General features: G+C 40.6%; 2 protein-coding genes and 1 pseudogene across 3 annotated transcripts; 2 read left to right on the plus strand and 1 right to left on the minus strand.

Annotated features, from left to right (window-relative positions):
- Positions 1-5,923: 5,923 nt before the first annotated feature.
- On the plus strand, positions 5,924-100,007 carry MELK (maternal embryonic leucine zipper kinase). Its single transcript, XM_080820278.1, has 18 exons — positions 5,924-6,054; positions 16,015-16,110; positions 18,397-18,482; positions 21,398-21,514; positions 23,926-24,069; positions 25,944-26,012; positions 27,773-27,865; positions 33,991-34,089; positions 52,272-52,340; positions 53,784-53,882; positions 67,461-67,547; positions 75,556-75,687; positions 80,465-80,587; positions 85,033-85,264; positions 88,487-88,583; positions 89,574-89,742; positions 97,004-97,107; positions 99,482-100,007. The coding sequence occupies exons 2-18, from the start codon at positions 16,053-16,055 to the stop codon at positions 99,657-99,659; spliced, it is 1,956 nt and encodes a 651-aa protein (XP_080676404.1). The 5' UTR covers positions 5,924-6,054; positions 16,015-16,052; the 3' UTR covers positions 99,660-100,007.
- On the plus strand, positions 24,916-25,472 carry LOC308352954 (interleukin-1 receptor-associated kinase 1-binding protein 1-like; annotated as a pseudogene). Its single transcript has one exon. The product of its transcript is annotated as an interleukin-1 receptor-associated kinase 1-binding protein 1-like (transcript).
- On the minus strand, positions 61,230-61,688 carry LOC308353653 (ubiquitin-conjugating enzyme E2 N-like; the record flags this gene model as incomplete). Its single annotated transcript, XM_080820616.1, has 1 exon — positions 61,230-61,688. The coding sequence occupies one exon, from the start codon at positions 61,686-61,688 to the stop codon at positions 61,230-61,232; it is 459 nt and encodes a 152-aa protein (XP_080676742.1).
- Positions 100,008-144,179: the final 44,172 nt, after the last annotated feature.

Genomic DNA, 144,179 nt, shown 5'->3' on the forward strand with positions numbered 1-144,179 from the left:
AGTAGCTTATTTTTTTCACCTAAAAGGCAGACATCCTTCCATGGCATTTAGGGTTGCTAGATATAGCAATTAAAAATAGAAGATGCCCAGTAAAATTTGAATTTTAGATAAATACTGGATAATTTTTTAGTATAAATATGTCCCGGGGTGCCTGGGTGGCTTGGTGGGTTAAAGCCTTCTGCCTTCGGCCCGGGTCATGATCCCAGGGTCCTGGGATCAAGCCCTGCATCGGGCTCTCTGCTCAGCGGGGAGCCTGCTTCCCTTCCTCTCTCTCTGCCTGCTTCTCTGCCTACTTGTGATCTCTGTCTGTCAAATGAATAAATAAAAATCTTTTAAAAAATTTAAATAAGTCCTTATATGTTGTTTCTTTACCTGGCAACCCTAAGGGCAGTATATTTACCAAATTCTTTTGAAAAATTGGTTGCATAGTATTCCATCATGTACTATTTAGCCTTTGTCTATTGATGAGGGTGCTGTTTTTGATCAGAGCATTTCATTATTTTTCGTATTAATTCGTAAAGTCTCTTAAATTTATATGTACCTTAGACTTTAATTGTTCAAATGTCTCTCATGTTCAACTCAGCAAACATTAACTAAACTATAGCAGAAAAAGCTTGGGCTTTGAATCCCTGGCTCTGCTTCTTAACCATTAACTAAACTTCTTGAGCCTCAGTTTCCTCATCTGTAAAATGGGAATAGGAATATCTACTCTGCATGATTAGAAATAATGTATCTATAACCCCTAGTACTATGTCTAGCAGAGAACAGAAACTTAAGAGATAAATTATTATTTATTTATAGCAATGTTAAGATCCTGTGATAGGTGCTAAGGATAAAAAGAATTAAGAAACGTGGGAACCTGGGTGGCCCACTCAGTTAAGTGTCTGACTCTTGGTTTTGGCTTGCAACCTGATCTCGGGGTTGTGAGCCCATGATGGGCTCCCCACTTAGTGTGAGTCTGCTTGAGATTCTTTTTTTTTTAAGCTTTATTTATTTGACAGAAAGAGAGACCATAAGTAGGCAGAGAGAGAGAGAGATATCACAAGTAGGCAGAGAGGCAAGCAGAGAGAGAGGGGGAAGTAGGCTCCCTGCTGAGCAGAGAGCCTGATGAAGGGCTCCATCCCAGGACCCTGAGATCAGGACCTGGGTTGAAGGCAGAGGCTTAACCCACTGAGCCACCCAGGCGCCCCTCTGCTTGAGATTTTGTCTCTCTCTGCCCCATCCCCCAAAATAAATAAATAAATCTTAAAAAAAGAAATGTATTCCTGACATTTATTATTTACTTTTTATTTTGATGCAATTTAAAAGTTATTGGAAAGTTGCAAGACTAGAACAGAACAAGGAACTCTCATATACCTTTTACTCAGATTCACTAATTCCACATTTTGTCTTATCATCATTGCCACTTTTTTTTTTAAGATTTTATTTATTTATTTGACAGAGAGAGATCACAAGTAGGCAGAGAGGCAGACAGAGAGGAGGAAGCACCCCCCCCCCCAGCAGAGAGCCAGATTTGGGGCTCGATCCCAGGACCCTGGGATCATGACCTGAGCCGAAGGTAGAGGCTTTAACCCACTGAGCCACCCAGGCGCCCCCATCATTGCCACTTTCATCATCATCATCATCATCATCATTCTCTCTCCCTCTCCGTTTTCCCCCAGAACAAGGACATTCTCTTACATAACTACAGGTTCAATGATCAAAATTAGGAAATTTAACAAATTTCCAAAGTAGATTTTGAATTCAGATTTCTCAAGTATTTTTTTAAAAAGATCTATTTATTTATTTTGAGAGGGAGAGAGGGAGAGTAGGGGCAGAGGGAGAGAGAGAGAGAGAATCCCAAGCAGACTTTATGCCAGGTACAGGGTCCAACATGGGGTTTTGATCTCACGACCCATGAGATCATGACCTGAGCTGAAACCGAAAATTGGACACTTAACCGACAGAGCTATCCAGGTGCCCCTGAAGTATTTTCAATAGGCTTTTTTTGTTGTTGTTGTTGTTAGAGCTATCCCCTTTTTTAGCAGGACTATGGCCCAAAACTTGATTTTGTGTGGCATCTCAATTTCTCTTTGATTGTATATAGGAATCAAGACATGGTTTGTAGCCTGAGGTCATCTAACCTGGGCTTACTTAACTTACTTTCTTGCTGTGAATGGACTGAATCCTTTGTCTCCCGTTCCCACTGATGACTTAGCCACATGTAGTGCTGACATCCGGGCATCCATTCTGCTGCCAGAGAGGCACAGTTCTTACCCGGCCTTGCCAAGCTCAGATACTCCTATGCTGATAGCGTGGCTGGTTGGTCTTTCTCTGAAAGGTACACCTGCTCCTCCCCCTCTCCTGGTCAGCACCCACCCATCACTACCTGGCACACAGGGCCTGATGACGTGAATCTCCACTTCCTTGCCCTTCCTTTCTTGCTACATCCCCTGTCTCCTTGTGCTCTAGCCAACATGCCTTTCTCTGAAGAGACTTGCATTTTCTTGCCTCTGGGCTTCTGCACACACACCTTGCCCTGTCTGCGGACTGCTCTTCCCTTATCAAATTTTTCTTTTTCATTTTTTTCCCAAGGCGTAACTCCTTACAAAATACTTCAATCCCCTGGTCAGAAATGGTTGCGCCACTCTTTGAGCTCTAATCAACTTGGCTTTGTGCACTTGTATTTAGTACTTTTTTTTGGCCCTTTATCAGGGTTGGTTGTCTTTGAATCTGAACCTGGCTCTTCTGTCTGTGAGCTTTCTTGGGCAGAAGCCACATATTTTTTCTTTTCTCTGTCATTGCCCTGAACAGGGTCTGACATAGGGTAGGCACTGGTGACTGGTGGAAGAATAAATAGCATACATTTCCCTGCATGAGAGGGGCAGGCATTTGGTTATAGAGATGATGCATGTAAGTGCACATTAACTGCTCAAATAGTCATAGTGGTTCTTATTATTGCTGCTAATGGTGTAATTATTAGTAGACACATTATATCCCAAACGGCCAGACCCACCCGGTTAGTGACTCATGAAACAGGGAGCAGCACACGTGAAATCCAACCTCCTTATTATCCATATGAAGATATAGGCTTGCATAGGATCAGACACTTCTTCTTTTTCTTTTTTTTTTTAGGTAACTGAGAGGTTTTCACTTTTATTTATTTATTAATTATTATTATTATTATTATTATTTGGTTTGGATCAGGCACTTCTTTAAAGCCTCACAACCCAGAGCCTACTTCCTTGCACTGGACTGTCTTGCCTTGTGGCATAATTACTCTCCTCAATGCAGTAATATCCAAACTCTTTTGAATATGTATACTCACAATAATTTTGAAAAAGGAGACATCTCCATTTTCTCATTATCCTGAATGGTCAAAGAATATAATTTTTGGATTATTGTAAATATTTCTTTAAAAAGCTTGATTATGGGCGCCTGGGTGGCTCAGTTGGTTGAGCGACTGCCTTCGGCTCAGGTCATGATCCCGGACTTCCAGGATCGAGTCCCGCATCGGGCTCCTAGCTCTTTGGGGAGTCTGCTTCTCCCTCTGATCTTCTCCTCTCTCATGCTCTCTCTCACTCATTCTCTCTCAAATAAATAGATAAAATTTAAAATAAAATAAAATAAAATAAAAAGCTTGATTATTGTGTACATCTGAGAATAAAGCTGTAACATCACTCCTTTAAAGTTATCCAATGGGGGCACCTGGGTGGCTCAGTTGTTAAGCATCTGCCTTTGGCTCAGGTCATGATCCCGGGGTCCTGGGATCCAGCCCCACATTGGGCTTTCTGCTCTAAGGGAAGCCTGCTTCTCCCTCTCTCACTCCCCCTGCTTGTGCTCCCTCTCTTGCTCTGTCAAATAAATAAATAAAATCTTAAAAAAAAAGTTATCCAATGGACTGGAAATACTGAGTGATTTCATATCCATCATCATCCATTAAAAAAACAAACAAACAGGGGCACCTGGGTGGCTCAGTTGGTTGAGCTTCTGCCTTCTGCTGGGATCTTGATCCCGGGGTCTTGGGATCAAGTCCAGCACCCTGCTCTCTGCTGGGTGGAGCAGGGCGGGGCGGGACAGGGCGCTGCTTCTCCCTTTGCCTGCTGCTCCCCGGCTTATGCTCTCTCTTTCTCTGAAAAATAAATAAATAAATACATAAATACATAAATAAAATCTTAAAAAAATACAAGCAAAAATACACAGCTTCTTTTTTTAATTTTTTTAAGATTTTATTTATTTGACAGAGAGAGACATAGCAAGAGAGGGAACGCAAACAGGGGGAGTGGGAGAGATAGAAGCAGGCTTCCCGCTGAGCAGGGACCCCAATGTGGGAACCGATCCCAGGACCCAGGACCACGCACGACCAAGGCAGACGGTTTAACGACTGAGCCACCCAGGTGCCCCTACAGATTATTTATTTATTTTTTTAAAGATTTTATTTATTTATTTGACAGACAGAGATCGCAAGTGGGCAGAGAGGCAGGCAGAGAGAGAGGAGGAAGCAGGCTCCCCGATGAGCAGAGAGCCCGATGCGGGGCTCGATCCCAGGACCCTGGGATCACAACCTGAGCCGAAGGCAGAGGCTTTCACCCACTGAGCCACCCAGGCGCCCCTACAGGTTATTTTTTAACACTTGTTCATTTCTCTTTTTTTTTCTGACACATATTTCCATTCCACAGAATGTTATCTTAATGTAATTTTTTCTGCTTGAAAATCCAGGACCCTATTGTACTTCATTGCAGTATACCTATCTATCATCCATCTAGATATAGAGAGATCTATATCTTTATATTGCTTCATGGGTAGGTAAAGCAGAACAGAGAATTTTTAGGGCAGTAACACTACTCTGTATGAACTACAATAACAGATACATGTCATTATACATTTGTCTAAACCATAAAAAGTACACACCCGGAGGGAACTCTGATGTGAACTATCGTCTTTGAGTGATAATACGTCAATGTAGGTTCATCAGTTGTAACATATGTACCATTTGGTGATTTGGGGAGGGATATTGATAATGGTGGTGGTTATGCATGTGTAGGGGCAGAATTTTTAGGGGGTATCTCTGTAGCTTACCCTTAAATTTGCGATGAACCTAAAACTGCTCTAGAAAAGTAATGTCTCTTTTATTTTATTTTTTGAGGGTGAAAGTGTGCGTGCAAGAACTGTGGGGGAGGGGCAGAGCGAGCACAATGTGGAGCCTATCTGGGGGCTCCATCTTATCACGAGCTGGGCAGAAATCGAGTCCGCTGCTTAACAGACTGAGACACCCAGATGCCCCAAAAAGTAATTTCTATTTTAAAAATACATATGCAAATCTGTACTTAACGTTTTCTTTCCTGTGACTGTAAATTTTGATTTTTTTCTTCCAGATAGTTTACCACTACAACTGTAATTCATACAGAGATGAAAATCACGTAATGGCCAGACAGTGAACTGTGTTAGGTTGGTGTTTATGGTACCTTGAGTTACCTACCTAATGGACAATTAATTTGGCCCCTGGGGGATTTTAGTCCTGGTGGCCGCACATTTTAGTAATATTTGGCGAGAGGAGAGGTATACTTGTATTGATGGGTGGGAGAAGGGCCATTGGGCAAGGAGAGGACGAAATGAGAACCGTGAACACTAGCAACTTCTCTAGATCAATTTTAGGAAGCAGGGCGTTAGAAGGCTGAATTATGTGGAGACTTTGTACGACCACGCCCCCTGGAGAACCTTCACATGCCCTTAGGTGAAGGCGTACCCAGACATAAGACTAAGGCCTTACGTCACCCGGCCCCAGCCAGCCCCAGGATTACTCCGCTGTTCCATTCCCTGTCCAGCCCTTCCGGCTGCGGGCCCGAGGGGATCGCGCGTCCCCGCCTCACCCGGACCCGGCGAGGCGCGCGCCCCCGCTGCGCCCCGCCCCTTCCGGCCCGGGAGGTTTGATTTCCTTGGCGGGCGGAAGCGGTTCAAACCCGGCGATCCCAAAACTTTCTAGGAGTTTTGGGCACTCGCTGCTTGGCTCGGACGGCTGGCCCTCTCCAGTGTGCTTCTGCTCGGCCCCGCCTCGCCCGGCTCCCCGCCCCTCAGGTCAGTGTTTCCCCGGGTAGGGCCGGGGTCACGGCTGTGCGAGACGCGAGGGAGCGGCTGCTCGAGCCCAGCTTGCTCCTGGCTCCCGGGAGACTGGAGAATTTCCCCGAAACCTCACCGTACGAGCCGGATGAGATAGGCTTTCCGACCCCCGGTTTTCTCCTCTGTAAGTGGGCATAATGACGTACTTACGTCAGGGTTACTGGTGAGGGACAGGCAAAAACGTTTGCTACGAAGGAGGCTGCGAGAGGTGTGAATTCCCATTGCATGTTATGTGTTACCACTCCCTTTTCAGAGTCCAAATCCTTCCTCTTTCTTCACCTTCCTAGAGTAGTGGCTTAAGAGGCTCACACTAAAAGGGATATACCCCGACTGCCAAAGCAGTAAAAGGAGCAGCATCACCAAGAAACTGGTGGGGAAAAGAGAAACTCCCAAAGGAGAGCATCCCAAGAAAGCGAGCAGACCTGCAGCAGCTAGCATGAGTAATTGTTCTTGAGCCTCACCTTTGGTATTTCTCTTTGGTAGTGGAATGGGGGAAGGTGGCGGCGGGTTTCAGAGGTACCTGGACTTATGCCTTGAAGCCAGTGTTTCCTAAATTTTTTGTTCATAATATGGTTTCTGTTGACTACGTTGGGAGAAATCAGAAACTCCCTTTCTGCCCTGCACCATCATGGGCTTCTTTCACCAGCGGATCTGACTTTATTGTGTATCTACTGTGGACCAACCAGATGGGCAGATGAGTCCCTTAACGCCTTTAGGAATGAATGCCTCTTCGTTGGTGCTCCCAGAATCTTCTGCAAAGGAGCAGGAGAGGATGTTAATTAATGTATTAATTACAAGGCCACCTTATAAGCCATTCGGTATTCTACTTCTTATTTGAAATATTTTTGGCATCAGTATCTTAACCACACTCATAGATGAGGTGAATGTATTACCCAGCAAGTAATAACACAGCCCAGCTAATACCGTTATTAATTGTCCCCAATTTGTTTCTTTTCTATAACATTTAATGATAAATCTGTTATCTAAGCAGTTCCTTGTTGCCTCAGAGAAGTTCAAGATCCCAAATGTACATGTCAACAATTCTTCTATTTAGTCACATTGAGAAGGACATTCAGGTATCTGATTGGGGTCTAGTTTTCTTCTTCATTATCCACAACTGAGAGGTTGCCTTCCACATTGATCCTATACCTCCTTTAGGCAGCTACAAAGTTGGGTTACTCCAGTCCCATTCTTCCTATGTTCTGTATTTCTAAATTCTAGAGGATAAACAGGGCACTTAAGAATATTTAGACTAGGGGCACCTGGGTGGCTCAGTGGGTTAAAGCCTCTGCCTTCTGCTCAGGTCATGATCTAGGGTCCTGGGATCGAGCCCTTCATCGGGCTCTCTGCTCAGCAGGGAGCCGGCTCCTCCCCTCCCCCCACCTGTCTCTCTGCCTACTTGTGATCTCTGTCTGTCAAATAAATAAATAATATTTTTAAAAAAAGAATATTTAGACTAGCTTCACAAAATTTAAAAACCAAGTAAACTCTGCTGTCATTGTAGTAGTTTGCAATGCAAACACCAGTTTTCTTCTACAGTAGCAAAAATGATGTTCCCTGGATTCAGTGGATGTAATTGAGGCCCGCATTTATATTATCCAAAAACATGGTATAATTTGAAAGGGTGGATGGTAGATAAAGAAAAAGGAAGAAAGAAAGTGAAGGTGATTGGTTTTGTCTTACATTGGCACAAGTTGATCTCTGCTAGTTGACTTGAGGCCATGACCTGGATGTTCAAAACTCATTTGGGAGAAATTTATCAAGTTAATTGTGAATTCTTATATCTCTAATCTGGAGAAGTGAATTCCAACGTCTATAAATGGTTGTCTCCTTTTGAGTATGGCAACAAAGCCCAGTCCTTTGTATGGAATTTAGACAGTAAGGTTGATAATTAGGATTCTTATATTTTGTGAGGTCTTTGTCCATTTCCATCTTATGGTTTCTAAACTTTGAAATGTCTTTTTGTATTTCCTTTTAAGCTCCTGTGTTCTGAATACCCCAATACTGCTTTAGTGGGGCTTTGCTCTCTCATGAACCTGATAGCCTACTTTTATAGCAGACAACTTTCTAAACACATTTATAGCCCAACATTCCCCCATTTCTTTCTTTTTTTTTTTTTTTAAAGATTTTATTTATTTATTTGACAGAGAGATCACAAGGAGGCAGAGAGGCCAGCAGAGAGAGAGGGGGAAGCAGGCTCCCTGCTGAGCAGAGAGCCCGATGTGGGGGCTCGATCCCAGGACCCTGAGATCATGACCCGAGCTGAAGGCAGAGGCTTTAACCCACTGAGCCACCCAGGTGCCCCCATTCCCCCATTTCTAATCTACTCTTTCTCTTCTTCCTCATCAGTATCCCAAATATTTTCCTTTCTTTTAGAGAGAGAGTGTGTGAGCAGTGGGGAGGAATAGGGGGAGAGAGAGAATCCTAAGCAGGCTTCACGCGCAGCATGGAGCCACATGTCGGGCTTGATCCCATGACCCTGAAATCATGACCTGATCTGAAACCAAGAATTGGATGCTTAACTGATTGAACCACCCAAGTGCCCCTCCCTCTTAAAGAGATTTTACTTTTTTTTTTTTTAAGATTTTTTTTATTTGACAGAGATCACAAGTAGGCAGAGAGGCAGGCAGAGAGAAGGGGAAGCAGGCTCCTCACTGAGCAGAGAGCCCGACGCGGGGCTCGATCCCAGGACCCCCGGATCATGACCTGAGCTGAAGGCAGAGGCCCAACCCACTGAGCCACCCAGGCACCCAAGCGATTTTACTTTTAAGTAATCTCTACACCCAATGTGGGGCTTGAACTCACAACCCTGAGATCGAGAGTCACATTTTCCACTGACCTAGCCAGCTAGGTGCCCTAGAACTCCAAAGATTTCTTGTGTTGACTACTTTTACTGCTGTTGTTGTCTGTTTTGAAATTTCTTAGTCTTGTGAACCGTGTCTTTTTGGGGTGTGGTTCTACTTCATTCTCACCTTTGCCCCATGACAAATACTCTTTAAAATATTTCTGAATTAGTACTGCTGTTAAGGATATTTTTAATCCTATGCATCAGGTGCCAATGAGAATAAATAGGACTTTTGTGATGTCTCCTTGCCTGGAGTAACTTTTGCCATGGCAGTGGAAGCAGAATATTTTATACCCCAGCTTTCTGTGACCTGACTTCTCTTCTTCCATTGCCCTACCCCATTCATGCAGGTTCAGCTAGATTAAAAGTTCAACCTAATTAAGTTGGTCCACTGCCATCTCTTCCTAGGAAGTAGGTACTATTTATTGGATCAGAATGTCTTTTGTCCATGATCTTTATCTTTCTTGCTATAATAGCTTTGACATTGAGATTAAAACTGTTTTTTTTAAGGCTGATATTTTCCTTGAATTTTAACTTTCCGTCCAAAACTTTTGCTCTAGTGTTCTGTTCAGTGACCAAATTTTTGAAGGCTTTTTACTTGCTGACAGTAATTTATCTTTTATCTCAAGGTAAAATGATCTGTGGAATCAGAGTGCTTTAGGTATTTTTATTTATTTATTTTGTATTTTTATTTTTTTTACAGAAGACACTTTTTAATATTTAAAGGGACTGTCAGTGAATTGTCACAATTATGAAAAATATTTGTATTCATTAAAAAAAGAAAAAAATCCCTCTATACAAAATAAAACCCAACTGAGTGTTCATACTGGGGGTATATAAATAAATTGTGGTACCTCAACGGAACATTATTCTATCACTAAGAAAATCTATTTATTTATTGTTAACATATAATATATTATTTGCCCCAGGGATACAGGTCTGTGAATTGTCAGGCTTATACATTTCACAGTACTCACGGTAGCACATACCTTCCCCAATGACCATAACCCAGCCACCTTATTCCTCCCCCCCCAACCCCCAACAACCCTTAGTTTGTTTCATGAGATTAAGAGTCTTTTATGGTTTGTCTCCCACCCCGGACCCATCTTGTTTCATTTTTTTCCCTCCCTAGCCTCCACGACCCCCGCCCTGCCTCTAAAATTCCTCATATCAGAGAGATCATATGATAATTGCCTTTCTCTGATTGACTTATTTCGCTTAGCATAATACCCTCTAGTTCCATCCACACCATTGCAAATGGCAAGATTTCGGGGTGTTTTGTTTTTTTTTTTTTTTTTGAATGGCTGCATAGTATTCCTGTGTGTGTGTGTGTGTGTGTGTGTGTGTACCACATTGTCTTGATCCATTCATCTGTTGGTGGACATCTAGGTTCTTTCCATAGTTTGGCTATTGTGGACATTGCTGTTATAAACATTCGGGTGCACGTGCCCCTTTGGATCACTACATTTGTATGTTTAGGGTAAATACTCAGTAGTGCGATTGCTGGGTCATAGGGTAGCCCAATTTTCAACTTTTTGAGGAACCTCCATACTGTATGCCAGAGGGGCTGCACAACCTTGCATTCCCACCAACAGTGTAGGAGGGTTCCACTTTAGGCATTTTAAAAGGAGATTTAAAAGGATATTTGAAAAAATATCCTTTGCAGTTCTTGGGCTTTTGATTATTTCATTCAATTTTTTCTTTATCTCAGTATAAGAATATGCCCTATCCTCACTGTAGTAAGGATCTTCCCTTTACTCCCCTGCCCCCCCTTTTAAAAAACAGTTTATTTATTTATTTGAGAAAGAGAGTGAGAGACAGCACAAGCAGGGAGAGGGGCAGAGGGAGAAGCAGACTCCCGGCTGAGCAGGGAGCCTGACGTGGGACTCTATACAAGGACCCTGGGACCACGACCCAAGCCAAAGGCAAATGGTTAACCGTCTGAGCCACACAGGCACCCCATGCCCCCCCCCCCGCCCCTTTTTAAATAAACTCACCACACTCCTGAGGTAGAACTTACATTCTAGATCTTCCAAAGTCATAACCATTTTTAAGGCTTAGTAACATGCTTGCCACTCAACTCTGGATGAGAGAGGATGAGAAACAGAGAACATGAAGGTAGTGAACATGGTGCTGGCCACTCGTTAATCCCAAACTTTTGGCGGTCTTGCTGGAGCTCTGCCTGTTGGTGAATGGAGACTATCTGGCTCTAGAAATGAGCATTAATACCAGTTTTCCATTACTGAGAGGCAGTGATCAAGATGGATGAGCTTTGCCTTTTCCAGGTGGAACTTCACTTTCCATATCCCACTTGGATATGCATGTACTCACTTAATTTTTTGAGATGTTAGAGAAAATGGGGTCTGAGGATCCAGAACCCTGTTCTGCCGTAGGTAGTCCACTGCTAGGTCACCAAGGGAGATTTGTGCACAGGGGTCAGGCCAGGCAAAGGAGAATTTCATTACTAGCTGGGTATTGGCCTCAAACCCCTTTGTGAACTCTGGAGTCCTGATATGCTGTGCTGGATTATATGGGAGATTCTTTGTGCCTGACTCAGTGACCTCCACTTCCCTGGGCTTCCTGATTCCTGCTTGGCTTTCTAAGGGGTGTTGGGACATCTCTTCCCAAGATTGAAATCCCAGCCCTGTCCTTCCGTACCAACCTCTGAGAAGGAGAGCCCCTTAGAGAAGGCATTTCTGTATAGATTCAAAGATCTTTCACCCTATGTCTACCTGTAAAGAAATCTCCACTTTGCAGTACTAAGATTCAAGTCCTAGGACTTGACCTATATATGAACACTTCTACAAAATTTTAGAAATCTACTTCCTAGAAACTTTCGTTTACTCATTTTACTTTTTTCTTCCTTCTTGGCTTCCTTGAAGCTATATTCTTCTAATTCTTACTTTCTTTTTCCTTTCTGCCTTTTCCCACTCCTAGCGATAGGCCTGGTATGGGTAAGACCTTACCTGTCTCCATTTGAAAGATTTGTCTTTAAGTCTTTATGCTAACTATAATTGATTTTGTGTGGTATGAGAGATCCAGTGTTCTTTTTTCCCATGTGGCTAGCCAATTGTCCCAGCTCCAAATCTGCATTTCCATTTGGTGGTACCCCTAAAAGCAGTTTCAGTTCAGTACATATAGACCTTCCACCCCTCCTCCCCCCCGGGATCTTTGCACCTAAATTGCCTCTTTTTGGCATACTCTTCCTCTCCTTTTTGGGCTCACAACCCTATTGAGGCCTACTGACCAAAGACCACTAAACACATCCGGAGTAAAAAAATTAGGAAGCTTACCTTATGTGTGTGTGTGTGTGTGTGTGTGTGTGTGTGTGTGTGTGTGTGTGTTTCCCATAGATTTATTGATAATATATTAGCTTACCTGATTTTTGATAAAACAAACAAACAAAAAACATTAGGTTTTTGTTAGCTTGCTGCAGCAAGAGAAACCATACTCCCTAGGAACCGAAAAGGGGGTTATAGGATTTTAGCTGTGCTGGTGATTTTAAGAAAGGATTAGGGAAGCAAGGACCAGTTTTAGAATGGATATTGTCAAAGAGCTGTGGCATTTCAGCAGGTGGGTATCTTATGGAAGCAGGAGGTGGGAGGACAACATCAGTGAGAAAACGGCAGTCAGTCTAAGAAGGGATCATTACTTATTTTTTTCCCTTTAAAGCTTTTTATTTATTTATTTATTTGACAGACAGAGATCACAGGTAGGCAGAGAGGCAGGCAGAGAGAGAGAAGGGGAAGCAGGCTCCCCGCTGAGCAGAGAGCCCGATGCGGGGCTCGATCCCAGGACCTCAGGATCATGACCTGAGCTAAAGGCAGAGGCTTTAACCCACTGAGCCACCCAGGTGCCCCAAGGGATCATTATTTTAACAGCACCTCCAATTTGATTACCTGCGGGCTGATTTTCTTTTTCTCACTTTTTATCCTTTGAATTGGATCTTGGCTTAAATATTACCTTCTCAGCAATCCGTTCTGACCATTATTGCTTATATCTTTCCCAGTATTTATGACAACTTTTGATTATTTATTATCTGTTTGCTTTTTGTCTTCTCTGCTGGAATGCAAGATTCATGAGAGCAGGGACCACATTTCTTCTCCATTATAGAGTTAGTGTAAAACAGGCCTGACACATTGTAGGTGCTCAGTAAGCACATCTATATGATAAATGAAAAAAAGAAAATTCAGGGTTGACAGTTTGATTACACTATCACTTCTGCCTGATATACTGCAAATCTCTGGTTAACGTCAACTAACAGCATATCCTCCACAAATGAGACAAAACTGGTACAAGTGTGACCTTATGTATTGATGTACACAACAGGGCCCTACTTATCCCCATGGTTTTTTGTAATTCTACTTAATTTTATTTTATTATTTAAAAACAAATTTTTTTAAAGATCTTATTTATTTGACAGATAGAGATCACAAGTAGGCAGAGAGGCAGGCAGAGAGAGAGGGGGAAGCAGGCTCCCCACTGAGCAGAGAGCCCGATGCAGGGCTCGATGCAGGTCTCCACCCCAGGACTCCGGGATCATGACGTGAGCTGAAGGCAGAGGCTTTAAACCACTGAGCCACCCAGGCGCCCCTGTAATTCTACTTAATTTTAAGCAGGGGGAGCCTGCTTCCCCCTCTCTCTCTGCCTGCCTTTCTGCCTACTTGTGATCTCTCTCTCTGTGTCAAATAAATAAAATAATAAAAAAAAAAACCCTCAAAGGTGAAATCAAGCTCTACCTAAGACTTTTTACAGTTAATTTATGTATATATATATATATATATATTTTTTTTTTAATATATACTTAAGAGTATAGTTGACCTTGAACAACATGGTTTTAAATGTGTGAGTCCACTTACACATGGATTATTTTATTTTATTTTATTTATTTGACAGAGAGACACAGTGAGAGAGGGAATACAAGCAGGGGGAGTGCGAGAGTGAGAGGCAGACTTCCTAATGGCGCCTGACTTGGGGGGCCCATCCCAGGACTCTGGGATCATGACCTGAGCCGAAGTCAAATGCCCAATGACTGAACCACCCAGGCGCCCCTGTATTTTTTTTTTTTAAAGATTGTATTGTTTATTTATCAGAGAGAGAGAGAGCAAGCAGGGAGAGTGAGAGGCAGAGGGAGAAGTGGGTTCCCCACTGAGCAAGCAGCTCGATGGGGGACTCGATCCTAGGACCCTGGGATCATGACCTGAGCCAAAACTGAGGGTCAGACACTTAATCAGCTGAGCCACTGAGGTGTCCCTACATAGATTTTTTTTTTTTTAATAAATATGGTGCAGTACTATAAATGTATTTTCCTTATAATTTTCTTTTTTTAAAAAAAGATTTATTTATTGGGGCACCTGGGTGGCTCAGTTGTTAAGCATCTGCCTTTGACTCAGGTCATGATCCCAGGGTCCTGGGATTGAGCCCCACATCAGGTTCCCTGCTCAGCAGGAGGCCTGTTTCTCCCTTTCCCACTCCCCCTGCTTGTGTTCCCTCTCTTGCTATGTCTCCCTATGTCAACTAAATAAATAAAATCTTAAAAAAAAAAGATTTATTTATTTATTAGAGAGAGAAAGAAGGCCCACACAAGCTGGGAGGGTAGTGGGAGAGGGAGAATCCTCAAGCAGACTCCCTGCTGAGCATAGAGCCTGGTGTGGGGCGTGATCCCAGGACCCTGACTGAGATCATGACCTGAGCTGAAATCAAGAGTCAGATACTTTACCGACTGAGCCACCTAGGCACCTCTCTTCCTTATGATTTTTTCTTTTTTTTTTTTTTTTAAGATTTTATTTATTTATTTGACAGACAGAGATCACAAGCAGGCAGAGAGGCAGGCAGAGAGAGAGAGGAAGGGAAGCAGGCTCCCTGCTGAGCAGAGAGCCCAACGTGGGGCTTGATCCTAGGACCCTGAGATCATGACCTGAGCCAAAGGCAGAGGCTTTAACCCACTGAGCCACCCAGGCACCCCTCCTTATAATTTTCTTAATAACATTTTCTTTTCTCTATCTTACTTGATTGTAAGAATTTAATATATAATACATATGAAATACAAAAGATGTGTTAATTGACTGTGTTATTAATAAGGCTTCCTGTCAACAGTAGGCTATAGTAGTCAAGTTTTGGGTGAGTCAAAAGTTGTGTGTGAATTTTTGACTGTGCAGGGGAATCTGTGCCCCTAACACCTGTATTTTTCAAGGATCAACTGTATATGTAACACATATAAATTGTGGAACATAGTAATATGTTAGTAATAAAATATGTATCTCATTATGTTTCTTAAAATTGTATGTAATTGGAATCCCTGTCACCCCTGTGACTAATAAAACTGAGCATTTTTTCATATTTTTATTGGTCATTTGTGTTTCTTTATGAAATGCCTTTTTATTTCATTTGCTTCTTTTTTCTTTTGGGTTGTCTTTCTATATTGTATATAGTATATTCTGGATAAAAGTCCATTGTTTATAAGTGTTAGAAGTATTTTCTCACATTTATGGTTTTCTTTTTTTTGTTTTTAAAGATTTTTATTTATTTATTTGACAGACAGAGATCACAAGTAGGCAGAGAGGGAGGCAGAGAGAGAGAGAAGCAGGCTCCCCGCTGAGCAGAGAGCCCAATGCGTGCCTCGATCCCAGGACCCTGGGATCATGACCTGAGCTGAAGGCAGAGGCTTAACCCACTGAGCAACCCAGGCACTGCTGGTTTTCTTTTTTTTAAGCCTATCTTTAGACATGCAAAAGTTCTGAATTTTAATGTTTAATGTATTATTTGTTTATGATTAGTACTTCCTGTATCTATTTAAAAGATTCTCTTTTATCCTGATATCACATGATATTCTTTAAAATTTTTTTAAAGTTTATCTTTCATATATAAATCTTTCCTTGATCTGAAGTTGATTTTTATATATGGTATGAGATAGGAATCCAGTTTTTGTTTTTTTTTTTTAAACCATATGGCTAATCAGTTTTTTCTGGTATAATTTATTTGCCTATGACGTATTTATATGTGCACTTACAAGAGTGGAGGAGATAATCTCATAGTAGTTCCTGTTTTGATCGTGTATTATTTCTGTCTTACAGGTTCATTTTGTAATTTTGTGTACACCTCCAGGAGGAGTATGAAAGATTATGATGAACTTCTCAAATACTATGAATTATATGAAACTATTGGAACAGGTAATTGTTTTGTTTTTTTCTTTTCCCTTGGAGGCAGAGGACAGATCAGCTATTTTTTTTTCTTAATTTTTTAAAAAGATTTTATTTTTTTATTTGACAGAGAACACAAGTAGGCAGAGAGGCAGGCAGAGAGAGAGGGAGGGGGAAGCAGGCTCCCTGCTGAGCAGAGAGCCTGACACAGGGCTCGATCCCACCACTCTGGGATCATGACCTGAGCTGAAGGCAGAGGCTTTAACCCATTGAGCCACCCAGGTACCCCTAGATCAACTGTTTGGGAATATAGTACATTTGGGCAGTCATCAGCTTTTCGGTTTGATTTTAAAATTAAAGAATTTGAAAATTCTTCAACATACTTTAGAAAGGAAAAGTAGAGCAAGAGAGAGGAGAGTAGTGGGAGAAGCCTTGTAGGTCCTTTTATTTAGAAGAGAAGTCACTGGAGAGTTTTGAGCTGAGGAGTGATCTATCTGACTTTTCTTTTCTTTTTCTTTTTTTTTTTTTTGTTAAAGATTTTATTTATTTATTTATTTATTTGACAGAAATCACAAGTAGGCAGAGAGGCAGGCAGACGGAGGGGGGAAACAGGCTCCCTGCTGAGCAGAGAGCCGGATGCGGGGCTTGATCCCAGGACCCTGAGATCATGACCTGAGCCAAAGGCAGAGGCTTAACCCACTGAGCCACCCAGGCACCCCTGACTTATATTTTTAAGGGTCACTCTGGCTGCTTGGTTGTGAAATGCTTGGGCTGGGAAAGGTGGGGCAGAAGCAGAGAGATGTTACGAGTTTATTGCAATAATTCAGGTGAGTGATGCTGGAGATGATGGTGACTTGAATGAGGATGATAGCAGTGAAGGCAGTGAAAGGGTGGGATTCTGTACGTGTGTGTCTGTGTAGTTTAATTTATTGAGAAACAATGCAATAAAATATGCAAAGTACACTAGTCTTGCTGGAGTTTTATGTACCCATCCACCTCTGTGTTCCCTGTTTAGATCAAGACAGAAAGTTTCCAGTCAGTACCTGCCTCTTCTCCCCCAAGGTGTTTTGAAGGCAGAGCCAATGGGATTTGTTGATGGGCTGGATATTGAGTATATTGGAAATTGGATATTGAGTATATTTTGGAAAATATTGAGTTTTCATTTATTGAAAAGGGGAAGACCATGAGAGGAACCACCAGGAGCTTCTTTTTAGAAGTGATATATTGGCAATTTCTTTCTTTCTTTCTTTTTTTTTTTTAAAGATTTTATTATTTATTTGAGAGAGTGCACAAGTGGGGGGAGGGGCTGAGAGAGAGGGAGAAGCAGGCTCCCCGCTGAGCAGGGAGCCCAATGTGTGACTTAATCCTAGGACCCTGGGATCATGACCTGAGCAGATGCTTAACTGACTGAGCCACCCAGGTGCCCTGAGTTGGCAATTTCTTTTAGATACTGATGTGTAGACATTTATACAGCTTTTGATCCAATTTTGAAACATAATATCCTGCTTTTGATCCCGTTTTAAAACTGAGAGGATGTTTCCTGTTGTCTTTTGTCTCAGCAACTTTATATTGTGTCCTTTATTGTTAATTATGACAATATTATTAGTGTTATAGTATAGTGGATTATTAGTGTTAATTACAAAGCAAATTTAATTGCAGTGTTAATTATAAAGCAAATTTCTAAACAGTGAATTCTGTTTCCTATTTTCTTCAACCTAAAGTTAAAGACACTATCATGGTAAAAAAAAAATCTACAGCTAGGCATTGGATGAGAAGAGGTTAGGATCATGGCTGGCACTTTGGAAGCTACAGAAAGAAAGAGCCCACAAACTTCCAGGAAAAAATGGATTGACAGAGCCTTTTTAAAGCATATGGAGGGGTGCCTGGCTGGCTCAGTTGGAGCGTACAACTCTTGATCTTGGGGTTGTGAGTTTGAGCCCCTCACTGGGTATAGAGATTACTTAAAAATAAAATCTTAAAAAAAAAAAAAAATAGGGGCGCCTGGGTGGCTCAGTGGGTTAAAGCCTCTGCCTTCGGCTGAGGTTGTGATCTCGGGGTCCTGGGATCGAGCCCCGCATCGGGCTCTCTGCTCAGCGGGGGGCCTGCTTCTCCCTCTCTCTCTGCCTGCCTCTCTGCCTGTTTGTGATCTCTGTCTGTCAAATAAATAAATAAAATCTTTAAAAAAATAAATAAATAAAAAATAAAATAAAATAAAAGCATGTGGAAAGGTATTTGTGCCTGAATCTTCAGGTTGCTCTGATGATGATTTTAGGTTACTCTGGCTTATCTTTTCATAATATGTTTTCCTCTACTTAGGTGGCTTTGCAAAGGTCAAACTTGCCTGCCATATCCTCACCGGAGAAATGGTAGCTATAAAAATCATGGATAAAAATGCACTAGGGGTAAGTTTAAAATTATTTTAAAAATATGTATAGATCAGTTTTGTAAATTAAAATCTGAATGTGCTTGAATGTTCTGGTTACTACTTTTGTCTTTCTATAACTTTTCTTTTTTTGACTTGTTTTTTAAATTGCCAGTTATATATAAATCTCTGGTTTTAAAAAGTAATATGTGGGAAGGCAATTTAATTTTAATGCTGGGCAGTGTTACACATCTGAAGTCTGAAGGATCCATTCTCCTGCAGTCTTACATGTATTTCTGGGTATTAACATCTCCCCATGACACTCTAACTAAATGTTGATCCCTTCTTGCTGTCGGTAGATCTTAGTCCTAGAATTTTATTCAAAGTGACCGTAGAAGTTATCTCATGAAATCATTTTGTAATCAGCCTCTTTCTCTTCTACATGGATGCTTCCAGGATTGAGCTGCTCATTACCTCCTAAAGCAGCCCATTCAATCAATATGTGGTCTTGGTTTTAATGTACCTAAAGTTTTTTGTTTTTATATAAAGGAAAGACGTTTCTCTTTTGATGGTCTTTTTGGTTCTGTTATACCCTTTCTAGTGTTTGAAGTCACCCTGAATGGTCTTTTGTTTCTAATTCTTTTACCATCCCTCATACGGTTTTGTTTCTTTGTTTTTCTTTGTTCTGGTCTCCTTCTGTTGGGAATTCACTAGTCCCATAGTATGGATCTGTGGCCGTTTCTTTTTTTGAAGATGAATTAGAAAACATTAAAAAAATCATTTTTCTGTCTAACCAAAAATCTCTGAGTGTTAAAAACATTTTTTCTTGTGGATTAAGTTAACGTTATAATTATTAGCATTGTATAACAGAGTAAAAGAGCATATTTTATAAATGTTGATAATTATCAAACATAAAAAATAACAACTTACTGAAAATACATTTTAAAATTAGATACATTGAACTTCTTTTGGTCTCCCTTATTGTCGAAATGAGACAGAATTTAACATCAATTATTACCTTATTTATTTTTCTTATTTTTTATTTTAAGACTATGTGCTGATTAGCATACGTAAATAAGTCAGACGAAATGTGAGGAGTTTTATTATGGCAGTGTCAGTCAATTCTTTGAATTCCTTCCAAAATAAATGCCAAAATCATACTGTGACCTAATCAGAACCTATTTTTAGTAATCTATCAACTAACAATTCAGGTTCTCCTTCAGTATTTTTGTTTTTCATTGTTCAGTATTGTATTTATTAAACTAATAAAAAGACATTAAGAACTATTTTTCTTGGGGTGCCTGGGTGGCTCAGTCATTAAGTGACCGCCTTCGACTCAGGTCATGATCCCAGGGGTCTGGGATCGAGCCCCACATTGGGTTCCCTGCTTGTGTTCCCTCTCTTGCTTTCTCTCTGTCAAATAAATAAATAAAATCTTTAAAAAACAAAAACTATTTTTCTTGAGCATTTAAGGTATTGATTACAAATCTGATTAATTTAATTCCCTTAAGCAATTTAAACTTCAGTTATAACATCAGTATGCTTTATTCATGTGAACACTACAAATAGTAGTGCTGTTTAACTGTTTAATAGAAACAGAATGTGAACTGTTTGTTACAAAATGTGTTACCACACTGATAACTCAAAATTTATTCTAAAGCATCAATATGGGGGTGCCTGAGTGGCTCAGTTGTTAAGCATCTATCTTCGGTCAGGTCGTGATCCAAGGGTCTTGGGATCAAACCCCACGGCAGGCTCCTTTCTCAGTGGGAAGCCTGCTTCTCCCTCTCCTACTCCCCCTGCTTGTGTTCCCTCTCTCGCTGTCTCTCTCTCTGTCAAATAAATAAATAAAATCTTAAAAAAAAATAAGGCATCAATATAATGATGTGAATTCATTATTTCTAAACTTGTTTTTGTATTTTTTGTTGTTCTCATGCTTGTTTTAATTACTTCCTAGGACTTTAATAATGTTTTTGTTACCCTAGGGTTTTAGTCATCAGACTTCCACTCCTCCCAAAAAAGAAGAAAGGATTGTCATTTTGAAGGTTTTGGTTTTTTTTTAGATTTGACAGACAGAGATCACAAGTAGGCAGAGAGGCAGGCAGAGAGAGAGGAGGAAGCAGGCTCTCCGTGGAGCAGAGAGCCCCAGGCGGGGCCCGATCCCAGGACCCTGAGAGCACGACCTGAGCTGAAGGCAGAGGCTTTAACCCACTGAGCCACCTAGGTGCCCCTGGATTGTCATTTTGAAATAAAGTTACAGTTGATCCTGGTCAAGACCTGTATGGTCCCACATAATTGGATGTTTAACCACGGGACATTAAATTGAGCCTCTTTTTGCAATAAAGCTTTACTTGATATTTCGTAGATATCTACGAAATATTTCGATATCTACGAAAGATATCTACGAAAGATTTCTATCTTTAATATGGAGTTGGCAATTTTTTCAGGTTAGCTCTTCCTCTTTCCAACTAACTTTTTGTTTTGAAAAATTTTAAGCCCATAGAAACGGTGGACAATTGAGATAGTGAAGACCTGTGTGTCTTTCACCTACATCACCAGTTTTTAGCTCAACAGGCTTCTTAAGGAACACTACTAAGACTGAAAATGGTAGCACAGGCAGGTCTCTGTTATTTTCCTTGTTCGGAATGCTAACCTTCTAACGGAGTCTGAGATTGTTTTTATTTTTCTGGATGTTGTACTATTGACCCACATCAAACTAGTCTTTCATAAAACCCTCAATGCTTTGTGTGTGTGTGTTTGTGTGTGTGTATACATATAAATAATTTTTGTTATATTTTTCTGTGCTTTTGAACAGTTTGTTTTGAGGCTGTTGGTTGCTTTTGCTACTCAGTATTAAAGCTGTTGATTTTTTTTTTTAATATTAAAGCTGTTGATATTAATGCTTGGTGTACTTCCCAAATAGGTTTATTGCTCATGTAATATGTTTTGTCTCAGAATGATTTGCCCCGGGTCAAAACGGAGATTGAGGCCTTGAAGAACCTGAGACATCAGCATATATGTCAACTCTACCATGTGTTAGAGACAGCCAACAAAATATTTATGGTTCTTGAGGTTAGTAGTGTGATCTAGAGACCTAAAGGTATTTGATCACTGTCTTAGTCTGTTTGGGCTGCTATAACAGATAGCACAGTCTGGGTAGTTTGTTTCTCAGAGTTCTGGAGGCTGGCAATTCCAAGATCAAGGTGCTGGCATGATCAGGTGATGGCCCTCTTCCTGATTCTAGGCTGGTGCCTTCTTACTATGTCCTTAACAGTAGAGGGGCCACGGGATCTCTCTGGAATCTCATTCATAAGAGAATTAATTCCATTCATGAGGGCTCCACCCTCATGTCCTAATCACTTCCCAAAGGCTCATCTCTTAGAACCATCATCTTTTGGGCGTTAGGATTTTGACATACCAATTGTGGAGGGAAATCAAATATTCAGACCATTTTCATTCACTTTGTCCATAGTTAAGGGAAAAGTGTGTTTCACCTAAAAGATTAAAATAAATGTTAAGCAGCTTACCTGTTTGAGTTCTGTCTGTAACTATTTATTTATTTATTGTTTAAAGATTTTAAAAATTTATTTATTTGAGAGAGAGTGAGCAAGAGAGAGCACAAGCAGGGTGAAGGGCAGAGGGAGAAGCAGACTCCCTGCCAAGCAGGGAGCCCGATGTGGGACTCCATCCCAGGACTCCGGGATCATGACTTGAGCCAAAGGCAGACGCTTAACCGACTGAGCCACCCAGGCGCCCTGTCTATAACAATTTAGATTAAGTAAACATATATAATAAGTTGGAGATTCATTGTAAGTTTACAGTTTCTAATATACTCCTGATGGGGTTAGGATGAATGAACGGAACATGTTAGAATTTGTTTCTAGAGGGAAGGATCCATTTCAGTTTTTATATGGCATATTGGTCTAGGGCTGCCATAGTAAACCACCACAAAGTTGGTGGTTTAAAATGACAGAAATTTATTGCCTCACAGTTCTAGAAGCTGGAAGTCTGAAATCAAGGTGTGGGTAAGGTCGGTTTCTTCTGGACAATCTGTTCTGTGCTTCTTACCTAGTTTCTGATGGTTACTGACAATCTCTGGCATTCCTCCTTAGCTTGTACCACTCCAATCTCTGCCTCTGTCTCTAAATGGCATTTTCTTATCTGTGTGTCTGTGTCTTTGTCCAAATTTCCCTCTACATGTAACAACACAGTCATTGGATTAGGGTTCACCCTGATCTAGTAGGACTTCACTGGGACTTGATTACATCTACAAAACTTAGTAAGGTTATGTTTATTGGTACCAGATGTTAGGACTTGCACGTATCTTTTTGGGAGACATAGTTCAACTCACAGCCTATAGGTGGGTTTCAATACCTGTGTCATATGAATCAGACTCAAATTTTAACTGCCCTTTTGGGCCTGAAATGTAAAGTCTTTAGAACTTGCATCATTCATCTCTTGTTTCATTTTCTTTAGTCTTAGCCAAATAATTTGTAACTGCATATCATTTTCATAGATTAGCTCTATTTCAAAAGCACATTTTTTTTGTTTTAAAGATTTTATTTATTCACTTGACAGAGAGAGATCACAATAGGCAGAGAGGCAGACAGAGAGAGAGGGGGAAGCAGGCTCCCCACTGAGCAGAGAGCCTGATGCAGGGCTCGATCCCAGGACCCCGAGATCATGACCTGAGCCAAAGGCAGAGGCTTTAACCCACTGAGCCACCCAGGTGCCCCTCAAAAGCACATTTTAAAATTCATAATGTTGGGGCACTTGGGTGGCTCGGTTGGTTAAGCAACTGACTCTTGATTTCTGCTCAGGTCCTGATTTTGGGGTCCTGGGAGGAGCCCTACATCAGGCTCTGCATTCTGCAGGGAGTCTGCTTAAGGATTCTCTCTCTCTCTCCCTCTCTGTCCCTCCCTCCATTTGCACACTCTCTCTCTTAAAAAATAAAATGAATAAATTTTAAAAGATGAGAATGGGTTTTAGTACTCTGCTATAGAACTATAAAACCCTGAATGGACTTAAAATTCATAGGCGTTGGGGCACCTGGGTGTCTCAGTTAGTTGAATGTCTGATTCTTGGTTTCGGCTCAGGTCATGATCTCAGGGTCTCTGGATGGAGCCCTGCATTGGGCACTGCATTTAGCAGGGGAATCTGCTGGAGATTCTCTCTCTTCCACGTTTGTGCTCTCACTCTCTCGAATAAATAAATCTTTAAAAAAAAAATCCATGTTCGTTGGTTCTGCTTCTACTTACTGGTCATAAAACTGCTTGAGTCCATTAGCTATTGATCTCTTTCCTGGAGTAATTATTAACTTGTTTGATCCCAGAGGATATTTTTTAATATGCCTCATGTGTTTTCCTTCCCTTTAAGTTGAATTTAATAATATCTTTGAGTTAAGTATAATTTTTTATTTTAATTCCCCTGAAGTGATTTTTCTAGGTAATAACAATATCTGTGTGTCTCTGTCGTTACTGAAGTACTGCCCTGGAGGAGAGCTGTTTGACTACATAATTTCCCAGGATCGCCTGTCCGAGGAGGAGACCCGAGTTGTCTTCCGTCAGATAGTTTCTGCGGTCGCTTATGTGCACAGCCAGGGCTATGCTCATAGGGACCTCAAACCAGTAAGTGACTGTCATACATGCTCTCAGTGTTGAGAGTCCAACACCATTTACTGGTAGTTACTAGTTTTCCAAGTGTTCTTTCTGTTTATAATCTATCTTGGCTTCTTTTTTTCTTCTACTCATAATGTGAGTACTTTTTTTTTTTCCCTTTTTTCCTTTTTTGTGCTGGTAGGCTTTTTTGGATGTACTTGATTATTGGCATTCTATATATTTGTTCGTTGTGGGCAATGTTATGAATGTCTTTGTAATCAGCTGGGGAATATAAACCTCAGGATTTTATCTCTTGGAAAGAGGAGTTTTGAGTATTTTCTTCAAGAATATTGTCATTGAATATTTTCCCCTTTAGTACTCTTTTCCTAACCCCATCTTCTTTTAATTTTAATTCCATTTTGCATCAGAAGGGAACAGTTCAATGGAATGAAGAGACTCTAATTTTCAGAAACAGAATAAAAATGTAAATACTCTTAAGTCTGCAGGTTCTGACTAATATGAATGATGGTAAACGTGGATTTTATGTTACTTGATATTAGGGTCAGGGACCTAGAATTGGTTGGTAAAATATGGCAATGCTACTATCCTTTCCCTCTGTTTATACCCAGTCCTTTGATTTGAGTTCATTCTTTTGGTTTGGCACACACTGTGTTTGCTTGTAGTTGAACTTCAGAGCACCAAGGAGAAAATGGTTTACGTTAAAGTGTCTTGAGGGGAAGCAGGATCATTATCAACATTCCTCCTCTTTCCCCTTCTATACTTCTTTTCATTTCATTTCATTCTTTTTTAATGATTTTCGTTCTGTTGTTCCCAGGCTGTTTAATATAAACAATCTTAAATCTTATTTATTGGTTTTGCCGCTGCCTGGACTACATCACACAGAACCTCTAGCGGCAGGGTCTGCAGGCAGAAATGTAACTGTGACAAAGGGTTTTAGAAGAAATGCTTATCATACGGAAGCAGAGGTCTGCATTACATTTCCTGAATTTGGAAAAATGCAAAATATGTGTAACTTTCTTATTGAAAAGCTAGGTAGCTCTGCTGTCATCAGCCAACTCCAGTTCTGTTATACTCCAAGTTCTGTTGAGAATCTCAGATGGCAAGGCTGTCTTGTTGTGAATGTGTGGTGCAAAGCTCAAGAAGTCTATAATCTTGTTGGCCAAACTCTAGGAAAACCTTTATTCATCAAAGAAGAAACAAAAGAATGAGAAGGCTACATAGATGATCCCCAGTTGTCCAGACTCTCAAGTTCATTAACTGCAAAACAAAAAACCACAAGTGCAGCAATATATCCTGCTTCAAAAGTATTTATAACTCTTGAAGTAAAGGAGAAAGAAGAAAAAAAAAACTCTGAAATTCCAACCAAAATATATTGCGTTTGCATCTTTTTGTTTGTTTTTATACTTTTTTAAAAAAAAAGATTTTATTTATTCATTTCACAGACAGAGATCACAAGTAGGCAGAGAGAGAGGAAGGGAAGCAGGCTCCCTGCTGAGCAGAGAGCCCGATGTGGGGCTCGCGATCTCAGGACCCTGGGATCATGACTTGAGCCAAAGACAGAGGCTTTAACCCACTGAGCCACCCAGGCACCCCCTGTTTTTATACTTTTAATAGTGTTTGCTTTTGTCCTGAATATATATATTATAGATATGTAAAGTGTTTCTCCCCCTAAAATCTGTCAGTCCTTGCATAAGTTCCCCCAGAACACCTAAATTTCCTTTCTATTTTTTAAAAGCCTACTATGGGAAATACTCTGGAAATAAATGTCTTATATGTGAAAGAAAAGCATATATATTTAAAAATTGTTTTTAGAAATGGCTAGAGGTAGGATGTGATATAAGGAAGTCAATACACGGTTAATGAAAATATCTTTGTTTTTCCAGGAAAATTTGTTGTTTGATGAATATCATAAAGTAAAGCTGATTGACTTTGGTCTCTGTGCGAAACCCAAGGTAAGTACAGAAATCAAAATGCATTTATTTCCTTTGTATATGCACCTCTTAGTATGTTATCTTGCAGGGACTCTTAGCTTTTATTGAGCCTGGCTGCATCCATTAAGAATGTTAAATTTCATCCCTTTTAGATGTTCTCTAGATGATTCTAATATGTAGCCAAGGTTGAGAACCACTGCTCTCGGTGCGGGGTTGGTCCACCTGAAGACCCAATGGGTATGCTCTGAATTTGCAGTGCCGAGGTGACATAAGGTCATTACAACGTGAATTCTGAATTGATGATGTTTTGCAGTTTGAGTATGTTGCCACTAGATGATGCTTTTGTTCATTTAAATAGGAGTTTTGGGAATTTAGTACAGGTCTTTTTTTTTTAATCCAAGTGGTTTTATAACTAACAGTTACATTTTGAGAGACAGTCCCCTTTTTTAATAAAAGAAGAAGAAAGAAGTCCATATGCACTTTTAAATTTATCCTGTTATATGTTTCCTTAATTTGCACTCCACAGTTAAATACTGGTGTTCTCCAGTGTATCTTCTCTTTGAAGTGACTTTGAACTTCCTAGCTGTGCTATCTGCAGAGCTCCTGTGTGGCTGCCTGTTGGAGGCTTCCTCCTGAGTTCTCTAATGATGGCACTCACGGTCTCTAAAATGAGCTGTCTACACTCATTAAGAATGTTGAAATCGCAGACCTGTCTCAGCCCTTTGCGGTCCCATGATTATTTCCTGCCCCCGTCAGAATGAGCTAAATGCAAAGGGAAGCAGATTTTGCCCCTTCAGCTGAATGTTTGATTCTTTCTGATTTTCCTCTCCTTCCCTTGGCTCTTTAGAGATTGTCAGTGGAGCCTTGTGTCTGGGAGCCAAATGCTATAAGGCATTTTTTTGATTGGCAGCCATATAAAGATAAAACATACTTTAAGCAGATAAACTGGTTTAAGTCATGTTCTCCACAGGAGGCAGTGGAAAAGGTTTGTGACCAACTCCATTAGCTTTTATTTATGGCTGCCACAGATTCGACCCACGCAGACACCATCTTAAAAAAAGCAGGGTTGGCTGGGAGAGGATTGCCTCCGCTTTCTGCTGAGGAGTTCACTTCTGGGCATGTTGTTGCAGTTGTAAATGAAATTTCGCAATCTCCCAAGTCGTTTGCAAGTTGTAAGACTATACAAGCATGGGGTGGTTGTATCATTTCCATTCTGTCTTGATATTCTGTGGGAGAGCAGAGGATGTTGGGCAGATCCCTCATTTTCACAGTTCTGGAAGCTCAGGCTGTGATTTGTGTTAGAACTGGGTCTAGAACACAGGCTCCTGAGGTGCTCTTCTGTGCAGCAGGTCCCTCTCTCCCCTCTCAGACAAGCCAAGCTTCTGTATTTATAAAGATTTGGTATTTGAATTAGGGTCCAGGAAAAAAAAATAGCCCCTTTTCTTTGAGTACTTGGGGGGTGGAAAGACACTGGGTGCTTGGGTGTCTGGTAAGCTGATTAGTATGTGAGTGGACGTCTAGGAAAGTATGAACCTGACTTGACTGAGCTAAGGGGAAAAGGATTTTGTTCATGCTGGGTTGCAGTGATGTTGGAAATCCCAAAAGGGGGGACTACATGTGTTTGCATGTGTATGGGCAGAGTATTGAATTGGCTGCAGAGTCTCTTTGGGGTAATCCTTCCTTCATCTAGCTTCTCTTTGGTTGTGCCAAAAGAATGTTTATCAAGGTTTTGATTTTGAAGGCCTGTAACTAATGAGTCTTTCATTTTTTCTTATTGGCAGGGTAATAAGGATTACCATTTGCAGACATGCTGTGGGAGTCTTGCTTATGCAGCGCCTGAATTAATACAAGGCAAATCCTATCTGGGGTCAGAGGTATCATTCACTGATTAACTCAGTATATAATCAATATATATTTATTGGTGATTTCTAAGTGAGCCAGGCATTGTGCATTGGGGATATTACAATAAGGTAAGAAATAATCTTGTTCATCAAAGGGTTCAATTTATTCAGAGAGTAAGATATAAAGTAACACATAAAATGAATAACTTGCAATGAATATAATAATACATAGTATACTTATGAAGCAAGGATACAACCTTGTTGCGGTTGTTTTTGTGTTAAACAGTACCATAGTTTAGAGTGGTTAGTCCAGCCAGGAAGAGCACAAGGCCACAAGAGCAGAGCTACCTAGATGCCGGCTAGCTCTGAGAAAACCTGCACTTTGTTCATAGCCAACTATCTGAGGCCTGCAGTCCTGTGTAGGAGGCCCAGGCTCAAAAGGCCTGGGAATTGCTTTTTTACTTACCATTTGCTACTACAAGCTAGTCAGCCCTTTCCAGTGTCTGGAGTACTAATTTTGCTGATATTAATATCATAAGGCAAACAAGGTTTAGTTATCAAAAGCTCAGGAAATGCTGGATTGAACAGTTTTCTTCAGTTCAGGACATCTCCAAATCTTTTATTTTATTTTACTTTATTTTTAAGATTTTACTTTTGAGAGAGACAGCAAAGAGAATAAGTGGGGAGGGGGGAGGGGGTGGAGGGAGAGGGAGAAGAAATGTAGGGCCCAATCCCAGGACTCTGGGATCATTACATGAGCCAAAGGCAGATGCTTAACTGATTGAGCCACCCAGAGGCCCCTGGGCATCTCCAAATCTTTAATATGTTCTTGTACAATGTTGTCCTTTGGGGAACATCACAGAGAACAGCTGGTCTTGATTTGCCTTGCCTATGGAGTCCCCTTTTTATGTGGAATATCTTTTGGAGCTAGTGTTATGTCAGAGAAACTTTGACATATGTCCATTAACTTTATTTATAACAAGAGAAGACGGGAACTGACTTGTTTTGGTGACTTTTTATTTGAATATAATTTCACACTTAGGAATAGTTGCAGATATGGAACGAGGAACTTCTGTATATGTTTAGTTATATTCACAGTTATTTACATTTTTCCCTATTTGCTTGATCATTCTCTATGTTTGTATATATGTGTATTCTTTTTTGAACCAATTGAGAGTAAGTGTTAGACCTTATACCCTTTTATCATTATGTACTGCATATATTTCCTAAAAGCGAGGACCTTCTCTTTTATACCCATATTTTAGTTCTCAAAATCAGGGACTTTAACATCGATACGACTTATTTAATCCATAATTCATATTCCCATGCTGCTAATCGTACCACTAATGTCCTTAGCTATATTATCCCTCTGGCCCAGGATTGAGTGCAGGATCGTGTAATGCATTTAGTTGTCATGTTTCTTTGGTCTTCTTTAACCTAGAAGAGTTCTTTACCCTTTCTCCATCTTTGACTTTGATGTTTTTGAGGAAGCTCGTTGTTTTGTAGAAAGTCTCTTAATTTGAATTTGTGTGAACCTTATGGTTAGATTCAAGTTAGCATTTTTGGCAGATACAGCACAAAAGGGATATTGTGGCCTTCTCAGTGAGTTGTAGGGAAAGGAACAAACTTTCACTGACCATTTAACATAGTTTTGGAATCATGCTAGGTCCTTTTTCAGTTGTGGTAAAAATACATGTAACGTAAAATTTACCATCTTCACTTTTTTTTTCTTAAAGCATTTTAACCATTTTTAAGTGTACAGTTCAATAGTGTTATGCAGGTTCATATTGTTGTGCAAATAATCTCCAGAGCTCTTTCCATTTTGCAAAATGAAACTCTATATCCATTAAATAATTACTCTCTATTCATCCCTCCTCCCATTGCTGGCAACCACCCTTTTACTTTCTATGTGAATTTGACTACTCTAGGTACCTTATAAAGTGGGGGCATATAATATTTGTCTTTTCATGACTGACTTATTTCACTTAGCATAATGTCTTCAGGGCTTATCCATGTTGTAGCATGTGTCAGAACTTTTTCCTTTTTGAGGGGGTCTGGGTGGCTCAGTTGGTCCATCCATGGATGAATGAATAAACAAAATGGGGTATATATACACAATGGTATATTATTCAACCTTAAAAAGGAAAAAAAATCTTTTTTTTTTTTTTAAAGATTTTATTGTTTTGTTTGAGAGAGAGAGAGCAAGCAAAAGAGCAAGAACAGGGGGGAGGGAGAGGGACAAGCAGACTTCCCTCTGCACAGGGAGCCCATCATGGGACTCAATTCTGGGACCCTGAGATCATGACCCGAGCTGGTCAGATGCTTAACTGACTGAGCCACCCAGATGCCCTGGTAACTCTATTTTTAAATTTTTTGAGAAACTGCCATACCGTTTTCCATAGTGACAGTAACATTTTACATTCCTACAACAGTCTATAGGGTTCCTTATACAAGATATTTTTTATAATTGTCATTTATATCCACAGAGATCGTAGGGCACCTGGGTGGCATAGTCGCTTGAGTTTCCTACTCTTGGTTTGAACTTAGATCATGATCTCTCTGTAGTCGGACCCAACCCTGCATCTGAGCTCTGCACTCAGTGAGGAGTCTACTTCACATACTTCCTCCCTCTCCCTCCCCCACTCTGCTCCTCCCACTCACCTGCAGGGCACTTGTCCTCTCTCTCTCTCAAATAAATAAATATAAAAAATTAAAAATAAATAAATAAATTCTTTAAGTCCACAAAAATCCTTTGGAATGAATACCACTACTCATTTCATTAAGTTAAGATAAAGAAATTGAAGAAATTGAAGCTCAGAAATTAAGTGCCTCTTCAGGGTCACATAGTTGGTAACTACAGGTCAACATTTGAACAGAGTGTACCCCTACTTTCTCTCTTTTTTATTATATAATAATTTTCTTAAAGATTTTATTTATTTATTTGAGAGAGAGAGAGAGGGAGAGAGAGTGAGCTCGAGTTGGGCAGAGGCAGAGGGAGTGGGAGAGGGAGAAGCAGACTCCCCACTGAGCAGAGAGCCCTATAAGGGGCTCGATTCCAGGACCCTGAGATCATGACCTGAGCTAAAGACAGCCGTTTAACCGACTTGACTGAGCCACCCAGGCCCTCCATAATAATTTTTTTGAATAGACTTTTTTTTTTTTTTACATTTTTTAAAAAAGATTTTATTTACTTATTTGACAGAGATCACAATTAGGCAGAGAGGCAGGGAGAGAGAGAGGGGGAAGCAGGATCACCGCTGAGCAGACAGTCCAATGCTCTGCTCGATCCCAGGACCCTGAGATCATGACCCTAGCCAAAGGCAGAGACTTAACCCTCTGAGCCACCTAGGTGCCCTTTTTTTTTAATATTTTAAAGAAGTTTTAATTCCAGTTTAGTTAACATATGGCGTTATATTAATTTCAGGTGTACAATATAGTGACTCAGCAATACATTACTCAGTGCTCATCATGATAAGTGTACTCTTTAACCCCCTTCACCTATTTCACCTGTCCTTCCACTCACCACCCTGTATTTTTTCCACTGTTCCATCTAGTCTCCTAGGGGGAGCGGTTATCATATGCCTAATGCTCACAAGATTCCTAGGGGACTGGTGGTGAGACCCTGCTGGTTTGAATGCATATGAGATTTTCCTATGGGATCTTCAGGTGTTTTCTTGTCTATTTTAATTTAATTTAATTTTGGAGAGAGAACAAGAAAAAGCAGATTGGGGGGGAGGGGCAGAGGGAGAAGTAGAGAGAAAATCTAAAGCAGGCTCCATGCCCAGTGCAGAGACCGAAGCGGGGCTCATTCTCTCAACCCTGAGATTGTGACCTGAGAGGAAGGAATAGGACAGTTAACTGACTGAGCTACCCAGGCACCTTTCTTGTTCATTTTAGTTTGACTTTCCATCCTTCTTGGAGAGTGTCCCAAGGAATTGTATGAGGCACTTTTTAAAAAATGTAGAGCTCAGTCCTGTATGCTTAACGGATTTTGATTCAGTTTTTTTTTTTCCTTTTTCTTTTTTTAAAAAAGATTTTATTTGGGGCGCCTGGGTGGCTCAGTGGGTTAAGCCTCTGCCTTCGGCTCAGGTTGTGATCCCAGGGTCCTGGGATCGAGCCCCGCATCGGGCTCTCTGCTCAGCGGGGAGCCTGCTTCCTCCTCTCTCTGCCTGCCTCTCTGCCTACTTGTGATCTCTGTCTGTCAAATAAATAAATAAAATCTTTAAAAAAAAAAAGATTTTATTTATTTGAGAGAGAGAGAGAGAGAGAGCACGAGATGGGGGAGGGTTAGAGAGAGAAGTCAACTCCGCGCTGAGCAGGGAACCTGCTGCAGGACTGGATCCTGGGACAGGATCATGACCTGAGCCACCCAGGTGCCCTGGTTCTGTTTTCTAAGGCGGGGCTAAAAAAAAAAAAAGAAAAAAGAAAAGAAAAAGAATCTTCATTCTAAAATAAGTACGTTAGGTAGTTCTGTTGTTCATGGTCCAGATCATGCTTTAAGGAATGTCCCATGGTAATTATCTCTAATTCCTTCAGTGATTTCTCACAGGAAATGGTTTCAAACCCCTCCTCCCTCTGATCATCATCATTATTTTCTTTTTTTCTTATTTGGCAATTGGTAGCTTATGGATTTACTTGCATTTGCTTTGGTTTATGATTTTAGTTGATTAGTTTATTCTCATATCCAATTCAAAACAGTGCAGGAAAGGTGTTTGGATGAGTTAACTGAGGAATACTTTTTCTGTTTTTTTCTCTCTAGTAGGCTTTGGTAGATTTCTAAGCAGATGTTGATTTTTTCTTTATCTTTTTATATGACCTCAGACATAATCTCTGTTGACCTCTTCTTATAAGATTTGATGAAGTCATGCTAGCCCACTCCTTCCTTTGTAGCCTGTTTGCTTTGAATTTAACACCCTGGTCAGGAGTGCTATGCTATCAAGGCTTAATTTATGGATTAATTATTTCACATCTCTGGGGCATAAATTGTTAATTTCTGACCTCCTCCAACTTGGAAGAAGAAATCAGGTGTTTGCCTGAAAGTAAATTATTTACTTGGGACATTTTAATAATTTCATATGATTTGGTAGACAGGACTGGGTTAGATTTGGGATACTTAGTATAGGCACTACCTAGATGTGATGCTGCTTGAGTTATTTTAACTCTGTTTCTCTCCTCTACCCAACACCTCCTGCTTTAAAAAAAAAAATGCTTGAGGTGCCTGGGTGGCTCAGTTGGTTAAGCAACTGCCTTCGGCTCAGGTCATGATCCCAGGGTCCTGGGATTGAGCCCTGCATCGGGTTCCCTGCTCAGCGGGGAGCCTGCTTCTCTCTCTCCCTCTGCCGCTCTGCCTGCTTGTGCTCTCTTGCTCTCTCTGTCAAATAAATAAATAAAATTAAAAAAAAAATGCTGCCCTTTTTACCTGTTAAAATTTTCCTAAGGCTCAAGCGAGGGTGGGAGCTGTGACTTGTCCTCAGCCAACAGTGGTGTCATTATTGACTAAGGCCAAATACCGCTTGAGTAAGTGGGTAGTGCTTAGGACTCAGAGGACACACGGATATCTTATGTAAAGGTTAAGCTCCTTTCTGGGATTTTGAGATTTGTAGGGGTGTTTGTGCTGGCAGGCTAATTTCTAGCATCTGTATTTGAGAAGTCAATTGTTGAACTTTATTAAGGTTTCTTTACATAGAGAGGACTTTACGGCACAGTTTAGTCACATTTGCAGATTGTTAGGAGTAAATTTTAAGACTTGTTTTGACATCCTCGTACATGTATATATAATCCTCACCTGTAATAAGCCCTCAGTAGCTACAGAATTGTCTTCCAGAATCAGAGCCCTCGCTCTATCTCCTTCCTTATCATGTCCTATCCAGCCCAGCCAACTGGGAATTATTTTCTCTTAAGTGTTAGAATCCAACATTGGAAGAAAGTGCATGAACTGAGTCAGGAGACCCAGCTGGGTGGCCTGCCATTGACTGGGTGACTTCTAACAAGCCTTCCTTTCTGAGCTCTAGCTTCCCTGTCTGTGGAATCAGCAGGCTGAATTGGATGGTCTCCGTGCTCTTTTTCAGTTCTCTAAGATTCTGTGATTTTGTTAAGTGTACTGCTCTTCTGTAATATGCTCTAAATGTTTTTTTAAATTATTTTTTTCTCCTTCACAGGCAGACGTTTGGAGTATGGGCATACTCTTATATGTACTTATGTGTGGCTTTCTACCATTTGATGATGATAATGTCATGGCTTTGTACAAGAAGATTATGGTGAGTATGACAAGGCATAGGATTTCAGTGTAAAAGTTCTGTACTGCATACTATTTTCTTCTATCCATAAAAGTACAAAAACAGGTAAAAGTAATGTGTGCTGTTAGAAGACAAGATAGGGGTTATGGTTTGGAGGAAGGAATGAATGGAAGAGGGGTCGGGGGTTTCTGTTGTGTTTCTTTTCTTTTTAAGATTTTATTTATTTATTTGACGAGAGAGAGAGATCACTAGTAGGCAGAGGGGCAGGCAGAGAGAGAGGGGGAAGCAGGCTCCCCACCGAGCAGAAAGCCTGATGCGGGACTTGATCCCAGGACCCTGAGATCATGACCTGAGCCAAAGGCAGAGCCTTAACCCACTGAGCCACCCAGGCACCCCTCTGTTGTGTTTCTTGATCTGGGTGCTGGTTATACTTGTGTATTCAGTTTTTGAAAACTTGTCCAGGTGTGCCCTCATAATATGTATACTGTTCTGTGTGTATGTATATTATACTGCTTCAGTAAGTAGCTCAATGAGACAAAAACAAAAGTAAGATGATTTTTCTGCTAAGAGCTTTTATTTTGTATCCTGAAATAATACCTTTGTAATTTACTGGGTTAAATCACATTCTTCTATTGAATTCTGATAAAATAAGAGAAACAATTTCTTTTTGAAGGTAACATTTGGCTTTAAGGTAATATAGAACTATAGTTAAGAGTACTGTTAGCTTTGTTAAAATCGTATCTATCAGAGACAGGAAGTAGATTTGTGGTTGTGGGGGTTGTGGATGGAGTGGCAGTTGGGGAGTAACTGCTAATGATATAGGGTTTATTTTTGGGGTGCTGTGAGCGTTCTGGAATTACACAGTGGCAATGATCACATAGCTTTGTGAATATACTAAAAATTACTGAACTGAACACTTTGAAAGGGTGATAAGTTATGTGAACTATGTTCAATTTAAAAAATCCTCAAAATCATGTATAGCAAGGAAAACAGTAAAATTCTTTTCAACGATTTCACGTTCAAAGCAAGCTAACACAAGAAGATATGTAAAGAGGAAGAAAGAGCACCATTTTGTGCCCCTAGCAAACCAGGGTCAGACCAGCAGAGCAGCTTCTCTCCACGAAGTTTGAATTCAGTTCTGTTGAACAGGTATTTCCAAAGGTCTTCTTTGTATGAGATATTGGAAGGCATGAACAGGGATCTGTAAAACTTGATCATTGTCCATTTGATTCTTGCTGGAGACAGATACAAGACTATTTAAAAAGGGTGAAGGGTCAGGGATGCCATATTATAACAGAGGTATAAATGAGGCTAATACAGGAATGGGTAAGGCGTGTGGGAGAACATGTTCAAGGGAAGTGAGGTTTGAGCAGGGCTTTCAAAAAAGGGTGGAAGTACTTCAGAAAGGGATGTGGGAGAGAGCATGCTGATGGAGTAGACAGTATGAGCAAAGATAGAAGATGGGAGAAGCATGAGGGAAAACTGACGTTTTCTGTGGTTGGACCACTGGGTTTCCAGCACCCTTTAGGGAGGGAGACTACCAAAATCAACTCTCATTCTTTGGACGTGTTACACCAAATGGAAGTGGGAATTCCGGTTGGCTCATTTCTTGCCCTATAGAACAAGTTTAAGGGTACTGAGTTCAATCTTCAATTTTTAAATTTATTTGACTTATTATTTCCTATATCCCATCCTGGAAAAACCTTTAAAATCCATGCCGGAATGACAAAGAATAGTTTTGGGAAGAGATGGAATGGTAGTAGTTCCAACTCTTTGAAGGCTAAGGAGCTCTGATGGATGCTCGGTTCACGGTAGCTGTTAGCACTGCTTTGGGGAATTGTGTGGGCACGTGCTTCTCCTTGGGAAGGGGAGAATGATGGGGCAGTAGCTGGCAGCTGGCTTCCTGGGACTGGCTGCTGAGGTAGCCAACAGCCTGTATTTCCTCCTTTCCCTTCTCCAGAAGCCTTCTTTCGGCTTTATAGGGTAGTAGCAGTTGCTTTGGCTCTGGTGGCTCATGGTGGCCGCAGTTCCTGACTACATAGAGCCATAGCCTACTCTGCCCCCAGCAGCATACTAGAGAGAGTAGTGGTAGGATCGCTTTATTGCTTCAGCTTTGCTTAGAACAGAAATGGAGTGGGATGGAGGCTGGTCTTTGGGCAGCTCAGCAACAATTATCTAGCTATGCTTTTTAAAAAAAGAATTAGGTTGGGCTTTTCAATATTCATTCTTTTTTTTTTTTTTTTAAAGATTTTATTTATTTATTTGCCAGAGAGAGGTCACAAGCAGGCAGAGAGGCAGGCAGAGAGAAGGGGGGAAGCAGGCTCCCCACTGAGCAGAAAGCCCGATGCGGGGCTCGATCCCAGGACCCTGAGATCATGACCTGAGCTAAGGCAGAGGCATAACCCACTGAGCCACCCAGGCATCCCAATAATTCACTCTTTTTGCTGCTCTTTTCTTTAAAGTAGTAGAGCTATGTTTCTTGTTCTGAAAATAATTTTAGTACTGTAACTACTAGTATATTTTACCTCACTCTTTTTTTTGGAATTCCATGCCAAAGAAACTGACAAACATATTTCTCCTAGATGAACTAGAATTGGATCTATTTGGTGGTATAGCATGAAATCTTATATACCGTTTAGAATTCTAGAAAGATAGTGTGGGAACACATAATCCTAGAAAGTCACTGTTGGAAAGGATCTTATAAATTATGTTTTCTTACCTCTGCTTCTTGTTTCATATTTAAATCTTGACTAAAACTTCTTCTGCCTTGGCTATGCCGACGTAATTTCTCTGCATATTAGCATCATTTGGAGTGCTTTAAAATATATTGGGTCTGGCCCCAGAGCAATTAAATCAGAATCTCCATGGTATTTTTTTTTTAAGATTTTATTTATTTGACAGAGAAATCACAAGTAGCCAGAGAGGCAGGCAGAGAGAGAGAGGGAAGCAGGCTCCCCGCAGAGCAGAGAGCCCAAACGTGGGGCTCGATCCCAGGACCCTGAGACCATGACCTGAGCCGAAGGCAGAGGCTTAACCCACTGAGCCACCCAGACACCCCTCCATGGTATTTTTAAAATCCAAGATCTCTGCTTTCTGTCTGTGGACAGAATATGGCAAATTACTGAGACTTTTTGAGTCTTAGTTTCTTCCTCTGTAAAATGGATGGAATGATAGTTTTTACAATCTAGGGTTGTTTGGATTAAATGCATTAAGCTATGCATAGCATTCAGAGTAGTGCTCGATAAATGTTAGCCCTTATTCATATACATGTCCAACTTTGGTTTGCCAGTATTTTGTCCAGGACTTAAAATTTCTTCAGAGAGTAATATGTACTTTCTTTTCTTAAACTGTTTTATTTGTTTGTTTGTTTTTGGTTTTAAGATTTTACTAGCCCCATAAAGTTAATTGAGGGGTATTTTTCCTATTATTGTTTCGTTAAACTGAACTCCTGATCATCTCAAATGAGTTTCAGTTCAGTTTTGAACACAAAGAATGTGCCCATTTTGTCTAATTTCTCAGAGTTAATTAGTGTAAGATTATTTATCAGTGGTAAAGTATATATCAGATTTTTATGTATCTTTTTCAAATTATGCATGTATAAGGAATTTTATATTGTATCTATTTATGCTATTCCCTTTCCAGTTTTTTCACATGAATGGAATTTCCTAAAGTTATGGCTATGCTAGGGGCAAAAGTGACTGTCAGTGTAACAGGAGCTAGGATTGACGTTTTGTGAACATGGAGACTTCTGAGAATTATTGACTTCTTGATGATAAGTACAGGAATCATAGTAAGACATTATGCCAGAAAAGATCACTATGATAATTTTATCCAGGAAAAGTTTTGAATATTCACCTTGGCCATGCAAAGGCTCAGTAACGATGTGTGACTTTGGACAGTCTAATTTCGATATACGCCATGGATATCCACCTAGTAAAACAAAATGAGGTACTGTATGCATTTACCAACTATAAACTTTGATTTTAGAATAATTATATCTCTTTTTTATAATGATGATTAGACAGGCTGTAATCTTTGATTTGCAATGTTAAAATGTAATCCTCATGTAAGAAGACTGCTTGGCAGATGGGCGTGCATTCAGCTCTTCCAATTTATATCAAGGCAGTAGGGACAAGTTAAACAGAAGGGGTAGGTGGACCAAGGATTGAGGGCGGGATATATTGTTGTCTTATCCTTTTGGAAATAGTAGTTGATCTATCATGGAATTGTTCCTACCAAGTCTGACTCTTGAGTTAGAAGCGTGATGCACATGTGTGTGAATAGCTCCGAATCTGTGCTGATCTGTGCTGTAGCTTAACTTACTCCTTTCTAGAGTGCCAAAGGCAAAGAAAGGTTGGCTAGAACTTCAGTCAGTCTTCTTGCCCAGGTGATATAGAGGTTGGCAAACTGTGGCCTACCAGTCAAATCTGGCCCACCACCTCTTCGTTTAAATAAAATTTTATTGGAACGTAGCCATAGCTGTTTGTTTACGTATTGTCTGTGGCTGCTTTTGCACAACAGTTGGTGGAGTTGAGTAGTTGTGACAGAGATTGTATGGCCCACAAAACCAGAACTATTTACTATCTGTTCCTTTTCAGAAAAAGTTTGCTGACTCCTGGCTTAGTGTTCGTGATCTGTAGTAGAATGGTCCTCCCCAGAGCCTGCCTACTCCCTTTCTAGGATATTGGTCTAAAATGCCCACGCTTGTAGTTTATCAAGAAACTAACATTCAGTTAATTGTTTTTATAATGAAAAACAAAGAATATATGTTAGGTAAAAAGCTAAAACATTACTAAGGAATATATATTAAAAAAACCCACCCCAAACAAAAAAACTTCCTGTTTACTTAGGCCTCCTATCTTCTACCACAGAGACAACTATTTAGAGATTTCTTTTATACATTTGTAGGAATTAGCTGTACTTATACAAACCTTTATATATGTGTATATATCCTTTGGGATTGTATAATCCACACAGTGGATGGACCTTGCCCCCTTCTCCTTTCTTCCTTTTTGTTTTATTTATTTTTAAATATTTGTTTATTTTAGTGAGAGAGCGAGCAGGGGCAGGCAGAGGGAGAGGGAGAATCTCAAGCAGACTCTGCACTGAGCACGGAGCCTGATGTGGGGCTTGATCTCACAATCCTGAGATCATGACCTGAGATGAAACCAAAAGTCTGACGCCTAGATGACTGTACCACCCAGGTGCACCCCCCACTTTTAAAATTTATTTATTTATTTATTTATAAAGATTTTATTTATTTGAGAGAGAGACACACAGATATAGTGAGAGACAAAGAAAGCGGGATCAGAGAGGAGAGGGATAAACAGGCTCCTGCTGAGCAAGGAGCCTGACGTGGGACTCAGATTTCAGGACCTTGGGATCATGACCTGAGCTGAGGGCAGACGCTAACTGACTGAGCCACACAGATGCCCCTCCTTTTTAAATTTAATGCTTTACTTTGAAGATTGTTTCATATTTGTACATAGCAGCGTGTATAGGTTTTCATTGTTTTTTTAATGGCTATGTAGTATTCATTATGAAATTTCTTTGATTCTAAGTTTAGGTACATCATTTTTAAAAATTAATTTTTAATTCACAGTTACATAAGCAGTGCATAAAAATATTTTCTGTATAAAGAATTAAAACATTACAGATAACTGAAGTTCTCTTGACCTCTCACATAGGTAATTACTATTATCACTTTGGTTCTTTTGGAACTTTTATTTGTATTTCTAGTATTTTGTATTTTTTCTTAACATAAATGATACACTAATATAATTCTGTATTTGTCTTTATTCAACAGTATGTACCATTGTACATATAACATTAACTCATTTTTACAAATAGTTTGTCTAGCCATTTTCTTGTTGAATATTTTAGGTTATTTTCTAATTACTACCATTCATTGAGTATTTACTATGAGCCAAGTGTTGGTCTATGCATTCTACATAGATTAATTTATGTAATCCACACGATAGTCCACTGAGGTAGGTACTGTTATCATACCCTTTTTAAACATGAGGAAAGTGAAGCAGAGAGCAGGAAAATAGTTGCGTGAAGCTATTTGACTAATTATTGACAGAACTGGGATTTGAACTCAGGTGGTCTACATCCAGAGGCTGTGTTCCTCTGGATGCCAGGTATATCCTATGACATGGTTATTCCATCTCATAGAGCATCCCAAGGAAATTAACATTTGTCCTGTGTGTTAAAATCTGTATATTTCAGGATTTTTTTAAAAAAAGATTTTATTTATTTATTTGACAGAGAGAGCACAGCAGGGGGGGAGGGGTAGAGGGAGAAGCAGGCTCCCCGCTGAGTAAGGAACCTAATGTGGGACTTGATCCCAGGATGCTGGGATCATGACCTGAGCTGAAGGCAGCCGCTTAATCAACTGAGACACCAGGTATCGCTATATATTTCAGTTTTTTTCTTCATGCTTTTTTCTAGTATCATTAGCTTTTTTCTTTTCTTTTTTTTGGATATATTATTAAGTAACCTACACCCAACATGGGGCTTGAATTCACAACCCCAAGTGTGAGGAGTTGCACATTACACCGATGAGCCAACCAGGCACCCTAATAATTTAAAATTTTTTAAATACTAATTTTTTGATCTACCAGAAATTAATAGTGGTGTAAGAAGTAATAGAGACCCAGTTTTTTTCTTTTTCAGTCCAATTTAAAAAAAATATTTCATTTATTTATTTGACAGATCACAAGTAGACAGAGAGGCAGGCAGAGAGAGAAGGGGAAGCAGACTCCCTGCTGAGCAGAGAGCCCGATGTGGGACTCGATCCCAGGACCCTGAGATCATGACGTGATCTGAAGGCAGAGGCAACCCACTGAGCCATCCAGGTGCCCCTTCAGCCTAATTTTTATTTTAAAATAGTTTTAGATATACAGGAAATTTGCAGAGATAATACAACATTCCCATGTATCCCTCACTCAGTTTTTCCTATTATTAGCATCTTGTTACAACTAAAGAACCAGCATTGGTAAATTAATATTAACTGAATTCTGTACTTAGTCCAGTTTCATTAGTTTTTCTCTAATGTCCTTTTTCTATTCTAAGATTCTCTCAGGATACCATGTTATATTTAGTTGTCATATCTTCTTAGCCCTCTCTGATCTGTGATAGTTTCTTGGGATCTTTTATTTTTAAATAAATTATTACTTATTTATTCTAAAATAAGTAATTGGTTGTCCCAGGACTGCTTATTGAATAATCCATCATTTTCCCATTGATTTGAAAGGATGGTTTTATTATGTATTAAATTTCTACATTTACGTATTTCTTTTTCTGGAGTTTTTATTTTATTGTACTTTTTGTCTATTCTTGTCTGATACACAATTGTTTTAGTTGCTGTATCTTTATTATACCATTTATTTTATGTTTGGTAGAATTAGCCTTTTCTTATTATTCTGTTTTTCCTCTAGAATTTTTCCGGCTATTCTACTATGACTTTTTTCCCTGGTGTACTGTTTAAATGGAATGTTTGGAAAGCTAATGTGTCCATAATTTGATGTAATAAGGTCTATTCCATTTTAAAAAGGGATGACTTGGTAACATATCTGTGGTATTAATAATGGAAAGTGAATGAGCCAGGATTGCTGACCTGGCCTTGGGTGCTCTTTCAGTTGTATGAAATTCCAGTCCTTTCATATGTTTATGAAATCTTTATGTTCATAGCCTAGAAACATACTTATTTACTGCTTGTCCATGTTTTTATTTCTTAATTTTTGTGTGTTTGTGAGTGTTAATAGTGCTTCTTTTTCTTTTGAAAAACACTGCTATTAAATTACTGTACTTCTTTATAATAGAATGTTCTATAGCCATACAAATAAATGAGGAAGCTTTTTACTGTTATGACTGATACCCAAGATAGATTGTTGGGGGGAAAAGCAAGGTTAGAATAGTATATATACTGTACTATTATTTTTGTAAAAATGAAGGAAAGGGAGGCATATTTTTGTTATTTACTCATACATAGAAGGGGACACAAGTTGTAGTTGCTGTTCTTTTTCGAGAGAAAAATTGGGAGAGAGGAACGAAGGGAAGACTTCTCATTCTATGCTCTTTTAAATTTTGAATCATGTAAGGTTTTTACTTCTTGCCTAATAGTTCTGACTAGGACTTCTAGTACTGTGTTGAGTGGAAGTGGTGAGAGTGGCCATCCTTGTCTTGTTCCTGGTCTTGCAGGAAAAGCTTTCAGTCTTTCCCTGCTGAGTGTGATACTAGCTATGGATTTTTCATTTATGACTTTTATTATTTTGAGGTAGTTGTCTCTTTATTTCTAGTTTATTGAATGTTTTTATCATGAAAGGGTTTTGATTTCTGTCAAATGGCTTTTCTGCATCAGCTGACATCATGTATTTTTTTTTCTCCTTCATTCTCTTAATGTGATGTATAATGTGTATTCATTTGTGTATGTTGAACCTTCCTTGCATTCCAGGGTTTAAATAAATCTGACTTGGCATTGGTGTATACTTCTTTTAGTAGGCTGTTGAATTTGGTTTGCTAGTAATAAGTTTTTAAAAAGTAGAATGATGGGGGTGCCTGGGTGGCTCAGGGGGTTAAAGCCTCTGCCTTGGGCTCAGGTCATGATCTCAGGGTCCTGCAATCGAGGCCCGCATTGGGCTCTCTGCTCGGCAGGGAGCCTGCTTCCCCCTTTCTCTCTGCCTGCCTCTCTGCCTACTTGTGATCTCTCTCTCTCTGTCAAATAAATAAATAAAATCTTAAAAAAAAAAAAAAAGAACGAAAGAAAAGAAAATTGAAAAAAAAAAAAAAAGTAGAATGATGAAGTTCTGTGTGAATTTTGAACCCCTAAAACTGATGTGAGAAGTGGAGGAGATGCCGTCTCCAGTGAAGTCTGAGTTTGTCTATAGCAGTGGAGTTGTATGTTTACTTGAGTTGTGCCGAAATCTCTGCTGCATAGAGCATCCGCATCAATTTTTTTGTTGTTGATTTTTTTTTAAAGATTTTGTTTTTCAGGTAATCTTTATCCGCGATGTGGAGCTCAAACTCCCAATCCTGAGATCAAGTCACATGCTCCACTGACTGAGACAGCCAGGCACACCTTGTTGTTGATTTTTGTGCTTTATTCCTCTACTCCTTTTTTTTTTCCTTCCAAGGAGAGAGAGCATTCTGAAGTGTGTATGTTTTGTATTTTCATGACCCTTTCATGTGGATTCTTAGAAAAAATAAAATGTTTGCTGGCATGGATATTCTTATTCTCTTGTTACAAAAGTAGTACTTAATATTCATGAGCTTCTCTTGTCATTCTCTAAGTGGCCTAGTTACTATTACTCTGCCCCTCTTATAGATGAAGAAACTAAGGGGCAGAGACTTTAAATAACTTACTCAGAGTCTTTTGGCTGGTAAGTGGCAGAGAGATTTGAACTCAGCTTGTCAAGGTCCAAGCTAGTTCTCATAACCATCCTGAAATACTGTTTCTCAACTTTGTAGTTACTAGTCTCCAGAGAATCATAGACTCCTAGGTGGGAAAGTGACCCCAATACTGAACTTCTTTTTGTGTCCATTCACTTGGGAATAGTATCAGACACCCCAACTTGTCAGATTTACCAAGACCATAAGTTAATTCTCCTAATTGATATTATTGTGCATCAGCCTTTTTACTCACTTTCGGTGTCACTGCTGGTGGAGCAATTTAGGTGGGTCCTTGTTTTCTTTATCAGTAGTGCTAGAGCCTTGCAGTCAAATCAGTCATTTCAAGGTCCGTTCTAGCTCTGAGTAGCTGTAAGTTGTCTGGCTTTTCTTTGTTTCCATTTGTGTTCCTTTGTTTGTTTCAGCCTGGCATTTCTGTTGAAATTTTAAATCTTGATTCTGCCCTCATAAATCAGTATCACTTGTCTCTCCCAGCATTGTGCCCCTTCGCACGTTTCTTAAATAGCTCTAATCCAAGTTGTCAATTAAAAAACTGAATAGAATAGGTGTTTAGAGAATTGGGTTTTGGTCCCTATAAGGTACAGTTAACTAAAGTTTTGTGGTCTTATCCACAAAGATGAACTGAGTGACCGTTAATGCCTTACAGAAATTGAACTATATTAGATCCATGATATGTTTCTCATTTACTGACTTAACTCTAAGCTTTGTTTTTCTTTTCTTTCTTTTTTTTTTAACCTATCTGGACCTAAGTTTCCATACTGTCTACTTGCTTTCACTTGCTGCTACTTCAAGTTCACATTCATATGGCAGCCATGAAATCAATGCCCTTGGTTATTAATATGTTATTTCTCTGGCGCATGGGGAATGTACCAATATACAATCTTCAGTGTTCTCTACATTTGTTTGTTTGTTTGTTTGTTTTAATCCTTTGGGGGGTATTCTGATATTTTTGGTAAATCAGATATTTATGCATTGGAATGAATATGGTAGAAAATATCTAATTGTTCAGTAGAGATTTAACCTTCCTAATTAATATTATTTACTGATAACTGTATATTCTTTGTTTCTCCTACTCTGAATTTCATTTTTTAGTTTTTCATGTATTTGCAAGTTGAAAATTGATTCAAATTAGGACTTTTATGCATTATTGTGGAATTTAATTTCACACATTATAGATTTTGAAATTTATTGTAATCTTGGCTCAGAACTATTGTTCCGAGGCGCAGTGTAATACAGTCTGCTGGTTGAATCTAATTAAGGTGTCGTATCACTTGCATGCAGTATGTATCTTTGCCTAGAATGTTCTAAAATTCCTCACTTGGGAATAACACTTCCTTCAGTTCTTTTTGGTCTGAATGAAAAAACCCAGCAGTATTTGACACACTATATGTAACTCTTGTTTAAGAGGCAGACTGTGTTTATCTTTTGCATTTGTTGACTATTTTAACCCAAATGCCCAACTGCAGTTTCTAGTATGATCACCAGCAGATTGGGTATTAATCTTATTAATGTCACCTATATTCATTTACCATTACTGCATTCAGAGACAAGCATGACTGGGCACTTGGATGGTTCAGTTGGTTGGGCGGGTGCCTTCGGCTCGGGTCATGATCCCGGAGTCCCAGGATCGAGTCCCTCAACGGGCTCCCAGCTCCATGGGGAGTCTGCTTCTCCCTCTGACCTTCTCCCCTCTCATGCTCTCTCTCACTCTCTCTCGCTCGCTCTCAAATAAATAAATAAAATCTTAAAAAAAAAAAAAGAGAGACAAGCATGACTGTACTCCAGTTCTGGGTACACAAATATTAAGGAAGTATAAATAATTTAGTAAATGAAAGTTGAATAGCTTGCAAGTAAAATTGCTTTCTAACAAGTATAATTTATAATTTTAAAGAAAATGGGCACATTATCTTTTTATGAGATTATATTTTACAATTATTGAGTTGACTATATACTATAATTATGTGTTAGAAAGATTGCCTGCCTTTCTTAGAACCATGTGAAAAATGAACAATTTCAAGCTCTCTAGAATTCTCAGTATTATCTTGCTTAGCCCACAGGGTGTCATATCCCCCCCCACTGCCGCTTGGTTTCTCTATTACCCATTTCTTGCTCTCATTTGCAAGGTAATCGTCCCTTAAATAAACAAGAATTCTCTAAAGACTGAGCAGAAACGAGGGTTAAGTTGCACAGCCCTGGTTGACAGAGGGCCTTTTATGGAGATGTTCTTCCCCAATAGAATTGCTCATCCCAAGGTCTTTTCCATTAGATCTTTGGGTATACTTCCATTATTGAAATAAGGAGCCTTTCTTCCTGTTTACCTCTAGGCTTTCTTAGACTTTCCAGCATAGTACAACAGAAAAAGTACCGTATATCTCTTTTAGTTCCATGTCCACCCCTTTTTTGCTCTGTACAATGTTTTTCAATTTTGGCACTACTGACAATTTGGACTAGATAATTCTATGTTATGGGGGCTGTCCTATGCATTGTAGGATATTTAGCAGCATCCCTGGCCTGTACCCACTAGACGCCAGTAGTAGCTCCCAAGTCATGACAAAAGAAGGCTCCAGTTGCTAAGAGAGTAGATCTTAAAAGTTTTTATCACAAGAAAAACACTAGGCAAACAAAACTTGTAAATATGTGTTCTGATAAATATGAATTAAACTTATGGTGGTAATCATTTCATAACATATACATATATTAAATCATTATGTTGCACACATAAAAAGGTCTCCAGATGCTACTAGATGTCTTCTGGGGAACAAAATCACCCCCAGCTGAGACCAAGTGCTTTATAATATTGAACAAGTGCTTGATTTCCCTGGTTGAGATTTAGTTTTCTCATCTGTGTAATGTGGTTAATAATCCTTGCTTACTGCACAGGATAAAATATATGTGCAAGTGTTTTGTGTGTTTTAAAGTATTAAGTACAATTAAGAGGCTGGGTTAAGCCTGGCAGTAGAACTCAGCTCTGAATTCTATTACCGTCAGTATCTCAGTGCAAAGAATGAAGCTGAAGATGTCGGGTGTTGGTGATGGGTCACAGGCCTCATGACTTACCGTGGATGGAACTCTCCAGAGCTCTTCTGGCACAACAGGGAAAGCGGGTGGGTACACTTCAAGATGTAATGGGAGCAGAGCTTGACTAGATGATGCGTTCCTTACCAGGCAGTTCTGAGGCAGCTGCAGTGGGGCATAGCTCCATTGGGAGGACATGTGGCATTCCCCAGAATGACTCTAGCCTTTCTTACAGTACTGAGTATTTAGCACTCTGGCAGGCATGGTTTTGGCTAACATACCCATCTCTGGTCTGTTACTATTTGGGGCATCCCTGTCTCCCTCCTGTTTCTTTCAGATTCAACAAATATTTATTGTCTCTTATGTGTAGGGCATTGTGTTGAGTGCTTTCACATATTCTCTTTTATTCCTTTTAGAATCCTGTGGGTGGAATTACTTGTTTTACAGATAGTAACAATAGTAGCAGTAATAGTAGCCTTAGTTGTAGAGGCAGCAGTAGTAGAACTAACATATGTGGTGTTTTTACGGTGTGTCTGGCACTCTGCTCAGTGCTTATGTATTGAATCACTGAATCCTAGCAACAGTTTTTGGAGTAGGTACTATTATTTTGCTTCTTTGTACAGATGAGGAAACTGAGGCACATCGTGATTCAATAGCTCATCCACATGACTAGGAAGTGGTAGATTCTGGATTTGAATCTAGGAAATTCGTCTCCAAAGACTACTGTCTTAGGAAATAGGTCCAGAAAGATTAAATAACTTGTACAAGTTCTTGAGCTACCGAGAGGCAGGCTGGGATTCACGTGTAATGTTGACTCCAGCCCCTCACTGTTTCCTGTGTTCCAAGCACCACGCTTTTCATTGACCCGTTCTTGCCTCTTTCTGGCTAGGATAGCTTCGGTGGTGCTAACTTAGTGGGGGAACTTGGGATAGCACAAAGGGGGATCTGTATGAAGATACGTCATGAATTCAAGATGGGATGATAAAAGGGGTGATAAAATGAGGCAAAGAGGAACTTGGAATCAATCTGGTGGAGATTTTCTTACTCAGTACTTCATTCTGAATATTTCTTTTTACATCTGGTTTCTGTAGAATACTGCTTCTTTTAGTTAAGAGTACTTCTGTTTTGGGTGGTACTTTCTGAATTTAAAGGCATAACATTTCTTCTGTGTTGATAGATCTGGTGATGGGCCTATTATCTGTGTTGGAGCAGACCAGAAAGGGCTAGAACCTAGAATCAGACCTTTTCTTGGGGTGGGCACGCGCTGATGGGAGAGAGGTATGTGTAGACCCTTATAGATGGTGTATAATTTCCTGGTGTTATTATAACAAAGTACTACAAGGCAGTGCCTTAAAACAACAAAAATTCATTCTTTCACAGTTCTGGAGGCTAGAAGTACTAGTCCAAGGTGTCGGTAGAGCCATGTTCTCTCTGAAGGCTCTAGGGGAGAATCCTTCTTTGTGTCTTTCTAGCTTCTGATGTTTGCTGGCAAACCTTGGAAAGCATTGAATTGTAGATGCATCACTCCAGTCTCTGCCCCTGTCTTCACATGGCCTACTTCCCTGTGTTTGTGTCCCTGTGTCCCAGTTTCCCTCCTTTTATAAGGACATTGGTCATACTGGATTTAGGGCCCACCCCTACTCAGTATGACTTCATCTTAACTTGATTACATCTGCGAAAGACTCTATTTCCAAATAAGAATGCATTCACACATTCTGGGTGGACATGTGTTTGGGACTACACCCAGTGTAGGCGGTGTCCAGAGAGTAAGCAGCTAAAGGCTCCACTGTTAGCACAAGGGGAGACCCCCAGAGTTCATGGGGGTTCTGACCAGTGAATGAAACATGACAGAGGACACCATAGGAATAGGTTGTGATTGGAGATTTAGGTGGGTCATAACCATTTGATCAGTGTAAGCAGGTAGGAGAGTCCTTACCCCAGGCTGGTCTCTGCTTTCTGTGGGACTCTGGCAAGAGCAAGCCTGACCGTTTGAGAGGACAGACAAATGGTCAGGTTGCTAAGAAAGAGAAAAATTAAGACACCCAGGATTTGAATCATGAGAGGCCTTGATCTCAGGAGTTAGGAGCTCAGATAGGAGGGTGGGACCAACTGGGTCATAGCCAGTCGAACAGCAGCTGTGACTTACTGCTCAGTCCCAGAGAGTTGGCTGAAGCATCTAAAAATGCCTTCTTGCCAGGGATAGGCCTGCACAGAGCGAGGAGAAGTGAATTAAAGGCTTTATCACTGTAATTCATTTTCCAGCACTGGCTAGTGTTAAAGTGCACTGGCAAGGTGTAAATAAGAATGGGCTCTCTGGATGATATTGAGTGCTCTGGATAAAGGAGATTGAAAAATTTAATAACATTAAATGTCATTTGTAAATGAAAGAAAGCTCTTGCCTTTTCTGGGGAGCACTTTGTAGGCCAGCCCCTCTGCTGTCATCAGAGAGGCTGAGTCCGAGATGGAGTTGTTTTGACATTGACACCTTTTCATTTGAAATTTATTGCTTGAGAACGCTTCTTTGGAACTTTGCTTGTTTCTTTAACATAATCAAAATCTAACCTGCCATGTAAGTCTAGGACTCTGAGTGACCCATACGTTTATGTTTCTCCCATGGCCTTGGAGCTGGGCTGACTTTTGTGTGGATGATGTCCTGGAGAGTTTATAAGAGCAGAGAACCTGGGATGCCTGGGTGGCTCAGTCAGTTAAGTGGCTGCCTTGAGCTCAAATCATGACCCCAGGGTCCTGGCATCGAGTCCTGCATCAGGCTCCTAGCTCAGCAGGGAGCCTACTTTTCTCTCTGCCTCTGCCTGCCACTCTGCCTGCTTGTGCTCTCTCTCTCTCTCTCTGACAAATAAATAAATAAAATCTTAAAAAAAAAAAAAGGGCAGAGAACCCCAATGCTTGGGCTAGTCGATAGATTCTCCATCTACCTGTCTCCACCCTTCTAGTCTTTTTTAACTGCTGTAGGGTTTGTGTGTGCACACATGTGTTCATGTGTACATGTGTGCTTGCCCTTGTCTCCCTGGACTTGTATTATATTTCTGACTCAGGAGCCTTATTCAGTGCTTTTTGTCTTCTGTCATTAGTTTGGGGGACCCTTAGGAATTTGCCAGCAGACTATGTTCCTTCGTTATCACAAATGATGTTTGTGATATGTCTTTGTGATATGACCCTCTGGGATTTGCCAGCAGACTATGTTCCAAAGTTATCACAAACAATTCTGTGATGAATGTTACTGTTCATGTATTTTATATGCCAAATTATTTGCTTAGGATAAATTTGGGACTGAAATTGCTGGATCAAGGATATGCGATTTTGAGTGTTTTTATGTGTATTTCTAAATTATTCTCCAGGAAAGCTTACATTCTCTAGCTATATATATAAGTACTCTTGTCCCTGAACTCTAGTTAACACTGGATAATGTTTTTCTTTTTTTTTTAAAGATTGGCTTAACCGACTGAGCCACCCAGGCATCCCTGGATACTGTTTTTCTTAAGTTTGTCAGTTTGATAGACAACAGATGTTATCTTTTTGTTTAAATTAATTACTTTTTTATTACTAGGTTAGTTGGACATATTTTCATGTTTGTTGGTCATTTAAAAGTTCTTGTTTTGGATATTATCCATGAATATTCTTTGTTCATTTTCTTTTGGAGTTTTTGCTTTTTATCCCATTCCTTTATTTACTATACAAATATTAATTGAATACTTTTTATATGCTAGAGCCAGACACTGTTCTTTGAGAACAGTACTGACAAAATCCCTGTCGTTAAGGAGCTTACGTTCTGTTGTAGTGAGGCAGAAAATAAACAAGTAAATATGTAATATGATGAGTGGGGATAAGGACTGAAGAAAAAGTACATATGAAAAGGAGGTGGAGAATGATTGTGGGGGATGGTATGTTATAAAAGGAGTCGTGGGAGGCCTCACTGATACCTAGTGTATAGTAGAGACCTGAAGATTAAGGCCAAAGCTCTGCTGATATTGGGGAAAGCATTATTAAGCAGAAGATACAAACAGTACGAAGACCCTAAGGCTGGACTGTGTTTGGAATGTCACTGTAGTTTGGTGAATGAGGGGGAGAGTTAGGAGGTGAGTCTGAGTGGTAGCAAGGAGTTGGGTGGAAGTGGGGATAGGGAACAGGCATGTAGGACCTTGGAACCAAAATAAGGTATTTGGATTTTATTCTTAGTGATCTGGGGAAGCATTGGAGAGTTTTGGGTGGTGAAGAAACATGACCTGAACCGATGTTTTAAGAGAACATGACTGGTGAGTGGAGATTAGCCTGGGGGTGGGAGAGGGGAAGTAGTGGAATCTGGAACATCAGTTAGGAGTCTCTTGCAATATGCCAGGTGGGAGATGCTAGTGGCATGGTGGAAATAGTGAGAAGTGGCTCTGTGTAGACTTTTAACATAGAACCAATAAATTTTGCTGATGGATCAGATGTGAGTTATGAGAGAAAGAGAAATTAAAGATGACTCTGTTTTCTGGCCGTTTGAAGAGTTGAGGGACTATGTGGGCAGCACATGTTGGCTGGTGGTGAAACCTTAGTGATTTGTAAGAGCTTTTTATGTGATGAAGTTTATTAATATTTAGTCATTTAGGTGGAAAATTTTCCTTACTCCATTTGTTTTTAGTTAACTTTTTAGTACTGTTTTGCTATATAGAAATGTCAACTATTAATCTTTATAGTTTTTGGGTTTGCTGTCATGTTTAGAAAAATTCTAAAAATTGCCTCTTTACTTAAGTACTCTGTGGTTATATATTTCTATTCCTTCTTTAATCTGGATGAAATTAATTTTGGTATAAACTGTGAATTAAAGTTCAATCTTAATTTTTTTTCAAATAATTAACCTTTTATCCTAGCATCATTAAACAATTTGTCCTTTGCTAAGAGAAATGATTCTGTTGTTTCTTCTGAATTGTGAGAGGGGTGTATGGCAGGTTGTGTAAACAGATATGCTATTACCTATTAGTGTTTTGCAAGCCCCTGGTCTTTTCTTTGGTTGATGAATTGGTGACTGTAATTTTTGAGTATTCTAGATTGTAAACATTTGTCTCCTAAGCGTCTTCCATTCCCAAAACATGCACTTGACTTAGAAAATGGTTTGCATCAGTTTCCCTCAATGATTATGAATTCTGTCCTATGGGTGATATGAGACCTTTTTTTTTTTTTTTAAAGATTTTATTTATTTATTTGACAGAGAGACACAGGAAGAGAGGGAACACAAGCAGGGGGAGTGGGCAGGCTTCCTGCTAACCCTAACTCTCGGATCATGACCCGAGCTGAAGTCAGATGCTTAATGACTGAGCCACCCAGGCGTTCCTTTGTGACCTGTTTTTAACCATAGCCTATGTCCTGCCACCAAATACATTTTCTGTTACTTCATTTTGTCAACTGATAATTGTTCTGAGATTATAAACTAAAATTTGCTTTAGCAATACGAAAATTGACTACAATGTGTACTGGCTGTCCATTTAATCACATTACAGATCCCAAAGCTCTCCACATTTATGTATTCCAGTTACATTCTCTGTGCTCTAGGCCTTCTCTGATATGCGGACAATGTAGAGGTGACAATATTTAATTTGTTAATTTAATTTCTTCTTTAGGGCAAGAGATATGTTTCTTATGTTGTTAATAATGTTTACCAAATCTTATATTTGGGTTAAGTCTTCAAGCTTGGAAGTACACCTACAGCACTTTGTCATCTTAGAAATTGATGTCAAAGCCGATTAACCTAAATCTCTTAAATGTTTCTTTGTTTTTTGTAGAGAGGGAAATATGAGGTTCCTAAGTGGCTCTCATCCAGTAGCATTCTGCTTCTTCAACAAATGCTGCAGGTAAGCTTTGTTATTTATTTTTTAAATAATAGAAGTCTACTGCAGTTGTTTGATCCAACTATAAGATGTCTTTAGTGCTGCTACGTTTGGAGGACAGTGCTGTTTCTCTATCAGCTTAACAAATTCCATTCATTATATCTACTGCCCTCCTCTAGATGCTTTCTTAATCGTGTTGCGAATGCATTTTCTTTCAGATCTCTACCATATGTCTTTGCTGATATGGTTTTCCTTCCTTTTTCTTGAGCATTGTCTGTCTTCTCTGACTGGCTCTTGCTCTACTGTCTTCCCCTTTCTTGCTCCCAGTCTTGCACATTAGGTGTATAGTAGACAGGGAGTACAAGCTTCAATGAACTGATGGACAATCGAGGGGACCCCATGACCTTGTGCAGTGGTTCTCAAACTTTAGCATGTATCAAGATTGCTAGATGGGCATGTTAAAACACAGATTGCTGGGTGCCACCCCAAGAGTGTCCGAGTCAACAGATCTGGGGCAGGACTAGGAATCTGCCTTTCTAACAAGCTTCCAGATGTTGCTTATACTCCGGGTCTTGGAACCACACTTTGAGAACCACTGATTTAGGGGAATGGCCTCTGAGGGCTTAAGTTAGGAGTGCTAAAATCTAGGTATCTACTCTGCCAATCACTAGGCATCCCACCTAACCTGGTTCTGATCTGTCAGATGGGGATTCTGAGCCTGGCCTCACTTCTATGTTATGAGGATAAAATGAGATTAATAGGCAACACTTTGAAAATATGAGTATCTTATTAGTGCAATATTTTTTCATTATTATGTATTCAGAATATCTTCCAGTTTTTCCATCTATTAAGCCATCTCCACTTTTTATTCAAAATTTACCTCAGGCTCACCCACCTTGATTAAGTAGAGCCAGACCTCCAAATCTCCATAATGAGATTGAATACACCTCATCCTTTCTTCTAAACTCCAAAAAACTTAATCTTTGTTGATTAATTTTCCTCTCCTCACATTTGAAAATTACAAATGGAAAAGAAAGGTGTGCTTTTCAACTTGTTCTATGTGATTGTAAGCTCATCGGAGGTAGAGATTGCATATTCACTATGAATGCCCTGCATTGTGGCTGCTTGAATATTAAATTGGTGAATATTTCCTGTGAATAGGTTTTCCAGCAAAGACTATTACATCATACAATAGATTGACTGAACTTCATGAATAATGTCCATACCAATGAAGTTCATGTTTGTTAAACATTTATCTCCTAAGCGCGTGTTGGTTGCTATAGTTTTCTTGCCTCTATTGCCTTTTTTATAGAATTTATTCCAAGGCCATTTTAAGGCCTTTGACAGCATTTTTGTGATGATAAAGTTTACATCTGTTCTGATGAATTTTGAGTTCTTCAGGAGGAAAGGAGTTCTGTGTTCCCTATTCGAAATGTTAATCTCTAGCTACTTCTCAATGACCACTAGGTGGACCCAAAGAAACGGATTTCTGTGAAAAATCTGTTGAACCATCCCTGGATCATGCAGGATTACAACTGTCCTGTTGAGTGGCAAAGCAAGAATTCTGTAAGTAAAATGAAGTCCGGCAGAATTTTTCAAAAAAACTTTGTTTGATCTTTGTGTGGATTCAGGACCTATAGTGATGTGGTTTAAATATAAAAGAAAATGTATTTTGTAGACTTGTTTATCAGTTTGGTGTTTATGAGGCTTGTGACCTAATTATACATTTGCCTGTTCATCTCTAGGACAGTGGCTCTTAATTTAGGCTGTACATGAGAATCACTGGGACCTTAAAAAAAATGTGCCCATCTCAGAACAATTAGTAGTTAATTTTAAAATCTTCCGGGTATTTCTTATATGTAGTCAGGATTGTGAACAGTGCTCTAGAAATCGCAGGCACGTCACTTAACTTTGCCAGATCTGTTTGTTTGTCTGTAAAAGTAGTTTAACGGTTCTGTCTACTTCCTAGAGGAGTAATAAGGTTATAGCAGTTGTCACACTTTTAAGTCTGAGGACTCCTGTACACTCTTAATATTTATTGACTGATTCATTTAAACGTAACAGTAGTAAACCTATTACATTTTATCTTGTTAATTTTTTCATGAAAAATAACTTTAAAAAAATAAATTTAATGAGAGGAGTAGCATCTTTGCGAATTTCTTTAAAGTCCAGCTTGATAGAAGACACTAGGACCTCATCTGCTTCTATATTCTGTCTGTTTTGATATGTTCTTTTGATTGAAGCATATGAAGAAAAAGCAGCCTCACACAGATATTTACTGGGAAAATGGTTTAACACTTTAAAAGCTTTTTCAGATAAATAGGGATATTCTGTGTTAGTTCATTAAGCTTTCTTAATGAACCTTATAGTGGTTTCTTAAGGGTTAGTTGCTTGTGGAATCAATGAAGTTGTTGTACTCTATTGTATTAAAATCCACTGGTCTATCCATTGGATCTCTTCCCCATGTAACATTATGCATTGGTTATTTGGAAAATATTGTTTCACTGAGTTATTCAGATCTTCCAAAAGTTAACACCTTACATTATATAATAAAAAAAAAAAAACCCTCACATTCCTTAAAGTCACTATTGATCTTGGGGCACCTGAGTGGCTCAGTGGATTAAAGCCTCTGCCTTCAGCTCAGGTCATGATCCCAGGGTCCTGGGATTGAGCCCCGCATCGGGCTCTCTGCCCAGCAGGGAGCCTGCTTCATCCTCTCTGTCTGCCTCTCTGCCTACTTGTGATCTCTCTCTGTCAAATAAATAAATAAAATCTTGAAAAAAATTAAAAATAAAATGTTTTTTAAAAAAGTCACTATTGAGCTTATCAGAAGAGTCTTTGAGAAGTGCAAAGCTGTTAAATTTAAAAAGAATTGGAAAGCTGTTAAACTAATGGTGGCAGGTACAGATTTTCCAAAATCCTAATTTTCTTTTTAAAGATTTATTTCTTTTGGTGGGGAGGGCAGAGGGAGAGGGGGAAAGAGTCTTAAGCAGACTCCATGCTGAGTGCAGACCCCAACACGGGGCTCCATCTCACAACCCTGAGATCACTACCTGAGCTGAAACCAAGAGTTGGACACTTTAACTGACTGCACCACCCAGGTGTCCCCCAAATCCTAGTTTTTGATTGAAAGCCCAAATTATATCATTAGCAACAAATACTGTCAGTGGCTTGTTTTCCTTTAAGTGACACGTTCATTTTGTTCATTTTTGAGAAAATGCCAAATACCCAAGTATAGATATAGTTTGTCTTTCAAGTGAAAATGGTGTTCCATGAAGAAAACAGGTGATTCAACTCATAACTCAGTCATACAGGTGCCTTTCCTCTAAACAGCTATGGTATTTTGGTATGCAGAAGTGCTCTCTGCATGCTTCCCATTTTGTCACACAGAATATCAAAAACACGTGTACTGAGTGGCCAAGGTTTAATAAAATTAACACTTTTTACTACTTCATCAGTGATATTAATTGAAACTGTCTTAAAAATTGTTTTCAACTCTAATTGCATGACAAAGAATATGGTATCTTTTTTTTTTTTTTTAAAGAATTTGGAATCTTACTGTAGTTGGTGTCACTGCATTGATTCATACTAAGGCACCAACACTTTTACTCACCATTGTGTTTGCGCCATTGCTACAAATGTTAACATTGTGAAAAATGAAAAAAACGGTATTATAAAAATAGTTCTGACCTTGGAGATCCTCAGAGCTCTGTGGACTATACCCTGAGAACTGGTCGAGTATATGTATGTGAAAAAACTTTAAACAGAGTCCTATGGGAGTTAAAACAGTTAGTTAAGTAATTATTCTTTCATTAATGTTTAAGTCTTTTTTTTTTTTTAAACAAATGGCGACTTGAACTTGGCAAAAATGTGAATATTATTAAAGGATATGTATACTTTGATATTGGTTAACTATTACTATATATAATGAAATCTCAGAATTTAGTGACTTAAAACGATAATAACTTAAAATTCTGTGGACCAGCAATTTGGGCTGGATCATCTAGGCGGTTCTTAGGCAGGCCTTCCTTACCTGGAGTCGTCATGGGACTGCAGTCATCTGGTGACTTGATAGTAGCGGGATGGTCTACGGCTTGCTCATATGACCAGCTGTTTGTGCTGGCTCTTTGTTGGGCCACATTGAGTGTGGCAGGCTAGCCTGGGCTTCCTGAAATGCTACCTGGATTCCAAAAGAGACAAGAAAGTGGGCAAACTCTAATCCTTCATTTTTCAAGCCTCTGCTTGCATCATGTTTGGTAATATCCCATTCACCAAAGCAAACCACAGGGCAAAGCCTGTAACCATTGTGAAAGGTGTATCCTTTTAAGTCAATACAATTCATATCCCTAATATATAGATAAGGATACCAAGAAATGAAAAATAACGGATTTAAGAAATAAATTTTGAAGAGTGTCATCACTTTACATCTTTGTAGATTACTTTTAAATCTGGCTTAATAGAAGATCCTTGGATACTTACCTCCTTTTGCATTCAGTCTGTTTTGATATGCTGTTTTGATTGAAGCATACGAAGAAAATGTAGCCTCACATAGATTTGTGGTTAGAAAAGTAATGCTTTAAAGGAGAAGTGTTTTAATGCCCTTTTCAGATAATTGGGCACATTCTCTGATGATCCACTAAAATTTCTGCAGTGGAGTGGGGTATGTGCTTGGGTCAATAGAATAGCTTGCAGGTTTTTCAGACATGCCACAATGTGGACTTGGTAGAGCTGTGAGGTATTTGCTTTCTGGAATAATCACACTAATAAATACACTTCTCAATAGCCAGCTAGTCTTGGAAAATCAGAGTAAGCTTGTTTTTAGCTCCTTCTCACTAGTCTGCCCACTGTTATGAAATCCCTTCTGATTATCCTATGACTACCAGCTCCTAAAATTTCTCTTCCCCATATTCCCTTTGGTCTTCCACGATATCTTTCGTATCTACCGAGCAAATGCAGTTAGAGCAGTGACTTAATTCTTTTTTTTTTAAGTTTTTATTTAAATTCCAGTTAGTTAACATATAGTGTAGTATTAGTTTCAGGTGTACAATATAGTGGTTCAACACTTCTAAACGTCACCTGGTGCTCATCAAAACAAATGTACTCTTTAATTCCCATCACCTGTTTCACTCATTTCCCCAGCCCCCACCTGCCCACCTCCCTTCTGCTAACCATCAGTTTGTTCTCTAAGAGTCTGTTTCTTGGTTTTCCTCTTTCTCTCTTTTTCCCTTTGCTTGTTTGTTTTGTTTCTTAAATTCCACATATGAGTGAAAGCATATGGTATTTTGTTTTTCTTTATTTCACTTAGCATAATACTCTCTAGCTCCATCCGTGTCATTCAAATGGCAAGATTTCATTCTTTTTTATGGCTAATATTCCTGTGTGTGTGTGTGTGTGTGTGTGTGTGTGTGTGTATAGGTATATGCCACTTCTTCTTTATCCACCCATAGACGGACACTTGGGCTCTTCTGTAGTTTGGTTATTACAGATACTGCTGCTGTAAACCTCAGGGTGCATGTACCCTCCCCTTTTTTAAAAAAATATTTTATTTTTAAGCAATCTCTACACACAGTACGAGGCTTGAACTCACAACCCTGAGATCAGGAGTTGTGTGCTTCACTGACTGAGCCAGCCAGGCACCCCTCTTTGAATTAGTATTTTTGTATGCTTTGGCTAAATACCTAGTAGTGCAATTGCTGGATCATAGGGTAGTTCTATTTTTAAGGTTTTTTTTTTTTTTTTTTAAGATTTATTTATTTATCTGAGAGAGCATGTGAGCAGGGAGAGGGGAAGAGGAAGAGAATCTCAAGCAGTCTCCCCGCTGAGCATGGAGCCTGGTATAGGGCTCTATCTCGGGACCCTGAGATCATGACCTGAGCCAGAACCAAGAGTCGGTTGCTTAACTGGCTGAGCCACCCGGGTGCCCCTTATCCTCCATATTGTTTTCCAAAGTGGCTGCACTAGTTTGCATTTCCACCAACAGTGCAAGAGCATTCATTTGCCTTTTTCTACATCCTCACCAACACCTGTTGTTTCTTATGTTGTTGATTTTAGCTGTATTGAAAGGTGTGAGGTGATAGGTCATTGCTTATTTTTGATTTGCATTTCCCTGATGATGAGTGATGTTGTGAGCATCTTTTCATGTGTCTGTTGGCCATCTGTATGTCTGTCTTTTTTCTCAAATACCTCATATCAGTGAGATCATATGATAATTGTCTCTGATTGACTTATTTCACTTAGCATAATACTCTAGTTCCATCCATGTCACTGTAAATGGCAAGATTCAGGGTTTTTTTGATGGCTGCATAATAGTCCATTGTATATACATATCATGTCATCTTTATCCATTCATCTGTTGATGGACATCTTGGCTCTTTCCATAGTTTGTGTATTGTGGACATTGCTGCTATAAACATTGGGGTGCACATGCCCCTTTGGATCACTACGTTTGTATCTTTTTTTTTAATTGAATTATTCATCTTCTGGGTGTTGAGTAGGATAAGTTCTTAATATACTTTGGATACTAACCCTTTATTAGATATATAATTCGCAAATATATTCTCCCGTTCCCTAGGTTACCTTTTAGTTTTGTTGATTGTTTCTTTCACTGTGTAAAAGCTTTTTATTTTGGTGTAGTTCCAATGGTTTATTTTTCATTTTGTTTCCTTTGCCTCAGGAGACATTACCTAGAAAGAAGTTGCTATGTCAAAAAAGTACTGCCTGTGTTCTCTTCTAGGATTTTCATGGTTTCAGGTCTTACATTTAGGTCTTTAATCCATTTTGAATTTATTTTTGTGTATGGTATAAGAAAATGGTCCGGTTTTATTCTTTTGCATGTTGCTGTCCAGATTTCCCAATACCGTTTGTTGAAGAGACATTCTTTTTCCCTTTGGATATTCTTTACTGCTTCGTTGAAGATTGACTGTATAATTGTAGATTCATTTCTGGGTTTTTTATTCTGTTTTATTGATTTTATGTGTCTATTTCTGTGCCAGTACAATACTGTTTTGATTACTACAGCTTTGTAATATAACTTGAAGTCCAAAATCATGGTGCCTCCACTTTGTTTTCCTTTTTCAAGGTTGCTTTGGCTACGTGGCATCTTTTGTGGTTCCATGCAAATATTTGGGATTGTTTGTTCTAGCTCTGTGAAAAATGCTGTTGGTATTTTAATAGGGGTTGCATTGAATGTATAGATTGCTTTAGGAGGTATAGACATTTTGACAGTATTTGTTCTTCCAATCCATGAACACGGAGTGTCTTCCATTTCTTTGTGTCATCTTTGATTTGTTTCATCAGTGTTTTATAGTTTTCAGAGTATAAGTTTGTTACCTCTTTGGTTAGGTTTATTCGTAGGTATCTTACTGTTTTAGGTACAATTGTAAATGGGATTAACTCCTTAATTTCTCTCTCTTTTTTTAAGATTTATTTATTTATTTATTTATTTGACAGAGATCACAAGTAGGCAGAGAGACAGGCACGTGGGAGTGGGGGCGGGGTGGAAGCAGGCTCCACGCAGAGCAGAGAGCCCAATGTGGGGCTCGATCCCAGGACCCTGGGATCATGACTGGAGCCGAAGGCAGAGGCTTCAACCCACTGAACCACCCAGGCGCCCCTCTCTCTCTCTCTTTTTAATGATTGTATTTATTTATTTGAGAGAGAGCAAGAGAGCACAAGCAGGGGGAGCAGCAGAGGGAGAGGGAGAAGCAGGCTTCCTGCTAAAGTAGGGAGCCCTATGCGGGGCTTGATCCCAGCACCCTGGAATGATGACCTGAGCAGAATGCAGAATCTCAATCGACTGAGCCACCCAGGCACTCCTTAATTTCTCTTTCTGCTGCTTCATCATTAATGAATAGAAATGCAGCAGATTTCTGTACAGCGAATTTATATCCTGTGACTTAACTGAATTTGTTCTAGCTGTTTTTTGGTGGAGTCTTCTGGGTTTTCCACATGGTGTATCATGTTATTTGCAAATAGTGAAAGTTTTACTTCTTTCTTGACCATTTGGATGCCTTTTATTTCTTTTTGTTGTCCGATTGTTGTGGCTGAGATTTCTTGTATTATGTTGAATGAAAGTGATGAGAGTCTACATCCCTATCTTGTTCCTGATTGTAGAGGAAAAGCTCTAAGTTTTTCCCCATTTAGGATGATATTACCTGTGGGTTTTTCGTATATGGGCTTTAATATGTTGAAGTAGTTCTCTCAAAGCTTTGTTGAGGGTTTTTTTTTTTTTTAGAATAACAAAAAATATTTTACTAAAACATAAGATTTACAGAAGTTTCCAGACAAGCCATACAAAATGGTCACAAGCTTTTTCTTGAAGGAAGGATTCTATACTTGACAGCAAAGTCACGATGTTATTAGTGAGGGCTGTGATGTTTGTTTAATGTTCCCATTTTGGTTCAAACAATCAAGCTTGTCCATCTACAGCGTCTAAATAAAGTTAGACTTGGCTAGAGAGCATATTCTAAAGAACTGGTTAGCTGCTTTTAACCAATGCAATTAGATCACCATAAAAAGGGGGAAAGAAGCCCATAAAATTAAAATAAAACTACCTCTCCCCCTCAAAAAAGTAATAAAGAAAAACACCCACACCCCTGCCGCCAACCCTGATAACTACCTTCATTCACAGTGGTTAACCATGTTGGGGGAAATGAATAAAAGCAGAGAAGGGCCGCTGCTTTTAAACGTTTCACAACAATCCAGATGGTACTTCTAGCCTCTGCTCATGCTTTACAACAGTGAATCAGGACAAGACATAGATTTGCTAATGTGCATTTAATCACCAAAGGACTGAAGATGTCTGGGCTTTTATTCTGTAATGTTTCTAAGACTGTGTCCATTAAATGCAAACAAAAAAGGAAGAAGTCTTGGCAGAGCAGGATAAGTGATGCACACTTGATGATCAGATCGATTTTAAATATTATTCATGGCATATAGCCTAGTCCATGCTCTAGCTGTTTCTATGGCTTGGGCCTCGTTGGTCTTCCACTGCTCTGCTACATCGTTTGCTAACGGATCATCCGGATTGGGAGCACTTAACAAAGCCTGGATCGATGGCAGAACTGTGCGGATCTGCAGTGCTGGGGACCACTTATCTTTCAAAATATCTAAACATATTCTTCCCAACTTGTCTACATTAGGATGATAAATTTTGGTCATGAAACGTACTTTAGGGGCTGCCATCAGGTATTCTTCTGGTAGGAATAGTTCAAGCTTAAAAGTCCCTCCCTCAAAGGGGGAATCCTGGGGGCCAGCAATGACCACATGAAAATAATGGGCGTTACTCTCATCTGGTTCTGCTTTAATGCCAGGAACTGGTTCTGCCAGCAAATGCTGGATTTCCTTGATAATCCTGCGGGCCAGCCTGGCCATCTTGTCAGATCCCTTGTTGAGGGTTTTTATCATGAATGGTTATTGTACTTTGTCAAATGCTTTTTCTGGATCTATTGAAATGATCATTGATCATATGGTTCTTATCTTTTCTTTTAGTGATGTGATGTAGCATGTTGATTGATTTGCAAATATTGAACCAGCCTTGCAACCCAGGAATAAATCCTACTTGATTGTGGTGAATGATTTTTTTTTTCAAAATATTGTTGGATTTTGGTTTGCTAGTATTTTATTGAGGATTTTTGCACCTATGTTCATTAGGGATGTTGGCCTGTAGTTCTTTTCTAGTGATGACTTTCTGGTTTTGGTATCAGGTAATGCTGACCTCATAGAATGACTTTGGAAGTTTTCCTTCCTTCTCTTACTTTTTGAAATAGTTTGAGAACAGATATTAACTCTTCTTTTTTTTTCTTTAAAGTAGGCTCCACACCCAGCATGGAGCCCAACACATGGCTTGAACTCATGACCCTAAGACCAGGACCTGAGCTGAGATCAAGAGTCATATGCTTAACTGACTAAGCCACCCAGGCACTGTGACACTTCTTTAAATGTTTGGTAGAATTTGCCTGTGAAGCCATCTGGTCCTGGACTTCTGTTTGTTGGAAGTTTTTTGATTACTGATTCAATTTCTTTGCTGGTTATCAGTCTATTCAAGTTTTGTATTTCTTCTTGTTTCAGTTTGGGAAGTTTATATGTTTCAAGGAATTTATCCATTTCTTCTAGTTTGTCCAGTTTGTTGGCATATAGTCTTTCATAATTATCTCTTATAATTATTTGCATTTCTGTGTTTTTGGTTATTTCTCCTTTCTTATTTGTGATTTTATTTATTTGGGTCCTTTCTCTTTTCTTTTTGATAAGTCTGGCTAGAGGTTTATCAATTTTATTAGGTGTTTTCAAAGAACCAGCCCCTGGTTTCATTGATCTGTTCTATTGTTTTTGGTTTGTTTGTTTCTATATCATTTATTTTTGTTCTAATCTTTATTATTTCCTTCTTTCTGATGGCTTTAGGCTGCCCTTCTTGTTCTTTCTCTAGCTGTTATAGCTGTAAGGTTAGGTTGTTGAGCAACAGCTTCATTCAAGCAACTGTCAGTACTAAGCCTCAGAAGAGCAGAGTGTGCAGGTGTGCGAGCAGTGCGCTGGCAGGGCCAGGCAAGCGGGGATGTGTCCCCTGTGAGGGTGAGGGAGTGGGTGGTGCAAATGCCTGTGTTCAGCCATTGGGGGTCATCATTTCTCCATGTGTGGGAGGGCTTGGTGTGTCTTCTCAGCCATGATCCTCATAGCATAAGATACACCACTGCTTGCAGGAGAACAGATGCCAACATGAAGAAAGTCTCTGACTTCACCAACACAAAAATTATTTTAAATTTGGGTGCAGTATAAAGTAAAATATATAGTTCTGAGTGTTCAAAAAAAGTATGTAATTTTCCTTATATTTTAGTATAATAATTGCTAATATTTACTGAATACATACTACAATTGAGTAGTGTGCTATTATGTAAGAACTCTCTATATATTATACTAGAGTATAGTATAGAGCCCTTAGGATATTACCGCCCCTTTTTTTTTTATTTTTTTTTTTAATTTATTTATTTGACAGACAGAGATCCCAAGTAGGCAGAGAGAGAGGAAGGGAAGCAGGCTCCCTGCTGAGCAGAGAGCCCGATGCGGGACTTGATACCAGGACCCTGGGATCATGACCCGAGCCAAAGGCAGAGGCTTTAACCCACTGAGCCACCGAGGTGCCCCAGGATATTACCTTTAAGAGTCAGGTGCAGAACAGTGTTACTACTTTAAATTTTACAGAGCAGTTAAATTTCTTAAAATATTTAAAATTATTTAAATATTTACGTATACTTTTTTTTAAAAAATAGGGTTTTGTGTTTTTAATTCTTTTCACTCATTTAATCCTCTGAAGTAGATACTATTACTGTCTCCATTGTATAGGTGAGGCAATTGAGACACAGAATCACAAAGAAACTTCCCCAAGATCAAACAGTTAGTAAGTGTAGAACCAGGATTTGAACCTAGACATAAGGGCTCCAGAATGTGATGGATCTAGCAGGTCAAATCATTCAAATCTGGGGCCTGCATCCTGCGTAGTTGTGGCCTTTGTGACAAGGGTTGCTTGTCTGGTCTCTGTTAAAATAGCTCATGGAGCAGAGTTTTGGAGAGGTGGTGTAGTGGTTTGGTAGAACAGACTCTGGACTAGGAACAAAAAAATGCCAGTCCTGGGGCTGCCTGGGTGGCTCAATTGGTTAAGCAACTGCCTTTGGCTCAGGTCATGATCCCGGAGTCCCGGGATTGAGTCCCACATCGGGCTCCCAGCTCCATGGGGAGTCTGCTTCTCCCTCTGACCTTCTCCCCTCTCATGCTCTCTTCCACTCTCTCTCTCTCAAATAAATAAATAAAATCTTAAAAAAAAAAATGCCAGTCCTGGGCACATTCCAGGAATCTTCCTGAGTTTTCATTTTCTTCCTCCAGTATGAGTTTTCTGATGTCAGCCTCTTATGTATGTTTGGGTTATGTTTTGTCATTTATAGAGTGCCTTTACATGTTAGGTCATTCATCTGTCTTGCCTGCCTTACAGTATTGCTTCAGGGATCTAATGAGTAATATACAGGGGAAATAGAAGCGATGATTATTGCTTTTCAAAGTATTTGCTTTTCTCCCCTCAGTTTTCTGTTTCTTCAAGAGTGAATTATAAAAAATAATTCAGATTTACTTGGATATTTAACGTATAGGTGTTATTCTCTAACTCTATGCATGATCTCCTTCTGTCATTTTCACACATAGCTCTAGTACCCAAGTATTGTATCAAATAGAAGTTATATTCAGTTCTATTTTCTGCCCTACTGAACAGGAAATATAGTAGGCACGGATAATCCAAAATAATTAGCCAGCTTTTGGTATTCGTTTTTGTACTTAATTTAACTTGAGTATGTGTGGCTGAGAATTCAGAGTACAGATCTTCCTTGACTTAAGGGGTTATATATAAACCCATCATAAGTTGAAAATATATAAATAATAAATATATATACATTACACAATATTATATATATAATATATATAATATATATTATATATATAGTAAGCTATATATATAAAATATATAAACCCAATTTAAGTTGAAAATATTGTAAGTTGAAGATGCATTTAATGCATCTAACCTGCTGAACGGCATAGCCCAGCCTGGCCTCCCTCAAACGTGCTCTGGACACTTACATTAGCCTGCAGTTGGGCAAACTCATTGAACACAAAGCCCATTTCATAATAAAGTGTTGAATATCTTGTGTAACTTGCTGATTACTGTACTACAGTGAAAAACGGAATGATCGGGTAGGTACAGAATGGCTGTAAATGTATTGGCTCTTTCTTCTCACGATCACTGGTTGATGGGGAGCTGCAGCTTGTTGCCCTGCCCAGCATCACAAGAATGTATCATACCATATATTGGTAGGGACAAGATCAAAATTCAAAGTGTGAAGTACAGTTTTTACTGAACGTGTATCAGTTTTGCACCATGGTCAAGTTGAAAAATTTTAAGTTGAACCGTTGTACGTCTGGGACCATCTATACTTAAAGTATTGAGTCTCTTTGGAAAACCCAAAGTTTCTCTTTGGAGTTTGGAGTCTCTTTGGAAAATTCGAGATAAGCCATATGTTTCAGACTTTGGAGTCTTGTCCGCCCTACTCTTTAACCTCTCCAGTTCAGGAGTCCAGCAAAGAAGCTAACACCTTCTTTCTACCCTTCCTTCCTTTCCCACATGTACCTTGTGGTAAAAGCAGGAGGCTAGGAGAGAGAGAAAGGTTTTTTTTGTTTGTTTTTAAGAGACTGTTTTTTTAGAAAAAATGAGCAACAGAGAGCTGGTCAGGGGAAGGGCAGAGGGAGAGGGTGAGAGTGAGAATCTCAAGCAGGTTCTACAAGTGTGGAGCCTGACGTGGGGCTTGATTTCATGTCCCTGAAATCATGACCTAGCCGAAATCAAGAGTCAAATGCTTAACTGACTGAGCCTCCCAGGCACCCCTGTTTTTAGGAGACTAACATTAAGATTATGGAGGGAATCCCAGAAATCTTCTCCTTGAGCAGTAGTCACATCAACTGGTGTTGAAGAAGATGCCCAACTGGTGGTAAAGTGTCTGAGCTTCTGAGGTTGGGACCTTCCTAAAGGGGGTATCTACAGTAGGGGGAACTGCTAAGGTCAAAGCAACACAGTGGAAACTTATCTTAGCATTTGGAACTTTAATATAGTATCATAAGTATGAGCTTCTGTGGTCTTCACATTCTCCATAACCCATGAGGTTGTGCTTATACCAGCCAGTGATGCCGGTCATTGTTTCTAGTGTTCCTCTGTTTTCATGATGGCAACATGATTTTCTCTTGAATCCATTATTACAAGTGTGGTGTCCAGAACAAGGGAATGTTCATGATATTGCTCTGCTTTGTGGTGGGCAGACCTCTCCTGGTATATTATGTTTGATTCTGAACACTTCACACTGAGGGTCAGGGACAACCTAGAATGTGCGATCTAAAGAAATGTCCAGGATGGCAAGGGGTGGTAATCATTAACGTGTTGGTTAAAAGAACTAGAAAAGAGAAAACTTGGAGAGGACAGGTTGTCTATACTAGGAATATTCAAATTTCTGAAAAGCTCTTACACCAAGGAGGAAGTAAAATTATGACTGTTAGTAAAAATAGTTAATCATTTTTTGAGGGTCTACTCTGCTTAGATGTTGTACTAGGCTCTCCACATCTGTTACGTGTATTGCAAGGCAGCTTCTGTTTCTGCTTTACAGATGGTGGAACTGAGGCTCTGAGACGAATAATAACCTACTCAAGGTCATACAGTTATTTAGTGATTTCACAACCCAAACCAAAGTCTTCCTAATTCCAAAGCCCGTTAGCTGTCAGATTGTACTGACACTGAATGGAGATCATAGGCAGACAGATTTTAGGGGACAGGGCAGAAGCTAGCCATCCCAGCTGTTCTGATTCCCGGGAATGGAGAACTTGGGGCAGAAAGTGAAAGAATCACTTATTGGGGTTTTTGTGAAGAGAATTCGTACATGGCAGAGATGACTTTAAAATCACATTCCTTATGAATCTCTTCCACTGTGATCTTCTGAACTCCTGTTCAAGGTCCAGGCTAGGCCCCTTCGGCCTTTTGGTTCTCAGTTTTTCAGATTTGGTTCTCAGAACCTATTTCTGGCCCTTCATGGATGGATCTGAGTACTTGGATAATTTCTTTCCTTAAGCAAAATAAAGCTTATCTAGAAACTGTCTCGCTTTTTGAAGTTGTACTTCACTAGGTCCCTTAGCATCATGAGGGCTCCTTTGATTTGTGCTAAACCTAAATGTAGCTTGAGGTGCACTGCGCTACAAGTCTGAGCCACTCTTTTCTCCAGCCTGTTGGAGAGCCACTGATCTTAGTGCCCAGATGACTGTTCCTTGATGAAAATGCCATGCAGGTCTTACAGTGGGGAAGGAGGATGGAGTGCCTTGGCTACATAACATAATTTTAAGAATTAATCAGCTGATGATGGGATGCGAAGGGCGAGGCAAGGGTTCCTCTTTGTGAACTGCTTATTGACACCTGCTGATACCTTTACAAGTTATGGAGAGTGTTTATTCCTACCTAAGAATTTGATGAACTCCTGTTGTTTTGATATTACAAAGTAATTATGCTAGCTTTAAGATTTGAAAACAATAAATATGTTTGTAATTTTTTGTTAATAAAGTTTATAATTTTTTTTGTAGCTTATTCACCTCGATGAAGATTGTGTAACAGAACTTTCCGTACATCACAGAAATAACAGGCAAACAATGGAGGATTTAATTTCATTGGTAAGAAGTACAATGTGAATTCGAGAATAACATCTTGTTTTATTGTTTATTGATGAAATAAATGTACCAATAAAGTACATTAAAAAGAGTAGAACATTTTTCAGACCTAGGATTTTATCTTGAGTATAAATAATATATTTGCGTATGATTTTCACTCAATTCTTTTCTCATGCCCGCTGGATATCCTCTTTTTTTTTTTTTTAAGATTTTATTTATTTATTTGAGAGAGAGAGAGACAGAGTGAGAGAGCATGAGTGGGGGGAGGTCAGAGGGAGAAGCAGACTTCCCATGGAGCTGGGAGCCTGATGTGGGACTCGATCCCAGGACTCCGGGATCATGACCTGAGCCGAAGGCAACCACTCAACCAACTGAGCCACCCAGGTGCCCTGGATATCCTCTTTTTTAAAAATTTAATTTAATTTTTTTGTGTATGTTCCAAAATTCATTGTTTATGCTGGATATCCTCTTAAAAATAACATTGATTAAAGAAAATTATAGTGGGGAAAAATAAAGAAACAAAATACTAATCCACAGAGAATTGACAGAGTTCTGATTTTACTCCTTGAAATTCTCCAACATGGAACTATGATTCTGCTGTAGGAATAGGTACATGCGAAGCACTTTTCTTCTTAAAAGCAACCTTGTAGCATCACATCACCCCTAAGCTTATGAACCAAATACCATGAAATCATTATCATGATTTCTGTGTTGGATCATTTTAGCTCTTTCAGATGCTCAATCTCTAGATTTTTTCCTACAGATGGAGGTACTCACTGCTGACTCTGAGTATAATCTAACCTGAAGCAGGGATTGTGCCTAACTTTGCTCCTGATTTAATACTGTGTCTTTCATCATCTCTGATTTGTATTTTTTCTCTTTTCTAATTTGCAAGGTAAAGGCTTTAAGCAAAATTTTTTTTTACTAAACAAAGCTTTGCTAAGCCACAGTTCTTTTCAGTGAGAAGGTATAAAGGATTTCTTTTGAATGATATATATAATAAGCACAGGTTCAGGAATGTGTGCGGAAAACAGAATGATAATTTAGTTTTTCATGGATAATGCCTTTATTTTATTTTTAAAGATTTTGGTTTGAGAGAAAGAGAGAGAAAACATGAGTGAGGGGGGAGGGGCAGAGGGAGAGGGAGAAGCAACTCCCCACTGAGCAGGGAACCCAACACAGGGCTAGATCCTAGGACCCCGAGATCATGACCCAAGCCAAAGGCAGATGCTTAGCCAACTGAGCCATGCAGACACCCTGGATAATGCCTTTATTTTTATTTATTTTTTTTAAAAGATTTTATTATTTATTTGACAGAGAGAGATCACAAGTAGGCAGAGAGGCAGGCAGAGAGAGGGAGAGAGGAGCAGGCTCCCTGCTGAGCAGAGTTCGATGCAGGACTCGATCCCAGGACCCTGAGATCATGACCTGAGCTGAAGGCAGCGGCTTAACCCACTGAGCCACCCAGGCGCCCGATAATGCCTTTATTTTTTAAAGATTTTATTTATTTGACAGAGAGACACAGTGAGAGAGGGAACATAGCAGAGTGAGTGGGAGTGGGAGAGGCAGGCTTCCTGCAGAGCAGGGAGCCAGATGCAGGGGCTTGATCCCAGGACCCTGGGGTCATGACCTGAGCCAAAGGCAGATGCTTAATGACTGAGCCACCTAGGTGCTCCCTGGATAATGCCTTTAAAGGAATGTCAAGAATTGGGAATTGTTGCAAGGTCTTTTATAATGAAAATTTGAAGTTTCCAATGAAGTAACTTAAAAATAAAAAGTATGACTTTTTCTTTAGGATGATTTTTAATACAAGACTATTCCAGATACATAAGATTTCTTTTAAAATTTTTGTTTTACAAGTTTTCAAACACCTACAAAAGTAGAATAGAATTGTTTAACAGTGATCTTACATGTAATCATCATCGAGTTTCAACAGTTAATGACACTTTGCCAGTTTTATCTGTATCCCAGCACCCTTTCCCATCTGTCCTTTCTAACTAGGATATTTCAGTTAGTCCCACACATCCTGTCATTTTATTGAGAAAAAATTTGGTTTGAGATCAATAGACTTAAAATCTGAATCTTAAAGCTAATATACTTAGTAGAGTGCCTGGATGGCTTGGTTGGGTGTCCAGCTCTTGTTCTCAGCTCAGGTCTTGATCTTGGGATCAGGAGTTTGAGCCCCATGTTGGAATTTCAAGAACTATTGAAAAAAGTTCTTAAAGTAGTATCCTTTATGTGGTTTTTTACATATAGTTTTCAAACTTAAAAGTGAAATGGAAATAGGAATTATTTACTTCTGTTACAGAAAAAGTAGAGAATGAAGCATGATGGAGATTGTTTTCTGGTGTTACTCTCTCTAAAGATCTCCATGATTCTAAAAGCTAGACTTGAACAACATCAAGAATGCTGTGAAGAAAGTAATAGTTTTTCTTCTTTTGTACTCTTCCCTCATTTTAAAATGCTTTTTTATACTTATTTTCCAGTCCTAGGGATGAGTAGGATAGGCTATGCTTTCTAAATGTGAGATTGTCAACTTTATCTGAGCACTAGAGTTTCCTGGGTACTTTAAACTAATCCCAGTGCCTAGGTCCCACCCCCAGAGATTATGATTTCGTTGGTTTGGTGTGTGGCCTTAACATCAGAATTTTTAATAGCTTCCCAAATGGCAAAAATTTAGAGTAGTACTTCTCAACTCCTACTACTATAAATTTTTGCCATTCAGAGTATGTTCTGACTGGCAACATTAGCATCACTTGGTGCTTGTCAGAAATGCAGACTCTCAGGCCCCACTTCAGACCTACTGAGTCAGAATAATCTGCATCTTAGTAAAATCCCTGAGTGATTCCTATGTATATAAAAGCTTGAGAAGCATTGGTGTAAGTCAGTGGTTTTCAACTGGGAGTGATTTTGCCTCTCAGGGGACATTTTTGGTTGTCACAACATGGGTATGTATACATGCTAATGGAATCTAGTGGTTAGAGGCCAGGATTCTGCTAAATATCTCACAATGCTCAGAATAGCCCTCATAAGAGAGCATTATCCAGGCCAAAGGCCAATAGTGTTGAGGTTGAGAAATCTTGGTTTAGGTAGTCTAAGAGAATTCACATTGGTCCTAGTACTTTCCAGTTTAAATAGCTTCAGGGAACCCAGATTGAGGTCATCTGTGGTCTGTTATACTTTTTCTGGCACTTTGGGAGCTTTGCCTTTATTTTGGGGGCTGGTTAGACAGGACAGGGAGAAACCAGTTTAGTGAGATCTATGCTGGTATGGTGCTGCTGATCTTTGTGCAGAGAGAGAAGCAATATTATTCTCAAATGTTTGACTCCTTGAACTCCCACTTTTATATCATTTATATGAGCTCTGTCTCTTTTTTTTTAAAGATCTTATTTAGGGGCACTTGGGTGGCTCAGTTCTTGGGCGTCTGCCTTCGGCTCAGGTCATGGTCCCAGGGTCCTGGGATCAAGCCCCGAACGGGGTTCCCTGCTCAATGGGAAGTCTGCTTCTCCCTCTCCCACTCCCCCTGCTTATGTTCCCTCTCTCACTGTATCTCTCTCTCTGTCAAATGAATAAATAAGGTCTTATTTATTTATTTGAGACAGAGACAAGTTTAGAGCAAGAGTTGGGGTAGGGGCAGAGAGAGGAGAAGCAGATTCCCACTGAGTGCAGAGCCTGACATGGGGCCAGACGCAGGGCTGGATCCCAGGACCCTGAGATCATGACCTGAGCCAAAGTCAGACACTTAACTGACAGAGCCACCCAGGTGCCCCATACATGAGCCCTCTAAACTGCTTTTTATATGCAGAAGTTAGAGTTTCATATGTGTTACGATTTTGAACTATCTCACCATGGCCCTCTTGAGACTCACAGTAGTGGTGCTAGAGCTTCCTTCCACCTAACTGCATTCCTTACTTTTCCCCTCTCCTTCCAGCTGTGAGTGACTGTGGATTGTGGGAGCAGCCAGTCATCTGGTAGGGGGACTTCACTGAGGGTTACACATGCATATGAGAACCTATTCAGATCAATCCCTTCCCCGACCCCTGCAGTGCAAATCGCCCTGTATTCTGGTGGCAGAAGTTTAAAGATTGAGGACCTCACAGCCAAGCTCAGGAAGGACAGTGAGCCATTCCTCAATTTTGCAAATGCTCTGTCCCAGTAACTGCCTGTCCTCAGCCCAGGGGCTTGGGCAGTTGTCTAACATGTAGTCTGTGTGAACAAGAACTGGGGATTTTAGAATGTTTCGTTTTTTTAGGAATGGAGCCTTCTTTATGATAGGTAGACCTGTTGCTTTACTTTCAGACATTTGACTTTCAAAACAGGGAGCTGCTGGAGACATGGGTTGTGTTAGACTTGTGGACTGACGTCACCTGAAAGTGTAACTAAGTGTGCCAATTCATCTGTTATTGAACACACAACTCCTCCATGTGTCTAATCGTAATGAGTAGTGTGCAGTGGCTATGGCAAAAAAGTTATTGAAAGGATGCCTTTTTGCTTAGGGATAAAGAGGGCTTAGAGTTGTAAAACTCCCAGCCAGGCTGAGAGGATTCCATCTAAAACTGTCCAGGTATTGTTTACAGTCTAAAGAGGTGGCAACTTGTTTCTGAGCCATTGTCTGTAATCAGTGTATGGCATCTCTTTCACAAAGGTAGGACTATCATACTGGAGAGTGATTGTGATTGCGTAGTTTTTATCCACTTCCCAAGTACCTTCTTTATGAAACTTTCTCTGTCCTTCCTTCCAACCCATCCTGTCTGGATTAAAGGCAGCATTCTTTGATAATTTATCACAGAATTTTATACTTCTTCCACTAGATTGATAGGTCCATTATATAGATTTCAAAGATACATGCTGATTGTGGCTATCTAAAATATTAACTGATTGGGACGCCTGGGTGGCTCAGTTGGTTAAGCGGCTGCCTTCGGCTCAGGTCGTGATCCCGGCGTCCTGGGATCGAGTCCCACATCGGGCTCCTTGCTCGGCGGGGAGCCTGCTTCTCCCTCTGCCTCTGCCTACCACTCTGTCTGCCTGTGCTCGCTCGCTCTCTCTCTCTAACAAATAAAAAAAAAAAAAAAAAAAAAATTTAAAATATTAACTGATAAAATTTATTAATAATAATAGTTTTTATTTACACCTTTTTGGTAGTAGGCCTTTTTGGATCATGTGCCTTGTGAGGAGATACATGCATTAAATATTATTTAATTTATTAAAATGTAACACTCCTGTAGGGTAGAGTCACCTCGTTTTATGGGTCCATTATTTAGAAACTTCTAGTTATACACAGTGGATTGAACAGGTGTGTTTACATACACCACTTCCCTAAAACCTCACTAAAATAATAATAAAGAGATAAAAAGATAAAAAATTCACAAGGATGTTGAGGATAAAAGAGGAGACAAAAAGTTATGTCAATACAATTTGGGGAGTTATACAATAGAGAAGCGGCATCTGACATAGCATTTTAGAAAAAGCTGAAAGTTAATTGCCTGCAGTGGGAAAGAAAAGAAAATAAGCAAATTGATTAGAGCCTTAGGCTCCAGAAAGACTTAGGAATCAGAGGTACTCGGAGCCTCTGAAGTTGGGAAATAAGTAGGGTGAAAAATAGGAAGATCGATTAAAAATCTGTACTAGAAGCAGTTGGACCCCAGGTCCCTTTCTCTACTTTGTGCTGCATGACATCCACCTCCTCCTTACCCCAGCAGGAAATGGGAGACAGTGAACAAGAGGAACTCGTCTACCATACACAGCTTGAGTGGGGGTGATGAGCTGAAATGGACGCATAGCTACATGCAGTCTTCATATTCAGGAGTGAACCGCTATCTCTAACCACCTTCCCTATTCAAGCCTGAGAATGTTGGAACCAGGATTTTATCCTGTTTGCAGTGGGGGTGGGGAAAATATTGGAAGATTCAATTCTAGGGGAAAGCCAAAGAGAGGACCTACTATACTAATGGTTGGGAGTTCAGATTCCTGTCTGTTCACCATAGAGAGAAGCCCCCAAGGTGATGAGCAGCCTCAGACTATACTGAAAGCCTTTAATTAACTATGCTTTGTAATTCTTCATCTTTCAGTAGAGATAGGCGGCCAAAGCTTATCACACATTTGAGGAAAGCCTCTAACATGAAAATCAGAGATCAAAACAAATGGTGGGGGTGGTGAGGTGGGGGAGAAGGAAGAAAAGTAAAGATACTGAGAAATAAAAGATAAGCAGGGAGTGGAGGAAAATGGCTTGAAGTGATAATTAATATTCCCAGAGATAAGAAAGGCTATTTCTTCTTTGAAATAGGAATAAGATGACTAAAAAGGAACATTTCAAGAGATAGCTCTTGAAAATTTAAGATATGACCACAGAAATGAAAAGCTTAGTAGAAATGATTGAAAGTAAAATTAAAGGAAAACCTTTTAAAAATGGAATCTAAGAACAAAGAGATAAATGCACAAATAGAAGAGAATGGGTAAGAAAGGTCCAACATACAAATAATAGAAGTTGCAGGAAGATAAAACAGAAGAAAGAAGGGAAGAAAACATAAAAAAAAAATAATAATACAAGAAGAAATATTCCAGAACTGATGGTTTCTAAGTTAGTAAAACTGAGTTTTTTAAGAATGAAGGAGTTTAGCCAGGTTTTGGAAATATGAATGAAAATAGATGAACACAAAGTGAAATTTCAGAAAACTGGGGAAAAGAGAATATTCAAAGTTTCCAGAGACCACCCCCCACCAAAAAAAAAAAAAAAGAAAAAGTCTCCAAAAGATCATAAAGAAAGGCCTGGAGTCAAAAGACCTTGGATTTTTCAGTATCTATACTAGAAGTGAGAGGACCATGGAACAATTTTTTCAAAACTGTAAAAATTATTGTCATCCTAGAATTCTGTACTCAGCCCAACCAGAATCAAGTGTGAGCAGGGAATGCAGTCATTTATCAGACATTCAGGGTTGCACAAGATTTACCTCCCATTCATCCACCCTCAGAAATTACTGGAGGATGTATTCCACCCAGACAAGAAAGTATCCGAGAAAGAGGAATATTTAGGATCTGGGAAACTGGGGATACATTGTAGAATAGATGTGAAAGGGACTCCCTAGACCAACAGCTGAGTTGCAGGTTGAGAGAGAAGCCAGACAAGAGTGGAGCATGGAGTGCAGACCTCAGGTGGAATGTCTCCAAAGGGGCAATGTTGGAGGGAACGGATTAGCTGGTGTGTGTGGACATGTTGAGGGGAGGTGAAGAGTGCTGGGGGGCGTGGAGTTGAATTAGTAAGACGAGCAACTGCCTCTTTTTTATTTTTAACTTTAGGAAAAACCAAGATACAAAAGAAGGAAATGTAAGGGTGGTACCCCATGTGGTTTAGCTGCAGTTCCATATTGGTTGTTAGGATATGAGAGTATTTATCTACTCATTAGTAAAGAATTCCTACTCAGAGTGCCTCCCCGTTGTCCACTACCTCCCTCAGGTCCCCTGGGCACCTCCCTTCTATCTTCCCTGGGGCCCAGTGTTTAAAAGTTTCACGATCTTCATGGCAGGGTGCCCCAGGACCCTACTCACCTCTCAGCCTCTGTTCTAGTTGCATAGAGTCAGGGTACCAATGAAATATTTTGAACATTACCCCTATTCAGTTGTTAATACTAATTTACATAATCATGATAGTGTAAATATTGATTTAACTAAAAATTGTGGTAAAATTATAGTAGGAGGATGCAAGGAGGCAGAATGTATGGGGCAGGAAGGGGTCGTAGTAGATCTAAATCCTTATTTTCCATACTAGGAAATTCATAGATAATATCTGAAGCTGAAAAAAAATTAAAGCTGTTTAAGCAACAGAGAAACATAGAAGAAATAGCTATAAGTATTTAAAAGTGGTTCCCTCTGAGGAGTAGAAACTGTGTGAGAGAAAGAGAGTTGGTACAGGGGATTGCTCTTTTTTCCTGAATGGAAAAAAAAATAATGTAAAATAAATCATTATTTCTGAAAACTAACTTTAGTATTCTAAACAACTTGATTTTCTTTTTTCCAGTGGCAGTATGATCACCTCACTGCTACCTATCTTCTTCTTCTGGCCAAGAAGGCTCGGGGAAGACCAGTTCGTTTAAGGCTTCCTTCTTTTTCCTGTGGACTAGCCAATATCACCCCATTCACAAACATCAAGGTAAATGTTAGAACCTTTTTTTTTTTTTTAAAGATTTTATTTATTTAGGGGTGCCTGGGTGGCTCAGTGGGTTAAAGCCTCTGCCTTCGAGGCCCAGGTCATGATACCAGTGTCCTAGGATCAAGCCCCACATCAGGCTCTCTGCTTGGCAGGGAGCCTGCTTCTCCTTCTCTCTCTGCCTGGCTCTCTGCCTACTTGTGATCTCTGTCTGTCAAATAAATAAATAAATATAATCGTAAAAAAAAAAAAAAGGATTTTATTTATTTATTTGATAGCACAAGCAGGGGGAGCTTCAGGCAAAGGGAGAGTAATGTAGAAATGTTAGAAACTTTGAGTGAACACCGACTACTCTTTTTTTTTTCTTTTTTTACAGAGGGAGAGGGAGAATCTTTTTTAAAATTTACTTATTATATATATATAGAGAGAGAGAGAGAAAGCGCGCGCGCGCGTGTGCATACATTGGAGGAGGGGCACAGGGAGAGACTCTTCAAGCAGACTCCCTGCTGAGCACGGGGCCCAACTCAGGACTCATCTCACCACCCATGAGATCATGGTCATGAGATCATGACCTGAGCTAAAACCAAGAGTCATATGCTAAATGGATTGAGCCTCGCTCAGCAGCCTCGTGCTTGCTCCATTCATGAGTGGTTACACCACTGGTGTCAGGGAGCCAGAGGAAAGACGTTTTATGATTTAAATATTTTTGGTGGGGGGGATAAAATTTAAATAAGTAAGTAAGTAAATTTTTATTTATTTATTTTTTTTTAGTAAATATTTTTGGTGAAGAAAATAGGAAATTCTGAACTTGAACTCTAAAAATCTGAATGTTAACATGGCATTGAAATAATTCTCTCCTCCCCTCTGTTTTTCACAAAATAATTTCTTTCTTTCTTTCTTTCTTTCTTTTTTAAAAGATTTTATTTATTTATTTGACAGAGAGAGACACCACAAGTAGGCAGAGAGGCAGGCAGAGAGAGAGGAGGAAGCAGGCTCCCTGCTGAGCAGAGACCCTCCCATGTGGGGCTCTATCCCAGAACCCTGAGATCATGACCTGAGTTGAAGGCAGAGCCTTAACCCACTGAGCCACCCAGGCATCCCACAAAAGTAATTTCTGATTGTTGCAGAAAAATTTTAAGCCACAGATAAGCTAAAGGAAAATAGAACTTATCCATGAACCTACTACCTATAGGTTTTATTTGACTACATCTTTCCAGTCTTTTTTAGTATGCTTATTTACATAATTTATGTATATGCAAGTGCCTTTTTTTTTTAATGCAACTGCTTTTAAAAGATACTGTATTATTGGGTTGTGGATAAAAATTTTAAATATTGTTGGGATTAAGATTTCTGAAAGAGGATATATTATACTTTATATTATAGACATGAAATATTTTAATGAATATTTTGATACTCATTTATGTTGATTGTTTAGGTTTCTTTTGAGCAGTAGTTATAGCTTATGTAATTCAAATTCCTTGTATGAATTTGTTGTGACCATATAAGTTTTTCTATTTTTGTCTTCTTTGTCTCATTTTTCTTTGTCATGAGCATTTAGAATGGTAGAGAAGCTTTACATTTTTGGAAGCACCTGGGTCATTCCTAAGAGTTCACATGAGTCTCTGTCTTTTGTCTGATTCTTTGTTACCTAAATTCTGCCTTGACATCATTTGCTGGCTGGGTGTGGAACTTTGTAATACAATAAGTCTTCCCTTCAGTTAATTTAGGTTGCAACTTAAGTTATTCTAGCACTAGCAAATTGTACTTTTATTATTCTCAGAGAGAGGTGGTTAGCTCTCTTAATGGAATCCAGTATACCCCCAAATGACTATGTAGGTGAGGTGATTTTATTTCTTTAGGTCTCAAAACTCTGTTTAAAAAAAAAAAAGCCACCTTTTTCATGATCTTGTGTTGAGTCTTCCTCTGATCCCCCTGAATTCCTTTACTGCTTCATTTAGCTCTCTTTTTGGCACTTGTCAATCATGTGTTGCAGATATAGGGGATTTTATGTTCTTCCCAAATCCTGCCAGTCCCTTCTTCCCTTCCTAGTTGATATCTTGATCAAACTAAGCACGAAAAGTGTCAGTAGCTGTTATGTAATGGAATCTTGGGAGTGAGATAATGTCATTCCTTGGTTGGTTTTCTAGTTCTTTCTTGGAGAGCTTTATTGGATTGGTGAATACCCCATACGCAGACAGATCTTTCACTCATGGACTTCATGAGTCGTCCTGTCACTCCTCCTGCCACGTTGACCCTTGAAACTCTCAGACTGAAGTGAATACCTTAGGTCCAGGAGGACACAAAATCATGAACTCTGTTTCTGATCAAGGTAGTTTCAGAAAGGAAGTAGATAAGTCTTACTTCTAATAAATTCTAATTTTGTCTTGTTATGTATAAATCATGCATATTAAATTATAATAAACTTTATTAATAAACTTTAGCTAAATTTTTACATTTATGACACCATAGTTAACAGGCCTGAGACATTTTCCTAAGCCTTTGAATTTTCTTACATCTGGATTGGCCTGATAACAATTTATCTGCTTATAACATTTATGAAGTATTCAAGTGGAAAAGATCTGGGAAGATACTTACTCTTCTTTTTCAACTAATGAGCTTTGACCCTAATCATGTAATTACTTGGGCATTTATGTTATTTAATCAATTTTTATGATAGGTAGACATTTTAATGACAAAAAAATGGAGCAGAAATCATATTTTGGGTTTTCTGATTTTATGCAAATCACTGAAGCTTGAAACAAGGTTCCTTTGTACTCTTCTTGATAGAATCATCCCTTTTCTCTGGGGTGTTGTTTATAAAAAGTAGGTAATCCTGAACTATTAATCAATAGATGGCATTTTCAGTGAAACCATAATATAGTCTGATCCAAGAATCATAAAAGACTACATCATCAACATATCATTAGCATTTTCAGCCCCATGCTTGCTCTATAACAGTTAAGTTGAGGCAAGACATGCATAAAGATAGTACTATGCTGGAATAATAGATGTTGGGTGCCAATAAGGGGCTAGAGGTGTGCTCTAGTAGGTTTAGGAAGATTTAGGAAGGGAGTGATCACCATAGATGACCCAAACTGGATCCATAGTCAAGTCTAGAAAAAATGGAAAAGAAGGAACACAGTATTCAGGGCAGGATAAATGAATTAGCAAAATCTCAGGCACCTAAATGTGCTTTATATATTCTGTTGGCAGTCACTAGGCTTTGTTTGAGATGGAGGAATCAAGCAGGGGCAAAGTGAGAGGAAGAGAAGGAGGAGGTGAGCTGTCAGAATAGGAGAGATCTAGATTGTAGAGAACCTTGAAATGCCATGTCAGAAGGGTTAGACTTTATGCTATAGATAATGGGAGCCACTGATTTTTGAACAAGATAGGATAAGTCACTAACATGACAGTAATTTAGAAATATTTATCCAGACTTGTTCAGTTAAGAATGTGTATGTTGTTACTCCCTTCTGCAGTGCCCATGACAGCCATCATTCATTCAACACTACTCTTTTCCTCACTGAACCTAGATTTAGCTTTAGTATTTTTCTCCACCTAGCACCTAGTATTTTTCTCCACCTAGCACTCCATGTAGCTAGTTCTAGTTCATGATAATTGGAGAACTCCGTCATTTCTGGCTGAGAGGGTGGAAACATTGGTGGCACAGACCATACCGCCTGTTTGAATAGTTCATGTCTGAGATGTGTCCATGAATTAGAGCAATGGCAGTGAAACTGGGAAGTAAATGGTGAGGTATGAAGAATTCAAGTAAAATTGTTTGGCCAGCTAAACTTGATGTTGAAGGGAAGGGAAGGAGAGAGAAATAAAAAATCCGATTATAGGGGCACCTGGGTGGCTCAGTGGGTTAAGTCTCTGCCTTCGGCTCAGGTCATGATCTCAGGGTCCTGGGATCAAGCCCCACATTGGGCTCTCTGCTCAGTGGGGAGCCTGCTTCCTACCCCCACCCCCGCCTGCCTCTCTGCCTACTTGTGATCTCTGTCTCTCAAATAAATAAATAAAATCTTTTTAAAAAATCCGATTATACTTCATAGTCTTAGGATTTAGAGTATGTCTAGTATACCCTTAGTTTGTAGAGGGGGAAGAATGAGGGAAGATAAATGACTCTAATGATATCGTTAGCACAGGATCCCAAATAACCTGTCCCCAGGAGATGTTTCATGGAGCTAGTTTATTCCTAGGAGAAATTACTGCATACTCTGTATGTACTAACAACAAAGAAACCTAAGTCATTTCCCTTCTGTTTACTATTTTGTTGGAGCCTTTTTTTTTTTTTTTAAGATTTATTTATTTATTTGAAGTGGGGGGCAGAGGAAAAGGGAGAGAGAGAATCCTGGAGCAGATGCCCCCTGATTGTGGAGCCCAATGCAAGTCTTAATCCTAGGATCCAGAGATCAGGATTTGAGCTGAAATCAAGAGTCAGATGCTTCACTGACTGAGCCACCAGGTGCCCCTTTAGACCTTTTTATGTTATTTGTCTGCTGTTACAGTGATTATCTGATGATAATAATAAGCGAAATAGTATGGCATATAATGTAAAAATGTTCCAAGACACGTTGTTTGAGAATCCAAGATTCTCTTATGTAATAATTTGTATTAGAGCATTTTGACTTCCTATATTCTGTCCTAGATGGTGAGCTCCTTCAGTATCCTATCTGCTTTGTTTCTGCTTCCAGGGCCTTGCCCTGTGCCTTGAACATACTCTTTTAAAAATTGAATCATGTTGGTGTTGTCTCTAAGTTTTTCTGGTTTTCAATAGCCAAAGAATCTGAGTCTAGAAGATATGACGACAAGTGATGAAAACCATGTGTCTGGATTGATAGACTATGACTGGTGTAGAGACGGTTCATCAGCAGGTGTGGCCACTCCTCAAACACCACAGGTTGGTTATTTGTATGACTATTTAAAGCAGTGTATGTCTTAGTTATGAAAACATCTAGACTCTTATTGGGTGTGTGTAGTTGTTCCATGTAATATGCAGTATTGTGTATGTGCTTGGAAATTTAATGAATTCCTAAGCCATTGAAAACATTAATGAGAGATTATTGGAATATGAATGAAAGGGAAGCCAGTTATTTCCAAGTTGAAGAAAGCCAATATCCCATTTCGGAGCACTTTACTGCTCCTCGTTTTGCCTTTTTCTCCCATTCTTTCCCTTCCCCTCTTTCACCTCCCTTTCTTTCACCTCCTCTCTCCCATTACAAAAATGAGGTCTAGCTTACATGTGGTTAATTATTCACCATTTTAGTCTACAATTCTGTGTGTTTTGACAAATGCATACAGTCATGTAACCACCATGAAAATCAAGAACAGTTCTGTTGCCCCCCAAAATTCCCTCATGCTTCTTTGTAGTCAACTCCATATTCCCCCCAACTCAGAGAAACAACTGATCTGTTTTTTTTTTCCTTTCGATAATCTTTTTTTTTTCTCTTTTTAATCTTACTGGTGAAAAAAAATCTTATTGGTGTTCGTTGAACTTATGGGATGTACAATGAATGTTATTCCTCCGCTGTCTTTGAGGGGCCACGCAGAGCGCACTCCTTCCTCCAGCGGTGAAATACAGGAGCAGGGGTGCTTGTTTCTGCTTGGGAATCCCACTAGACACTTAAATCCAGGGCTTTTACTGGGGCCTGGTTACACAGGCTCTCTTTGTCAGTGCTATCAGTCATAATCACAGAAATTCTAGACTACTAGAAGGAAAGCTGGTGTTCATCATAAATCATACTGCTTGTAGTTTGTGCAACCTGGTAAGGCAGGGTTCGGTGCCCCAGCTATACAAACAGGTTGTGGAGCCCAATGCAAGTCTTGTGTTGGGAACTTCCTAAAAGCTCACTTTCCAGCTTCCAGCTGGGACCTGCTATGCTAACTCTTGTGCACAGCAAGGCCCTGTTACATATGTGTAAGAGTCCTACTGTGTGTTATACTTAGGGGTGGAATGAGTATCTTCAACCTTACCAGCCATTTTTCCCTCCAAGTGGTTGTATTAATTATACTTCAACCAGCAGTAGAAGCGTGTTGCCATTGCTCCACATGTTATTAATACTTGATATTTTTAGCTATTTAATATTTAAATATCTGATGAGTATAAAGTTATGTCTCCACTGTTGAAAAGTCCATTCTTTCACCACTGGATCTACAGTGGTACTTCAGTCATACATCAAGTTGTTGGAGTGTGTTTGTTTATGGGTTATATTTTCGTTTTATTGGTTTATTTTCACTAATACTAGACTTCTTAATTACTTTAATTTTATAATTGTTCTTCTATCTGGTTGGCCAGTTTCCTCCCATCTTATTCTTCTTTAGGAAGTCTTAGCTATTTTTCTCCCTTTGCATTTCCATATACATTAGAGAATCATTTTGACAAATTTCACATACACTCAAATGTTGAAATTGCATTGAATTTAAGATTCAATTTGGGAAAAATTGAAATCTGGACCCTCAAATGCCCCTATCCATAAACACAGTACATCTCTTAATTTATTAGGTTTTAGATAATGGCTTTCAATAAAGTTTTACAAGTATCCCCAAAAAAGTTCATATTTTTTTATTATATTTATTCCTAAGTACTCTTATTTTTTTTTACTGCTGTTGGGATGGTAGGTGTTTTAAAATCACATTTTCTATTACTGATGTAGGGATATGAAGTTGATTTTTATGTATTCATCTTATATTCAACAACTTTTCTAAACTCTTAAATTCTTGTAATATGTTGTTTGTTTTTTTGAGAGAGAGTGAGTGTGTGAGCTGGGAGTAGGATTTGGGGGAGGGGCAGCAGGAGAGAATCTTGAATAGACTCTATGCTGAGTGGGGATCCCAGTGCAAGGCTCAATCTCACAACCCTGAGATCACAAACTGAGCCAAAACCAGGAGTCAGAGGCTTAACCATCTGAGCCACCCAGCCTCCCCTGTCTGTATATTTTTTGAGTGTTCTGTGTAGAAAAGTATATCATCTGTGTATGGCAGTTTTGTCTCTTCCTTTCTCATTCTTATGCCTTTAATATCCTCTCTTTTATTACTATACTTAGTAGGCCTAGCAATATAGCAGACACTCTGTGTTCTTCCCAATCGTAAAAATAAATAAATAATGTTGCTTTTATCATTAAATATGTTTGTTCTCTCTTTCTCTCTCTCTCTCCCTCTTATACCTTCCCCCTCCCCCTCCCCCTCCCCCTCACTCTCTTTCTCCTTCTCCCCTTCCTTGTCATTCTTCCTCTCTTCACTGCACCTCCCGGCTCTTATTTATCAGGTTAAGACATGTTTTTCATTTAGTCCCATTTTGCTAAGGTTAGTTTAAAAATCATGAATCTCTTTTGCAGGAAACAAATTAGGTAAAGTTTACCTACTAAGATAATCATCTGTTTTTGTTCCTTTCATTAATGGAGTTTGTTACATGTTATATCAATACTTTTTTCTATTTTTTAATTTTTTTTAAAGATTTTATTTATTTATTTGACAGACAGAGATCACAAATAGTCAGAGAGGCTGGTAGGGAGAGAGGAGGAAGCAGGCTCCCCGCCGAGCAGAGAGCCCAATGCGGGGCTCGATCCCAGGACCCCGAGACCACGACCTGAGCCGAAGGCAGAGGCCTTAACCCACTGAGCCACCCAGGTGCCCCATCAATACTTTTGATGTTAAACCAGTATTGTATTCTTTATTTAAGCCCAGTTTACTATTTTTTTAATACATTGCTGGGTTTAGTTTGCTTAAATTTGTTTAGAATTTTTGCTTCTATGTTCTTAAATGAAATTGGCCTGTAACTTTTTTCGTCTGAAAATTTTAATTTTATTATTACAGAAATAATACATAGATATAGTCATCCTGCAAAACATTTAAACAATATAGAACAATATCAAATAATGAGTGAAAGGCTTTTTTCTCCTTTTCTTGCCTTCCATCCCATTCTGTATTAATCTTATCTGATTTGGGTATTATGATTATATTAGTCTTCTAAAATGAATTGGAATGTGTTCCTTTCCTTTTTAATTCTCTGGAATGGTTTCTTAAGAACTAGGGATTAGGGGTGCCTGGGTGGCTCAGTGGGTTAAAGCCTCTGCCTTTGGCTCAGGTCATGATCCCAGAGTCCTGGGATCGAGCCCCGCATCGGGCTCTCTGCTCCGTGGAGAGCCTGCTTTCTCATCTCTCTCTGCCTGCCTCTCTGCCTACTTGTGATCTCTGTCAAATAAATAAATAAAATCTTAAAAAAAAAACACAACAAACTAGGGATTATATTTTCCTTGAATGCAGGTAGGACCATGCAGGTAGCATGAATTCGGTTCCCAAACCTATGTGAAATTACAAATTATTAAAGGAGACTTTTGGGGATGCCTGGACGGCTCAGTCGGTTAAGCCGCTGCCTTCGGCTTGGGTCATAATTCCAGGGTCTTGGGATCGAGTCCTACATCAGGCTCCTTGCTCAGTGGGGAGCCTGCTCTCTCTGCCTCTGCCTGCCTCTCTGCCTGCTTGTGCACTCGCTCTCTCTCTCTCTCTCTCTCTCTCTGACAAATAAATAAATAAATAAAATCTTTTAAAAAATAAATAAATAAAGGAGCCTTTTGCTTTACATAAGCCCAGTTTATTAGAGCCAAGGCCAGGACAGACACATTTTTGCACCAAACTCTTTTCCAGGGCAGAATTATATTTAATTCACCCTTTCATTTTAGTTACAGCCCCTTCTGGCTTTTCTTGAGAGCTTTAGTTCTAGGTCTAAGACTTCCATGGCTGTTAAAACCCGTTCTGTCATTTATCTGACATAGTAGGTAGTTACCCTTAGAGCAGTGGACAGTTTCAGCCTTGATTACATCTCTGGATTCATGCTCCTCTTTTTAGTTTGCCCTCTGAGGATTTTCCTTACTTTTGTGGCAACCTCAACCATAAATTCAGAAGGATTAAAAAGTATTTTGTATTCAACATTTCTGTTAGAGTATTTTCACATGGTTTTTCTGCTCTAATCATTGACTAAACTTTTATTTTTTGATACGTGTTAGAGACAGACCATGGCAATCTAGGCATGGGAAACAGTTCTTAGGGATTTATTTGTGGCCTTTCTTAATATTGCCTAGATCTGGGTATGTTTGATTTAACATTTGACCTGAAACATGTTGAAATGATCTGTTAATAGAACAGACTAAAGTGAACTGAAAGAGAACTGTACTAAAGAGAACTGAATATACATTTTCAAATTTCCTGATATTGCCAATAATGTCCTTTTGAGAGTATTTCATTTTAATAAAAATGGTGCAAGGTAATTTGCAAATGATTAAGGCATGTTGTAGAGAAATTGACTTTTCTTCTTCGTCAGTGTGCTTTATCCAGAAACTTTTTTTCCAGTTTGCCAAGCATTGGACAGAATCAAATGGTCTGGAATCTAAATCATTAACTCCAGTATTATGCAGAGCATCTGCCAATAAATTAAAGAACAAAGAGAATGTATATACGCCTAAGTCTGCTGTAAAGGATGATGACTGCTTTGTATTTCCTGAGCCAAAGACTCCAGTTAATAAGAACCAGTATAATAGAGAAATACTCTCCACACCAAATCATTGCACTACACCCTCAAAAGGTATTTGTATGTGGACTAATCAGTGGTACAATACTTTAAATTCCATTCTGCTTACCGTCTAAATAAACATATAACAGGTCAGAAATGACTAGCATTGCTCTCAGGAATTTCTGCTTTTTTATCATACGTTTTTTACATTGGTTGAAATGAAAGCGTATTAGTCAACTTCTAATTTTTCTTAAATGATATTTTTTCTCTTTTTCACATATATGGAGTTGAATTATAGCATCATAGAATATCAAAGCCAAAAGGCAAGTTAGAGCTCATCTCATCCACCTGCATTTTTCACAGCCGAAGAACCTGAGACTCAGAGGAGTGATTTGCCCCTGGTTATATATCCAGGTTTAGACTTTGCTTTCTCCTTTGCCCCCACTTATCATGGCTGAAGCTAAAGTCTCTGGCTGAGCCCTTCTTACTCATGTGGATCTCCAGTTCTGGTATCTGATCCTGTCCGTGCCCCTATCCCAGCAGATGGGAGAGACCTGTGATGTCCTTCTAGATATCTAGATCTGTGTCCCGATATTACAGCTTTCTCATTGCCCTTGGTTTCCTCGTCAGCTCAGTCATCACCAATTATGTAAGCTGTTTCCTTTATGACACCTCAGTATTTTCTTGCTGGCTTCATTTGAGCACATTCTATATTGTTAATGTACCTCTTAAGACACAGTGCTTAGAACTGAGCACAGTTTTCTAGTACTGGGTCTCAACCGGATAAGACCGTAAGTGTCGTAAGAGTAGAAATTCTGTCTGCCATGTCCATTGCAGCATGGTATAGTATGTAGTAGGGCCATGTTTATTGTCTGGTACATAGTAGGTGCCCAATTCCTGGTATATGGTAGAGCCATATCTGTTGGATGAAGGAATGAATAAATTAGAGCCTGAGAGCTTTTATTTACCATGTCTATGTTACTTTTTAAAATGACCCCTAAACATTTTTGGCCTTTTTTCCAGCAATTGTGACATACTCTTTTTTTAGAGAGAGAGAGAAAGTGAGTGCATGTGTGAGTGGGGAGAGGCAGAGGGAGAAGGAGAGAGAGAATTTCAAGCAGAGGGTGGGATTTTATCTCATGACCCTAAGTACATGACCGGGGGTGAAATCAGGAGTCAGAGGCTTAACTTATGAGCCACCTAGGAGCCCCTGATCTACTCTTGTTTTATGTTAAGAGCCTCATGAACCCAAATTCTGAAACGGTGCTATGAGAACTGCTGCTAAATCACATCCCGCCATTGTGCTTTCAGTTTACTAGTGGGGCTGAGAGGCAGCTCCAGAGCTCTATTTCTTATAAATATAGTATGAAAAACTCTGTCATAATATTTACTGGAAGTTCTATTATTATGTTAATGACATTTTCTCATTCATCAACTCAAACAATACTTTTCCCAGAATTGTGAGGCTGGTTTGGTATGATAACCTTTTATGGCTGCTTGGGGTTGTTATGAGGGCTTAGTGAGATAACATCTGGATATAGTGGGACCTTAGTAGGAGCATCTGTTGCATTTTTTCTTACTGGGGGTTGTTTCTCTTGGTATTTATTAATAATATAGCTACAACATTCTTTGTGAGTCAGGGAGTTGGGTAGGGAGATAAAATGGACTTTAGCTCACCGAGGGCTTTTTATTTATTTTTTAAAAAGACTTTGATGTTTGCAGTCCCTTCTGTTACTATGTGTGTGTGTGTTTTAACTTCAGTTTTTATTGTTTTTAAGATTTATTTATTTTATTAAGAGAGAGTGTGTGCGCATGTGTGTGAATGTGTTGGGGGAAGGGACAGAGGAAAGGAGAGAATCCTCAATAGATTTCCTGCTGAGCACTGAGCCCATCACGGGGCTCAATTCCAGGACCCCTAAATTATGACCTAAGCCAAAATCAAGTCGGCTGCCCAACCAACTGAGCCACCTAGGTGCCCCTGTGTTTTTTAACTTTTTATGTAATTCTGAAGGTTTTGACATATGCATAGTTTGGAATTTTTAGTGTTAAAGTGTCATCAGTTTGTCTATCTTTTCCAGGTGTGAAAAATTGTCTCGGTCAAAATGAATTATTGGCCATTTTTCATTTTATTTTTAAAGATTTTATTTATTCGAGAGAGTGAGAGCATGAACAGGGGGAAGGATAGAGGGAGAAGCAGACTCCCCACTGAGCAGGGAGCAGGGTGTGGGGCTTGATCCCAGGACGCTGGGATCATGACCCGTGCCCAAGGTAAACGCTTAACCCACTGAGCCACCCACATAGCCCTGGTTATTTTTCTTTAAACATAAGAGCCACCTACAGAAGCTGGTGGCTAAAGCCCCGATTGATAGCTTACATTAGTGCTTTGCATTTGACTTCGACTCTGAGTCATTTCTGATATTAGCTGTAATCACTTTACTGAATTTTGTACAATCCACTTAGTGACAATTTGTCAAAGAGTAACTGTGTATAGTAGTAGATACTCTTTGTGTACAAAGATGAAAACTATTATCAGAGATATCCATGAGTGATCTTATTTTCTTATTCTTGTGGAACCAGTGAAAACAGTGCTGAATAGTCATAAACAAAACAAAACCTCTAATGTCTTTTTAAAAACTTGATATCTTATACTTATTTTAAAGTGTTATTACTTCTAAAGGGTATGTAAGTTTTAGATCATGAACAAAAGCTTAATCACTGGTAGCCGGAGGATTTATTATTGCGAATTTGTCACAAACTGGTTACAAACACCCTAGTAGAATCAAACACAAAATTCTAGAATAGGAATATAAAAATAACCAAAACTCACAGCTGTTTAATAACTTTGTCAAGACTTCATAAAACTGTTCTCTTTGCCTAACAGGAGTTGAGTAGGACTAGGAATTGCATTAACACCTCTCTACTGTTTCACTTAAAAACATAAATTGGATCCTTGTGTAAATACAGATTGACTTATTTATAGATAGGAAAATGAGTAGCCATAAAATCTTTGTGTATTTATCATATTTATCATATAATATTTATAATATAATTTTAAGCATGGCCTCAGTTTTGCAAAGAAGGAAAAGAGGAGCCACACGTGCAAAGCTAAATGATATTGTTTTTGTTATAAATCACATGGAAACATTTCTTAAATAATTAGAAACTTAATAGCTCTGGCCAAGTGTTTATAGTATTTCTGAATTACTTAATCAGTGATGTATGTGTTATTGAAAGAAGTTTTGAAACCATAATATGTCACCTGCACATGGTTTGTGTTTCTTGTTTTTTTAATAGCCAGAAACCAGTGCCCGAAAGAAACCCCAATTAAAACGCCAACAAATTCAGCAGGAACAGAGAAGTTAATGACAGGCGTCATTAGCCCTGAGAGGAGGTAAGTGTTCTGATTTTAGATTCTTTAATCTTCAGTATATGTAACTAGATTTCCTTTTTTCATGTATGATAAACCTGATTAAGGTAACAAACCATTGTGTAAATTATGTTGGAGACTGTGGGACTGTCTAGCTGAATGACAGTGGTCTGTGGCCATTCCTGGAGCTGTTGCTGCTGCCTTCCTCATGGGGTAGAATTCTGAAACTCCTCAGGAGTAGGACTGGCACTTCACTATATGGCAGGCTAGGAAGACAGTGGCCCTGGCCCCAGCCAGGTGGTACCCTTTCTGACGCCCATCTCTTCATACGCTTCTGCCAGCAGAATATAGACATCCACTAACAGCAGTTTCTCAGATAGTAAAGATATCAATGCGTGATTCAGAGAAAACTCATTCCTCTTGTGGGGACAGCTCTGCAGCATTCATGACCCTTCCTTGTCTTTTATAGCTACTTTTTTAAAGCCACATCCATTTTGAGGACAATTGGGGAAATTAGACCATGAACTAGATATTAGATAGTTCTATGGCATTATTATTAATTTTCTTGATGTCCTGTTGGTATTTTGGTTATGTAGAAGAGGTCCTTATTCATTCGCTATGTGTGCTGAAGTGTTTCAGGGTGAAGTCTCAGGGTATCTTCAGGCAGGTTACTTTCAGGTTGTTTAGCAAAGATGCACATACATTTCATATATTTACTTATGTATATATGTAGAGAAAGCAAATGTGGCAAAATACTAACAACTCTTGAATCTAAGAGGATATATGGGTGTTCGCTGTACTATTCACTCAACTTTTCTGTATATTGACTTTTTTTAAAAAAGCTAGGGGAGAAATAGTTTTGCCAAGTGGCTGTTGGCCGAGGGGAAGAGTGATGACTACATTTCCAGTGGGAGATGGCTTTTGTGCTTCCTGGAGAATGAGCATGCTCGAGTGGGCTGTGAGGGCCCCAACTGCCAGGTTGCCCAGCTTTACTCATGGATTTTTATTTTTAAGATGTCGCTCAGTGGAACTGGATCTCAACCAAGCACATGTAGAGGATACTCCAAAGAGAAAAGGGACCAAAGTGTTTGGGAGCCTTGAAAGGGGATTGGATAAGGTTATCACTGTGCTTACCAGGAGCAAAAGGAAGGGCTCTGCGAAAGATGGGCCAAGAAGACTAAAGGTAGGTGGACTGGAATTCTTTAACATGGTTTTCTGAAGCTGACTGCTAACTGGACTTTTTTAAAAATTTTTTTATTTCATGCATTTTGATGCAATGGGCTTTGAGAATGCAGAGGTTAATTATATATACTTGCTCCTTTCAAGGAGCAAACCACTGTAGTTAAAATACTCAGCAGTTAATCACAGAGGCAACGTGGAGGTAGGGAAACATGGGGCATATATGAGGAATTGAGAGCTGCCTCGAGGATGGGGACTAGAGCTTAATTGTCATATCTCTGGCATGTGGGAAGGTCCCTGACACACAGATACCTTTGTAGGCCCTCACAAAGTATTTGAATGCATAGGAAGTGAATTTGAACTTTGAGTGTGTTGTATGTGAAGAAAATAGCAGCAGACTGGGAAGGTAGGCTGAGAGGTCCTCACAGGCCCGAGAGGTTTAGACCTTATTTGGTAGTCCTGTTATTCTTTAAGAGGCTTAATGTGTTAGTGGTGTGGACAATATGTTCAACTGGTAAAAGAAAGGAAAAAGAAGTTATTATGGATATAAAATACCTCTTTACTCTCTTGGATTCTCCCAGCATTCCTTCAGACATCTAATGAATAACATATTTGTTTGGGGGAAGTAAGAGGTAAAGGTATGAAAAGATACAGCCCATGTCACTAAGGATCTCATAGAGTGGCCGTGAAGACAGCCAGGGATGGTATGGTGTTCTGTGCTGTGATAAAAACATGTTCCAAGAGGTATGGGGCGTGAAGGAGGGCAGAGAAGATGGCAATGTTCCCTATGGTTTGGGGAGTAGGTCTGTGTTTAGTTTTTGCACTAAGACTCTTGGGAAGAAAATCTGGACAGGTTTGGGGAAGGAGAATGATGAGCTGTTGGGCAGAAGTGTGCTTCACGGGAGAATATTCGTTTATGTCCTGTTTTAAAGTGGAAGAAGATAGGACTTCTCCATTAATATTTGTTGCCTTGTTGAACTTGTATAATGCACCGAGAAGTTTTGCACATCTCTGTTCATTAAGTATATTTTGTCCTTTTGTTCTAAGAGTCTCTAGATGGAGACAGTTCTGAAATATTTTAAATCCTGACATTGGGATTAAGAAAACCACAGTGTCATTTCCCTGAAAAACAGATAAAATTAAGGAAACATGTCCAATCATATACATTATTGAGAGGCCAAGCAGTTTTCAGATACTGATGGATAATATGCTGAAAGTGTTCACCTGTGTAAATCGTTTGGAACCTGAATGCATTTTCCAATAAGAACTGCTGTGTTAGTTGACTTTCCAGGTATTCCCTAATACTTCCAAGGTATACTTTGGGAATGAGAAGACCTGGGTTCTAGCCTCAGCTTCGTACTGTGTAGCTTGGATAAGCCATTTTATCCTTGACTGCTTCTGTTTTCTTGTTTGTAAAAATTGGAGATAATCTCTACCCCAGCAACTTCACAGAGCTGGGATGTGTAAACAAAGCTGTCTCTGTGAGATGCACATGAAATATTCTATTTTATCAGGTGTTCCAGTGTTGAGTAGCGTTGTTCCTATCCATGTTGAGCATTTTAACCCCAATGGAGCAGAACCACGGTTCTAATTAGCACACACCTAACATTGGAAACTTGACCTTACTTTGGATCTTTAACTCTTTTTTTTTTTTTTTTTTTTTTTTTTTTTTTTTAAAGATTTTATTTATTTATTCGACAGACAGAGATCACAAGTAGGCAGAGAGGCAGGCAGAGAGAGAGGAGGAAGCAGGCTCCCCGCCGAGCAGGGAGCCCGATGCGGGGCTCGATCCCAGGACCCTGAGATCATGACCCGAGCCGAAGGCAGAGGCCCAACCCACTGAGCCACCCAGGCGCCCCTGGATCTTTAACTCTTTATAATGCTTTAAGTTTTTGCAGAACTGCAGAGCTTGCTTTAGGAAATTAGTTTCATTTTTTCCCCTCCCTACCTCTTATATTAAAAGATTATAAATTTACAGAAAATTTAAAAGGATGGTACAAAGAACACCTTACATTGTTAAGACAGCAAATCATGTAGTTAAGCCCTCTTGTAGGAAGCAATCTGTAAAAATCTGAACTTAAACAAATTAGGGTTAATTCTTTATTTTACAAAAGGTATCACTAAAATTTTGATTTGAAAGTGTTCTGCTTATTTTCTTGACAAAGCCAATTTAGTTTGGTGAAATAGCCCTGGATGGGAACCCAGCAGACAAAAGGTCCTGCATTAGCCTTTATAACATGAAGCTGGGTTACTAAACTCCAATCATTTAACTCACCTTCATAGTGGCATATCATCTGCCCTGTTACTTATCTGGCATTTTCTTTATATTGACTCTTTAAAAAAAAAACAGATTTACAGAGGTATAATTGACATAAGTAAACTGCACTTACTAAAAATGCATGATTCGGGGCACCTGATTGGCTCAGTGGGTTAAAGCCTCTGCCTTCGGCTCAGGTCATGATCTCAGGGTCCTGGGATGGAGCCCCGCATTGGGCTCTCTGCTCTGCGGGGAGCCTGCTTCCTGCTCTCTCTGCCTGCCTCTCTGCCTACTTGTGATCTCTGTCAAATAAATAAATAAAATCTTTAAAAAAAATTTTTTTAAAAATGCATGATTAATATACTTTGGCATTATACAATATAAACACCTGTGAAATTAATACCACAATTAAGATGGCTAACCTTTTAAAAACTTGAGGGGTTTTTTTTGTTTGTTTGTTTTTTAAAGATTTATTTATTGTAAGGAGAAAACATGTGTGTGCGAATTCGGGAAGCACAAGGAGAGAGAAAAGAGAGAATTTTCAAGCAAATTCCCCGCTGAGTGTGTAAGAGCATGATCTGAGCCAAAATCAAGAGTTGATGCTCAACCGACTGAGCCACTCAGGCGCCCCTTGAATTTATTTTTAAAGAAACTATATATTATTAGATTTTGCTGATTATGTTTTTCCAAATCAGATTAGAACAAATACGTAAATACTAAAATAAAAATACAGTTGACCCTTTGAACAACATGGGTTTGAACTGTGTGGGTCACTTATATGTATATTTTTTTCAACAAATATATTGGGCAGATTGGGGGGGAGATATATTGGGGGGAGATTTGCAACAATTTGGAAAAACTCAGAAACCACATAGCCTAGAAATATCAAAAAAATTAAGAAACAGGTATGTCATGAATGCATAAGATATATGTAGATATTAGTCTATTTTATCATTTAAAAACACAAGATATATAAACAGATATATTATAAAAAGTTAAACTTTACCAAAACTTATGCACACAAATATACTGTATATGGTGCTATTCACAGTTGAGAGAAATGTGAACAAACTTAAAGGTGCAGTATTAAATCATAACTGCATAAAATCAACTGTAATACATGTCATACTACTATAATAATTTCATAGCTACCTTCTGTTGCTCTTGCAGTGAGCTTGTGTAGCAAGTATCTGCTTAAAAATGCTGTGTGATATGGGGCGCCTGGGTGGCTCAGTGGGTTAAATGTCCATCTCTTGATTTCAGCTTCGGTCATGATCTCGGGGTCCTGGGATTGAGCCCTGCATCGGGCTCCCTGCTCAGGTGGAATCTGATTGTCTTCTGCCTCTCACCCTGCTCGTGCTCTCTCTCAGATAAATAATTTTAAAAAAACTTAGAAAAGATAGAGTTAAATAAAATCCCATGAAAAACACTGTGTGATGCTAATCATTTCCATGTGAGCAGTTCGTCTCTTCAGTAAATTGCATATTACAGTAAAAAATGATTGCTGGCTGTTCCTGCGTATTCTTTCATCATTTTAGGGCAATGCCATAAACCTTGAATAATGCTAGGGGACCCATAGGAAGTGCCACTAGTGATGCTAGAATTACCCCCAAGAAGCACAGAAAAGTCATGACATTATAAGAAAAAGTTGAATTGTTTGATATATACCATAGATTGAGGTCTGCAGCTATGGCCGCCCACCATTTCAAGATAAATAAATCCAGTAAAAGGACCATTGTTTAAAAAAAAAGGGGGGGGGGTATTTGTGAAGCCTTGCTGCAGTTATGCCAACAGGCACTAAAACCTTGCACTTTTTGCAAAATGCTCTTTTTTAAAATCTCATGTTGAAAATGCAGCTTTTATGTGGGTGCAATATTGAAAGGCAGATAAAAAGGTGTACCTATAAACTTTAATATGATTTGAGAAAAGATGAAGTCATGTTATGAGAACTTAAAGCAAAAGGAAGGTGAAGTATCTAAAGTTGGAGAATTTAATGCTAGCAAAGGATGGTTTGATAATTTTAGAAAGAGGTTTGGTTTAAAAAGTTCAAGGTCACGGGAAAAACAACTTGTGCTGACCAAGAGGCGGTAGATACTGGTTCCCAGATGCCATTAAGAAAATCATTGAGGGAAAAGGATATCTTCCTGAACAGGTTTTTTTTTTTTTAACATGTTTTTAATGCAGACAAAAATACCCTATTCTGGGGGTGGGGGCAGTGCCACAAAAGACATTTATTAGTAAAAAAGGAGAAGGAGCACCAACATTTAAGGCAGGGAGGGATGGTCTAACTCTGTTGTTTCATGCAGTACAGTTGGGGTTATGACTAGCACTGCCCTTGTTTATATAGCTGCTAGCTCCCAAGTCTTGAAGGGAAAAGTTGCCTACCAGCTGCCAGTCTTTTGGTTGTACAAGAAGGTCTAGACTAGAACACTTTTTCTGGATTGATTCTATCAGTGCTTTGTCCCTGAAGTCAAGAAGTACCTTGCCAGTAAAGGATTACCTTTTAAAGTTCTTTTGATATTGGGCAAGGCTGCTGGGTCACCCAGAACCCCCTGAGTTCAACACTGAAGGTGTCAAAGTGGTATGCTTGTCCCCAAACACAATGTCTCTAATTCAGCCTCAAGAAAAAGGGGTCATAAGGACCTTTAAGGCTCATTACACCCAGTACTCTCTGGAAAGGATTGTCAGTGTTATGGAAGAGAACATCACTGAAAGTCTAGAAGGATTACATCATTGAAGGTGCCATTGTTGTAACAGAAAAAGTCATGAAAGCCATCAAGCCGGAAATGATGGATTTCTGTTGGAGAAAACTGTCCACATGTTGTGCACGACTTCACGGGACTTATGACAGAGCCAAACAAGGAAATCATGAAGGATTTTGTAGATATGGCAAAAAAAAAAAAGGTGTGTGTGGGAGGGTTTCAAGATATGGGTATTGGAGAAATTCAAGAACCGATAGACACCACACCAGAAGAATGAGCGGAAGATGAGTTGATGGAGATAAGTGCTTCTGAAACTGTGACAGATAATAAGGAAGAAGACATAGAAGAAGCAGTGCCAGGAAGCACATTGACATTAGGCAGTCTGGCTGAAAGGTTTCCATTATTTAGGACTGCTTTTGATTCCTTTTATGACATGGATCCTTTTATGATATGAGCACTGAAACTAAAGCAAACAGTAGAAGGAGTATTGGTACCGTACAGAAACATTTTCAGTGAAATGAAAAGCATAAAGTCAGACAGAAATTACGATGTACTTCCATCAAGTTCCACCAAGTGTGCCTGCCCCTCCTGCCTCCCCTTCTACGTCTTTCACCTCTGCCACCCCTGAGACAGCAAGACCAACCCTTCCTCTTCCTCTTCCTCCTCCTTCTCAGCCTGCTCAACATGAAGATGAGGATGAAGGCCTTTATGATGATCCATTTTCACTTAATGAACAGTAAACCATCATCTTGCCATACAGTTAGTAAACTTATCTATGCGTATGCATGTCTTCGTGTGAATATCTCATAGCAGTACAAGAATCATATGAGACATTTTTGTGTCATCATCATTTACCTAAGTATTCATTGTGTAGGACATTGTGTGCAGGACTCATAGAAGTGGATTGTCTGTCTTAGACATAAGGTGAGTGGTATTTACTATAAAATTAATAATGTGTTAGTTTTCTCACTGTTGTATAACTTTGCTTTCAAAGAATTATGTTACTGTATGCTTCTCTTGTGATTGGAGAAACTGCGCCTCAGCCTATCATCACCAGCAAGTGGTTTTAAAAAAAATGTTTCTAATACTGTATTATGAGTATGACTGTATTACTGTATCCCATAAAAATTTTATAATCATTTATTCATTAGTGTATAGGCTAAGCTACTGTGAAGCGATCATGTTGATTACACTAGGCTATCACGAAGCAATCTGATTGCTGCTTCCTTGTTCTCAGTGCGTGAATCACTATACCTGTAAATAAATACAGCTTTCTTTTTCACATTATCTTTTCGTTTTTGATACCTAGTATCAGTAATACGTGTAATATCTATAGTGTTTTGTGTCATGTGAGACTATTGATGTAGGTTTCTAACAGATGATTCATCTTGTAAACAATGTAAACTTACAGTATTGATAAATACAGTATAGTACTGTAAAAGTATTTTCTTTCCTTAGTATTTTCTTAATAACATTTTCATTTCTCTAACTTACTTTATCATAAGGGTATAGTATATAATAATATATATAGGGGTGCCTGCGTGGCTCAATTGGTTAAGTGTCCAACTCTTGATTTTGGCTCAGGTCATGATCTCAGGGTTGTGAGATCGAGCCCCGAGTCAGGCTTCATGCTGCACTTGCCAGGGATTCTCTCTCTCTCTCCCTCTGCCCTTCTCCCCCCAAGCCCCTGCTCACATGCTGTATCTCTCTCTAGAAAACAAAAACAAAATAACAAAAAAATACATAAACAGAATATGTGTTAATTGACTACTACAATATCTATAAGGCTTTTGGTCAGCAAAATGCCATTAAGTTTTGGGGGAGTCCAAAGTTATATGTCGATTTTTTACTTTGTAAGGGGTCAGTGTCCCTAACCCCTGTGTTGTTCAAGGGTCAACTGTATATACAAACAACATTTCCTAGGGTATTTGTTTCATTTCCGACAGTTTACATTTTAGGACTGTTACTATCTCTAGCATAGCATGGGAAGAGAGAAACAAGTGAAGTTCAAATAGACATGTTAATTATTATTTATGCATTTCTTTAAAATGATTCGTAGGAGAGGAGGATGAAAGGTTAAAAAGGATGATATGAATGTAGTTACAAGTGAACATGCTTTCTCCAAGCTCTTCAGTGCCATCTTACTTTTTAGCTTATTACCAAGAGTTGGTTGTAAATTGTTTCTGTATTTCTCTGGAATGTTTCCCTTTGAACTGGTACTATAATGAGTTTGGGATCTCTCAGGCAGGATGGTCTTTGTGTTGATGTAAAGATTTACTTCTTACCCCTTGTTTTTCTTTTTTAAGCTTCACTATAATGTGACTACAACCCGATTAGTGAATCCAGATCAACTCTTGAATGAAATAATGTCTATTCTTCCAAAGAAGCACGTTGACTTTGTACAAAAGGGGTAAGAAGCACTCTTAGAGGCTATTGCATTTATTGCTTGCTGTCTATTGAACTTTGAGAAGACGTGTATTGATTCTTCTCTTCTCTTTTTTAAAAAATATTTCTCCCACCTCGTTTTCATCAAAAAAGCTTTAATGCTAGTGTCATTGTTCATAATTTAGTCTTGGTGTTATATGAGCTAGCACCATATTGTCACCACTTTCGAAATAGGACTTTTCAGAATAGGAATAGACTTTTCAAAATAGGAAAAATCCGAACTTCTTCCAGTTTTCTTTTCAGTCCTCTATTTTCCTCTGGTGTTCTGCTTTTTCATAATATTTATAAACTGCAAACTAAATTTAGAGACACCTCAAACCAGTTAGGGATATATATAGAACCCTTTCCTTTATGGCTTGCTGTTGGACAGGACTGGGTTTTCAGCACTTTATTAAATTATTTCACCTGAACTCTCTTCTACTGTTGAGTGAGCTGCCAGCAAAGCCTCCGTGTCTGTGATCTCATGGTCTGAATGGCCAGACCTCTTCTCATTACCTAAGGTGTTCATATTTCTAAGCATTTTCAGTTATGTCTCTAAAATTTCATTATTGAGGCAGATAAAAAGAGCCACTAATAGATGTAACAAAATATTTAACTAGAATATTCAATGTAGAGTAAGATTTTAAGAAACAATCTTTTGCAAAATAATTTTATTTTTCTTTTTTTTTTTTTTTAAGATTTTATTTATTTATTTGACAGACAGAGATTACAAGTAGGCAGAGAAGCAGGCAGAGAGAGAGGAGGAAGCAGGCTCCCCACTGAGCGAAGAGCCCGATGCGGGGCTTGATCCTAGGACCCTGGGATCATGACCTGAGCCGAAGGCAGAGGCTTAACCCACTGAGCCACCCAGCTGCCCCAAAATAATTTTATTTTTCATTATCTGTAAATGTTGGCAAGCATTTACCTGAACCCTTGCTTTCTTCTTTAGGTATGATCAGAACAGACATAACTCACTCTGGCTTCATGCTTGGGCTGTATCGATGGTTCCAGAACCTCTAGCCAAATCTATATCAGAAAGCTTCAATAATCTTTCCTTCAGCATATGATCTCTCTTTCCGATCACCAACTAGCTGTTAACCAATAATTTATTCTTCTAACTTCCTGATCAACTGCAACGTCTCCACTTTGATCCTTTTTTTCCCTTTTTAACTTTTATGTTTGTTTTAAACTACTTTGTGAAAAAGCAGAGCAATGAAAGTTGTTTTTTAGTGGTGTGATGTTACTAATCTCGACTGTATTCCATTATGATCTTTTTCCAAACCAGAAGAATTGGTTTTTCTCTTCCATGGACTGAATTGCTCTCTGCTTCATGTTCCCATCAGGAACCTTAACTATAGGGTACTCCTTTTGGCATTTCTGATAATGACTGCTCATTTTTAAGAGATCAAGACCCCAAACACGGATCCAAATTAGTAAGAAAAAGGATGATTATTTTGTGAAACCTCATAACAGATACAAGTAATTTCTCCACACTTCTGTGGAACCCTGCCTAATCATCTGCCCCTAAATGTTTAGGGAACTGAAATTTAAAATAGATCCTATTGCTAATTATTTATTGGAGATTAGTAAGACAAACTAAAATATGCAAACTAATTAAAAAATTGATTTACATGAATTCAATTTATCTAACTTTGCAGGAACATACCTATTTCTTAAGACGTGTTTAAGGCTTCATTTGGACCGGACCCTTCCATCATCAGAGCTGTTATGTTGCAGTTCTAGTTATATTCACCATGTGTTTCAACCATGGGAATATACCATCTCCATGGGCTTTCTGTTATAACTCTGCCATAAAGTGTAACCATCCTAACCTCTTATTACTATTAGAAAAACCTCAAAAACATATGCCCTTCTGACAGGTTGGTAGCTTCAGCTTTATTTATATGAAAGAATTTTCTGATGAAGTGCACACACACAAAAAAAACTCTTAATCTTCCCTGCACTTTCCTTTGTTGTGAACATTGTGGAAATGGCCTAACGCTCACAGCTTACACTGTTGAAAGAGATACATAAAGAAGACCAGAAGATCTCTTGAGCATGAATGACATGGGTGGCTCCAAAAGAAGGGCTTTTCTTTGGACAAGGGAAAATTCTGATAAAGCCTTTCATCTTTATTCTTTCCTAAGATCCTAGTTCAACTTCTGGGAAAACACCAGTCATGCTCCATGACTAAGGTATAGCTAAATCATTTGGAAAGTGTAAGCAGTAATAGATTGCTTAATGTGAAGAAATAATGGTTCATTTTCACCACTGGCCTCCTGGAGGCTTAGAAATCTCTTATATTCTACAGAATATTCATGGTACTCCTACTAACTGGTTTCTTATCTTGTTTTTCGTAGCTATACACTGAAGTGTCAAACACAGTCAGATTTTGGTAAAGTGACAATGCAGTTTGAACTAGAAGTGTGCCAGCTTCAAAAACCCGATGTGGTGGGTATCAGGAGGCAGCGGCTTAAGGGTGATGCCTGGGTTTACAAGAGATTAGTGGAAGACATACTGTCTAGCTGCAAGGTATAATTGCTGGCTGGTTCCCCCCTCTGCTGGATGAACATGGGTGTGATACCGCCTTCGTGGAGACTGGTATGACTGGTTTGATCTTTAAAGTTCTTTGGAACTACAGACTTGTTTCTAAAGAACTGTGTTAAGGACCAATATCTTTTTGTTCTTAAACAAAAGATATTTTGCCAATGAATCTAAGGCATGCACATCTGTCATTATCTGTTACTGTCTTTCTTAATCATGTGGCCTTGTATATTAATAACTGTTGACTTTCCTAGATTCACTTCCATATGTGAACGTAAGCTCTTAACTATGTCTCCTTTTAAATGTGTAATTTCTTTTTGAAATAAAATCATTTGTGAATATAGCAGGCTTCCCCTCTTCTTTGTATTTGATTTTGATCCAAACAAAACCTCAAATGGCTTCCTGACTATTAAGTAGAGACTATTTGGAGATGTTTTATCTGTTATCAAATATGCCTTGGGCAGAAAAACAGATAAGAATTCATTTGCATAATTTTTTCCTGTCTCTGATTTAAGTAGGATTTATTGAGATCGTTAACTAAGTCACAGCTGTGGTTACCAGAGTTAAACAGCACATTTAATATGTTGAATAAAAGACTATTGACTTCAGTAAGTGTGTTCGGTCAACAATGATAAGTATCTGAACTATGAACCCCCATGAAATGTTACTTTATGTTAATTTTCCTTAAGTCTCAATGTTGGCTCGGAATTTGTATTTTTATTTCATTTTATTGGTCTCTAAAGGCTAGCACTCAAGTTTTATTTGTATAGATTTTACCAATTAAACTAGTTGGAGAAAAATAGCACTACTTCTAGTCAGTAGTGAGAGGAGTATTTTGTCACTCCTTTATTCAGTAAACATTTACTAAGTGCTTACAAACATTAGGCTCAGGGGCTGAAGATGGTATTTTCTAGTTAACTCAAGGAGCTCAGAATCTATTAGGCACAGATGCATAAATTAGTGTTTATAGCATAGAGGGGATGACCAACTTTGGAGGGTTAAGGGATGATTTCTTGGAGGAAACAGTTATTTGTTTTTAAAGGATATATAGGTGTTCTTCAGAAAGAGAAGAGGGAATATAACATTCTTGGCAGCAAGAAGAGTATATGCAAAGGCACGGAACTATAAAATGGCATGCCTTATTTAGGGTGGAGGCAGAAGGTGGTGCAAAGAGGAAATAGCCTGAGTTGAGGGTTGAACATTCAGCTGGAAATAAGGGACTGAAGAACTGGGAGGAATTCGAATGTTCCACTAAACTGTTTTGGCAAAGGGAAAGTGTCAGAGGGTTTAAAAATTTTTTAGAACAGCTTAGTGAAATATAATTCACATACCATAAAAATTCACCTCTTTAAAGTGTATAATTCAGTGGGTTTTATGATATTCACGTTTGTGCAACTCTTACTGCAATCTAATTTTAGAACATTTTCATCACTTCAGAGGGCAACCCTGCATCCGTCAGTGGTCACTCCCCATTCCCCCACCCCACAGCCCCTGGCTCCCACTAATCTACTTCCTGTATCTGGATCTGAGTATTCTGGACATTTCATGTACATGGGCTCATACAGTATGTGGCCTGCTGGGTCTGGTTTCTTTCACTTAACATAAGTAATGTTTTCAAGATTCATTTTGTTGTAGCTTGTGTCAGCATTTCATTTCATGTTACAGCTGAATAATAGTCCATTGAATGGCTATATCACATTTTATCTACCCATTTATCAGTTCATAGACATTCGGGTTGTTTACACCTCTTGGTTATTATAAATAATGTTGCTACTATGGACAGTTGTGTACAAATTTTTGCGTGGGCATGTTTTCAGTTTTGTTTATATATACCTAGGGGTGGAATTGTGGAGTTATTTAACATTTTGAGGAACTGACAAACTGCTTCCCGTTTTATGATCCCACCAGTGATACATGAGGGTTCTAATATTTCTGCATTTGCTATAACATTTGTTATTGTCCGTCTTTTTTATTTTAGCTCTGTGCAGTGGTATCTCCTTATGGTTTTGATTCGCTTTTCCCTAATGACTAATGACGTTGAGCATCTTTTCATGTGCTTATTGGTCATATATCTTTTTGGAGAAATATCTGTTCACACCCTTTGCCCATATTGAATCTGTTTGTTTATCTTTTTATTGTTAAGTTGCAAGAATTCTATAGTTCTAGCTGTAAGTCCCTTACCAAATATGTGATGTGCAAATATTTTCTCTAATTCTGTAGGTAGTCTTTTTACTTTCTTGTTAGTATCTTTTGAAAAACAAAAGTTTTATATTTTCTAAAGTCCAATCCAGCTATTTTTATAAAACATAAGAGAAGAATTACCCTTGTATTCCTGTGGCAGATGGCACAGTCTGGAGCAAAAACTTTTGACCACGAACCACAGTAAGAAGTCCGTTTTACTTTGGGATGCATCACACATAAATGTCAAACACTGCTTACCTTTTCTATAAATATGATACTATTTTCTATTCTATTTTCTTCTGTAAAGATCTACTCTGACAACTGCAGTCTTTACACTGGAGTTTTAGTATATTTACTTTAAAAATTAAAAATTTTAAATGTCTTTTTGGGGATTAATTCAGCCTAGAAATGCTGTCATTGGCTCTACTACCCCTCGGCCTGGATCAAGTAAAAATAGGTACCTTCATTGCTGTTTGGGCTAAATCTTGCTTTTCTTTAAGGAAAATAAATGATAATGGTTGCCATAGCATCTAAAATCTATCACTTAGCTCTAGATCTATAGAGCCATTTGGAAAATTAAAGGGGTATAGCTGGGAGTTGAGTAAATGAGGGTGGGTTAGATCCTAAAAGGCAAATATGGTTTAGATTGTTGACACTGAACTAAACCTGCTTAGTTTTAAGTCGGCTTTCCTTTCCATTGAGCAGCCACACCTGGACTTCTTTGGAGGGTGTGTGTGAATTTTATGTCCAGAGGAAGGCAAGTGAAGAAGTGATGAACTTGCGAAGAGTGGTTGAAGGAATTGAGAGTTTGGAATCTGAAGAACACTTAGGGTGTTAACCCTCAAATACCTGAAGGTCTGTCACAAGGGGAAAATAGGAGACTTGTTTTGGTGATAGTAGCAGGCAAAGTAAGTCCAGTGAGAAGTAGGAGGTAGAGGTCATATCTTATTCGCCTCTGTGTTCCTAGCATTTAGTAGTACTTGGGCTGCAGCAGGGACTCAGCATACACTTACAAAGCTGAACCATATTGAAGTTAAGCTCACAATAAAGAGCTTTCAGAAAAACTCCAAGCTACCTGACAGAAGACGGTGCCTGGGAATATAGTGTTTTCCCTGTCACTGAACGTGTTCAGACGTGTTGGACAGCCATTCATAGGAAAGGTCATAGAAGGGATTTAAGTTCTGAACTGAAACCAGTGGTCGTAAGCTCCTATCTGCTGTAGTATGCCATGGTCCATTAACAGTGTGGAAGATAATGAATCAATTATTTGGATATTGGGGGTAGAGTGACTGCAGAAGCTTTGGCAGCAGCATTTTAGGTCATTTTGAATATTTTGCAAATTGAGGATGATAGAATGGTGAATGAGTTGCAGGAGTGATAAAAGGTTGTGTTTGCTGGCTGTAATAAGGAGAAATAAAGTAATGATCATAGTATAACTACCTAAGATTGAACACCCACTATGTGCCAGACTCTTCACTGCATGATTTTTTTTTTTTTTTTGCCACAGAGAGAGAGAGAGAGAGTACACACAAGCAGGCAGAGAGGCAGGCAGAGGCAGCGAGAGAAGCAGGCTCCCCGCCGAGCAAGGAGCCGGATGCGGGACTCCATCCCAGGACCCTGGGATCATGACCCGAGCCGAAGGCAGCCGCTTAACCAACTGAGCCACCCAGGCGTCCCTTCACTGCATAATTTATATCAGGCATCAGCAAACTGGTCTGTGGGCCACCCTGTAGCCTTTTTTGATAGTTTCATTGGAACACAGCTGTGCTCATATTATCTATGACTGCTTTTGTGTTAGAGTGGCAGAGTTGAGTGAATTTGACAGAGACTGTATGACCTGCAAAGCATAAAGTATTTACTATCATAAGGTATTTACAAAAGAAAGTTTACTGACCCCAAATTTAAATAAATGTTTTCAAATCACATACATATTAACTCATTTAGTCTTTGCACTAACTCTGCAAGGCTGGGGGGTATCCCTTTTTACAAAAGAGAAGGCTGAGGATCAGACAGGCAAAGTAATAACTCTCTCAAGGTCATAAAACTTGAAAGTGTATTGGATTTGATTCAGGCATGACAGGCTCCAAAGTGCATGTTCTTTCCTATGCTAGAAATAGGTGTAATACCTCTCTCCTGAAATTGTCCCATATAGGAAAGCGTGATTATATATTATACGTATCAAAAGATTGCCGTTTTTAAAGCAGCAGTCTTACACAAACTGGTTATGATGTAGGAAAACTTCACTAATTCAGTGTAATTTACTACAATTAAATTTGTTATGTGAATCTTAGTGAAACTAAGAAATTCTGAATATCTTCCTCTGCATAAGAGGAATATAGTCTACTAAGAAAACAAGAATTGAAAGACTTTGAGCTTCTTGGTTCCACAGTGATTTTGTACATTTTAAAGAGCTTATTTTTATGACTATGATTATTATGTAATATAGGCCTATAGAATTATATTTTTAAAAGCCTTTCTGTAGGCTCTGAGTTAGGATCCATTTCCTTGCATTTTCTAACTTCCGGAGGCTACCCACATTTCTCAGCTTTTGACCCTCTTCCTTCCATCTTCAGACAAAGGCAAATTGAGTCCTTTTCACATCGTATTACTCTTTTGCACGATCACATTTCCCCCTGACTCTCAACTCTTCTCCCTCCCTCTTCCACTTCCACTTCTCCCTCCACTCTTCCGTAATAGTTACATTGGGCCTGCTCATGTCATGTAGGAGTAATTCCCTATCTTAGAGTTAGCTGTTTGGCAACTTTAATTCTGTTTGTAAGCTTAATTCTCCTTTGACATGTAGCATACCATATTCATAGATTCCAGGAATTAGGATGTGATGTCTATGGTGTGGGAGGATTCTTCTGCCCATCACAGTGGTCAACTGATTTTTGACAAAGATACCAGGACATTTCAGTGGGGTAAAGAATAGTCTTTTGGGGCACCTGGGTGGCTCAGTGGGTTAAAGCCTCTGCCTTCGGCTCAGGTCATGATTCCAGGGTCCTGGGATCGAACCCCGCATCGGGCTCTCTGCTCAGCGGGGAGCCTGCTTCCCCCTCTCTCTCTGCCTGCCTCTCTGCCTACTTGTGATCCTTCTCTCTGTCAAATAAAAATTAAAAAAAAAAAAAAGAATAGTCTTTTTAATTAATGGCGTTCAGGGGTGCCTGGCTAGCTCAGTAGGTAGAGCATGCGGCTCTTCATCTTAGAATTGTGAGTTTGAGCCCCACATTGGGTGTGGAGATAGCTTAAAAATAAAATCTTAAAAAAAATAAAAGCAAATGATATTCAGATGATTGGATGTTCACATGCAAAAATGAAGTTGGACTCCTCCCTCACACCATGTAAAAAATTAACTTTAAATGGATCAGAACCATGGGACACCTGGTGGCTCAGTTGGTTAAGTGTCTCCCTTCAGCTCTGGTCATGACCCCAGGGTTTTGGGATCGAGCCCATATCAGGTTCACTGCTCAGCAGAAAGTCTGCTTCTCCTTCGCCCTCTGCTTTCTCCCCCCGGCTCATGCTCTGTCTCTGCCTCTCTCTTTCTGTAAGATAAATAAATCTTAAAAAAAAAAAAAGGATCAGAACCTAAATATAAAAGCTAAAATGATAAAAATTGATTAAAAATGTGTGGGAGTAAATGCAATCTTGGATTAGGTAATGGTTACTTAGACATGACATGAAAAGTACAAGCAACAAGTGGAAAAATAGATACATTGGACTTTACCAAAGTTAAGAACTTCAGAGGACGCTATCAAAAAAAAGAAAAGACAGTCTACAGAATGGAAGAAAATATTTGCTAACTACATCTGATAAATGACTTGTACCAAAATATAAAAGAATTCTTAAAACTCAACCAGAAGACAACACAATTTTTTAAAATGGGCAAATGATCTGAACACATACTTCACCCAAGAAGATACACAAATGGTAAATCAAGGTATGACAAGAGGCTCAACATCATTTGTCATTAGAGAATTTCAAATTAAAACAAGATACCACGACACACCTATTAGAATGGCTAAAATCCAAGAAACTGACAATACCAAATTCCGACAAAGATGTAGAGCAACAGGATCTCTCATGCATTGCTGGTAGAAATGCAAAATAGCACAGCCACTTTGGATGCCAGTTTGATAGTTTCTTAAAAAGCTAAACATACTTACACCATATAATTCAGTAATTGTGTTCCTACGTCTTTGCCCAGTGGATTTGAAAACTGAGGTCCACACAAAGACTTATTCATAATGACCAAAAATTTGAGGCAACAAAAATATTCTTCAGTATGTGAATGGCTAAACAAACTGTGGTACACCCATACAATTGAATATTTTTCAACAATAAAAAGAAATGAGCTATCAAGCCAGGAGAACACCTGGAGGAACATTAACTGCATATTACTAAGTGAAAGAAGCCAGTCTGGAGAGTCTGCCTGCTGTATGATTAGAATTATATGGCCTTCTCAAAGGGGCAAAACTAAAGAGACATTGAAAAAATCGGTGGTTGCCAGTGGGATGGGAAGGAGTGTTGAATAAGTGAAGCACGGGAATTTTTAGGGTGGCAAAACTATTCTGTATAATACAGTAATGGTGGGTACATAATATGCATTTGTGAAAGCCTATAGAACTTTACAGCACAAAGTGTAAACTCTAGTTGTCTGAATCTGTTCAGGCCACGATAGCAAAGTACCACAGACTGGGTGGCTTAAATAGCACTTATTTCTCACAGTTCCGAAGGCTGAGAACTCCCCAGGATCAAGGTACTGACAGATGCCTGCTTCCTGGTTCGGGCAGCTGCCTTCTCACTATGACTTAAAGTGGTGGAAGAAGAGGGGGAGCTCTCGGGTCTCTTTTGTAAGGGCACGAATCCCATTCATGAGGGCTCCATCCCTCCACTTGATGACCTCCCAAAGCCCCATCTCCAAATACTGTCACATTGGAGATTAGGTTTCAACATATGATTTGGGGATGGGGAGTCCACACATTCAGTGTGCAGTATTATTGTATGTGAATTAAATCATTTAAGAAGCTGGGATGTCTCAAGGAGGGATATATTCTGTGACAAGAGAAACTAGCTATTAAAAAATGTATGAGGGGTACCTGGGTGGCTCAGTGGGTTAAAGGCTCTGCCTTCTGCTCAGGTCATGATCTCAGAGTCCTGGGATTGAGCCCCGCATCGGGCTCTCTGATCCGCAGGGAACCTGCTTCCCCCTCTCTCCCTCTCTGCCTGCCTCTCTGCCTACTTGTGATCTCCATCAAATAAATAAATAAAATCTTTTTTTAAAAAAGTATGAAATAAGCTCACTGGTGGGGGTCAGGGAGAAGTTGCCGACCTGAGTACCTTTGGAAATGAAGAGAGTATATAAGACTCAAGACAAAAGGAACCACATGTATTCTAGATACTAAAATTGTTTCCCTTGAGAGGACAACTTAACAATTCTGGTACTTGTATATTGGAACTAAAGTAAATAGATGGTAGATGGTGGAAGCTAGATTTCTAACTGTTGAAGTGGGAATTTATAGGTAAGGGAAAGAGGCTAGAATGATCCATGTCTGCGTGGTGATGGATTAGGAAAGGAGACGAGTAAGAACTCATTTACCTTTTTTTGTTTGTTTGTTTGTTTGTTTGTTTTAAAGAGAGGGAGAGTGGGGGAGGGACAGAGGGAGAAGGAGAGAGAGAGTCTTAAGTAGAGTCCACGTCCAGCATGGAGCCCAACATAGGGCTCAATTGCACAACCCTGAGATCATGACCTGAACTGAAATCAAGAATAAGACCCTGTGACAGAGCCACCCGGGTTTCCCAGATCTCATTTACCTTATTACAGACACAGTTGGTTACATATAGTATGGAGTTTCCTCAAGATGTTAAGAGTAGAGCTACCTATGACCCAGCGATTGCACTACTAGGTATTTGCCCCAAAGATACAGATGTAGTGAAAAGAAGGAGCACGTGCACTGCAATGTTCATAGCAGCAATGTCCACAATAGCCAAACTGTGGAAGGAGTTGAGATGCCCTTCAACAGACGAATGGATAAAGAAGATGTGGTACCTATACACAATGGAATATTATTCAGCCATCAGAAACAATACCCACCATTTGCATCAACATGGATGGAACTGGAGGGGATGGATTATGTTAAGTGACGTAAGTCAAGCAGAGAAAGACAATGATCACGGTTTCACTCATATGTGGAACATAAGCAATGGCACAGAGGACCATAGGGGAAGGGAGGGAAATCTTAAAGGGGAGAAATCAGAGAGGGAGATGAACCATGAGAGACTATGGATCCCAAGAAACAATCTGGGGGTCTCAGAGGGGAGGAGAGTTGAGTTGCGGGGGTAAAAGGGTGATGGGTATTAAGGAGGGCGCGTGCTATGATGAGCACTGGGTGTTATACTTAACTAATGAATCATTGAACACTACGTCAAAAACTAATTGTACTATACAGTGGCCAAATGAACATAAAGTGTATATTTAAACAGAAAAAAATGTTTATAGATCTGCGTATATATACAACTTAGTATCAGCACATGTATTTCTTTGTTTTATCAGCTGAGGTCTGAAAGACACCTTGGTAGCAACCAGCAGACCTAGTGCCTTGATCTTGTTCCTAATATCATTCTCCAATTAAAGGAACCAGGACTGCTTGGAGAAACAGCTGATTCTATCTAGGACTGGGGCAGGAAATATGAAAGATGAGTCTGAAACATAGTGCCAGAAAGTAAGGAAGTGCTAACAACAGCAACACTCACATTGATGGGAATATGTCATCAAGTGGAGAGAACTTGGAGTTGTTGGCAGATTTTTAAGATGTTTGAAATGGCAGTTGTTATTAAAAGCTCCGTTATGTCTGAGCAGAGAGACTTTGGGCACTTGCTTGGCCTTTGAGAGCTTCAGGTTCTCAGCTGAGGCAGTTGTTAAGAATTGTCAGTATGTGTGCACTCAGGATACAGGGTCTGTCCAAAGTCAGCCCAGAAGATGAGCTTCACAGAATCCTTCCAAGTGGACTCTATGTCGAGTGGTCTTGTCAAGATGCAAATCTGGGGCGCCTGGGTGGCTCAGTGGGTTAAGCCTCTGCCTTTGGCTCAGGTCATGATCCCAGGGTCCTGGGATCGAGCCCTGCATCGGGCTCTCTGCTCCGTGGAGAGCCTGCTTTCTTCTCTCTCTCTGCCTCTCTGCCTACTTGTGATCTCTGTCAAATAAATAAATAAAATCTTTAAAAAAAAAAAAAAGATGCAAATCTGATATGTATGCCCAGTCCTTCCACTGCTAAACCTAAGGCCCCCAAATGATTAGCCAATTGACGCAAGGCCATTTGTTGAATATATGGTCATTCTTGACTTACATTTAACTTCATTTCATTCAGTTACTCAGTCAATATTTGCTGAATTTGAACTTACTTCATGTTGGTGGTGAGATATGGGAAAGAATACATGTATTTTCCTGCCATCAGAGTGCTCAGGGTCTCAATGAGAAATCTGTTGGGCAGCAACAAGATGCATTGAAGTTCACACATGGGGTTTGCGGGGGTCACCTTTCCACGTGATCCTCCAAGCCAACTTTCCAAGAGGCAACTGTTTCTAATAGCATGTGAGAAGAAGGTCTGGGATATGACCTCTTATTCCTACTTTAATGCATCGTGAAGACTTCTCTGAGATCAGCTGTAGCTTTTTGTATCACTATCAACAAGTCTGTGCACTTGAGCAAAAAGAGTGCTGGATTCTGGTACTCAGGTCTTTGGACTCCTGAGCTGATTCTGTTTATAACCTTGGACAAGTTACTGGCCATCTCTGGGTTTGTTTCTATAAACACGACACACACATGCAAACATATACAAACCTCTTTCAGGGTCTCTCCTAGCTGATACCACAAATGACATCAAGGTTTGATGTGTAATTAGGAGTGATGGTTTCAAGTTTTGGCTAAGATAAGTAGCTCTGACAGAGTAGCTATGAGCACCTCACCATGTGCCATAATATATGCTTAAAATAGAACATTCCTTACAAAGGACACTCTGGCCTGGACAGCACACTTCCTCTATATTTTGGTGTTCATTCTGCTGATCTGCTTGGTGTTCTGAATTCCCAGTCTGGTTTATACACTCTGAGAAGACTCAGGCATTCACTCGATGGAGAGAAATAACTTGCACAGAAAAATATTTAGAATTACCAAGCACAGAGTTATGTAACAGAAAGATTTAATTCTGAGGGAGACTTTCAACGAAGTTTGGTGGTTAATGGGAAGTTTCTTGCATTTGTCCTAAAAGACCTAAACCATCCGGAAGGCCAGGGTGTACTTGGAGGTGAGAGTGATACACTTTGATATTTAGTGTCAGAGGTGCCAAAAAACCGACCTTTGTGTGGGGATATCGCTCACAATTTAATATTTTTATTTTTATATTTTAATGTATTTTTAATGTTAAATTTGATTCTGTTTTGGACTAGATATTAGAATGAGGAAATATTGATTTATACAATTTCAGAGCTGAAAATAGCCCTTGAGATAAAGGACTACTGCCCTTTTCTCCACCCCACCCCATCCCTGCCATGTCCTTAGCTGAGAGGAGGATCTTTTTTTAGAGAGAGAGATGGAAAGAAATCATAGGGGACAAGTCCAGGGTGACAAGATCCACCATCCATCATGGCTCCTGACCACGAACAGTTGGAGCCTTTCTCTTTACTCTGTGGTTTTTTTTTTTTTTAATTAAACTTTTTTCATTTTTCCTACTTTAGAATTTCACATTATAGTCCTTTGTTCATTCTCCTCTTTTCTCTCGATAATGAAAATGGATATAATATGAACTTAAACTCACTTGCCCTGGGTCATTGCCAGTGCTTAATAAAAGTGTATTAGTATTTGTAGTAATGATAATAACCCGCAGATAATGATGTCGCTAAAGACCAAAGGGTCCCCTTGCATGAGAAGCCCCCCCTTCCAGTCTCCTAGCTTTGCTGGATTTAACGGAGACCTTGACTGCTTCAGATAGTCATTGTCCCTTTTAAATTATCAAGGTTTCATGGAGACAAGCATTCTTCACTTAAGGGTTTTCCAGACTGTCTGATGTGCTGGGCTCTGGATAACCTTGTTCCTATGTCATCATATGTCATCCTGCCTCTCAGAAATTGTTCCCTGATGTTTGCAAAAATGAACTACTTAAAGGAAAACCAGAAGAAATTCCCTTTGTTCACTTACACATACACACACACACACACACACACACTTCCCTATTGGAAATGGTTACACATGGATAAGTGAGTCAGGGTCATGAGGAGATTTGAAGTTGTGTGATGTGAGGAACAGTAGGAGGAGATGAGACTTTACAGAGGTGAGACTGAGGAGGGCATGTGACAGGCATCTTCACAAATCTGAAGATACGTGGAAGAGGGATTTGAACTTTTCTGGGTACACCTATCGGGTACAAAGAAGACCAAATGCATGGGTATAATAAGTTTCATTTGGTTTGATACAAGGTAGGCTTTTCTTCTTAGTTGTCTAAGAAGGAAACACGCTTGCCCAGAAAGTGGCTAATCCCCTATCCCGGAGTACTCCTGCTGGAGCAACAGTGGAGTTCCCCCAACTGGGACTGTTGAGGAGGAGTTGTAAAGATTAAGTGATGACTGAAATGAATCACTTGAGGCTCCTTTCTAACCCCAAGGGGCAATAATTCTATGACATTCTTGATATGAGAATCCTTGATCCATTTCTACATGGTAAAGTGGGAGTCTGAGGGGTTTCTTGATAGAAGAGCTCAAGTCTAGGGTCTAGCTTTAGGAAGGGGAAAATGGCCTTGTCCAATGGCCCAGCATCTCCTCTGGCCCTAGGGTTATATGAGTGGATATAAGCCTGAGGCAAACTGCACCATCGTCAACTACACATCAGAGGAATAGGTGAAGTAGTTGAAGAGAGACAGGAGAGGAAACAAGTCATCAAAGTTAAGAGAGGAGGCCTTTGAAGGAGGCATAGACACCAGCCCTGGAGGCTGCTGAGAGGACAAGGAGGCTAAGGAATGAGAGGGGGCATTGGATCTGTCAAGCAGGAACACAGAGTGTGCTGGGACAGAAGACTGACCTCAGGAACACGAGAGAGTTGCTGAGAAGTAGAGGCAAAAAGTTCAGATTCCATGCTCATGGATTTGGCTGCAAGAGTGATGGGATGGAGGCTAGACAGGTAAGACCTACGAAGATGAAGGTTGAAGGCGGCGGGGGATGAAGTTGAGGAGAAATAGCTGATGTTGGAGGAAGAAAGGATATTGGGTAAGAGAGAGAGAGAGAGCGCGTGCATCTCTGTTTCTCAGATCCACAAATAGATTCCATGCATATGAGACTAGGTTTAAAGAGAAGGTGAGAAATCCTTTGGTTTATAGGGGGTATTGAATTGTGGCTGTGAGGGAACCGACCAGAGGTCAAGTCTGAGGGCACCATTGTCATGGTTGTAGCTGAACTCAGTGACTGTGTTAGCTCTTCCTGGCCCCTGACACTGTTACCCATTTCCTCCACTTGGAAGTCTCTCTGCTTTTGATTTTATTCCCTTATGATTTTCCAACCATGCCTCAGCTTCTTCCTCTGTCTGCCCTCTAGGTGTTAATTCCAGGCTTCTGACTCTGGCCCACTTCTCTTCCTACTTTTCACATTTCTCTAGATGTTTTCATCTGACTGTGGCTTATGATGGCTCCCAAATCTGCATCTCTGGCTCAGGCCTTTCTCCTCAGCTCTGAGTCCTTCTACTCAGTCTGCCTTCACTGTGCAGCTCTGTTGAGATGTCTCATAGGCACCCAAAAGGCAGCATTTCTAGACCCAAACTTATACACCCCAGACTCTGTTTTTTCCCCCCACTGTCCCCATCTTCAGGGTGACCATACATCCCTTGTTGCTGAAATAGTCTCAGTTTAAGTCTCAGACTTAAACCTAAATTATCCAGGATAATTATTAATAATCCATCTTTTCCTTTCAGAAATGTTCTGGTTTGAATGATACATTAGAAGATCACTTTATCCATTTTGAACAATGGCATGACCAGTCACTTAAATGCCCATGCCAGAAACTTCGTATTTATCCTAAACTTAGGATAAATTTGCTTAATTCCTGCAGACGGAGCCCCTGGACAGCGGGGACAGTGCCTTACCCACTGTGATATTCCAGTGCGAAACACAGAACCTGGCCTTTGGAGAGCTCAATAAATGTCAAGTAAAGGACACGAAGATAGAGTTAAGGGATGGAATTAGAAGCCATAGAATATTAGAGCTGGAAAGGGTGGGCCCTTAGGCCTATCCTCTCATTTTATAGATAAGGAAATCGAGGCCCAGTGTGGTAAATGGGCTTGGCCAAAGTCATATGACCAGTTAGTGACAGGGTCAGTACTGGACCCCAGATCTATGAGAAGTTTTCTAGGAGTTTTAAATCTTCTTCGTTAGAGGGACAGCTTAGCAGTCTGCCTTCATTAGACCCTTTGTGTGTGTGTGTGTGTGTGTGTGTGTGTGTGTGTGTGTACGGAGGGTTTGGGAATGTGGTATGGAGGGAAAGAATAGATATTCTTGCTTCCAACAGTGCTCAAAGGAACTGAGGAGACCCGTCAAGGCTTATTTGAGAGGCATTATATCACTTTTCTCCTGGAGACATTTTCACCTTCTTAGCATTGCCAGACCGGGTTAAAATTAAATCTGGTCTGACAGTAGCTCAGGTGGTGTCTTTTGTTATTGTTTTTAAGCTGAGAATCAGATGCTGTGAAACAGCCTCAGTAAGGTGGGTAATGGGAAGCTATCATGTCATTTACTGCTCGATCTGACAACTTGTTGGTGGACATGGGGGTTCTGAAAAAGAGAATGCCTGCCTGCCTTCAGTGGAGTCTTTCCCCCCTTCTTTTAGTCACCTCCAATTCTGTTTTTAGTCTGGTCTTGGTGAATCAATCCTTTGATTTTGAGAAAATGATCCCCTTTTCTGAACTTCGTGTTCCTTATTTGTAAAATGAGTGGGCTGGACTAGAGATTCTCATCACTGAGTCTAGCCCTGAGTCCCATCATGTCAAGGCTCCTCTGCCCATTGCTTGGAGCAGACTTGGACATTCATGTCTAGCACAGGTATTTCTAATATACATATATTTAAACTATCAAAATCCAGGTCTCTGCTTTATTCTTGGCTAGACTGACTCTCTCTTATACGTTATACTTAAATTCATCATTCCTTAAATGTCCAGTCCTCTTTCTTTTTAAAACACTCTAATATGCTTATTATTTCAACCATTTATATTTAACATTAAAGTTTAATCATGAAGTTGTTAACCATAGAAAATTATTAAATAAGTGAGTTTGGAATGAGCATGGAACAGCTGAAAAAAATGAGTGAGTATTTCAGAATGAGCACTTTGGAAAAGAAATTTATGCATAGAAAACAATGGAGAATTACAATTAAGAGCTCTGGGGATCTCAAACTGATTTGTCCAGCTATTACATAGTCATTTCAATTTAAATTAAAATTGTAACTATTTTCTAGTCTACTAAAAATATGAGGTGTCACATTAAGAGTTTTAATGGTGCATTCTCTGGGGAATGCAAAAATGTGAGATTGTAGCACATAAATAACTATATAGTGAAGAGTGAATAAATTCTCTGCCAAAAATGAATATGATAAAAACAGAAATGACAGTGGATTATTTTATTCCCTCTAGTGAAGCGCAGCTCACACATTAGAGCAAAGAAACAGTTCACAGGGTGTCTAATTCCATATCACTTTGTCAGAGCTGATGAAAAGAACAACACAAAAAATTTTAACTGGTTGATGAACTCAGGCATAAATGAGGCCATATATTTTGTTCCCAAAGTAAAAAAAAATTTTTTAGCCACAGAAAGTAGGTTGATATTAATATTTGATAGCCCTGATTCATAGAAAATTGGATTAGTCAAGGTTTTAACCACTGTAGAACATGTTTAAGGCAATCAAAAACTTCTGGAGGTGAAAAAAAGATTAAAGTCAAAAGCAGGAAATGTAGCTTCCTGGAGTAGGCTAAATCCTGGTGTGTGTGTGTGTGTGTGTGTGTGTGTGTGTGTGTTTTCATGTGTGGTCATGTATGCCAGAGTGGTTAGTCAGAGTGGGTGGAAGGTCTGATGATGAAACAGAAGATTTGGGATTTTATTGTAATACATGTGAATTATTTATTTTTTTAAACTTTTTTTTAAAGATTTTATTTATTTATTGGACAGAGAGATCACAAGTAGGCAGAGAGGCAGGCAGAGAGAGGAGGAAGCAGGCTCCCCGCTGAGCAAAGAGCCTATGTGGGGCTCGATCCCAGGACCCTGAGATCAGGACCTGAGCTGAAGGCAGAGGCTTAATCCCCTGAGCCACCCAGGCTCCCCGTAATACATGTGAATTACTGATAAGACAAGTGGTATCTGGACATCTGGATAATGGAGAGAGTTAACTGAAGTAAGAACCAGGTGCAAGAGAGTTAATATAACTAAGTTTGGTTGAGCTTCCAGGTAGCCAGGATAAAAAGGAAACTGGTGGGCTTCATACATCTTGTCGTATCAATGTCCTCCTATTCCTAAGTTCTTGGAGGTATTTGTTGTTTGGAGCAGTATTTTTCAAACGTAAGTACAATTAAGAATTATCTGGCCTCAGGAGATTCTGTTTAATTTGTCTAGGATGGGACATGTGCACCAACTTTTTTTTTTTAAAAAAGCTCCTCAGGTGGGTTTGATGCACAACCAGGCTTGTGGGTTAGTGATGTAGAACCTTACAGACAACAAATGACTCATCGCCGTTGGGTAGAAGATGCAGAAACTCTTTCTACAACCACTTATCATATTGATTCTTAATACAAGAGGAGTATCGATTTGTAGTTCAGTGAAGGCATTTCTAAAACAGTTCAAATCCAGTTTTCCTGCCACATAAAATTACAGGCATCTGTACTTTGAGTAATCCATTCCTGAAAAATCAGGCATTTTGCATACACATGCTAGCTGGGAACCAATTTTTGTTGTTTTAAAATAGGAAAAAGTTTCAATGTCTTAAATGCAACCCAAATCCCTCAACTAAATTTTACTGAGATAGTCAAATTCCTTTATAAATTTGAGTTACAAATTACCACATTAGGATGTAAAAAGGCGTACAACATTCCTTCCTGTCATTAAATGATACATAGGTTTTTAATGATCGTTTGTGTGCAGTGACAAAGCTTCTTTTAAGATCAGCCCCATCTGAGACACACTTCCTTTTTATGGTTTCCTGATGCGCTGTTCAAAATTTTGTGCGATTCTGATGGTCTACCAATTATAGCTGGAAGAAACTTGAGGCTTTTCTCAGACACAATGTCACAGTTTTTGTAATATATTTCTTAATGAATGAAAAATCTTTTCCTTTATGAATATTGGCTTAAGTATTATATTGAAAGATATGTATGTTCTATGACATCTGGTCATTCCTATTCTGAGGGGTATTCTATCTGGAAAATGCTAAACAGGGAGATATTCCACTTAAAATGCATTTAGGGGGTGCCTGGGTGGTTCAGTTGGTTAAGCAACTGTCTTGGCTCCAGTCATGATCCTGGAATCTCAGGATCAAGTCCTGCATTGGGCTCCCTGCTCAGCGAGGAGTCTGCTTCTCTCTCTGACCCTCCCCCACTCATGCTCTCTCTCCTTCTCTCTCTCTCAAATAAGTAAAATCATTAAAAAGAATTAAAAAATTAATTAAAAATTAATTAATGCCTTTAGGGGCACCTGGGTAGCTCAGTTGGTTAAGTATCCAACTCTTCATTTGGGCTCAGATCATGATCGGGCATTTGTGGGATCGAGCCCCACGTCAGGCTCTGCACTCAGTGCGGAGTCTGCTTCAGATTGTTTTGCCATCTCTCTCTGCCCCTCTTTTGCTCACTCTCTCAAATAAAACCTTAAAAAAAGAATAAAAATTAAAATGCATTTAAAAAGTCCAAGGTGGATAACCAGTCTTGAGAATTGAATTAGTAGGATTTTATTTGGCTGCAAGTAACACAATACCCTCCCTCATTTAAGTGGGTCTTTGTGGCAAGAAGTCCAGAGGTGGATGGTCACAGAGCTGGCCCAGCAGCGTAATGTTGTAATGAAGGTCTGTAGCTATTCCCTCCTGCTTGATGCTTTACTCAACTCATGATGTTGGTGATGTCTCCCTTCATGGTCACAAGATGACTGCTGCAGCCCAGATACCATGCCTTCTGTCAACAGAGTCCAGAAGTAGGAAGGGACAGCAGTGAGAGAACTCATCTTACTCAGACTCTATATCAGGAGCAAAGTCCTTCTCACAAGCTTTCAAGCAGAATTCTAATATCTCATTAACAGAAATGGGCTATATGGCCATCCATAGCTATAAAGGAGGCTGGGAGAATGGTTATCTTGCATCTACAACCTCCATCATGCAGGGAAGATGGGGAAGAAGAAAGGCCGATGGGAAGGTCAATAGAGTCCAGATTCTATCATTAATGAGCTGTGTGTCCTTGGAAGGTTTCTTACCCTCCATAAACTAATAGGTTTTTCTGACAGAGCATTTCTGCTTGCATGTTAAGATGTTACTTATAAAGGTTTGTCTTGATTGGAAAAGAGAATGTCTTTGGAGATTGCCAGGGCACCTTGGTGTTTATAAATTGCTAATAAGTTCTGCAGCAAAGAGAACAGTTTAACTATCCAACCCAGTGTTCCCAAGATGTATTTGACCACAGAACCTTTTATATAAACCAGGAACTTGTGCATCTGGTGTTCTGTGGAACTTTCCATGAAACACTGCCCTGTTAGGTTGAACTTTCTTAAATATAGGGTCTTCATCTTTAAATTTCTCAGAGTACTCAGCAGGTTTCCAGATACTCACTGCTCATCCTTCAATCAAGGCTTTAACCTCACTTTCTCAGGGAAGACATCTCATCCATCCAAACTAGGTCAGAAGTATATATTTCCTAACCTATTTTGGCATGTATCCTGTGTAAATATATCCTATCCTCCTCCTTTATAGACACCTCAGTTGCAAAAACTTACAGTTTGTTATCTTTAGTACTTATGATCTGTCTTGCCAATGGACTGTAAGGTCCCTGAGAGCTGGGCTAGTGTCTTGTTTACTGCCTTGTCCCAGTGCCTACCACAGTGGCTAGCATGTACTAGGTGCTCAATACATATATTCAAATTAATGCCTTGCACATGGTGGGCTATGGAGGTATTTGTGTAATGGACACTTCGTGTTTTGTTTTCCAACACTGATGCCCCAATCAATTTCTTTCAGGATTGCCACTTCCCACTCCATTCCATCCGTATGGTTTTTCCTACTGGTGATTGGCTCAGGGGGTGCACACCTGGGCCAGTAAGCCTCCTGCTGGGGTTTATAAAATTTGGGATAGAAGGGCCAGATTTGGGTCTTCCCAGTGGTTAAAGACGTAATGGTAAAACTCAGGAAATTTTGACTACCATATTTCCTTCTGTTTGAACCAGAGAATTGGAGAAGACTGATCAGGGAGATAGGTAGGTAGGTAGATGGATAGATAGATAGATAGATAATACACAGATAGAGAAAGAGAGAGAGAGAGAAACAGAGAGAAGTCATAGATACCCAGCCAGATAGGGGAGATGAAGAATAGCTACAGACCTTCATTACAACATTACGCTGCTGGGCCAGCTCTGTGACCATCCACCTCTGGACTTCTTGCCACAAAGACCCACTTTAATGAGGGAGGGTATTGTGTTACTTGCAGCCAAATAAAATCCTACTAATTCAATTCTCAAGACTGGTTATCCACCTTGGACTTTTTAAATGCATTTTAATTTTTATTCTTTTTTTAAGGTTTTATTTGAGAGAGTGAGCAAAAGAGCAGGACTGAGCTTCTAAGATTTGCACCTGGGACCCTGCCACATTCCCGTTCTTGGGTTTCATGAGATCCTTTTTAATCCTTCCTCTTTTTCATATAAGCTTATTTAAGTTGGTTTTTTGCTTCTTGCAAATCCTAACTAGTATAATTTGCCAACTGAATGAATAATTGAGCATGGAAAAAGAAAGGAGGTATAGGGCATTTGGGTTCATGGGTGTATATAAAACAGTAAGCAGAGGGACTGAGTTGAATTCAAACTTGGTGAAGTAGGACACAAGCAGAGCAGGCCAAATTCAGGAGAAGGAAACATTCAATCTATTTATGTACAAGGTGGTTTCGAGGATCAAATGAGTCAGGAGGCGTAAATGTGCTTTAAAAATGAAATAGGAAGAATCTTTTCAATCAACCCCAAATATGCAGTTGGGGATGGGGGGAGGTAAAAGCCTACAAAGAACCCAAACCACAGGCATTACCATGAAACCTGACGGCCATCATTCTGCAGCCGTCATCTTCCCCTAGAACGCCCAGACCTCTCCTGCCTTCTCTGCAAAGAGCACTCAGCCCCACGCTGCCACAGCACCTGGCTCATCTGCGCTCTGCAGGTGTGTTCAAAGTCATTTTGCTTCTTGTTCCTTGTCTGCCCTACCTGGAGACACTCTCAGACTGTGTGAAGGACACCATCAGGGCCACTGTAGGGTGACTCTGGTGACTGAATAATGCATGAAACCAGCAGTGGCCAAGGGGGAGCCTCCCCAAGTGGGTGGTGGGTTGAGGACAGGGTCTGGTCTCCATCTGTGGGGACCCGACTTTCCTATCCATGGGGTCTTTCAGATTGACGGCTCAGTCCATATGGATGAGGTTCCTTTAGTAGGTTTCCTATTAGCTGTGCTGGAAACAGGTATGGACTGACGAATTAGACAACAGTGCTTAATGGTTTATAGAGGATGCCCATGTCCTTCCCATTCCTTTCACTGGGGCCTCACAGATGCTCTGGGTGGTAGAGGGGTTAAGGGTTGTTATCTATCATCTATTGACAGGGAAACTGAGACCCCAAGAAAGCATGATTTGCCCAAGAGAAGATCAGTCTTTTGGGGTGACTTTTTTTTTTTTTTAATGTTCCTAGAGTAACTGAATTCACAATGTTTTTCTGTTCTTAAGGCAAATTGGAAAGTTTTGCCTACTCTCCTATTCCTATTTAAAATAAAAACATGGAGCACCTGGGTGGCTCAGTTGGTTAAGCATCTGCCTTCAGCTCCAATCATGATCCCAGGGTCCTGGGATTGAGCCCTGCATTGGGCTCGCTGCTCAGTGAGGAGTCTGCTTCTCTTTCTCCCTCTGCCGTTCCGCCTGCTTGTGCTCTCTCTTGCTCTCTTTCTCTCTCTGTCAAATAAATAAATAAGCTCTTCAAAATAAAAACATAACAGATTTATCATCTTAACCATTTTAATCTTTATAATTCAGTAGCATTAAGTACATTCACAATGCTGTACAACCATCACTTCTATCTCATTCCAGAACTTTTTCATCATCCCACACAGAAACCCTATACATTAAACATTAACTCCCCAACCTCCTCTCCCCTTAGCCCCTGGCAGCCGTCACTCTACTTTCTTTTTCTATGAATTTGCCTATTTTAGGTACCTCATAAAAGAAGAATCATACAATATTTACATTTGTATCTGGCTTATTTCACTTAGCATCATGTTCTCAAGGTCCATCCATGTTACAGCATGTATCAGGATATCCTTCCTTTTTAAGGCTGAATAATATTCCATTGTCCATATACGCCACATTTTGTTTATCCATTCAGCCATTGATGCACCGTTGGGTTGCTTCCATCTTTGGGCTGTTGTGAGTAAGACTGCTGTGAATATGTGTATGTGCTGTTGAGAGTCCCAGCTTTCGGTTCTTTTGGGAATATACCTAGGAGTGGACTTACTGGATCGTGGGCTAATTCTATTTAACTTTTGGAGGACCCGACGTACTGTTTCCCTAGTGGCTATTCCATTTTACATTCCCATCATCCTTTTCTATTTTTACGCGGAAATTCATCCTCTGCCTCCAGCATCTCCCATTCATCTCCACTCCCCAAACCTCCACCCTGTGTACAAAGCGGATGTGCCTGTCCCACTTATTAGAGAAAAAAAAAAGTTGCATTAATAGTTAAAAGTGTGGTATTAGGCTGGGTCTGGCAGTAGGTGATTGATGGCCTCCATTACACCCCATTAGATATTTTATTCTTGTTAAATGAAGAGCAGCCAACTTTGTCAAGTATTTTTAGTTCCCTCTGGTCTTATTGGTCCGATCTATTCTTCAGGACGGCCTGTAAATGGCCACATATGGCTGAGTGTCTGCAGGACGGATGGCCGTGCAGCTGGTGTTCATTGGCCACCAATTTACCCCGGCCCCCTTCATTGTGAGCCTGACAGCGCCGGGGAGCCTTGTAGATCTAACCAAATATATCTATTTTCTAATTGTCTATTTATCACCTTCTGGGGATTTGTGGGCCTCCTATCTGAAGGCAAAGGGGGGATGGCCTTGAACAATGATCCTTGTCAAGGCTCTCGCTCGCTCTAAATTAGGGCCTAGTTGCTAAATAACTAATTTAGTCCTGCTATCAAGCTGAAAAAGTGGGTATTCAGCGCAAAGTGCCAGCTGGGGAATTGATTATGTCTTCTCTCAGCGAGTGTGATAAACCTGCCGCGGAGCCACTGTGGAAGGCTGGAGATGGCTCCCCCGGGGCGGCGGCATTTCATCATGGAGAATTGGCAGGGGTGCCAGGTCCACTGCCCGCGTGGCAGCTGAAGTCTGGGGCACTGGACCTGCCCCGCCACGGCGCCCGAGGGGAGTCTGGCCAGCACGGCACCCTCCTGCTCCGTGGCTTCTGCTTGGAGCCATGGGGATGGTTGCATCTGTCAGAGACGGGACCAAGGTGAGAACTGGGGAGGGGACAGGAAAGTCATCCTCACAGTCCCAATTCCAATTAGAGTGAGATTATGGAAGGAAGCTAGGCCTGGGGTGGGGGAGGTGGCAGGGAATAAATGGGAATAGGAGGTTCTTAGGAAAATGTATTACTAACAACTGCCAGGTTTGGAATGGAGAAGGGGGCCAGGCAGCTGACAACAGAGAGTTACGGTTTACTGCCTGAGAAATCTGAGGACGACAAGAACAACTGCAATCAGCTGCTCAGCCCTCCCCTGTGCCAGGCACTGTGCTACAAGTCTTGGGATCTTTGATCCCTTCGACTCTTCTTAGTATCTAGGCAGGTCAGTGTTCCTACCCCAGTTGGTACTTGAAGAAAAGGAATTTCAGAAATGTTACCTAATCAACTTGTTGAAGGCTGAACTCTGCCCATAAATTTCTCCCTGACCCAAATGTTTTGTTTTGTTTTGTTTTGTTTTGTTTCACAATGCCCAGAATGCCTCTAGCATTGATTTACTCAGGGGGTCTGGGTGCCGGAGGCAGAGCAGAGATTCAGTCAGACCAGACCCTGCCTTCATGGAGCTGATCTGTCCGAGGGGGAGTCAATGGGGGAGACTGGTTCTCAGTACAGTCAGACCCAAAGGCCCCTTTATAACTCAAATCTTTTGAATGGCTCCTTTATCATCCTGAAATTAAATTCACAGATAATACATTACACTTTTTTTTTAAGGTTTTATTTATTTATTTGACAGACAGAGATCACAAGTAGGCAGAGAGGCAGGCAGAGAGAGGAGGAAGCAGGCTCCCTGCTGAGCAGAGAGCCTGATGCGGGGCTCGATCCCAGGACCCTGGGATCATGACCTGAGCCGAAGGCAGAGGCTTTAACCCACTGAGCCACCCAGGCGCCCCTACATTACACTTATTTAACTTAAAAAATCAGTATAGCATTTTCACTGTAATTTAATGGAGAAATGAAAGTAATTGTAGTAAAATAATAGGTACTTCATTATTCAAATGTTTGGTCATAAGGAAACTGAGGAAGCATCATAAAACATTCAGATGCTTATACTTACTTATAAGGAATGTTTGAATTTAAGGTAAAAGAGATAATGTCCAACGGAATGTTGATGACTTTTTCTCTTTCTCGTTGACAATTTGAAATAGGGCTAAAAAAGAGATATTGGCCAATATACTTAGAATTGCTTGGAATGTGAAAGCTCCAAGTGCAGACTGATACAAGACTTAGATACCATGAAGGGTGCCACCATGGGTGACATCATTTTCTTAAATGAGGAAACTCCAAATTGAAGAAAGTAAAATAATCTTTGTGTTTCAATAGTGGTGGCGTTCCTGGGAAAGTCAGTATAAATTAAAACAAGCATGCTGTCCTTTGTGCTTGTGGGTAAGATGGAGTTTGAGTCTAGATTCAGAGAACTATACATGTTTTTTGACCCACACAGATGTCTGGTTAAAATTCAGATGTTTTAAGTTTGCGAAACAACCCATCTCTTGCCTCCCTCTCACTGGGGGTTGGTTCTGCCCCACTGAGAATCACTGGACTATATAAAGGACAAGTAAGTGAAAAAGAAAATAATAAACCGTGATAAGGACAATGATCAAAATAAAACTGGGTGATGGGTTAGGGAGCATTTGAGGAAATAAGATTGGGAGGCCAGGGTTTCTGGTTTGGGCTAAGGGGTCTCTCTAAGGACAGATATTCCTGGGGAGGAAGAGGCAGAAGAGACACAGTCATCCTTTGGAGGACTCATTACTCTATGAGGGCTGTGGTAGGGAAAAGACAGTCAGGAAACTGGCCCGCCTGGAGCTCCCAGTTGGGAGCTGCTCTACAACTTACTGAGCAACCTTGGACAAGGCACTTTTTTCTTCTTGAGCCTCAGTTTTCTCACCTGTCAAACAGAAAGAGTGATGATTTCATTGCCCTCTTTCCAAGTTAATGAGAAGATACAAAGTGATGGGAGAAAGTGCTTTATACACCATAAAATTCAAATAGGGCTTAGTTTGCAGTGGGGAACATTAGAAACAACTCAAAAACCTCTAAAGAAAGGGGACTGGAAAAAAAGCCATAACAAAATCACATAAGAGAGCATTATGTAATCATTAAAATATTGTGAAATAATAGTCAATGTGTAGAAAGATGTCCACAGGGTGAGAAAAGCAAGTGACAAAATGATATGGAGAGTGTGATCCTTTGTTTGCAATTAGAAGAGAAAGAACAAGAAAACAAAACAACCAACCAACAATAAAGAATTGGAAGGACGTATACCGAAATACTAACTGATGCTATCTCTGGGAATTAGAGTTGATTGTAATTTTCTTTTTGCTCCACTGTATAATGAACTGTATCATTTTTGTAATAAGAGAAACAAGCCACAAATGTAGATTTTAAGATGCTTGTCACACACCAAGACCCAGGCTAGAATCACTGGTGCTGTGTCTGGCTGGGGGGGCCAGGGTACTATCTTTCCTGTGTTTCAATGTGCAGAGGTAAGCATTGTGGCTGCTTGCTGTCCAGGGAAAGGAGCAACTGGTTCTCTTTTTGTATTACCCTCTCTACCCTCAAGAGCTCGAGTCAGACAGCTCCAGGTTCTCATAGTCAGAGCTTATGATGTCCCAGATTCTGGGCGGAGTACCATTATTTGAATCTTCACAATAATTCTATGAGGTCGATATTATCACCTCCATTTCAGAGGTAAGAAAAGTAAGCCCAGAGGATTGAACAAATCACCACTTGTCATATATCTTCTAATTGGAAGAACAAAGATTTCAACCTGGGATTTCTAGTTCTGAGCCACTGGGCAGACATTTGTGACCACTTGGGAGATTAGTTATTGGCCAAATTCCCATGTCTCTATAAATGCAGTTGAAAAATGCCTAGAGCTCCCATTTTCTATTGGCTAAATGTTGGTAAATGCCCCCTCACAGCCTGGCTGCGAGACAGTTTAGGCTATTGGAGAAGGCTCCAGTCCTCTGTGTATACAAGGAAGGATGTGGTTAACATCCTTTCTCTGACTTTGGGCAGTGTTGGAATTACAGCCCTGACACCTGTCTCCCTTTGCCCAAACTGGAACCCATCATACTGGTGGGTTAGTTGGAGGAGATTCCAATGAAGGAAACTAGGGACCTGGAGGGCAGCCCCTATTAAGCCCTAACCTTGGAGGGGGAGATCTTGAATTCTAAAGACCCCAGTTTCGCCCTGTTCGTCCACCCAGCCACTCGCCTAGTATCATCTGTCAGAAAAGGGAGATTTACCTTCTGTTCAAGTACTTCCTAAGCTTCTCATGTTATGGGGCTTGCTCTCATTTAATTTTGACCCAAAAGTACAATTTAAGGATGACGTATTCATCCCTAATAACATCAATCAATGCTAGGTTCCCAATGCTTATAAAGGTCACTTCCTGGAGCAAAAATGGACATAGAAACACTAAGCAGAGATTTAGTCATTTTTCCTTATAATTGCAAGTATTGGGTGTTATAAACAAGCCTTTTAAAGATCACTTTAAAAAATAATACACTAAGTGTTTCCTTTGCAGAGCTCATGAATAGAGAATGGGTACTTGGGGCTAGAAGTGTAATTTCCAGTGACAGCATCATCCACAGATGCAAAACATCCTGTATCTTAAATGCTTTGGATGGAAGTGAAGGTGATGTGCTCTGGCAAGTGGTGTTAGGTGACTCACAAAGTGACTCTAGTGGTGACAGATATCCCAATGTCAAAGAGGCATGTGAAGAGAATGAATAGCACTGTTTCACGGATTCAATGTGAACACGAAAAAAAGCAATGTTTCTAAATATCCTTCCAATTAATATAAGACTTTATATTAGTATGCTAAGTTTCAATTAACATATTGACTTATAATTACTACATTGGTATACTAATATATTTTATATAAATTACTCTATGTGAAACTGAAGTTTTATATTTATTAAATAGGCAGACCTTTGACATCCCGTCTATATTCCTAAAAGTTGATACGTGCAAGTTGGTCAAAACTTTGTTTTGGAACTTTCTGTTCGCAAAGGGCAGATCTCTCTGAACTTGGGGCTTAGGCCTACTATGTGCCAGTCATGGTGTCACCGCTCAGTGAAGGAGCCTTGGTGGAGGAGAAACCAGAGTTCTAAGACATCCCCTGAGTCCTGAAGGTCTGTGTGGGAAGAGGCCTGATGGAACCTCTTCATCTTAGCCCTCCCAAAAAGGTGATATGTGTTCTGGTGTGGAGAAAATACATCCACTTGCTGGAGCAGGCTGGTGTCTAAAGTGGGGTTGAGGGGCACCTGGGTGGCTCAGGCCGTTGAGTGTCTGACTTTGACTCAGGTTGTGATCCCGGGATCCTGGGATCACAACCTGCATCAGGCTCCATGCTCAGTGATGAGTCTGCTTCTCCTTCTCCCTCTGCCCCTCCTGCTGCTTGTGTATGCTCTCTCTCTCCAATAAATAAATAAAATCTTAAAAAGAAAAATAAAATGGGGTTGACATCAGTGGGGTTAACCATTTTTGCTCAGTGTTCCCTAAGATAATTTTGAAAATCTATGTCCCTTCTTGAACATGTTAATGTTGACGTCTAGGATATCATAAACCATTTTGAATAATTTTAAATAAACAGTTTTAAATAATTAGAAAGGATATAAAGTCTGGTATATGATAAGTATAGAAATTGTGAGATAAAACTCTCACATTGCTGTTTAAATGTGTCCAATAAAATACACATATCACAGCAATTTGATACCCACCACCATCCTTTTAAAAAATACACGAATGAGCTCTTATTTAACAGTAGGAAATTGTATTTCCAATCCACTTCCCCCACAGAATTTTATTCTAATGTAATGTATTTTTATGCTTGAAAGTCTTTTATTGATTTTCCTATCATACTTCTCTGTAACAAAAAGATGTATATAAATTGATTTTTTTTTATTTCCTGTGACCATAAGCCTCTAAGAATTAAAAGAAAAAAATTCTTTTGGATTGAGTTATCATTTCTTTTTTTTTTTTAATATTTTATTTATTTATTTCACAGATAGAGATCACAAGTCAGACAGAGATCACAAGTAGGCAGAGGCAGGCAGAGAGAGAGGGGGAAGCAGGCTCCCTGCCGAGCAGAGAGCCTGATGCGGGGCTCGATCCCAGGACCCTGGGATCATGGCCTGAGCCGAAGGCAGAGGCTTTAACCCACTGAGCCACCCAGGCACCCCTGAGTTATCATTTCAACTATTAATAATACAAACCTGATAAAAATAACATGAATCTACTGCAAATTTTTATAAATAATTATTAAAGAGTTAAAAATTATTGGAAAAGCTTTTCTTAATGAGATGGATGGGGGCATATAGCCATATTGTCTGTGCACTACAAAACCGCAGGGAGAGATGTTCATATAGACTGTGATGTGGATGGCAACCCCTGGAATTATGTAGTGAACAACCTGCACAACTGTATGTAGTGGGCCTGGATTTGGACGGTGCAGATTATAGTGCCTTAATTAAAGGTGACACTGAGAACACCATTTGTTGAATTGTCCCTTTATTTGGTGCCCCAGAATTTTTGACTCAACTGGACAAGGTAACCATAGTAAGATTCAGGTGAAAAGATAACATGAGTCCATTTGTACAATAGATGATTCCACCAAAGGCAGGTTAGCTTCAGGAAAGGATTCACATGGAAACTGGGAACCAGGAAATTGACTCCCTGAAAGTTATCTGTGTTGGATATTCCCTGGAAAGTTTTTATATCCTCAGGATGCTGTGAATCTCTGGGGTGTCTCCATAATCCAGCCAATGGTGCCTGCAGAGCTCTTTGTGGTGCTGGCCAGACTGGAGGCTTTCTGCCTTTAACCAGATCCTCTGCCTCTTGGTCTTGGCAGGCCCTCTCAGCCAGGATCCCCAAATCCACTGAGCCCACCACAAAGCCCAACTCTGTCTGTGGGCCTGGCAGATGTCTCATACCATCCTAAGGAAGAGCCTAATAATAGTACCCACTTGTTTAGAATTGAATACATTCCAGGAAGTATTCTCTGCATTTTACTGATCTCATTGAATCTTCCCTCAAACCTAATAAAGTAAGTTCTATTATTCTCATTCTACAGACAAGAGAGCAGAGGCTTACCTATATGAAATAACTTGCTCAAAGTCACACACCTACACACAGAGAAGGGAGCTTTCAGACCTAGTCCAGGTCAGCGAAGTTCTGAAGCCTGAGCCTTTTTCTATCCCACCATGTCTCTTTAAAACATGAAAAGAGAATGGAACTATTGTACTGAGGAGCCTACTAAGAGCCAGGTGCTTTGCACATTATCACCTTTCAATCTCACTATCATCCCGCAAAGTAAATACTGTTATTGTTTTGTTGCAGATGAGGAAAACGAAGCCCAAGGTAATAAGCAGGAGAGCTGGAGTTTGACTCTGGGTCTGTCTATCACCAAAGGAATAGACTCTTTTCCCTCCTGGAAGCAGCTTCCTGGGCTGGGATAGTGGATCTCCAGCCACTGCCAAGCCCATGACTGAACACAGTCCATTATCTTTACTATAAGCATCTTGGTATGAACTACCTTTGATTTCCCTACAAAGAATAAGGGATATAAAGGTAATAAAACCACTGTTAGAAAATTTGGCCTCTGAGTCCATCTGTCCCAGCCCAACATTTTCCATGATTATTTGGTTTAATGCTGAGAATGCTTCTGAACCCCAGCCATGTGCTGGGTACTCCACTAGATGCTTCTAAAGGCATTAGGCATGAAGGGAAATGTGGTCACTGACCTCAGTTGTTCCCATTTGACACACAGTCTTGTCTTAAAATTCCCTGAAGACAGTGGTCAACATGGGGTCGCAGGACAGGGAGGAGGCAGGTGATTGTGATGGGAGTATTAGGAAGACTGTATGAACATGGTGGAAGTTGAGCTGGGGTATCACTACTGTCTAGTTAGTTCAGTCAAAACAGGTGACTCAGTGCGCCTGGGTGGCTCAGTTGGTTAAGCAACTGCGTTTGGCTCAGGTCATGATCCCAGAGTCCCGGGATCGAGTCCTGCTTTGGGCTCCCAGCTCCATGAGGAGTCTGCTTCTCTCTCTGACCTTCTCCCCTCTCATGCGCTCTCTCACTCTCTCTCATTCTCTCTCAAATAAATAAAGAGAATCTTAAAAACAAAAACAGGCGACTCAATCTGAAGAATCTAGAGGGTTGTGGCCATATAGTCTTAGCCTGGAGTGCCTGAGCCTGTATGGCGTGCTCACTGGGGGTTCCTAGCTCGTATCTGTGCAGAGCACTGAGCATAATAGCTCATTGGGCAGTATACTATGAAGCTCTTCATGGTATTATTTTGTGAAAATAATTCCAGGTAAATACACTTCAGCTTCTCACAGGAATAGGGCAAGAATTCATTCTTAACAGGTTTCTGTCCTCATTTCCCTTGCAAGTAGGATTACTTAGGGGCCCCCGCTGAGTGGTCACTTCAGGACTCTGCAGACCTCAGGAGACCCCCTGAGAATTACTTCACTTGACTTCCACAAAATCCTATGCTTTAGCCAGACAGTCCCTCCAGGATGCTCCTAAGCCCGGCCTGGGGGGATAGTGCTTCCCTGGTGCCCCCTGTGGTGGGAATTGGAACCTCTTCACTAGGGTCCTTCCCACCCTTTTCCCCTGAACCACACCCAGACAAGTGAGGCCCACTCCCCTACAGAGTGGGAGTGGCCAGTTACAGGGGCCATGTTCCCTAGAGGGACGCTGGCGGCCAAGACCTGAGGAAGGGAGGTCCTAGTCCTCAGGAGTATCTCAAGAACCTAGCTGGGAAAGAGATCCTAGCACTCCCCCAGGCAAGGCCCACCGTCTCAGTATATTTTTTCTCCAATCCCGGGTTGTTTGACTTCTCTGAGGGAAGACAAAGTGTTGGACCACACTTCATTCTTAATTTCTTTCTGTCAAACTTCTAGTTCTGTCATGATTGTTATTTCCTTTTATTGCCATTTTTTTTTTCTTTTTGGGTAACTGTAGAATTGTAAGGCAATGAATTTTGGTCATGCTTCTGACATTAATGCCATTTATTGAGTTCCTGCTGAATACTGGGTACTTTTCCTGGGATAACTCATTTCATTCTACAAAGTAGGCAATGTTGGCCCCATTTTACTGATAAGGAGACTGAAGTTCAGAAAGATGGAGTGACTTACAAGATCGTAGCTGGTAAGTGTTAGGGTGAGAATTTGCCTCTTAAAAAGTGACTAACTCTAGAAAGTGTGTTTTCTGCATGGAGAGTCTTGAACAAGCTCCTCTAGGCTTGTCCCCTACCTGCCAGCACCCTCTAAAATCTAGCATCTGTCACTAAACACAGCTCAAAGTAGATGGAACCACAACTAGATCTATATGTGGCATTAATGCAACGTAAAGACTGGCAGCCACCTTGCTGTGTGGCCTTGGGCAAGTCACCCACCCTCTCTGGACCTGAAGTTCCTCAACTATAAATAAGAGCAAGGAATGGATGATCTCTCAGGGACTTTGTACTTCCCAAATCCAGTGCTTTAAATGCCACAGTAAATTTAGGGGCTTTATGGAGCTGCAGCCCATCTGATATTCTCCCCAACTTGACCTTTTCTTAAATTCATTTCATTAATTCTCTTATTCATAAGAATGCGTTTTCATTTCATGGTTCCTATGTTTAGTGCTTTCTCCTGATGATGCTTCTCTTCCCTGGTATAATTTTTTGTTCCATTAATTTCCAAGGACCATTTTGCCAGATCAGAGTGTTAAGAATCATTTACACCTCTTCCATTTGTCTAACCAACCGCTCATCCATTTCTCTCCAGAAATAATTGTATATGGTTCAATAAGTTTATTGTTCAAATCTGTTTACACTTCAGGATGCATCTCATCAGGATTTGCTATAAAGGGTGGAAGCCAGTTTCCAATTATCATTATTATATCTGTTTCTCCAAGTTTTCCAAATATACTTTTTCTTCATCTTCAGGAGCTGTTTTTAATTTTTTTAATTTTATTTTTCTTTTATCCTGAAAGCAGACTTTAAACCAAAAAAAGCACTAATTCTTTTCCATATTTCTGTGCCTCTATTTCCCTGACTCACCAGGGCTTGCTAATCACCTGGGTGTGATGGTGGGCTTTTTCTCTCCCCAGCACTACTCTGCCTTTATTTTGAGAAGTTCCCCATTAAGGGCTCAGCAGGTCTTTGTAACTCTTTCGGGCTGCAGACACTATGGGCAAGGGAGGTCTGAGAGGGAAGAGAAGGGAGAGAAAAGAAAGAGAAGCAGAAAGGGAACTCTAGGAGCAAGAACCAGAGAGAATTTGCAAGTGAAGACACTGGCTGGGTTCGGGACAGATGGCAAACCAGATCCCAAAGCAGCCCCAGGTCTGGCTGCTCCTGAAGCTTCCCTGAAGCAGAGGTAGACCTTGGGGGCTTGGGGCCGGCAAAGGGCATTCTGCCAGTTAGCAGTTAGGCAGTGTGAGCCCATTCCTTGACTCCTGCCTCAGTGCCTCAGCTGTAGAAGTGGGGATAATAGTTCTTGCTTCATAGGTTAATGTGGGGACCTAGTCATATCCATTTATTCAGTTATTTACTAGGTTCCTGCAATGAGCCTGACCCTGTACTGAGCACTGGGGAGATAGTAAGGAACAAACCCGAGGCCCCATCCTTGTATTTACAGAGTTGGGCTCAGAGTGGGGTGACATAGATCATTTTATGCATGACTCATACAAAATTTACCAGGACTACAGAGTCCACCATGCGCTTCGGGGCATCCTGGGAGTGTACCGGGGAGAAGAGGGGAGAGCGCCACAGGCAGAGGCTGGTGTGGCTGCAGGACGGAGAGGGCAGGGAGCCTGGGTCCCAGCAAAACTGGCGGGATGGAACACCAAAGAGGCCTGCCCTGTAGTAGCACTCGGCTCCGGTAGCTGCTCCCCTAAGTACTTGAACTGTGGCCGCAGGGGTTCCCAGGGGCTGCGGCTATTGTCCCCTGAGTGGGAACGCAGCTATTTAATGCTCTCGTCCACCCGTGGGGGAAGCAGTGATAGACTTAGAAGGAAAGAGCTGGGGTCCACGGTCCCACCGGCTGGGGCACTCGGAGTCTGGACCCACCCGAGTAGGGGCCCCGCGGCAGGAGAGCCCGGCGTGAGGAGCCATGGCACAGGGCCGTGAGATTTTCTGTCCCTGTCCTCAGCTGCAGTTCATCACTCAGCGTGTAGCAGAACCACCGAGGGGGCGGGGGGTTGACTTCAGGTGCAGACATCTGGCCTCCATTTCTGGAGGCTGATTGACCAAGTTTGGGCCAGGGCCCAGGAGTCTGCATTATAACAAGAGCCCCAGGTTGGGGTCCCCCAGCAAAGCACTACCCAGTGGCAGCTTCCAGTTGGAGGCATTTTCTAAACAACAACAACAGAACCAATCATGAAGTCTAAGTATGTCTCTGAAGAATATGGCCGGTATCCTGTGTTCAGTGTAAAATGTCACAACGTGAGGCAAGGCTTTGGGCTGTGTGGTGTGCGGGAGAGAAAATTATGGGTAGAGCTCTGAGCCTCATGAGGCCCTCCTGGCTTTGCCCTTTGGGGACCCTGTAGGTTAAGGGTGACAGCGGCCTCCTTCCCAATTCCAGGAAGCACTTTCTACCAGTGAGACCGCCTGGCGGGGGTCTGCAGCCCACGCTCCCTGCCAGCCCCCAGACTAGGGGGACAGAGACAGGCATCAGAGCTCAGCTGGGACAGGATGGGAACCAGTGAGAACATTCTGCCTTCTCCCATCTCTCTGTTCCCACTGTCGTTGTCTCTGGAGAAATGCAGGCGTTTCCCTTCATTCTCTGTTCTCTTTATGGGACAATGACATCTGCTGGGCTAAGGAACAGATCTGTAGAACCCTAACAGCACCCCTCACCCCTAGTGTCCTTGGTCATTTTCCGGGGGAGACTCCTGGAAGGTCAGGTGCCGGGGCGTTTGGCCTTGTGGTGAGGGAGATGCTGGGGAAGGTGCTGGGTTTCACCTTGTAGCTCTGAGTTAAATGCTTTGCAGGGTTGGGGGAGCCCCAGGCTGAGACTGCTGTTTGCTAGGAGTATGGTCCACAAGGCATGCACGGGCAGCTTTCTGTAGTCTCATTAACACACACAGATGCCGGCAAAGGGGGAAAGCGCTCACCGTGGGCTGAGTGGAGCCACCTTGAGTCTCTCCTGCTGAAAAGTCTGAGGTGGTTATGGGAGCAGAGGGACAGAATTCGAAGCCCATCGCAGGACCCTGGGATCCTGGTTGAGGGTGGAAAGTCCTTCCAGGTTGCAGTGGGGTTGGAGAGCTGCCTGGTAAAGCCACAACACTTGAATTGTTTTATTTTGTGTTGTGTTTACTATAGAAAACCTGGAAAAAAATACAAAGGAAAAATAAAAGAAAAGTCTGGCAACACCCACAATCTAAAGCCATCCTTCAAAATTCTGGTGTATTTTCTGTCAGAATCTTTTTCTAAACACAGGCCTAGGTGCCTGGGTGGCTCAGTAGGTTAAGTGTCCGACTTCCGCTCAGGTCATGATCTCAGGGTTCTGGGATTGAGCCCCACATTGGGCTCCCTGCTCAGCGGGAGGCCTGCTTCTCCCTCATCCTCCCTGCTGCTTGTGTGCTCTCTCTCTCTCTCTCTTTAATAAATAAATAAAATCTTTAAAAAGAAATAAACACAGGCCTAACCCATACATTTGAGGAGCCCAGGGTAGGAGTACTGTTGGGATCCCCATACCCCATGTTTAAATATTTATTTTAAAATGATTTTTCTAAAAGAGTTATTTTAGGAGCACCTGGGTGGCTCAGTTGGTTAAGCATCTGCCTTCAGCTCAGGTCATGGTCCCGGGGTCCTGGGATTGAGCCCCGCATTGGGCTCCCTACTCGGCTTTGGAGTCTGCTTCTCCCTGTGTCCCTCCTCCTTGCTTGGGCTCTTTCTCTCAAATAAATAAATAAAATCTTTAAAAAATGAAAGAAAGAGTTATTTTAATTCTAAAATATGGAAAATTACTAGGATGAAAAGGCAAAATTCAAAATATAATTAGTAAATATTAAAAATTTAGATCAAAATTATTTCAATAAAGCAGGTTTTAAATTTTTAAACATTTGATTAAATTAAATATTAAAAATATTAAAATTATGCTCTTTAAAAGAAAAAGATTTATTTATTTTAGAGAGTGAGCATGAACTGTGGGGAGGGACAGGGAGAGAATCCCAAACAGACTCCCCGCAGAGCTGATCTCACCATCCCCCTGAGATCATGACCCGAGCTGAAATCAAGAGTCCAATGCTAAAAAAAAAAAGAAAGAAAGAAAAAGAAAAATCCAATGCTTAACCAACTTAGCCACCCAGGCGCCTCAAAACCATGCTCTTTTAGTGGCCAACATTCATCTAGTTGTCAGTGTCAAGGATTGGTATTATGCTTCATCCGTATTTGTCTAAATCTACAAATATACAAATTTAAGGGTAAAATGAATTATTTAATATTGCAAAATATTCCTCAGCTGTTACATACAGCTGTTGAAAATATTGTGCTAATTAGTGAGTATGTCTGGAACCATGAATTAGACCATGAAGAAAAACCAGGAGATGGACTCTTGGCACTACTGGGAGATTATGTTAGGTTATGCAAGAAAGGTTTGCATTTCATGCTATCTAAGAGGAAGTGTTTGACAAATTCATTTGTCTTTTTTCTTACTTCAGCATGTTCACCGCTCACGTCTTCCCTGCACTCTTCAGTGGTATCTGTTTCTGATGTCAGTGGCAGCACGGTCCACCCAGTGTTGTGGCACTGGGATTTGGTTGTCCCTTGTTTCAAGGACAGAGGGCAAGAGGTGGAGACACATTTCCTGGGGCTTGAGTGATGTTAGCGGAGAGTTGGTTTTTGGGTTATGCTATGCAACGCTGGGCTAAGTAAAAGAAGTGCCCATGTCTTCTGTAATAACTTTGTGGGTACATGTGTGTTTATGAAATGCAGAGCACCGTCAACTGTGGGACCCAAGATAGGGACCACCCTTGCTCAGGTATAAAGTCCAAGGATATATATGTTGAAATAATACTCATAAAATAGTGTATGTATTATTTCCCCAATTTTCTGTAATGAACATTTTATTTATAAATATTCTTCTGAAAGTATTTATTTTTAGCAATATTCCATAAAACAGATCTATCATCACTTCTTAAACCAGACCCTTACTGTTGAAATTCATGTTTTCAGTTTTTCCTCTCCTATAAACAACACCATAATGAACATCCTTATGTACATCGGGATATGGATGTCTGGAAGTATCACTAGGTCAAAGGGGACATACATTGGGTACATAGAATTAAATCAGGAAGGGCCCCTTTTAAAGTCTCATGTTGTATTTATATGCTCTTTTATCATGTGTTAAGGATTTATCCCAGAAGGACTGAAAGCATAGGAATCAGCCCAGAGAATGGAGACCGGAGTTCTGGATCCTAGCGCTCTGTGTGAACTTGGGCAAGGTTCTTTCTGTCTGGGCCTGTTTCTCTATATGTACAAAGAGGAGTTGGACTAGATTTTTCCTCAGGGTCCTTGCAATCAGAAGAGCAGGGATTCTGAGACCCATTGCTTGCTGGGTGTGCTTGGAGCGAAAGTTCAACCCTGCAGGGCTCCATCCATTAGACCACCCTGCCCCCTGCTGGCCGGTTACTAGATGCCAGTCCCGTTCTGACTTGCTGAGAGAGGCTCTGGAATCTTTCCCGGCTCACAGCAAGTCAGCTGCCCACTGTGAAACCAGCAAGTTATGAGAGGTTCTGAAGCAGCTGCTGTTTCATTATTGGCAATTACATTTTGGGGGCTGTGCTTCCAAATGTCTCATTTCATTCATTTGTTCAGCAAATGTTCCTAAGTTTCTCCTTTGTGCCAGGACTGGGAACTCCTTTTGTCCTTGAGGAACACATAGTTTAGAAAGGGCAGAACTGGCCACACGTTACCACCATACAGAGCAGAGAGAAAGATGTGGAGAAAGTGCTTCCGATGGTTAGTTATTTGGCTATTGCAGAGTTCTCAGGCCCTGATATTCATTTGTTTGGATAAAGAGCCCAAACAGATGGCTGTTCCGGGTTGAATAGCTTTCCTCCTAGAACCTGTGAGTGGGATATAGTGTCTCTGCAGATGTATTCAAGTTAAGATGGCATCATGCTAGTGGGCCTTAGTCCAGTGACTGGCGTCCTTCCAAGAAGAGAAAACAGAGACACAAGAGACGTGCATGGAAGAAGGCCCTGTGACAATGAAAGCAGAGGCTGGAAGGATGCATCCGCAAGCCAAGGACTGACAAGGATTTCCTGGACCACCAGAAGCCAGGGAGAGGCAAGGAAGGATTCTCCCCTGGAGCCTTCAGAGAGAGCACGGCTCTGGCCGACACCTTGACTTTGGACTTTCGGCCTCCACAACTGCAAGAGAATACATTTCTGTTGCTTAAAGCCACCCAGTTTATGGTAATTCATTACAACAGCCCCGGGAAACTAATACTATAGTGACTCCCTGAGGAAGAAAGTTGCCATACCCAGGAGAACTAGGAATTTCATTCATGGGGGAGGGGGGAGAGAATGAACATGTGTGAGTGGGAGGAGCTGGAAGGCCCCAGCTGTAGCCGCAGGTGGCGGCTGACTGGACACATGACCTGGGTGAGTCCCTTCCTTCTCTCTCTGGGTGTTGGTTTGTTGGTCTGTGTAGGAAGGCATTGGGTAGATCAGTGGCTTTTACCTTCATTCTGTAGCTGTTTCATTTCCTAAAATTACATTCTTTGGGACTATACTAAAACTTTTTTTTCTTTTTTTTTTTTAAGATCAGAACTTTTTCTTAAACAAAAGTAAATGCAGCAGCCCACATATAAAAGAGTACAGGTAAGTTGTGTCAGTCATGGGCTGGGTGGAGCCCTTTTGAGAACCCCTAACCCATCTCCAAGGGCACTGAGGTTTTGCTCATTCCTGTCCTGGCCCTCTGGTGTCGACAAGGGTACATTCTATATCAAATGGATAACAACCCAGAAGTGAGTCACTTTCTTCATTATTTAACAGGAAGATTCATTTAGCCCTTTGGGTTTAAAAGCATGAGATCCCAGAACTTTCCCATGGGTTCAGAGAGGGTAAGTGTATTAGTTTCTTGTGGCTGCTGTAACAAATTCCCCCAATCTTAGTGCCTCCAAACAACAACATTTATTCTCTCATGGTTCTTGAGGCCAGAGATACAAAATCAATTTCACTGGCCCCAAGGTAAGGTGTTGGCCAGACCACAGACCTTCTGGAGGCTCTAAGGGAGAACCAGCTCTTTCCGCTTCAGTTCTTGGTGGCTTCCAGCATTCCTTGGCTTGTGGCTGCATCATTGCCACTTCTGTTTCTGCAGTCACTTTGCCTCATCTCCTGTCTGTGTCAAATCTCCCTTTGCTCCTCTCTTCTAAGGACACTTGCAAATGCATTCAGGGCCCACCTGGCTAATCAAAGACAATCTCTCCATCTCCAGATCCTTAATTTAGTCATATCTACAGTCTATTTTGCTATGCAAGGTAAGATATGCAATCTAATTCAAGGGTTAGCCTGATATTGGGAGGAGGTTTTTACTCATCCCACTACTGAAGTGACGTGTCCATAGTGAGTTGGTCGCCTCCTTTCTTATTCTCATTATTCCCATCCTCCCTCTCTGCTCAGTAAAGAAGTGGTAGAAGGAATTTGGAGCCCTTTTCTGGGTGACAGGTGGAGGAAGAGGATGTCTGCCATCAGCCTCCTGTTGAGCTCAGGGCACACAGAAGTCAAGGTCATTCCCATGGAGAGACACAGAAGGAAGCCCAGCCAGGCAGCAGTGTCTGGAGGGACTTGCATGAGCTCAGTTCTGTGTGTGGAGCTTCCCCTCTCTGATGTAATCCCTCACAACCCTCTGAGACATTGTCTATTGACAGGCTTTAGAATATCCATTCGGGTCTGGGTTTCTGCTGCCCTGAGCTAAGAAAACATGCTCTCAGCACAAGGTCAGAGCACTGGACTTGAGTCTGGGAGCACAAGCTCCTTTTCTAAGTAGTTCTACGGGCAATTCATTACAGTTCTCAGAGCCTCTGTCTCCTTATCTGTAAAATGGGGCTGAGAACTCTTAACCCTGCTGGGTTGTTATGAGGTTCTGAGGAAATCATGTTTTGTACCCCCACTGCCTACAGAGCAGGGGCTGGAGGTGAGAGTTCAATGGGCCTGCAAGCTGTAAGCAGCCTTCTGGATGAATGAAGGTGAGAACAGGGGCTGCATGTGGACCTCTTTTTCTGGGTTTGGCACAGATCAGATAAGGGCAACTGACCCTTCTGGAAGGTGCCAGCAGGGAGGGATGTGTCTCCAAGGAGAACTAGCTCTAGCTGGTGGTCATTTAGATTAATTCAATAGGTGCTCACTGGGTAGTGGTTCTAGGACAAGGTTGGGTGGTGATGGCAAGGTGTGGTGGCCTGTACATCAGTGACCTCTAGGGCGTGAGGTGGGATGGGTATGTAAATAATGTAAGAGAAGGCATTGGGTGTCCAGAACCAGGAGAGAGGCAGACACAGGGGAATGGGGGACACTGAGAAATAATGGATCAACTCTGACTCAGCACAGGGGCTGCAGGTGGGTCGTGGGATCCTAATCCTCCATGTGGTCCAGTTTCCCTTGCATCTGCAGTCGGAACCTCACTCCCACCCTGGGGAGACAGAGTAAGGACACTTGTTAGTACCATAAGTAACTTCTATTCTTTTCAAATTAAGAATGTAACAAACCACTGTAGAACATGTTGAAGGTGCAAGGGAGCACAAAGAAGAAAATAAAAAAATCACTTACAAGCCCATTGCCCACTGACTCGACATTGTCAACATTTAGTGTGTTTCTTTTGGTGTTTTTTCCTACACAGATGTCATGCTACCTCCTGTCTTGGAGTCTGCCTTTTCACCAAACTAGACAAAGAAAAATTTTGTGTCACTAATGGTTTTGGACAGCTAAATGTTAAATTGGATACTTAATATTCATACTTAACCAATTACTAACAATCAGATACTTACATTGTTTCCTTTTTAAAAACTATTATAAGCAGGTTCTGGAATAAAATTCTTAAAATTCTTACCTCTTTGTTCACTCAGTTAATTATTTTCTCAGGACAAATGCCTGGGTTTGGAGTGCCGTGTCAGAGGGAAAGCTCACTGTTATGTCCAAATTTACCCTCTGCAAAGGTCATTCTGATTTAAATTCTCAGGAACGGTGTTGAAAGCACGAGTATCCCCACATTCACCAATGCTGGCTTTTATCATCTTTTGATTTTTGCCAATTTGATAATTAAAAATGTCCCCCAGCTGGTTTAATCTGTATTTCTAAAATGATTAGGATTTTGAACATTTTTTTCCTTAGGTTTATAGGCCACATGTATGTGTGTGTCTGTGTGTCTTTCCTGGCAAAATGTCTGGTTTGTGTTTCCTTGATATAGTTATAAGACCATCTAATATACCAGGACAAGAGCTAGTGACACCCTTTATTGGTGAGGAAGCTGAGGTTCAGTGAGGATAAGTGACTTGACTAAGGTCACTTTGGCATCTAAGTGCTGGAAGCTGAGATCTCCATCCTGGGCTTCGAGTCACTCTCTAGCACTGTGTCCACCGCATCTGCTGAGAGATGACCCTCTCCTATAGTTCTGGGGGAAAAAAAATCAAGCCTGCCTTGTTTCAATTTAGTCTTGATTCTTAAAATAATCTATCCTGTAACATACAGTAGTGTTAGCAGAGAAAATATGTTCCGCCACTTACTGCTAAAGGAGCTGGAGATCCGAGGTGGGCTGTGACCCTGTAAGAGCGTGCCCTCCATTCTGATAAATCAGGTCCTGGAAGGCTGTGTGGGAGATTAGTGCTGACGGGTGTGGGGACAGTTAGCACGATTATTAACAGGACACCATGGCTGAAGACAGCTGGCTCAGCATGCATGCGAGCTCCTGGAGACCCCAAGTCAGGGCTAGACTTTGAGAGCAAACTGGATGGAAGGAGGGGTTGTTCATCCACTGAGCCATGCCCCCTGGGGGCGGCTCTGCCTGCCCATACATCCACCCCATGCTCCCCTGTTGGCACTGTGGCCACTTGTGGTGCCTGAGGTTAGAAAGAGCTGGGTCCCAAACCTGCCTCTGCTGAGGATTTACCTGTGACCCTAAGCACCTCCCTCCTTCTTTTTACCTTAGTTTCCCTACTTATCCACCCAGGATATTGGGCATATTAATTTCTAAGCGCCCCTCCAGGTCTGTAGGTCTGCCTGCCCTGTCCATCTGTTGCCTGACCTTTCCTGCCTTTTGGCTGCCCAAACGCCTGAGAAGAGGCAGACACACAAACGTGGTGCTCAGTGGGACCTTGCCATTCGCTCATCCAGTCTCAGGCGACAAACTCTGGTTGGCAAGAAAAGTGACTCCCTTTTTCTCCAGGGCTTACTTTTTTGAGCTGTCATTCAGCTGGATGAATAGAAGGTAATCTCAGTGAATTCCAAGCACTTTCCTTAATTTGGGGTCTCTTTCCCCTCTCTTCATCCATTAGACTGTGTCTAAATTTTGGGTGGGGCTCACTTAGCGCCTTGGTGTAAGAGAGCTGATGGCTGTCTGTATTCTGAGAGACACCCATCCCAACTATCAGCCTTGGAGACACATGGCCCTACAGGTGCCAGCACTGATGCCCACAGGCTGTGGCTGCACCAACCCTCACTCCCAGGGCAGATCTCTTCAGAAGTGGTGTGACCTCAGCTACATTAGAGGCTGCTGGGGTCCTGGGAAAATGCACCTGCTCTCTCATGAGGCAGGAAGCTCCCCAGGCTCCCCAAGACCCTCTCTGCTTGGGGACCCCACACGGCCATGTCTCTCTGTCCCTCTATCCCTGCTCCCACGTGGGAGCTCTGGCAGACTCGTGCTTCCCTGCTGAACCCCTGGGAAGAGGACCGACCAAGCTCATTTTCAGGTCTCTGCAGGTCCACCTGAGATTTCTCTTGTCCCTTCAGCCCGGCATCTGACCTCTGACTGTCTTCTCTCCCCCACCCCAGGCAATTTTTAATGTCCTTGGTGGTGGGAACCTATGAATGACTCTGACAAATGAGGCATCATTCTCAATCCTTTTGTCTTAGACTTTTTCCCTTGTTCTTTTTAATTGCTCTGATTGCCTTCTTGCCTACGGTGTAGTGTGAGCGAGGCAAGAACAGAAGTCATAAGGAAATATGGAAGCCGACACCCCAGTGAAAGGCCTGAACATTATCTGGCCGCATGGAGACAGAACACTGAGAGGTCGTGGTGAGCCGGTGCAGATCTGTGACTGACTTTGGTTTACCCACTCTGCCTTTCTCAGAGCCCCGCTCAGATGCTAGAAATCCAGCTTTCCTTCACAGGAAAACCATCCTTGTACGTGGGCTTCCTACTCCTCTTGCTTTTGCTCCAAAGCCAAACCCAGGGCAGGGGTCCGTTCCCGTAGTCCTGGCAACTGTCCAGATCATGTGGCCCAAGAGGGCAGACTGTGCACCACCCTAGTCTACTGGCCCTCCTCCCCTGCCTGCCTCCAGCCAGCAACAGAGTACGGAGATGAGGGTGCAGGTGGGGCTGCGGTGGGCGCGTCTCCTCTCTTCCTCTTCGGTCAGCATCTCCCATTCAGCTCTGGGCCTCCTACTTTGTTATTGTGGTCTTTAAAAACCCCTTATCAAGGAAAAACCCTTCTAATACCTTGGGGGTCTATCCTTTTTCTAAAAAAAGATTTTATTTGAGAGAGAGAGAGCAGAGAGCACAAGTGCAGAGGAGGGGAGAGGGAGAAGCAGACTCCCTGCTGAGCAGGGAGCCCCATGCTGGGCTCCATCCTAGAACCCGGAAATCATGACCTGAGCCAAAGGCAGATACTTAGCTTAACTGGCTGAGCCACCCAGGCACCCCCTTGGGGTTTATCCTTATCTCTGCATGTTTATTTTTCATTCTTACAAAAAGTAGATCAGACTGTATACACTGTTTTTTATTTAATATAATCTTGAAGTCTTTACATTCTACACAATATACTTCTGTGATACCATTTCCAACAGCTACATAGTATTTCAGTAGGCTCTGAAATGTAGCCAACCATCCCTTTTATCAGCATGTAGGTATTTCTAATTTTTTTATATTATTAAACTGAACAATATGAAATTTCTGGCATTTGGTTGTCTTTGACCTAAAAAATGGCAATTTCATTTGGTTTGACGTGATGTAAATAATACTACGATGAACATCCTTAAGACTGCTCTTCGCATAATGGTTTCAGTGACATGTTTATATTCCTAGACATTCCTAGAAATCCATTTGCTGAATCAAAAAGGATGCATACTTTTAGGCAGACCTACACTTTAATACACTGACCTCCAGGCGTGTGTCCAAAGCAGACCAAGAGAACCAGAGGATGAGGGTAAGGACCAGTTTCAGGAGCCAGCTGTTGGGTGTCCTGGAAAGGGGCTTGGACTCAGTTGATGGGGCTTCTGCTTTGAGCTGCTTTCTGCACTAAGGAGTGACAGTGGGCCAGTTAGAGCACGGAAGTGAGACCCACTCTGGAGAGCAGTCAGCAGGGTTTTCACAATGGGGCCGCTGGTGTTGGGCCAACAATATGGGTGGTTTGCCTAGGGCTTAGGCATTTGGAACCCTGTCCAACTTCCATCCCCCAACTCCTTTCCCTGAGCTTGTATCTCTCTGAGCCTTGAGATCAGAAACCCCCTTTTCCCAGAGAAAGGTGATTTAGAGATGACGGCTTTTTAAAGGACTTACAGTCGCCTCCATGGTTTTGAATGTTTAAAAATGCAGTTTGGCCTTGAGGGTGGACCCAGGCCTGGCTGTGGAGGGAAGTTCTGATGGATTCCAAGGCGGCAGGCCTCCTGAACCATTGAAGCGTGCAGGCTGAATTTTAAAAATAATTGTCCTTTTTAATGATGTAAAACATGTCATCTAGATTAAAAAATAAACACACTTTATTACTTTCCCAGTCCTTTCTTCCTTCCTCCCAGGGCCAGATGGGGATTGCTTGAATATTTCTGGCGTATTTCACATATTTAATAACGCCCTTGGAGGTTCTTCCAGATCTGATGAAATGTGGGATTGAACTCTGCCCATAGACACTGTTCGCAGAAAAGAGCGCTGGTGGTAGGGGTGTGTGTGTGTTGGGGGTGGGGACCCATCCTATTTTGGAAGCAGCTGGGTCTACAAGTCAAAAGGCCTGTACTTTTTATCTTGAGCAACAAAGCAAATTGTTTCTCCACCCCCCTGGAGCCTTTCGGCGGGCGGGGGCGGGGAAGAAATCACTGCGGCCAAGCAAACCCGAGCAGCTTCTGGAGAGAGTCAGGCCTTCCCCGACAGCTTTCCGCGAGCTCTCTTGAGCTGCAGCGAATCCAAGAAAATAATTAAAGCTTTAATTTATTTATACATCTTCTCTATAGATATTATAGATCCAACAATTGCCGCCTCCTAATTTATGCGCGCGGAGCCCCCGAGCCCGCGGCAGGCGGCCGAGCGCGGGTCCCGGGCGGCGGGCGGGAGCGGGCGGAGGCCCCCGCGGCGGGCGGCCCCTTCGGAGCGGCCCGGCGCCGCCAGCCCCGCCAGCCCCGCCAGCCCCGCCAGCCCCGCCAGCCCCGCCAGCCCCGCCAGGCCCGCGGCGGCAGAACAATGGCCGTGCGGTGGCGAGCGCGCGGGGAGCGGGCGCACCTGGGTGATGGGCACCTCCCGAGACTCCCCGGGCCTGCGGGCCTGACAGGCGCGAGGCGGCTCCTTAATAGACTGCGGGACTGTTCTCCGGGAGAAGTCTGCGGCGGTCCCCGAGGAGAGATCATCAGGCAGAGTGGTCCCCGGAGCAGGATTTATTAGCAGACAGGATGGGGAAGTTGATTAGCCTCCGCGGCTGAACGGACATCCTGTCAGACAGGCCTCTTAATCCAATCACTTACCTGTCGAGGGGGAGCCTCCCGCCTGCCGCCCGCTGCCCGCCGCCGGCGGGGGGCCCCTGCTACCTGCCCGCCCCCGACCGGGAGCTGCGGGGGGGCCCCGAGGCCTGGGCCCACTGAGGCGACAGACGCTCGCGCGAGGCTCCGCATCTCTCCCTGGCCCCTGCTCGCTCACTGGGCTCTGCTGCGGAGACCACCTCCAGGTGCACTCCCGGATTCACAGCCCTGGTGGTGCTCCTCCCCTGGCCCGAAGCGTTACCTTCCGTGGCTCCCTTTTCCCTACTCAGGGAAACACCTGTTCCTGGGTCTTGCCTCATGTGACCCCCAACCACCTTTCCAGCGTCGCCTGGCGCTGGTGGCTCTCCCCGGGGGCCTCCGCTCTGTGCAAACCCATCTATTCTCCTCCTTTTTCCGAATCCTTCTGTCTGCTTCCCTGGCCCTTACTCTAGTCAAGGGATCTGGTTAGAATGCTCTCCCTCTTCTTTCCGAACCTAACTTGTCCTTGGAGATCTGGCTCCCAAGCCTCATCTTCCCTGATGACATCTCTCCTCCCTCCATGCCCAGGGAACCTCCCCCTCCTGTAAAACTTTGTGCCAGGATGAGGACTCTAGCCCCAATCCTGCCTCCACCACTTCCTAGCTCTGTGACCTTGGCCAAATGACCTCACCTGGCTTTCCCCCTTTTATAAGACAAGGATGGTAAC

This window comes from Martes martes (assembly GCF_963455335.1).
Source record: "Martes martes genome assembly, chromosome: 12".
NCBI lineage: Eukaryota > Metazoa > Chordata > Mammalia > Carnivora > Mustelidae > Martes > Martes martes.

What these genes read in the sequence shown, in the direction of transcription:
- MELK (XM_080820278.1), top strand. Translation starts at nt 16,053, where the DNA reads ATGAAAGATTATGATGAACTTCTCAAATACTATGAATTATATGAAACT. An exon ending in AATCCTATCTGGGGTCAGAG is followed by an intron (nt 27,866 to 33,990) that starts GTATCATTCACT and finishes TCTCCTTCACAG; the next exon opens with GCAGACGTTTGGAGTATGGG. An exon ending in TTCTTCAACAAATGCTGCAG is followed by an intron (nt 52,341 to 53,783) that starts GTAAGCTTTGTT and finishes AATGACCACTAG; the next exon opens with GTGGACCCAAAGAAACGGAT.